This window comes from Quercus lobata, chromosome 2, assembly GCF_001633185.2.
Source record: "Quercus lobata isolate SW786 chromosome 2, ValleyOak3.0 Primary Assembly, whole genome shotgun sequence".
In the NCBI taxonomy this organism is placed as follows: Eukaryota; Viridiplantae; Streptophyta; class Magnoliopsida; order Fagales; family Fagaceae; genus Quercus; species Quercus lobata.
The window spans coordinates 75,904,112-76,048,290 of record NC_044905.1 but is presented as its reverse complement, the minus strand read 5'-3'; the positions used below and the strand labels follow the sequence as shown (position 1 = coordinate 76,048,290).

The window sequence follows — 144,179 nt, the reverse complement described above, 5'->3', positions numbered from 1 at the left end:
GGTGTAGTATGAGAATGGGTGTACGGGGTTTGAGTTGGTTTAGTGATTGAAGTGGATTCTTAGGGTGGTTATGAACTTGTTTCTCTCTCTTGTTCACTCGCTTTCCGGTCATTGAACAGTTTAGGTGTCTTTTGTCTTTGGGTTGTGCAGTTAGAAAGACAACTAAATACTTTGGTGAACAAAGAGGAGGATGCACAATGATGTTTTTCATATTACCACCGCCTTGTGAACAAAAAGAAGCATAATTTCTTTATAGTTGGTTGAGGAAGCCGAATTTCTACCGGTTGATTATTTCTTCAGTGGCTAGCGAGGGTCTTCAAGGTACTTTCGAAGGTATAGGGCATTTTTTATTGTATTTTAGTGTATCATATGTGTGAACGTGTGTAAGGCAGATACCCAATTTTGAAATGCTATTCCTTGAGTCACTCTATCGTGTAATTTATTGACTGCTTTTGTAATTATATTCAGTTTGGTCCTCTCTATGTACTAGCCTCGTTTTTTTTTTAGTCCCCCGGAGCGGGGGTGTTCTTATTGTTATTTGTAAGATACAAGAAAGGACAAATATTTTCATTGTGCAAAAAAAAAAAAAAAAAAGAAGAAGAAGAAAGATACAGAAAGGACAAAGGTTTATGTGGGCGCTCTCTGTACGGTTAAAAGCGGCCACGACTTTCAGTTGCTTTCTTCTCCAAACATCCCTTGAAAATTTGGAAGGGTTACTGTCAAGATTGTTAAAATTGGGATATTTCGTAGGATTGTTGAAGGTAGGTGAGATCGTAAATCATAGGATCGGATCGTGAATTGTAAGATCCTATATATTTTCAGATTTAAAACAAAAAATACATTGATAATAACTTTATATGTTGAATAATCATGTAAATTATAAATTTATCCATAAAAAAAACTAAGATTTGCATTATATGATGTAATTTGCATATTATATATCGTTAAGTCTATATTAACAAAAGAAATATATTTAAGTTTTGATCTAATGTATCTAAAAAGATCAATAAATGTTTAATAAGCAACAAAATATTAAAATATTTATCAAAACATATGGAAAATATTTTTCAAGTTTCAAGTTTGAAATTCAAAATAAGTTAGCAAATGGAAACTAGCTAACTACAATATAAAATTCAAAAGTAAGATAAATATTAAGGTGAAGCGAACATTTAATTATTCTCATTTTAAGATTCTTATAACCACTGTCTTAAATTCCTAATTATCATCATTCATTTCATCATTTATGTAGACATTACATATTTGTATACTAGAGTTACAAAAGACATTAAGATATAATTTCACATTCAACTATTCAAGTTATACCACTCAGCAACAATTAAAGAGCATGCTCAAAAAAATCAATCAATCAATATACAAATACAAGCATAACTGATAAAATTATATATAAAAAAAATATTTTAGTAATATTAAAACACAAATTAGTATATTGATCAAACAAATTTAACAACATTATAGCTTAAAAGGCAGTAAAGCCAATATTAAATTCTTCATCTAGAAATGATGAAGCATTCATTTATTTTGATTACAAGTGAACTAGAAACTAGAAAACATTTGCTTAGATTAACATAATTTTATAAAAATAAAATAAAAAGTTATACCATTACAACGTGAAAAGATAAAAACCCTTAAAGTTTCATCAAAACAAAAAATTTATCCAATAAAAAAAAAAACCAAAATTTTTTGTTTTTGGTAGGATCGATAGGATTGGTAGGATCCCATTCGATCCTGCAATCCTATATGATTCTACACGATCCTACGTACGATCTTAGTGCGATCCTAAACAATGTTTTGGTAATGTGAGATTGTAAGATTGTGCGATTCTACGATTTAGATTGCAATTTTGACAACCATGATTACCATAACTTTTTGGTATACATATGTTAATTTCTTGGGTGTTAATGTGATAATTTAATTGTTTCAATTCTCCTAACAATCTACACCAATCTATTTTCTTTCTTATTCATATCATTAGGCCCCTTGCATCTATGCCTACTTGGCACATGTAACAACACATTGCATTAAACTTTCATCTAATTTGAAACTTCTTTTCTCTTAGAGGTAGCTCCAACCTCAGGAATAGAATAAGTAATGAAGAAAAGCCAATTGATTCAAAATACAATCTTTCACAATAAATATGAGACGAAGTAATCCTTAAAAGATAAGGAGTTAGCACAGATAATAATCTCAATATGATTAGTTGAACTGTTTTACGTTAATTGTGGATGTTAAGGTTCAAGGGCTGTATGTGAAGTGTGAACTAGGAACACTTAGGTATTATTCTGAGCTCGTTACGATGAGCAGGTAAAGGTAATATGTAGAGCGAAGTTCATGGAATGGACATGACCTATTGCTCCAAGTTAACAAACTTATTGTCAAAAATCTTGTAACTTAATTGGCATATCTTAGTGTTTCCACTTTTCAATGAGGACGTCTAAGGTTCAAATTTTTTTCCCCTCCCATTGTTGTAACTATCAAATTTTTTAAAAGACAAATCCAAGAGGTTGCTTTGGGATGCCATTGTTCTCTCTCTCTCTCTCTCTCTCTCTCTCTCTCTCTCTCTCTCTCTCTCTCTCTCTCTCTCGTGTTACTTAAGCCTAATCACTCTTGTTTTAGTTAAGTGGGTGTATTAATTACTTCCTACTTCCATAGATCCAATATATAATTATACAAGTGAAATAGTGAAAGATACACCTCGTATGTGAGATATTTTGCTAAAACTTGTACAATGGGGAGTGAAGTAGCTTTTTTTTTCAAAAAATATTCAGGCCTCAAGGATGAGGTCTTCAGAGACTTGTCAAGACTATCTAATAAGTCCACCCCAGAATCCTCCTTTGTCATATTCCCAACCACAACTTGGGACATTTGGGGCCGTTTGGTGTGGCATTTTAATTAATATTTTTCAGTTTTTAAATAACATTATACGTATTTCTATACAATTTTTTACCCACATGTATTTTCAAAAATACAAATAACGTTATTAGAACAATGTACCAAAGCATTATATTTAGGAGAAGTTTTTAGAGTTATTTTTCATGTTATCCTATTTTTAGGTTAAACAAGAAATTTACATTGGTTTCAATCTTTGGGAAGCATGTGGTTTCCACTTGAGGCTTGGATTGGTATCTTCAATTTAATGCAGATCTTCTGTTATTTTAAGCAGAACTACACATGGAATGCAGACCTTTGAAATGGCTGAAACTATAGGATCTCTAGTCTCAAGCTAAGAAAGTAGCATTTGGAGTGAGAATGTGAGATCACAAAAGTTGGCTACTTCTTGGAACCATGTGTAAATATTCAGAAAAGATTTGATCTTCCTCAGCGAAGGCTCTCAAGATTAATGGTCCATTTAGATTATGGGGGAGGGAGGAGTAATAGAGTAAAATAGAGTAGAATTAACCTAAAATTAGCCTATTTTCAGCCAATTTTACTCTACTCCTCCTCCCTCCCTCCTCAATCCAAACAGGCCCTATTTATTCATGTTGAAGAACCCATTAAAGCTATCTACAGAGGCGGTTTCTGCTTCTGCTAGGAAGTAGGCCAAGTGTGTCAGGAAATTAGAAAGTTTCCATGAGAACTGATGCTATGTAGCTCAGACAGAGGGGGGCCGGTTATTTGAAGAGATGCTACTTTGGGGCAGCATTTCCCTTCCCTACTAATTATTATTGTTTATTTATTCTTGATAAGATAAACTGAGCTTGTTATTGAATAATCTGAGATGATGCTGTTCAAGTAGATTTATGGTAGGTTCAGTCCCAACTTGGAATTAATGCCGACATGCTATACTCGTTCACTTATATAGAAGTATTGGACCATAGCAGCTGAGTTTGGTAGGAGTGCTTCCCCTGCCACAAGAGAGAGAGAGAGAGCGAGAGAGCCCTAAAAATCAAAGCAGTCCTTGTATTAAAATAAGGTTTCAGATACAAATCATTAAGCAATGGTTGAACATTCATATCTAATGACATGTACCCCAGCGATAACTATTGAACTACATTTGCATTCAGGCTAGTTAAGTGAGTATTAATATGCAACTAGAAAGTGACCATCAATCTGCAAATGCAGCAGGCTTGAGTCCTGGAGAATGAAACCAACATCTGAGGTTTTAAGCATATTGCTTTAAGTTCAGTTACATTACGTTACCAGAGGCGGTTCTCAATAACAGCAGAAACAACTCCCTTCAGTGTCTCCTGTATAACATAGTGGGATCATGAGTTATACTGTGTCATTTGTTCCAAAGCAGAGGTGAATTTATTTATTTTTATAAATAAAAAAGATGTGAATATCTTTGAATAGTACCGCAGAATGGTCCTTGAGTCCAAGAGAGATCACCAATGACCTGGAGGAGCCTGAGATGCTGAACACACAACAAGACACATTAAATTATTTGTGATTCAGGTAACAGATTCCATGGAAACAGGTATCCAAAACATACATTGCTATTATATTTGGATGTCACTTACGCCGATTGGCATTCTATTAATGCTAGTAATTCCTCTTTTAGGCTAAACGTGAGAAGTGAATACCTTGTTATTAGCATTCACATAAATGATTTTACAAATTCCAATAAATTCTCCCAAAGAAAAAAATGATTGCTAGCAAATTCTAGCTCTGAGAAGCAAGGAACAAAAAATAGCTTTAAAACTATTGTAAATATTTTGAACTGGAAATATACCTGATGTGTTGAATTAACTGACGAGCACATGCCAGCAGCATTGGCTGCATTTGTTGAAGTGGGTTGAAATCAGTATAAGTTAATTAACAGTTATCATACTAAGAGGCTAGAGCCCAAGCTAGCCTACCTCATCTCGTTTGCCAAATACTGCAGACACATTGAATGTTGGCTCGATTGACACCCCTTCCTCCTTCCTGGTGATGAAAAAAGATATATATCTCAGAAGCTCCTCTCAGTAGAATTATCATTTAATGGTTCAATGTGATTCTCAAATCCAAGGATGAGATTACAATGTCACATTACTATGCAATCAATCTCTCACATTTTCAAATGGTCAAACTATAGGATTTAAAAAAAAAAAAAAAAAAAATTCTGCCTCCTCTCAGCCCTGTGTCGATTCTGTTGACCTTAAATTCTCTTCTTATTATCAAGTACTGGAATCAAGTTTTCCCTCATTTATTTATTTTTTCTCTCTCTCTCTCTCAAGATTTTGTTTTATTAAAAAAGCCACATAACAAGATCATTCCTTCTACTCAACAAACATGAGAGAGAGTTTTTTGGATGTAAGTTATGCAAACCTCCCAGGTCAGCAAGCACGTACAAAAACATAGAATAACTAAATTGTGTCAACCATTCTAGGCTGACTGGAGGACAATATATGATATAATACTTCACAGAACAGAACAGGAGTAAAGAATAACAGGATTTTTATCATAAGCCACAAAGTTTCCATATGAACAAAGAATTGGACAAAGTGAGAAAGGAACTAATGTGCATAATTACAGCAATGTTGAACTGAAATATAATTTATGAAGCAACAAAGAAATCCCACTTCACAGGATTGCTCCAGTAGTTCAATGAAAAGAATATGCAGACCTGGCATGGAGTATTGTCCCCATGGCTCCTATTTGAGTTGCAATCACCTAAAAGTTTTTCAAACATTAGAAGTGCACACAAACATGAAGCCATCAACACCCCGTCCCCTATTGGAGGGTCACCAATAAAAAAAATCCAAATGAAGAGGAACTTAGAACTTACAAGAAAATGATCATCATAACTACAAAGGACTACATCTGTTTTGTTCCCCTGACAAGCAGAAACAAAATAAGCAACTGGGAAATAACACATTAGTAGCAATAGCCAAGCAAACAAAACAAGGAATGTTAAACCCAAAAGGACCATGATTTCCATCATGAAATAAATTGGGGTAGTTGAAACTAAAACACAACCATTTAGAGATCCTGACTTACTTGTGCACACTTTGTAAGACCTATAAAATTCAATGTCTCTATGTCACCTGTCTCACATTCTTAGCAAGCCTAACCTTTGCATTCAGGTATTTCATTGAAATGAAGCCTCACTTGATTCTTTTTCTCTCATCTAATAAAAATACATAGTTATATCAACAAGAAAGAAACTAGATGCCATAATATGTAGTATCATACTTCTTATATTTGAGTTAGGTCTTCAAAGTATGCAATCCACATAAATTTCAGAAAACCAAAACAAGCCAAATCAGAATTCTCCATTCAATTATGGTTAAAAATCACAAGAGCCCTTACTCCAGCTGAGAAATTATTCCAAACATTGTTTTTGTTTTTTTGTTTTTAAAGCAAACTGTAATTCCAGAATTAAAAGCCCCACAAGCCCATCTTACAATCACTGACACCATTGACCCATTACTTCAAATCACCTAATCTTATCAGTAAAGTGATATTCAGAAGAAACCCAAAGTAAATTATGAAAAATACAAAGAACCCATTATTACCAAAATCACACAGAATAAAGTATTGGGATTTTACATTGAAGCATTGAATCAAACAGGTGATGGGCAACATGGTTTGTTTTCAGTAAGATTAGATAAAGAAATCCAATGAAAAAGCAAAAGTCGGAATCTTTTTACCTTAATATCCAATGAGAGACTCTTGTAGGTGACAGGAAAGCGCGGGACTGAGCTATCCATAAGGAACTTTCTCTCTCTAGACAGAAGGAGAGAGAGAGAGAGAGATTTTGAGAGAAAGACTCGGTCTTGCAAGTGAACTGGGACCAATTTCAGAAGTCTTGGGCTGAACTGGGCCACGCTGTTGAGCTATTCCGAGTAGATTTATGGCTGCAGCCCAGCCCATCTCTCAAGAATCAGCCCACAAAAGTTGGCCCAGCCCAATTATTTAAGGTTGAGGTGGATCCGAAGTTATTTTATTTTATTTGGCCAAAATGCAAAAATACGCCTTGAGGTTTGAGTCAATTGCAAAAACATTGTTTAAGGTTTCTGTTCTTCCATATAACACCTCCTTTGGAACTAATTTTCATTAGCTTTATGGATGGAAAAATTATGTAGCAATCACGTGACCATATTAAAAAGACTCACCAACTAATTCATGCTACTAGTCACGTAATAGTTTGCCCTAAGAGTTATTGAAATTAGTCCTAATGGTCAATTTGGCGGAAATGGAAATCTCAAAGAGTTATAAGGAATAATTGAAATTCTAGGAATTGTTTTTACAACTTACCTAACCCCAATAGTATTTTGGTATTTAGGCCTTATTTTTTTTAAAAAATAAAAATGTATAATTACAGTAAGATTTTATTGAGACAAATTATCAAAAAAAGAAAAGAAAAGAAAGAACAATTATAAAAATTGGAGAGAATAGTCCCACTAATAAAAGAGCATAAGATAACTCTTGCATCCATGCATATGGAGATAGTCCCTCTCATAATGTGTGGATCCAAAAACTGTGAGAGATAGGGTTGACTCAACCTTTAGACCACCTAAGCAATGGTCTAAATTTCCCAAATGAAAGAAAATAGTCCTACTAATAAAAGAGCATAAGATAACTCTTGCATTCATGTGTATGTAGATAGTCCCTTTGTGGATCCAAATACTGTGAGAGATAGGAATGACTTTCTATCAAAAACTTTGTAACTCAACTAGTATCTTTTGGTGTTTCCAATGGAAACATCCAAGATTCAAATCAACTATTGAATTTAAAAAAAAAAAATGTAAAATTTTCAATCTTCCAAACACATGGAAGGTGGACAAACTCTTTCTTTCTCTCTATCAAAATTAAAATCAGAATTATTGGTTTTCCAGACAATTAAATTCATTACTAAATTCCAATGTTCATTACCTAATAGCACTTAAATTGACAAATTCATTTATAAAAAAACAACATTCATTATCAAAATTTAAACAAATATTATATTATTAGTATTTAAATATAATAAAATACCCTACTTAAAATCGCTGTTTTAGGTCATAAAATGCATTGTGTTCACCTTGGTGAGAGAGTATATGGGTCAAGATATTTAGTGTGACTAATGTTACATCACTTAATAACTTTTTATTAAATTAAAATTTTGAGATCATGCCATTGAATTACATTTTTTCTATGTTACTAATACATCTACCAATTTTTTTTTTTTAAATTAAAAATAAATAACTATGTCATTTATCAAATTTTTATTTAGGTTTTTGTCTTTTAAAATTATATACAAAAGACAGGTTTCTTGATCAAATAGTAAACAGTTTGATTGGTATAAAATTTTGCATGCTTTCTAAGAATATAAAGAACATGTATCCTAATGGCGGGATTTTTAAAATTTAAACTAATTAAAAAGTTATCAGGTGGTGTGACACTATTTAAAGTTGCACCAAGTGCAACTTGATGTGCCAAGAACTTTAAGCTTGTACCTTAACTGGTAACTTCTAGTGTTTCCAACAAAAACATTTGTGGTTCAAATTTCCCTACCCCAAATTATCAATGTATCAAAATGAATAAAACTTGATACGATTGATTCTCAGGTCAAACAACCTCTCAAGATTAGATTATGCTGTACACTTTTGTGTTGGACGCACTTTCACTCATAGAGGTTTAAGAAATTTTTTCTAAAATGTGTTTCCTTTATTATCGGTGATGGCAGAATACCATTCGCACAAGAGGAAAATATGTGGAGAGAGGCAAAACACTTCATGGAGAATAAAGGGACAATGGTGTTGTTTCGATAGAGATGGAGCAATTAAATAGCTAAGGAAAAGTCTAAAAAAAAAGAAAGTAAAGAAGTTGATCACATGTAGGCAGCACAAGATGAGATGGAGCGGTGTGTGTGATATAGATAAGGTCAAAGTCTATACTAAACCCCATATATTTAGATATCAAAAGAGATTCGCAATAGTTTCTAATCACAAAAAAAGAAAAAAGAAAAAGAAAAAAGAGTCCACTCTAAACCAATGTGGGACTCACATTAAAAGTTAGTGTTTGGAGCACACTTGCAACAACAACTAGAACACCCCGAGTAGGAATGATAGTGTATTCATACACCAGTACCAAACTTAAGAACGATTGGTTCGTTATCACTCCACATTTCACCAATTCACATCTAATTTCAAATCAAGAAAACCCTACCACATGTCTTGGTGTATTAACAAGGTACATACTATCCAAACTAAGAGTTATTATAGAATTACAACCAATATATATATATATATATATATCTAAAAACTGAAGCATAACATTTATTGTTACTACGTTCTAATTGAGCCACATCAGCGTCCATGTCATTATCTTTTTTCTTTTCAATTTTCCTATAATTGTTTTTAACATTTATTTTTTTAATATTTATACTTCTCAAACCTTTCTTCCTTTCTTACCTTTTCATCATCTCACTACTTCTCCAACATTTCTACCTCCTTTACCTTTTCATCTCCCCACTAGCCTCTACATTAATATCATTCTTCCTCTTCCCCTTCATCTTCTTTTATTTTTGTCTCTTCTTATTCACACCTTCTTACTATAAATTTGTCACTATCTCTTCCATTCTATGCATAGTTTTCCCTCACAAAACAAATGTTCTCTCTCTCTCTCTCTCTCTCTCTCTCAACTGTTTGGTGGATTTTTTTTATTTTTTTTGTATCTCTACTTTAGGCTAATAATTTTTTATATTCTTTAAAACTCTACTTTAGGTAAATGAGACTTAGTTTTTTTATTTTTTTATTTTGTTATTTTTTATTATTTTTTGGTTCTCTTTGATTGTTAAATTTTATCCTATTGCATTACAAAAAATTAAATATAGTATATAAAAATATAATATTATTCTATTACATAGCATGATTTGGATAATTTGGTATTTATTCTATGACGCATCATGATTTTTTATAGTGCTCAATTTAGATGTTAAACTATGAAACTTTACTAATTTTTGTTTATTTTTAATTCTTTGTGGTGAACAAAGTACTCTTAATAGTAGTATTAGAAATACTCTATAATGTTATTTATTTAGAAAAAAGCAAAGGTTAACCAAACGAAAATAATCAGATGGGTGACAAATTTTAGCTTTTGCAATTTTACTTTAATTGTTATTATTATTTTATAACAATGCATATATAGAAATTTAATTCTTAGATTTTGTTAATAATTGTTTATTTGATAATATGTTTTAGGTGGATGAAATTACAATTTCTGAAAAGAAAATAACCTTAATAGATTATCAACAACAAATTATTTTTCCTAATTGGTCCAATTAATCATTGTTAAGTTTATTAATTTTCCTAGTTACATTTTTCGGTGTTTTGGATTGTAGGCAAAAAAAATAAGGTTTGAGAAATTTTGTTTAAAACTAAAAGAATAATTTCCAAATTTTATATTCTCTTTAATGATTCACAAAATGTTATAAATAACTTTTATTAAAAAATGAATATTTTCATTAATTTGCTTTTTGAATTTCTGAGAAAAACTGTATTTTTTTCATTTTGGTATGACAAAATTTATATTTATGATTTATGATTGTTCTTATATTACAATTATGATTTTTTCTATAATAAATAAAAATATGATTATGAAATACATTATTCTTTATTAAATTAGTTTAAATTGTAAAAAAAAAAAATCACTATAAAAATAATTATCACGTGCAACGCACGAGTTCGCAATAGGTTTCACTAATTTTCACAATTATTCTATATGACAAACTTTGATTGGACAGTCACTTTCATATGAACTCATAACTTTTTTTCATTACTCACAATTAACCACATCTGATAATGGTAAAAATTGGTCTACAATAATTGGTTGTAACCCTAGAAATTATTTTCCCAAATAATAAAGCCAATGTATTATTGTGCATTCGTCTTTCTGGCTTCCGCAACGAGCCCACACCCACAAAAAGTGAAAAACCGAATGGACAGTGGCAGTCCTACAGGTACTCCAACCAGAACATGATAAGTAAGTGGGTGGTCACTCATGGCCTGCTGATCAATTAGGCCATTAAAGTTTTCCGATACCAGCTGCCAAAATTTTCAGAAAATTTAATGAGAGCTTAGTAGGGTTTTTTTTGAGAAACGAGCTTAGTAGTTAGTACAATGTCCCATCGTCTAAAAGTGAAAGGACGTTAACGTCGGTCGTTCCTGTCAATTGGTTGTCATAAATTTTTGGATAAAAGTGATCAATGTAGCCATAAGGCAGCCATTTGGCCCATTTCTTACTGTTCAAGGATGTGTGTATCTATGATTGCACTTGCGATTTCAAACGTTAGAATCTTCAAAAGCTTCTGTACGCGTTTGGGTTAAGATAAAAAATAAAATTATTTTATTATTTAGTTTATTTTTGTTATTATTTATAAGTTTTAATGTATTTTTTTATATTATTCATGAATCTTATTGTATTATTTCAATTAATTTTTACTTTTATCTAGGTATCTTCAATCATAATTTTTCAATTTCTATAAAATAAACGGTATTTAAATACACTCTCTTCTTAAATTTGGTTCACTTCTATCCGATCACTTACTACCATAGCAGGCTTTTCACTATTGATTTTGCAATTCTTTTGTCTTTGGTTGATGTTAGTCTATGTATGTATCAAAGGTTTTTTTTCATGTCCAAATCTATCCCTATATATAGCTAAAATTTCCTTCTTTTTTCCCAAGCTAATAGTGTGGTTAACCTCGATCTGGATGAAACTCCTAGGCTTATTGAGCACGCGCGTACTCAGGATGTAATCCATTTGTCTTCTGTTGTTGTTTAATGAAATTTTCAGGTTTCCCATCAAAAAGAAAAAAAGAAAAAAAAGAAGAATGAGTCTTCTAGGCTCGAATTCAATTTGCCAAGGTATGAATTTTGGGGAGTTAGTGCTTTCAGTCTATTGACAATTATTATAAAAATAGTTTTGTAAATAACATTACAAGGACTTATGGTCCTCGAGTTGTTGATACTAGAAGGTTGATACTAGAGGCTTTGTTAGTTTTGGAAGAAGACTTATAGATGACTTGCTTAGCTCTTTTAACATGTGTCCATTGAAAAAGAGACTTGTAATAGCATGTATACGTAAAGGTTCCTTTACAAGAATAGTCTAATAATGTTTGAAAAAAGAGACAAGACATAGGGACAGGACCAAACTACTTGATAGATACTTACCTTGGAGTAATTAACCTACCTAGGGGCAGGACCAAAATTAAACATAATTAATGCCAATTTCTCAAGAAGGGCCATTGCTATTTTGTAAAATATATATTTCGTTTAGAGTTTTAGTGTGCGTTTAGATGTGGATTAAAATTATAAATTATTTTACTATTTAATTTATTTTTCTACTATTCATAAGTCACATTGCACTTTTTGGCACTATTTATGGGCTCCACTGTACTATTTCAATTAACTTTTACTTTTATCTATAGTCAACAATAAGTTTTCAGTTTCAACAAAATAAGTGGTATTTAAATAGACTTTTATGCTTATTTAGATAACTTAAAGAGGTGACTTGAATGAAAAGGAAAATACAGGGGAGTTTGGCTATGGCAGCGAGAGGGGCTCCCTCTCTTAATAGATAGGTTCCCAAAAGTCATAACATGCATTGTTTATTTCTTAGGAAAAAAGGATTTTCATGATTTCAAACGTACATATGTCAATCACAAAAAAAGTTTTCGAATTTTCTCTTTTCGTATGTAGTTGAACAAACAAGCATCTGAGAGTGAATGATGGCGAAGGGCAAACTCAACTACCTGTAGAATTGGCAAAATTTTTGCCTAGACTTCTCGAGATTTTTGATGAATTTTTGCTTCTGAATGATTAACTTTTTTCTACCTAAAGCGTTTTACTAAAACATAGGTCTTTTCTAAAAAAAAAAAAAATTCTAAAAAAATGTCTCGTTTATATCTATATTTGATAGTGACCTAGAAAACTAGTTAGAAAATATTTTCTGATATTTTTTATAGTTGAAAAAATTGATAACACTTTTTATATAACTCAAAACATGTACAACATATGTATTGTGTAAATCAACTATATAATCAATATAAAATAGTCCACAAACATTATAAAAATAAACCAATTTTTTCATAATTCAAAATAATCATATTCCCCTATCAAAATAGTTCAAGATGCCAAATAGGTCAAACAGGCACATCAAACTATATAATCTTATAATAAGATAACCTACCTTCATTATAATAAGAAGAGTTTATAAATATAAACTGCTTGAGTTTTATCTCACTTCTTTACACAAAAGGCTGTACCCAGTGCACAGAAATCCATTTTTGTTTGGTTATGCTGATTCCTAGAGTGAAATCTAAGATCTATCACTTTTGGTGGAAGGTACTTATTATCATACTAAGGCTTGTCCACTTTCTCACCTCTTCACATATTTAATAAAAAAAAAACTAAATTACAAATTATTCTCTAATTTTGAAATGTTTTCAGTTTAGTTCTTTTAAGTTTTATTTCGTTTTTATATTTTTTGTATTTCAATATTATGTCTTCCTTTTGGTTCTACCTAATGTAGACATTCCATCAACCTCCATATCGTCAAGTCCACACAAATTTCATTTTGGAAAATGAAAAATACTCCCCTAAGGATTGATGTGATTGGTGAATAGGAGATCACAACTTGAAGTCTGTATAGGCTCAACCAACAAAGAGAGTGCCCTTAGCTCGTTTGGATTGAGGGAGAGGAAGAGGGAGAGGGAGATGGAGTAGAGTAAAGTAGATTAGAGTATATTTAGGCCAAGATTAGTCAATTTTCAGTTAACTCTACTTTACTCCTCTCTTTCCCTCCTCCATCCAAATGGGCCGGTAGTTAATGGCCCTTAGGACCACAATAGTTGGGTGCTTTAGAGATGATGTGTCCATAGACCTATGGGTATCAATTGGTATAAACAATCTTCCTAGAGGGGTGTTATCATCCCCTTTCTCTAACATTAACATTTATTATGCCTCACTAATTATCAATTACATTAAGTGTCTGTTTGGGAACAGTTTATTTAGTTGAAACTGAAAACTTTTCACTGAAAAAATTGTAGGTAAAGCTAAAATGTAGCTGAAATAGTACAGTGGGACACATGAATAGTACCAAAAATAAGCTAAATAGTAAAAAAAGCTGGCTTTTCAAGCCAATGCCAAATGCACACTAACTATGATTAGACTTGTTCATTTCACTGTAATTTTGACACACGTCTCCTCAGCTAACCTGAGAGGGATAACCTAGTAGCGACAGGCCTAACAATTGGTTTTGGGAGAAATACCCACCAAACTCACCTCTTCCATGTCCTACAAAAAAACTCATCACCCCCACACCATATGCACATTAAGAATCATTATTACTCTTCAATATTTCATTCCTAAAAATCTTAACATACTAACTAAGCATTCAGTTCGTGAATAATAAAAAATGATGTAGAATTTATATAATTTTGCCTAAAAATGACTCACATCAGTTTGTGTATAATTGTGTAAATTTACAAGTTTACTATAATAACTATGTAAATTTAAACTTGTATTATTCATTTTGCATTTAGTTATTTATTATTTTTTACGTATCTCGAGGATGAAGGAAGTGAGTGGATGGTGGTTGTTGTGTAAATAAAGAGAAATAATAATAGAAAAATCAAGAAAAATCAATATTTTAATGAAATATAATGTAAAAAAGATAATCTGATGTGGAGTGTTCTAAAAAGTGAGTATGTAAAATAAGGAAAAAAAAAAATTCTTATACTAAAATAGATAAATTTTGCACGAGCTGATGCGAATACTCTTAGCCATCAAAGTCGATATTCTTGACTTCTCCTAGTGATTGGTCTTGGAAGAATCAAGGTTTCACGTTCTAATTGGTACAGTATCAGCTCGGTTACGCAAGCCCATACGAGCACAGATTAGTTACATTCCTTGTTGCAGTTCCATCCCTTTCGATCTATCCATCCCACCAGAGGGAATCTTTGTGCTACGATTCTCCTCTAATGTGCTTAGCCAAAAAAAAAACAAGCAAGAACGTAGTGTAGGGTACCCTTTTGTTTTCTTGCCAAATGTGTACATATGTGCCCTTAATTTTGTTTGAAAATTTGTCCAGAGCAACTATTCTCAGGAAAATAACATGAATTAGTTTGCGTTTAGTACTCAAAACATTAATTAGAGTCGATCATTTTCTTAAAAAGCTTACGTCCTTGAACCAATACTATTACAATTTGTTTGGTATTAATTTTAACTTTTACCTTTTAGTTTTTCTATATAGTTTTTTAGCATGTTTTCAACAAAATGTTTTCAGTAAAAAACTAGATAAGTTGTTCTCAAATAGACACTAACTCTTTTGGCTAATCCTATAGGGATATATTTTAATGTTGCTATATATTTTTTTGGGTGAGGTTTGAGTCTAGTGCAACTGGACACTGGATCCGTTGAGATTATAATATATGTTCACTTTTAAATACATGCCACCATCTTAATGGTCCAGTACACTACATGCACTGGACCTAAGCCTCACCTATTTTTTTTCAAATTCCAATCCATGAAAGTCATTTAGAGTAAATTGATTAAAACTTGTGTATTAATTTGCTTAAGTATAATTGATGACAACATAGATTTGGATTATTTTCACTCTCTCTTTTGTAGTTCTTGGACCCAAAGAAGTTAAATTCCGTGACCTGTTGGAATTTGGCAAGCTTTCACTGATATGGCAATGCCCAAAAACCCAAGCATTCCATTTTTAGATAAGTAGTAATTATCACCGTGAAGAAAATAGCAATATGGGGAAATCAATTCCCATGACACCAACTTTCCCTGAGCTTGTACTTGTAGGGGTAGTTGGCGAAGAGAAAAGAGTAGATATCTCGTGCATACCGGTCACTCAAACACGTGACCGACACGAATTTTCTCTACTTACCGACTAAGACATTAATTTTCTCTCCAAGCCTCTAGCCGAGCCATCACTATTTCCATTCTTTGAATGAGTTAATTAAGCGTAAACAACTTTGCTTTTGTTTTACTTTTATTTTTCTTTTCACCCTCATTTTTTTTAAAGCCTTTTATTTGTTTAGAAGGTCTAAAGATACAAAGAAATTCCACAATATTTTTGTTTTGAGTTTTAACGAAATCTGAGATAATATCTATTTTATTTCTTTTTATTTTGATCTATGGTGAATTGATACCTCAGTTTTGTGAAATTTTGTTATAAGATTTAATCTTTTAGAGCTTTTCCAATATAATGTGTGTTTGTGTATATATATATATATATATATATATAATTCTTCAAAGGTTAGGGATGGCAATTAGGTGAGTATGGTGCAGGTCTTAATCCCCCCACCCCTGCCCCACTTTCACTTTAGGAAGGGTTTGTTTCCCTCTCCTGTCTAAGTTGGCACTCACAATACTTGCCTGTCCAACCAAACACAATTTGTTTTTTCATATAAATTTCTTAAAACTTTATTTTAAATATATCATCCATTAAATTAAAACTCATAAAACATAAAAAAAAAAAAAAAAAGGTTATAACGTTACAAAACCTTCTCAAAGTGTAGAAATACAACAATTAAAAAAAAAAAAATTTGATATCATGCTTCATAATTGAAAAAACGAGCATCGTGGAAATACATGCCAATTAGACAATAAAAGATGATGAAGATGAGCTGGCATAGTAAAATATATCATTCATTAAATTAAAACTCATAAAACATAAAAAAAAGAAGTCATAACATTACAAAACCTTCTCAAAGTGTAGAAATACAGCAATTAAAAAATATAAAAAATTGATATCATACTTCATAATTGGAAAAACGAGCATCGTGGAAATACATGCCAATTAGTCAATAAAAAATGATGAAGATGGGCACATAGTAAAATATATCATTCATAAAATTAAAACTCATAAAACATAATAAAAAAAGAAGAAGTCATAACGTTACAAAACCTTCTCAAAGTGTAGAAATACAACAATTAAAAAATATAAAAAATTAATATCATGCTTCATAATTGGAAAAACGAACATCATGGAAATACATCCCAATTAGTCAATGAAAGATGATGGAGATAAGCTGGCCGAAATGGGAACTAAATAGTAAATACTTTTCGGGAGATCTCCTTCAAATCACTAGGGTAAATATTATTAGCAATACATAACTATATTATAAAATAGTTGTATTTTATTTATTTATTTTTGACTTAAGTGTATTTTATTTTATTGAGTCAAGGAGTTAGTCTCCTAAAACATATGATGAGTTCTTTTACAATCACAACTCGAGCATCACAATTTTCACTACAATTCTAACATGATAGACAATAGTTAGCCACCTCAAAGTTGTGAAAAAAATTGTGGCACAAAACTTGTGTCTATAAATTTTCATTTATTAATCTCTAAGATGAGTTCCTTAAAAAAGTATAAACTAATTAAGATAACTTCAGTCCTTTTGTGCCACACATTTAATACAATTTTTTTTTGAGAGTTTCAACCTAGTTATGACGTCCGCTCCTAATGATAGCTCTTTATCATCAGACTAATATATCAACTGATTTTTGGTGTAGGGGAGATTGAACCCCAGATCTCTTATTCAACTATTAGAAAATTCCTAAGATGTACTTCGGTTGAAGGACGAAACAATGAAGACCAGAAATAAATAACTAACCCAAAATCTGTCAAACAACAAAAGTAATTGACTTGAGCTCATCATCCTCATCCATTTAGTATTATTACAATTGGCATCATGAGTTTCACGACCTTGCTTCTATTCGTCTTTTAAGTTTTACCTCCACTTCTTCTAGATGAAACTAGCACTTTCTTTCTGTGATTTACTTAGTAAAAAAATTTCATATATATTAAAAACTGTTTTAATAGTAATTGAAATTGAAATATAAAATCGATCATTAAAAAATAAATTAACAAAATTTAGTTGATGTAATGAAAGCTAATAGGCTAAGAATGTATTGATCCCTTATGATAAATTAACTAATTAATTAGCAAAGTTAATTAATTAATTCAATTTGCATGCAATAAGTGTGGTAACACAAACAAATCACCAACTAAGTTAAAATGTAGTGGAAAATAAATTGATATGGTGATTTGTTTACGAATGGGGAAAACCTACACGGCAAAAACCTCACCAGGTGATTTTAAGGTCACCACTCCCGAGAATTTACTATTATCACAACAAGCGGTTACAAGTAAAGGAATCCCAGTATCTTATACCAACCTACAGTTGAACCCTTACCCCAATATCCAATTTGATTTGTTCTGTAGTGACAATCTCTCATTTCAATGCATGGCTCCTAGTACATGACTAACCAATTTGATGTGCGGATCCCAGTACGCGACTTACTCACCAACTTGAGAAAGATGTTGGCTGCAAAATTCTTTAGTTCATCAATACAATGAAGATCACGAAGTTCCTTGGTTACAAAACCCTACGGTGTACAAACACAGCAGCTTCTTGAATAGAAAAATGAACTAGGGCATATGTCTTCGGTTCACAATATGCTTGTGAAAAACTTTTGCATTGAGTTGCATCAGCTGTGATGGCCCTTAAAACAATCCTTACATATGTTTAGGATTGTGAGAAAAGAAAGCCCAAACATCTATTTACGAATTGAAGTGAAATCAGTTCTGAAAAACTGATTTTCATAAACCTCGACAGATAACCTATCTATCGAGAAGCTGTTGAGCATTGAGCTGAAACAACTTTTTAAACCTTGATAGAAACTAGCTGTTGAGTTTTAAAATCCAGTACTTCTTCACTTGATTATTGGATAAACTTGCATGGTTTTAACACTTAAACTTGAAACCTTGTTCCTTGAAATATTAAACACATCCTAGATCTACCAAATTACAAGTAAAGTGCGTTTTATCAAAGAATTAGCCAGTACTATATTGACATATGTTTCTAACAATGATTTATATATGTCCTAACAATCTCCCCCTTTGGCAATCCGTGACAAAACCATAACAAATAAATGAACATATGAGAGAAATCTTAAATCACTCAACCTATATTCACTTATTGAATACAATAAAATTTATCCCAACACAAACTCTTGAAGAATTTTGTAAGAAGAGAGTTTATGGCAAGAAGACTTTGACAACCTGTATTTCTGAAACACTTAAAACAAAACTCATCAAAGCATCTTAGTGTGAAATAGAAATAAAAGATTGCATACAATCTATAAGAATCATGTGCATAAATAGAGAAAAGAAACAACACATGTAAAGATAGGCGAAATAACTATAATAACAACCTCAACATATATATAACATCATAAGTACAAGGTTTGCTATCATAATGTAAGAACAATGTATCTCTAAAAGAAAAGAAAAAAAATACATAAATCCTCGCTACATCTCTCAAAGTATAAACACTCCCCCTAACAAAAATCTCCCATGCTAACTCTCCCCCTATGTATATGATTACTCTCATATCAAAATTACTTCCCCTTTTTGTCACGAGTAACAAAGGGTAAGTGAATCAAGTAGACATCTCATCATCACTGGGCAAGCTAGCACCATCGTCCTCATTAGCATCATCACTGCCGGAGCCATCATCACTCTCATCCTCTGAAGTCGGTGGAGATGGAGAAATATAAGTAGTGAAACCACCCATGGCAGCCTGTCGTCGTGCAATACGACCAACACGGGTGTTCATCTGACACAACTCATCATTGCGCGTGTCAAGGCGAGTATCCATATGTACAAGCTGTGCCATAATGGCCTTGAAAGTCACTCCACCTACAGAAGACTAAGGAGTAGAGATGGAAGGAGTGGAAGAAGCTGGAGGAGACGCTGTCTTGGTTTGTGGCCGCTTTAGTCGAAGTTGGGCCTTACTTCGTCGAACGGTAGTAGTGTCTATGGCACACATAACGGAAAAGTGTGTAGACACTGGATAGGAGACAAAAAAATGGTGAAGGATCCGCGTGATAGCCGAAGGAAAAATGAGTTTATCACGGGTCGTTATATCCATATAGACATCTATAAGAGATAGAATGAAGTGAGAAGGGAAGTCAATAGAGATGTCCTCTAAGAGGTATAACAAAAATCGAGCATAAGGCTCTGTGATAGAGTTATAGTGAGACAATGGATGAAGAATGAATGTTATCACCATGTTAAGGAATCTCGGACCTTTTGCAAAGCCTGAGCAAGGGGTGTTTTGACGGTTACCCCAAGATGAAGGTGTCTTATAGAAAAGAGACGAGAGTTCGTCATTGGATACAGTCCTCAGACGATCACAACTAGGATAGTCAGGATGCGCTACCCTCGATACATGTAGTACCTCGGATATAAGATCTGGAGTAACTACAATGCGCGTACCTTAAATGCAAGTGATAAACTGAGGTACTGAAGTATTGAATCTGTGCATGTTGGAGTTAAACTCTTGTATGATCACGGAAGGACAAGTGTTCAGGATGCCACACAGTGACTCCCAACCCCTACTATAGATGACAGTGGGAAGGTCAGTATCGGAAAAGTCCAGTAGAACGACTTGGTGTTTTGAATGAATGCCTCGTCGTGAGAAGTTCTCCAAAAAGTCCTTTCAGGCTTTATCATCACAGAATCGAACAGAAGGAGTAGAATTAACAAGGGAAGAAGAAGATGCCCCAGAATGAAGAGGGTTTTAGGACGGAGTGGATTTTCATTTAGGTGCCATAGAGCAACTAACTAAGAGAGAGAGAGAGAGAAACACGCAGAAAAGCACCAACACAAATCAATATCAAAATAAACATAAATGAAGGTATGTATGCATGAAAAATGCATGAATATGTGACATGCAAACTTAAAAAACATCATGGGCTTAGCCCAATCCAAACCTACCAGCACACATCATTGCAACAAAGTAAACACACATCTAAAATGCATGAAATATTATTATAATGTAGATGTGATGCAATGCATGAACATTTTGGGTAATTTAAACAAAAACCATCCCAAAAATTTCACAAAAACTTCATCAATTTTGAAAAACCCAAAAAATTTTCAAAAACCCCAAAAGTTAGGTCAGAATGCATGAAATGTATGATAAAAAGATAGGAAGAAGATCATACCAGAGTTAAAAAAAAAAAAAAAAAAAAAAAAAAAAAAAAGATCTCTAGGTCGAAAAGCTTCTGGTATTGAGGTTTAGAGAGAGAGAAATGAGTTTGGGAAGGAGAGGAGACAAGATCTGTCGAGAGAGATCGGGGAGAAATGAGAGAAAATCGCGCTAAAGCATATATATATAGAAAATCATAAAGCTCGATGTATTGAGAGGTATCAAGCTTTAAAAACGCGAGAAATAGCTATCGAAGAGCTATAGAGGTTCTGTCGAGGGGTGTCCACAGCAAAAGGGGCTCGAAGGATTGAGAAACTATTGAGCATCCATCGAGCATCCAAAACGTTCCTCAATGGATTAAGTAGCTATCGAGAATGCAATTAAAAGAAGCTGAAAGGTCTCGATAGATAGCCTAGCTGTTGAGAGGTGTCCAGCAGCTGTCGAGATTGCTTAAAAATAGTTTTTCAAGAAGAGAAAAATACAGATATAAATGCAATCAAGTATGCTACATAACCAAAGATCTAAACAACATTTTAAGCTCTCAAAATCATCTCTTAACAAGAAAATTTTCAAGCACATAGATCCAAAACACACACACACATACTAAACAAATCTAACCAATTTTATATTTCAAAAACAAGTTAAGATAGTTTAGTGAGCATACATTAACACATGTATTCCTTGTAATGGCTAAATCACATTGTACCTGCACATGTATCAAGAGTAGCAAAGAATCTTGTGTGTTGTGTGTGAAAAACATCGTAAGATTGCATAAGTGTTTACATGTTATGACGATTTGAGATATGAGAAAATCACTTTAACTCACACATAATCATAACTGTTTGATAGGAACTATCACTTTAGAGGTACATCCTATAACTCCCACATCTCCTAGAAGACACGCTTGCAATCATATATAAAACATTTTGATTCTTTTTGCTTTTTTTTTTTCTTTACATATTTTTCTTTTAAGCAAACCATGCATGGGCATATAAGAGATAGAAAAGAAATACTCAATTATGTTAAGCTTTTGACATTGCGCTTTTACTATGCCGAAGTATACAAATGTCCTTTCATTATTGGCGGGTAATAGTGGTGAGATGGTTATTTATGCTTTTCTCTTAGGATTTTCTAGTCATTCTCGTCAAAAAGAGTGATATAAGTGTTAAGTACAAGAGATTACTTAATCTTACTCATCACAAACACCTGCCACAAAACTCACTTGCTTAGTTATGTATAGAGATGCTCATCTAAACTACAAAAGATATAAAATTTAGAAAATTTTATTTCAATGGCCATCCAAGGCACACAAACACACACTGTTTTTGTATTTTTCTGATTTTTCAATTTTTTTTAAATTTTTTTTATGAAAAACAAACATAAAGAAAAACTGAACAATAAACAAACAAAAACATGTTAAATAAAGCAAAGCATTAAACTAGACTGACTTAAAACATGAAAGAAAAACACAAAAGCAATGAAAAGCAATGCAAAACAAAAACAAGAAAGGGGAGAGAGAGAGAGAGAAAGTGACTAAATAACTTGGAGCTTTTTTCCTTCCACACCTTGGAAGAACCTTTCTGTTTTGCAAATCCTTGATCCGGCAGTGAGGGAGAAGAATTGAAACCATTCAAGTTTGAAAGGAACATGAAGGCTTTGAGTAAATCTCCAAGAGGAGCAAAGGAGGATGGAAACTGATTCTGGTTTCCCGATGAGATCATACTGTTGCTCTATTGAGTGGCTAACCACTTATAGCAATTAGATCGAGTATATCTAGCTGCTCCACAGTGATGACAAAGATGCTGCTTCTTTTGTTTAGACTTTTGGGAGTTTTCCTTCTTAGCCCTAGGGTTTTTAGTCTCCTTCTTATCCTGCTTAGGGTGTTCTCCTAAGATAGATTTTTCCTTGTCTATGTTCTCACTAGCTAACACATTTTCACATCATTGTTCTCAGATTCAACATTATTAGTAGGAGAAACAAAAACAATAGTACTAGGAGAAGCAATACTAGGAGAAGAGAAATCATACCCTAAACCAGTTTGATCGGAAGCAAATTTCTAAAGATTGAGCATCATCATGCCTTGCACTTGAAGTCCTTTCCAACTAAGTTTTGACTTGGAACAATTCTGCCTCAAGCTTCTTGGTCTTCTCAGCCAATAAATTATTCTCGAATTTCAGTGCTCCAATGGTTTGATTGGCTTTGTCAAAATTTGTGGAAATTTTTTCTTGTTCAAGCTTCACTTCATTGAGCTTCTTGGTGGCCAACCTATACAATTTTTCATGTTTTTCCAAGACCTTGTATAATTTTGCATAGGCTGTGTAAATGTCAACTTGTTCATCCATCTTCTCAAATTTAGACTCCACCAAATCTTCTTCTTCATCCACATCTTCAACAATCCCTTCAGTAGGATTTACAGTGGTAGTGAAGGCATTTAAGATTCCATCATCCTCATTGTCAGAATCATCTTCAGGCTCGGTGTTGCTCAAGATAGTAGTAAGTGCCTTGCTCTTCCCAATGGTCTTGAGGTATGTAGGGCACTCTTGTTTCATGTGTCCAAAGCCTTGACATTCAAAGCATTTTGGTCTTGAGTGAACAGTGTATTGATCGCCATCCCTAGCATCATTCTTTGCTTTGTCCTGGTTCTTGAACTGAGACGAGCTAAACTGTTTGCGGTCTTTGTCAAATTTTTTAGCATTGACATTTTTCATAAACTTTTTGAATTGCCAAGTGATATAGGATTTTATCTTAGAATCTTCATCGTCTGAAGACTTATTAGTGTCACTGCTCTTGGCCTTTAATGCCATGCTCTTTCCCTTACTAGATTTCCCTATCCTTATCAAACCCAACTCATAGGTCTGCAGATTGCCAACCAACTCTGTCAAAGGAATTTTGTCAATATTTTTCAATTCCTCAATTGTGGTGATCTTGGCATGAAAATTCTCGGGTAAAGATCTAAGCACCTTTCTGACAATCTTGGGTTCGAGAATGGTTTCCCCAAGATTAAAGGCCGAATTCACTATGTCCTTGAGTTTGGCATAGAACTCATCAAATGATTCATCCTCCTCCATCTTAATCTCTTCAAAGCTCGTGGTAAGCCTTTGAAGATTGTAGTGACCCAAAAAGGGGGGTCTTGCATTCTATGGAATCCCACATCGCCTAGGGAAGCACATGTGAATGTGTTTATAAGGAATGATCTCCCTTTAATGTGTAGAGGCCTTTTCCCCAGCGCAACCTGGGGAAGAACAAAACCGTGAGGGGTATGGGCTCCAAAGCGGACAATATCTACACAGTTGGGGTGGGGTCGTTATTGAATCCTTGACAGCCTTGGTTCCTTCATAAGTTGTTTGGAGGATGGTTTATGCTTCCTTAGCAGTTTCAGTAGAGGATATCTTCTTGAATTCCTCATTTGTGATTGCACTGAATAAAGTATTCAATGCCCTGCTGTTGAAGTTAGCCGCCTTGATCTTAGCCTCATCCTAATCAGTCGGCGCTTCCTTAAGCTTGGTCCAGCCTATCTCCACAGCTTGCCGCACTTTCTCATCTAGAGACTGCAAGAAAACTCTTATGCGTACTTTCTAGTATGCATAGCTAGTGTCATCAAATAAAAGAGGTATAATAAGAGACTATCCTCTATCCATGGCAAATAGGGGTTAATGGATCACACAGCACTGATTAAAACCTAATCAGAGTGTGCCTGGTCTGATACCACTTGATAGAATGAGAATGTATTGACCCATTGTGATGAATTAACCAATTAATTGGTCAAGTTAATTAATTAATTCAATTTGCATATAATAAGCGTGGTAGCATAAACAAATCACCAACTAAGTTAAAATGCAGTGAAAAATAAATTGACACGGTGATTTGTTTACGAATGAGAAAAACCTACACGGCAAAAACCCCACTGGGTGATTTTAAGGTCATCACTCCCGAGAATTCATTATTATCACAACAAGCGATTACAAGTAAAGGAATCCTAGTACCTTATACCAACCTACAGTTGAATCCTTACCCCAATACTCAACTGGACTTGTTCTGTAGTGACAATCTCTCTTTTCAATGCACAGCTCCCAGTACATGACTAACTTATTTGATGCACGGATCCCAGTATGCGGCTTACTCACCAACTTGAGAAAGATGTTGGCTGTAAAATTCTTTAGTTCATCAATATAATGAAGATCACAAAGCTCCTTGGTTACAAAACCCTATGGTGTATAAACACAGCAGCTTCTTGAATAGAAAGATGAACTAGAGCATATGTCTCCGGTTCACAATATGCTTGTGAAAAACTTTTGCATTGAGTTGTGTCAGCTATGACGGCCCTTAAAACAATCTTTACATATGTTTAGGGTTGCGAGAAAAGAAAGCCCAAACATCTATTCACGGATTGAAGTGAAATTAGTTCTGAAAAACTGATTTTTATAAACCTCGACAGATAATTTATCTATCGAGAAGCTATTGAGCATCGGACTAAAACAGTTTTTTAAATCTCGATAGATACTAGCTGTTGAGTTTTAAAATCCAGTACTTCTTCACTTGATTTTTGGACAGACTTGCATGAGTTTAATACTTGAACTTGAAACCTTATTCCTTGAAGCATTAAACATATCCTAGATCTATCAAATTACAAGTGTGTTTTGTCAAAGGATTAACCAATACTATATTGACATACATTCCTAACAATGATTCACATATGTCCTAACAAAAGCACATCACTTGAGGTCAAAATTTTGGCAATATTTTCAATGATTGAGTTTTAATTAGAATGATATTTTAATATTATTGAAATATTAACAGCTGAGCTTAATTTTGAGTAAACTATGATAATAATAATTATATTAACGTATTATACACCACACAATGAAAACAGATAATAGGATATACATTTACATTGGGTCGCATCACACTTGATATTAGCCAAGAGGCCGAGAAAGGTGAGTCGCATCACACAAATTGACAAAAACAGTGTGTAAGACTAGGACCCATCTTGTACTATTAAAATAATAAATTATACTCTCTAAAAAAAAAAAAATTATAATATCATATGATAGATAATTATAATATACTTTAACATATATAAATAATCTTGTGGGTGACATCACTTCCGGCCCTCACCATGCTGTTGTTGGGAAATGAGAGCATGGAAAATTTGCATTTGAAGGGGTGGTTCATCATAATTCTTATAAAATAATATGTCATACATAATCATACTATTTAATATATTTATTATTTTGTAACTTTTTTTTTTTGGAGTGCTTTATTTATTTATTAATTTTTTTTTTTTTTGTATAAATGTTAATATCTCTTAAGCATATGACTAATATGTGTTAGTAGTCTGCGGCCACTCTATGGCTCCATCCACACAAACACAATAATTACCCCCCCCCCCCCCCCTCTTTCCCCTTCCCCCTTTTCTTGAAGTGTACCTGATTGAAGTATGACACAACAGATTCTCTATAATAAAATAAAATAAAAAAATTGCTAAACAACAAAGAAATTAGTCTATCTCAAAGTCAGTCAAACTAAGAACAATGGGAATGGAATTATATATCCACGAGTGGTAATGTATTATGAGTTCATAAATCATGACCTTATTTGCTAGGTTTTTATGTTATCATCAAGGTTGTCAAAATCTGAATCCTACGTAGGATTGTGGTGATAGACAAAGAATGTATTAACTCATTGTGATAAATTAACCAATTAATTATCTAAGTTAATTAATTAATTCAATTAACATGCAATACGTGTGGTATCACAAACAAATCACCAACTAAGTTAATATGTAGCAGAAAATAAAGTTGACACGGTAATTTATTTACGAATGGAGAAAACCTTCAAGACAAAACCCCACCAGGTGATTTTAAGGTTATTACTCTTGAGAATCCACTATTATCACAACAAGCAATTACAAGTAAATGAATCCCAGTACCTTATACCAATCTACAGTTGAACCCTTACTCCAATATCCAATTGGACTTGTTCTGTAGTGACAATTTCTCTTTTTCAATGCATGACTCTTAGTACGTGAGTAACCAATTGATGCACAAATCCAAATACGTGACTAACCACCAACTTGAGAAGAAAGTTGGCTGCAAAGTTTTTCAGTTCATCAACACGATGAAGATCATGAAGCTCTTTGGTTACAAAACCCTACGGTGTACAAACGCAACAGCTTCTTTAAGAGAAAGATGAACTAGGGCATATGTTTTCGATCACAATATGCTTGTGAAAAACTTTTGTATTAAATTGCATCCACTTGCGTCAGTTGTGATGGCCCTTAAAATAATCCTTATATATGTTTAGGGTTGTGAGAAAAGAAAGCCTAAACAAATATTCATGGATTGGTGTGAAATCAGATTTGAAAAACTGATTTTAGTAAATCTTGATAGATAGGTTATCTATCAAGCAGTTGTCGAGCATACGGCTGAAAATCCCTGTTAAACCTCGATAGATGTTATCTGTTGAGTTAGCCATCGAGCTTTAAAATCCAACACTTCTTCACTTGTTTCTTGGACAGATTTGCATGGCTTTAACACATAGACTTGAACTCTTGTTCTTTGAAGTATTAAATACATCCTAGATCTACCCAATTACAAGTAAAGTACGTTCTGTCATAGGATTAGCCAATTCTAAATGACATATGTTCCTAACATTATTCACATATGTCCTAACACGTGGGAAGTAGGTGGGATCATGGATTATAAGATCGGATCGTGGATCATAAGATCCTATATTATTTGAGAAAAAAACAAAAAATACACATTGGTATGTTAAATAATCACATAAATTATACATTCATTGATATAATTACCATATATCACTACATTCATTTGTAAGCATCATTTAAAGAGGCCAAAAATCTCAAAACATGACACTCTATTAGGATATTTTTTATTTGGATCCAACTGACACTCTCTCTACATAAAAATGGAAAACTTGGTCTATTGAGATTTTATTTTTCATTTGGACCCAACTGAGCCTTCTGTCAAGTTAAAAGAAGATTGTAAGAAGTCTAGGTCATTTGGGATTGTCAGAATCGTACAATTCTACTGATCTTGAATGATTGCAAAGAACTTTGAAAGATCTGGATCGTTTTGAGTAGGTGAGATCATAAAATCGTAAGATCGTAGGATCCAGATTGGGATTTTGACAAGCATGGTTATCACCTCCTCCTCTTCTTCTAGTTAAACTAAGTATCACTATGTGCATGATTAATTAATACAAATTTATACATATTACAAATTAAATTTCATGCCTTAAAAAATGTTTCAATTTAAACCATAAATCCATATCACCTATCACTTATGCACGAAACTATTAATGGGTTGAAGTGTACCTATAATATTCATATATAATAGGCACACGTGTTAAAATAATAATAAAATGTTGTTTTGTTTATGGTGTCCAAGTAAACAAGCTATCCCTATGAACTTAGCTTCTCAAGGGGAGGATCAGATTGCTTCGGCCTTCACTAATGATGGTGACTTCTTTCTTCGGACCACCTACAATGCAGCAAAAGGTTTAAATGCTTTGAACCCGACCACTTCCTCTCTCTCTTGGATATGGAAACTCAAAGTTCCTCCAAAGCTCGTTCTATTTATCTCGCTTTGCTCTTATAATAGCATCCCTATTGAAGAAGTTTTGGGTTCAAGGGGCCTGGATCAGCGCTGTTCCATCTGTAAATCTCACACCAAGTCCATAAGCCGCATGCTTAGAGAATGCCCCTACTTTGTCAGATTTTGGAATCAACTCGACCCTCCTTAAGGACTGTACAACTCATTCGGCCTCCCCCTATCAGATTGGATGCATGTCAATTGCTCCTCTGTTCTGGTCCCTCGGCACCACGACATTCCATGGTCCACTCTCTTTCTTTTTGGTCTTTGGTCCCTCTGGACTAACATAAACTGTGTCGCTTACCAAGCAAAACATCCAAACCAGCAGCTCCTAAAAGAGTGTGTTGCAAAAACTTTGGAGTACCATTTCCTCACGGCTTCGACCAAAATCCCCAGTGCAAGGCCTCGGCTCAATGCCAAATGGGATAAACCCCCATCGGGCTAGCATAAGCTGAATACTGACACCTCCATCATCAATGGCTATGCTGGTATTGGTGGCCTTCTCTGAGACTCGAATGGGAATTGGGTCCAAGGATTCTCAAAACCTTTAGGCACTGCAATGGTCCTAATGGTTGAACTATGGGACTTGCGTGAAGGGCTCTGCATGGCAGGACAACTTAATATATATAATCTTATGGTAAATGTGGATTCCTCTGATGTTGTCAAGCTCATAACCTCCTTATCTTCCACTAATATACTAACTCGCCCATTGGTGACTGAATGTAGGGACATTCTCCAAGCTTCCCATCAGGTCCAGCTCATCCACTGCTATAGAGAGGCCAACCATGCAGCTGACTTACTTCCAAAATGGGTAGTTCACAACGAGAGGATTTTGTTTACTATGTTACTCCTCCCTTGACTTTGTTGGATGTTTTATTTTTTGATAGCGCTAGTGGCAGCACACCTAATGTAACTATTATATCTGAAACTTTTGTATCTTTTGGTACCCACTTCCTTGCGGGTTAGTTTGCAATAGACTCCTTGTTTAACCACAAAAAAAAAAAAAGAAAAAAAAAAAAAGAAAAAAAAGTTAATGGTTTTGAAATATGACTTGAAACACTTTTTGAAATATTTGATAGTAATAATAAAAAGGGTGATTTAAACCCTAAGCATGTTCAATGGGAACTGTGGGGCCCAAATGATTTACGGGCCGGGCCCATCTACCTGGGAAAAATCCGAAGGCCCAAGCCGAGGAAGGCTATGGCCCAAGCTCGACAAAATAGCCTGTGGATATCGCCGAGGACGGCTCAGTTCTCGGCAGACCCAAAGTCCCCCCCCCCTGAAGGAAGGGTAAAAACGGTATAGGACCGAAACCAGGACGAAAGATCTAAAATATCCAGGGAAAGCTACTCTTACTGCCATTCAATACTATGAACCTGACAGAGCCGCAGTCTCTGGCTTTTACAACCACCCCCAACGACTTTGAATATGGGTTGATGGGACAAGTATCAATTTTGGAAAGGTTGACCTTATACGTGGACGAAGGACAATGAACGCAGGCGAATATAAAAGGAAAAAGGGGTAACCTAAAGAAGGGGGTTGGGAAAAATGGCCAAAAACCAGAGCCACCCAGCCCACCTCCAGGAGAAAGACTCCAAGGGTGAAGGAAAACCGAAACTTGTATGAATACCACAAAAAGCCCACCGCCTGTCGACCAAGGCCTAGCCTTCCAAACCCACGCTCTACAAATGATATTGTTAGGGGCCTTTTCACGTGCGAACCCGACACTGTTACGGTCCGCCACGAATCGCGTCCTTACAATTGGCGCCGTCTGTGGGGAAGGCTTGTGTGTTGGTATAGGAAGTGGGTCGATAGAGTTTCTTCGATATATCTAACCGTTGGTTATAGAGTTCTAGTATAAAGTTCTGTTAGGGACTGCGTTTCTTGACTAGGGGCTTGGTTGAGGAGCTAACTCCCTTAAAGCCAAGGTCCCCCGTAAAGAGCAAACCAGGCACTTGGTAACGTTAACCGTATGGATAAACTCTAGGGGCTTGGCTGAGGAGCTAACTCCCCTAAAGCCAAGATCCCACACAAAGAGAAAACTAGATTTTGGACAGAACCAAGGCATTGCATAGTCCACCTAGGTTTTGGATAGAACCAAGGCATTGCATAGTCCTCGGACTCAAGCCTCTGGGGAAACCAACTATCTGGATGTGGAAAACTAGGTTTTGGACAGAACCAAGGCATTGCATAGTCCTCGGACTCAAGCCTCTGGGGAAACCAACTACCTGGATGTGGAAAACTAGGTTTTGGACAGAACCAAGGCATTGCATAGTCCTCGGACTCAAGCCTCTGGGGAAACCAACTACCTGGATGTGGAAAACTAGGTTTTGGACAGAACCAAGGCATTGCATAGTCCTCGGACTCAAGCCTCTGGGGAAACCAACTACCTGGATGTGGAAAACTAGGTTTTGGACAGAACCAAGGCATTGCATAGTCCTCGGACTCAAGCCTCTGGGGAAACCAACTACCTGGATGTGGAAAACTAGGTTTTGGACAGAACCAAGGCATTGCATAGTCCTCGGACTCAAGCCTCTGGGGAAACCAACTACCTGGATGTGGAAAACTAGGTTTTGGACAGAACCAAGGCATTGCATAGTCCTCGGACTCAAGGCTCTAGGTTTTGGACAGAACCAAGGCATTGCATAGTCCCGGACTCAAGCCTCTGGGGAAACCAACTACCTGGATGTGGAAAACTAGGTTTTGGACAGAACCAAGGCATTGCATAGTCCACCGGACTCAAGCCTCTGGGGAAACCAACTACCTGGATGTGGAAAACTAGGTTTTGGACAGAACCAAGGCATTGCATAGTCCTCGGACTCAAGCCTCTGGGGAAACCAACTATCTGGATGTGGAAAACTAGGTTTTGGACAGAACCAAGGCATTGCATAGTCCTCGGACTCAAGCCTCTGGGGAAACCAACTACCTGGATGGGGAACCAACTATTTTAAAAAAAAAACTATGGCACATAAACCTCAAAATCCATCCGAAGAGAGCTCCGCGTTAACAGATGGGTTAATACCTTGATTGTGTGGATTCCTCGGTCTACCCCCTGATCCCCCAATATCAAAGGGGTTGATGCGATACGGCGCAACATATTATCCAAAAGCACAACCAAAGCCCCTCGCTACTCGGCTACCCTCTCGGACGAATTACTTAGAGTTTATCGTACTCGGACATCGCTCTAGCACGCATCGCGCAGCACTCAGCCGTTATCCCGGTTAGTTCCAGGAGTTTAATTTATTGATGATTAATCTTGTTATACTTGATAATATTTGTAAGTCTAAACTAGTAGGAATCTGTGTTAAGGCGTTTCTCTGCCTAGAATATCATTAAGGGCAAGCTCATATTTAATATTCATGCATAAAGTAGTGGTTACGGAGAAGAAAGATATGTATAGAGAAATAGACACATATTTTATTAAGACAAAGAAACGGTACAGTGTACAATGGAAAGCTGAAACAAAGCCTACATCGAAGCCAACTACGTAAATAACGAAGAATACAAAAGAGTGAAGATAAAGCCGAGGAGGTAACACAGAGGAGAAGTTGACTACTGCCTCGAGACCTTATTCCTCCTCAGTACTTTTGCACGCCCATAACACAGGCAGCAAAAGAACCCAACTTGGGGCCTGCACCGATGAAGAAAAGGTGCAGGGAACCTGACCTCAGGCTAACACCATCTACAGAAAAGGTGCAGGGAGCCGGAAGCTGGGAAGCCCCCGCAGAAATTTGCCTGCTACAAGGCAGACGGCGCTGATGGCGGAAATTCCTTTTTCTGACATACCAAAAATCTGGCATGACCAGAACCTGCTTCGGATTTTGACTAAAAGAAGGAGGAATACCATCTTCCTCCTGTCAAGACGGAGGACTGGCTTGAATCTGTGCCATCCTTGTCCATACCATATCACCTTGAGGATTCGGTGCCTCTGAAGCGTGCGGAGACCTTTCATCCCTATCCAAGCCTCAAACATCTTGCTTTGAGGCAGTGGCACTAGAAAGAGAGATCGCGGATATGGAAGAAATATAGTTCTGAAGGGAACGGGAGAGTTCATGTGCAAGTGAAGTGATCCCCTATCCCATTTATACCCAGAAGTAAACCGGTGGCATTTAATTCGCGCAGCGTCCCAAGGAACGCTACAGACAAAACGTCTCTGGCTCGATTTCCAACGTCGTCTGCAACCCTGAGGTTAAAGGAGTCTCGAGAAGGTGCACCTCGAACACTGGGACGCCAAAAGGTACCGCGTGATCAAAGGTTATGGAAACACCTCTTAATTTGTGGGCCCAGTAAATTCGCGGCCCAGCCCGTTCAGCATATGGGCCCAAGGACAGAACCAAGGCCTTGAATGGTCCTCGGACTCAAGCCTATGACTCAATGGTCCTCGGACTCAAGCCTAGGGAAACCAAGTACCAAAAATTATAAAAATTACAAGTTTTGGACAGAACCAAGGCCTTGTATGGTCCTCGGACTCAAGCCTATGGGGAAACCAAGTACAAAAAAATTATAAAAATTACAAGTTTTGGACAGAACCAAGGCCTTGTATGGTCCTCGGACTCAAGCCTATGGGGAAACCAAGTACAAAAAAATTATAAAAATCACAGGTTTTGGACAGAACCAAGGCCTTGTATGGTCCTCGGACCCAAGCCAATGGGGAAACCAGATACTTGGATAAGAAAAGGTTTGAATCTCGTAAGATGGGTTACTTGATAAAAATGTCAGGTCACTTCATCCACGGCTTAAACACCATAAAAGGTTAAGGCCAATAAAGGTGTAAGGAAGGGGGTAGAACGCCCCAGCACTTAGTCATATAAGAAGGCCGCTCATTTGGTGGGTGCTATATCTTCAAATGGTTATTCCTTACATGACATCAAGCCTTCGTTTTTCTCCTCGGCTAGCATGGGGTAAGTATTACTCTTCACTGATCGGCCTTATTATGCCAAGCATTTCTATTAAAGTTATGGCGACGTCTTTTTATTATCAAATCTTTTGGTCTTAGCCGTCATTGATTTAGATGCTATATTATTGTGCCGAGCAGCGTTTGTAGATCCAAAAAAAAAAAAAGAAGGCATAGAGACAAAACATGCGAAATAAAATAACAACGATTTTTATTAGTACGAAAAATTATTACAATGTACAAAGAAGGGCTCGAACGAGCCTATACAAAATGTGAACTGCCTAAGCGATAGTTACATCCGTAGTACAGATAAGTAAACTGCTAGGCGTCTTTTAAACTCGTCTTCAAAGTCTCTCCAATCTTTGCCTCAATACTGCTCATATTATGATAAGAACCTTCTTTGGGAAGAAATGGCGGAGGAGGAAATAGTAAGGAAGAAATCAACGAAGAAGATGGAGGAGATGAATGAAGAAGATGGAGGAGATGAATGAAGAAGATGGAGGACATGAGTAAAGAAGGAGGAGAAGAAGAAAGAAGAGATGAAAAGAAAGAAAAAAGAGCAAAAGAGGGAGAAGTGAAAGCACCAGGATGAAACTGGTGCTGGGAAGACTAAGAAAGGGAGACGGAGAATAGCCCCAGTGAAGGAAGAGAGGAAGAAGTAGAGACATTTAGTCCCTGCCTCGATCCTGACTCCCAACACACTGGAGCCATACTAGGTATGCTCATAGGAGAGCGGCTGGTACTGATGATGGGTGTTCTCGACTCAGTCACGCCGAAAGTTTGACGTGACGAGTCCCTGCTTCGGATTTTGACTGAAAGAAGGGTGAGGTTGATTTTGAGTCTTCGCCATCCCTGTCCCGATCGAGCCATAAAGAGCTTTATTGGAACATGGCGTTTATGGGGGGGTTTGGCTCCTGCATCACTCGTTGTTATGATAAAGTGTATCACGATTTAGTTTGTGAACCAGTGGGTAAAATGAACCCTAGGGGAGGCCAAATATTTCAAATCTCAGAAAGATGAGAGGGAATTCTTTACAAAAAACAATAACCTCCATTTTTCCTTCTTATACTGAGGGTGGAGCGGGAGACATTCAATAGGTTCAGATATCCAAAGGAATCTGCCAACACAAACATGCCGATTCCGTTTCTCCACCCCATCAAAACAAACCGCCGAATTAAAGCAGCCTCGTAAATAGTGGTCATTAAAAGCACGTTTTGGGATACCCAAACGATAAGAACGCATCAAGCGCGAAATCAAAAAGCTGCCTCATAGACCGGCGCATTTCTTGGACAGATGAGGAGCCGCCAGCGTTATTAAAAGGCCAAGTTGATTGGGCCGTAGGAAGATGTTTGGCATCACCAAAACCCCCCTTTCCAACCAAGAGGTTGGACAGCCGGGTTTTGAGGGGCTATTGTTGGGCCCAAATGATTTACGGGCCGGGCCCATCTACCTGGGGAAAATCCGAAGGTCCAAGCCGAGGAAGGCTATGGCCCAAGCTCGACAAAATAGCCTGTGGATATCGCCGAGGACGGCTCAGTCCTCGGCAGACCCAAAGTCCCCCCCCTGAAGGAAGGGTAAAAACGGTATAAGACCGAAACCAGGACGAAAGATCTAAAATATCCAGGGAAAGCTGCTCTTACTGCCATTCAATGCTCTGAACCTGACAGAGCCGCAGTCTCTGGCTTTTACAACCACCCCCAACGACTTTGAATATGGGTTGATGGGACAAGTATCAATTTTGGAAAGGTTGACCTTATACGTGGACGAAGGACAATGAACGCAGGCGAATATAAAAGGAAAAAGGGGTAACCTAAAGAAGGGGGTTGGGAAAAATGGCCAAAAACCAGAGCCACCCAGCCCACCTCCAGGAGAAAGACTCCAGGGGTGAAGGAAAACCGAAACTTGTATGAATACCACAAAAAGCCCACCGCCTGTCGACCAAGGCCTAGCCTTCCAAACCCACGCTCTACAAATGATATTGTTAGGGGCCTTTTCACGTGCGAACCCGACACTGTTACGGTCCGCCACGAATCGCGTCCTTACAGGAACACTTTTAAAATTAAGTATACAATTTTGTAAAAATTTTCTTTGAAACTTTAGAAAATGAGATTTATTTAATTTGAAAAACTAGTTCTAATTAACTATGGGATTTAAGATGGAATTTTCCCTTGCCTTTTTTTTTTTTTTTTTCATTATCATAATTTTTTCTTCTTATCCTTCTGTAAGGAAGAGTATTTCCATGTTCACATGCACTTGTGAAATGTCCATACCAAGGTTGTCAAAATTAGAATCTTACGCAAGATCTTGAGAGGTAGGTGGGATCGTGGATCGTAGAAGGTAGGTGGAATCGTGGATCATAGGATTGGATCATGGATCGTAAGATCCTACATATTTTCAAATTTAAAGCCAAAAACACATTGATAATGACTTTGTATGTTAAATAATCACGTAAATTGTGAAATTATCCATAAAAAAACAAAGATTTGCATCATATAATGTAATTTGCATGTCATACATCGCTACGTTATAATAACGAAACAAATATAATTAAGTTTTGACCCAATGTATCTAAAAAGTTCAATAAATGTTTAATTAGCAACCAAATACCAAAATATTTATCAACACATATGGAAATATTTTCCAAGTTTTAAGTTCCAAGTTTAAAAACCAAAATAATTTATCAAATAGAAACTAGCTAACTAAAATATGAAATCCAAAAGCACGATTCATATTGAGGTGAAGTGAACATTTTCAATTATTTTCATTTTTGGGTTTTTATAACCATTGTCCTAATCATTATCATCTGTAAGGACCAGATTTACAGCCCAAACCCAAGATGTATGAGATCTCGGCCCAATAAGCCCAGTATAATAAAATTTGTAGAGAGTGGGTCAAAGAACTTGGCCCTAACGAGTTAGACAACGGCTAATATTAAATTGAATGACAATCAAACACAAATAATATCAATAAACTTTCAGTCCGAGAAGATAACCTAGTATAAATTGATCACAACTGGATATGAAGACAATTTAGATTACAACAGTGTTCTCTCTTTTCATTTCCGATCATTTTCTCATGGAGGGTCTATTACATTATATAGCTCCCTTTAGATCATCTTGATCCTACACTTGTTGATCGTTTAAACCCTTACTTGAGTACCTATCCCATTAGACACCCTTTTAGGCTCTCTGTGAGTCGTGATAGCCAAGGCAACACTGTTCTAAGGTATTTTCCACATAAATGCAGCTAGAAAAGTAGCTGCAGCTAATTTAATGTGGTGGTAGCAGCTTTTCCTTAGATATTTTTGGGTTTCCTTCTTTCCCGTATGTTCATGCGGCACGTCCCTATCATTAGAGTTTTCTGGAGGATCACTCTAATTGTTGGAATAGATATTTAAGCTGCATTTATCATATCCGAGGAGGAGTTCCTCCTCAGACCATTCTCCATTTGTTCCTTTCTTATGAGACTTTGGATTGGAACCCCTAATGAAAATTTGGCTCTTCTCGGACCATTCAATGTCCTCGGACTAAGCTCAAGGCCCAACATATGATCTTGGGCCCTTATCCCTACATCATCCATTTTATCATCTATGTAGACATTGTATATTTATATATTAGAGCTACAAAAGATATTAAGATATACCTTCACACTCAACTATTCAAGTTATACCACTCAGCAACAAATTACAGAGCATGATAAAAAAAATCAATCAATCAATATATAAATACAAGCATACTAATAAAATTATGTATAAGAAATTTTTTTTAGTAATATTATAACACAAATTAGTATATTGATCAAACAAATTTAACAACATTATAACTTAAAATGTAGTAAAGCCAATATAAATTCTTCATTTAGAAATGATGAAGCATTCCTTTATCATTTTGATTACAAGTGAACTAGAAATTAGAAAACATTTGCTTAGGTTAACATAATTTTATAAATAAAAAATAAAAAGTCATACCATCATAACATAGAAAAATAAAAACCCTTAAAGCTTCATCAAAACCAAAAATTTATCCCATAAAAAAAAAACCAAAAATTAATGTTTTGGTAGGATTGTATGGGATCCTACTGATTCTACCGATCCTATCAAAACATTAGGATCGATAGGATACCATACGATCCTACAATCTTATATGATCCTACATACGATCCTAGTGCGATCCTAAACGTTTTGGTGAGATGGGATCGTAAAATTGTATGATCCTATGATCCAGATTGTGATTTTGACAACCATGGTCCATACTCAAACCTAATGCAATAATTAGCATCAATCACTAATACACACACACACACAAGTTCTTAAGGTAGTACATGTAAACAATTGTCCATCATTTTTGTCACTTTAAGCCAAACTTCCAAAGCTAAGTCTTCCTTTTTTGGCTACCTCAATTAATTGAATGTAGCATTCTAGATTCAAAGCAAATGTTTAAGTCAAGACGGTATTTCCTAACTTCGTTGCGTTATTTCCATTTTGTTAGGTAATATATGAGTAATGTTACGAATATAAATCATTTTATAACATTTTTATAAACTACTGATGTGACTTTAACATTTTCTAAATAATTATTGATAAACATAAATGTGATGTTAGTGGTAACATTTTCTTCTTCTTTTTGTTAGGCATTTGTAAAGGAAACAAATTAAAGATACAAACATCAGGCAAAGTCTAAATCAAAATTAAATTTTCAAAAGGGAATGAAGACCCTTATAGACTATAGTTTACTAACCCTCTCTTCCCAAAACAACAAAAAACTTGACATTAAAAATCAATGATAATATGTGGTTATCCCCAATCGTTTCTTGAAATCTTTTCTCATTTATGTGGAAATAAATTAGGTATGGATAACAAATATATACCCTTTTTTTTTGGATGAACAAATATATACCCTTTTAACTATGCATGATTGATATGTTTCATCAACCCACTAATACCATAGTGTAGAAATGATTTTCTGGGAATCTGGGGAAACTAGAGAGTCAACCTGATGCTAGTGTACTGGTCCTACTGGATCGAATATGAATTTCTTCACCACCGGGCCTTGTAGCCCAAGTGGTACCCGGTTTACCTTGAAACCGTTTGCTTGGGGGTTCGAGCCCCCGCATCCGCATAAACAATTACCTAGCAAAAAAAAAAAAAAAAAGAATATGAATTTCTTCTAGGACAGTGACAACTGACAACAGCCATTACTTTGTTTGCTCCAAAATGAGTTTCTAGAACGTTTACAAGGCAAAGAATCGACCAACCATTGCTACAATATTTTCTCCAAAATGAGGTTTTAGAAAATTTGAGGCCCATTTCTATTAATAAGTTCACATAATGTATTTTATTTTTTTTTGGATAATTTTAATCTATGGCATCCAATCATGATAATATCTCTTTATTATCATTAGTTAGTTCAATAATGTATTAATTTGTCAAAATTTTAATAACAAATAGTATAATGGATGAGTAGAAAATATCTCCCCAAAAATACTTGTTTTTTCATAGTAACTGGTTAATAGTCTTTCAAAGGTAATATATATATATATATATATATATATATTTTGGGGGATTCAAAGTTAATAGTTAAATTAACTAATGTGCATGTTGTTTGATCAAGGTTAAGGTTTTGTCTTGAGGTTGTACTTCAATGTCATTTTAAAAATGGACAAATTTTAGTTACAAAATTAGTTGTAACCTTAGACTATAAATTTACTTAATATCTTTTTATTGGAGTTGAATTTTGACAAATCCACCATTGGATTACGTTTTTTTCTTATATCCTCCACGCTTGCAAAATTTTAAGAAAATTAAAGATCAATAGCTATGTTATCAATAATTTTTTTAAATTGCAAGTTTTTGTAATTTAAAATTATGTACAAAATATAAGCTTATAGATTATATAGTAAATAATATCCGATTGACACAAAATTTAAGATGTGTATTAATAGCCAAAATTTAACATTATAAAAGCGTAGTACGACATTAGGAACAAAAATCATGTCATTAATTACAAAATGCTATGATACCAACACAAAGGTTACTAATATTGAGTGTTAATTTCCTCCTTTTACTCAAAAGTTAAACAAAGGTTACTAAAGTCAACCATTTAAACATTGAGGTCTTCTATGAGTACAAAAAAATTCACTACATTTTCACAACAAGCTTATGTGTCAAATCCAATATAGGTCAAAATATAATAAGATTTTATTCGAACCCACAACAATTCAAAACAATAGTGTTGTGAAAATGTTACGACATTTTGTTATGTCCTATACTTTCTTTGAAACATTAACAAACAATGACATTAGTACTATTTTGGTTTGCTAACATAAACATCATCATAACTTCTTCTTTTTTCCTTTTTTTTTTTTTTTTTTTTTTGGGATGAGTACTATTCAGGTTTCTTACTATGAATATATTGTAATATTTATTTTATTGAGTGAGTTTGTAACTTTAAGTTACAATCAATTTTGTAACTAAACTTTGTCTTTTAAGAAATAAAAAAAAAAAATTGATTCAGGATTCTATTCAAATTTTAACAGTTAAGACTAACACGTAAATATGATCAAGTTTTTTTTTTTTTTTTGGGTAAACCTATATGATCAAGTTTGACTCGTAAGTTACCAAATTTGAGGCCCCTGGCACGTCACGTGTCCCTAGAGTTACCAAATATTAACATTTCTTATAAACTCATAGAATTTTCTTTAATTAAAATTTGGCTAAGCTGGCTAAGCTAGCTAAGCTGAGCCAATTTCACATCTTTGAATCTTGTAGAGCTGAGGGGTCAGGAATGAAAAATGCATGACTATTATTTATTACTTAGGTCCCTCTCTTTGTTTTTTTGTTATGGTCTCTGCCTCTCTGGCCAGTATTTATAATATAATACAAATATATAAAAGAAAAGAGCAACAACCATTTGGAGCATAACCTCACAAGCACCTTGTCACTTTCCTATACTTTTCTCTTATCATTTGGAGCATAAACTGATTCGATCATCTTCATCAAAGTTATGGGGATTGTAAGGACGGAGGAGAGCAGGAAGTTGGAGTTGGAGGAGCTCCGCCGCATGTTGGTGGCGTGTGCCGGCATACAGAGGAGGAAAGACCAAGAAGAGTTTAAAGGGGTTCGAGTGTCATCCAAAGAAAACAAAGATGATGTACTAGAGAAGTTGGTATGTGTCACTAGTGGTGTTTCTTATTTAGGCCTTGCTATTGTGAACAAGCTCTTGCTTCGTGGTTACTCAGTTCGGATCATTGTGGAAAATGAAGGTAATTTTTGTTGTCAAACTTAAAGTTGGTTTTCCATTGTCTAATCAGAAGTGTATATTAATATAGTAATACAGACATGTCGTATGATACAACAACAATCAAGTCTTAATTCCAAAATTTCGAACTCAGTTATAAATCTTCAACCGATTAGTCAAGATTGACCATGTCTTTTTTGTTTTTGTCATTCCAATATATCATCACAAAGGTGCAAATGATGTATAAAAATAAAAAAATAGAAATGTTGAATGGTGGGTTTAGATTCTTTGGCATGCATAGACCCATCCCAAAAGAATGAGTGTACTATTTGTTTCTTCAAACACTGCTTGGGCTTTTTTTTGGGGCCGAGTTTGATGGCAAGGCAAAGATATTATGGAATCAAATCCAAAGTGGTTTGTTTGTTTAGTTTTTGTTTTTGTTTTTTGTTTTTTTGTTTTCATGCTATACCGGCAGGCTAAAACAGCTTGATCTAATATAAAATTCGATTCTGTCCTTTGAGGAATTATCTGCAGATTTTGGAGTAACGTTTTTTCTTTTTTTATAAATATAATATGCTTTTTTAGTGAATTCCTTTTGTTTTTTGTTCTTTGTTTTTTGGGTTTTGTTTTGTTTATTTGATCTTTTTAGTATTGTTCATTTGTTCTTTACTGCATACCATAGAGTCACGGCTCCTATAGAGTCGAGGCTCAATTTTTCTTTTTCTTGATTGCCACTTTGCCAGAGGAATCAAATAATATTAAAAATATACATATATAGATATATTTTTTTAATAAAAAGAATTTGTTTAGTAAATCTTACATATTCGATTGGCTAAAAAATGCAGAAGATATACATATGTTAAGAGAAATGGAAACGTCTGGAGAGATGAGGACAATTAGCAACAATGTATCAGCAGTAATGGCAAAGTTGACTGAGGTTGAAAGCTTAGCAGAAGCATTCCAAGGCTGTCGTGGCGTTTTTCACACCTCTTCCTTTACCGACCCTGCTGGCCTTTCTGGCTATTCAGTGAGCCTAGCTACTCTTATTTATTCTTCAGTTCTCTCTCTCTCTCCTAGTACTTTCTCATTGCATTTAATAGTTGATATGGTCTTGGGTGCACCTAACAATCAAATTAGATTTTTTTTTTTTGAAAGAGTTTCAACCTATTGTCGCTCCTGACTCTTTATCATTAGATCAAAACATCAATGTGTTTTGATCGCTTTTTAGTGTAGGCGGGGATTGAATCATAAATCTCTTATTCAATCATTAGAGACTTAACCATTAGAATTCGGTAGTCATTATCATTACTTGCACCATTGATCATAAATGAATGTCAATGGTGTCCATTTTCAAGTTCATCGGATAAGAGGAGTAGGTGCATTGCTTTGACATGATGTTACGCTCAAAATAAAGTAACTCATTATCAGATACATGTATCTTCACCCGCGATGTTCTTGTATTAATTACGTGGACCTCCACTTAGAGGTGCCAATAATCAAGGGCCTTTTAGCGGCTTACCCTACATTAGCTGAACTGAAAATGATTCTACAACCTGATCATGCTATTTTTCTTAATTAGCATTTATACTGCAACAACAAGAACGGTCGCCCACTCTTGATGTGCTTCATACGTCTATTATCGACATAGAAGATTTCAATGCCTCTGCCCAAAAAATTTGTAGTATGGATGTCTCAATTAGGCCCATAAATTGGTTCTCAGTGGTAATAACTCACCACGACACCAACCATCTTGAATTTGTGTCTATTTTGGACCCAACGCAACCTCCAACTCCAAGCGACCACGCAATTATTATTGCTTTATGTCAATTATTATTGCTCACAACCTATACAATATCAAGTTGCATATACAAATATTTTTCTTTATAATTTTACAATTGAAAAAAAAAAAAATTGTAATGGGTTTCAATTAGCTCAATTAGTAAAATCTTTGATGATTGAATAAGAGATCTAGTTCAGCAAATCCCACTTTTGATCTCCAAAACTAAAATAATGTTAGGTCAAAAAGTAATTTTGGACATGCAAATACATTAGTATTTTATAGTAATTATATGATTTAGGTAATCTATTGAGTTGTTCTTCACTACCTACTCAACTCATTGATGGGTTTTGACATGCTTTTTATATGTAGAAATCCATGGCTGAAATAGAAGTGAAGGCCAATGAGAATGTGATGAATGCATGTGCAAGAACACCGTCAGTAAGGAAATGCGTGCTCACATCCTCACTTGTTGCATGCTTGTGGCGTGACAACGCCCAAAATGATGTCTCCTCTGTTATCAACCATGACTGCTGGAGTGATGAAACACTATGCACTGACAAAAAGGTAATACATTTGGCATGAATGATCAAACCCAATTACGTTTTCTGGGCGATCCAAGCAATAATTGTGCCGAAGTATTGCACTAGACATAGCTTAGGACAAAATTTAGATACAATTTCTTAGTTACAGTATCTTAGTTTCTCCAATTAAATTCAAACACAAAGCTGAAAATGTACAGAAGTATTGCGCTAGACAGCATAATTTTGATTTTCTTAAACATGACAGCTATGGTATGCCTTGGGCAAGCTGAGGGCAGAGAAGGTTGCGTGGACAATAGCCAAGGAGAACGGGTTAAAACTGGCCACCTTATGTCCAGGACTCATTACAGGTCCCAATTTTTGTCGAAGAAATCCAACAGCAACAATTGCTTATCTTAAAGGTATTGTTTTCATTCTTCATCCATTGAAAAAACTCATCAATAGATTTATTTACCACCCTCCTTTTGTTGGAGCAAAACACACCCATTTAACTAGGTTGTCAATGTCAAAACAGGAGCTCAAGAGATGTATTCAAATGGAATACTAGCAATTGTTGATGTTGACAGATTGGCTGGGGCACAAGTATGTGTTTTTGAGGAAATGGACAAGAATGCACATGGCAGATACCTTTGCTTTGACAATGTTATTGGGAGGGATGAAGCTGAGAACATAGCAAGGGAAACAGGAATGCCTATTAACAAGATTTGTGGAAATGGGGACATTGAAGCTCGGTTTGAGTTGTCTAATAAGAAGCTTTGTTGTCTTATGTCAAGAACACTCCGGAGTTGTTACAGTGAATGTTAAAGAATTTTATTAGACCGCGTATTATATGCTCCTTTTGAGTTAGATTATACATATTGGACGGCATGTTCAATTAGAGAAAATGAAAGTAGAGGAAAGTTTCCGGAGAAAGTTGCTATCAGTTTATGTTTTGATAAAATTAGTCTTTCCATTTGAGTTTCAATGATCTTAAAATTCAGTTTATATTTAAGCATACCTTTTAGTCTCCTGGTAAACGACTCCACTGCAATAAAAACGAATTACGGACAATCAATTTTGCCAAACAAACTATAGGAAATGACTCATTTTCATTTCAAAACCAATATCTTAAATAAATAAAAGGATAAACTACATATTTAGTCCTTCACCTTTGGGTTGAATATCAATTTGGTTCCTAATAGTGGCGACTCCAGAAATGTTTCTCAGGGTGTTCCTGGCAAGGATAGACTTAAGATTTGAACTTAAGGGGGTCCAAAGCAAAATTGTCAATTTCATACTAAGGTCATTTAAGTTTAGTTAAGAAGAAGAAAAAAATGATATATTTGGATACCAATCAATCATAATGTACCTTTTAGAGTTATCACTTTATATATATTATATTTAATTTATTTATAAATTAGAACCCCACCTTTTTTTATTTTTATTTAAGAGCTTTTAAAAAATGTAAATTCATATAATCTATTTTTAAGCCATAAATTCATATATGTAGTGTGTGTTTGGCATGACTTAATTTTGCCAGCTTATTTTACTATTTAGTTTATTTTTATTATTATTATTCATGGGTCCTCTTACACTTTTTAATACTATTTATGAGTTTTATTGTACTATTTCAACTAATTTTTACCTCTATCTACAATACTTTTAACAAAAAAATTTCAATTTTAATAAAATAAGTGAATCTCAAACAGACCTCTAACTTAATAATATACTGTGCACAAGATACATTTTGATTCCTATCACAACTCATTAATATGAAAAACAAAATAGATAAAAGGTAGGAAAAAGAAAGATGCGGAGAAGTGAATCCCACGTGTAGAGTAGTGGACTCATGGACAAAATACAGTAGTAAAAACCACATGTGTGTCTGACATTTTTGACCAAAAGCTTAAAAGTAGATATAGGGGAAAGTAAAAAACCTCTTGAGAAAACAAAGAGACAGTGGGCTGGTGGAGAAATCGAAGGAGAAGAAAGAAAATAATAGAGGAGGATTTCAGCAAACTGGTGGAGAAATCTAAGCCAAAGAAGAAGAAAAAAATAGAGGAGGATTTTTGTTGTTCAAACAGCAGACAACATCAACCATAACAGTATGACAGTCCATGCAAGAAGAACTGAAGAAGCAATGACGCATAAAGGAATAAAGGATTCAGGTAAAAAACAACAGTTGTTGGAGGAAGAATAAGAGTTGAGAGAGTGAAATTAAGGGAGAGATTTAAATGGGTAAAATTGGGAATTTGTGATTTATGTTTTGTTATTTTAGATTTGTGGTATGATTATATTATGTATTTTTTTTTTGTTTAGACCGAAATTTTGTTCTATTTTAAGGTTTTTCTTGTTACGGGTTGTTGACTACTGTGATCTCTTTGGGTTGATTTGATGAAATTTTGATGATGGGGCCCTAGATTTTGGAGAGAGGGGGGGCCGAAGTTGTATGTGAGTATCTACCTTGATGCATATATTCCTACTAATTTTTTTTTTCTAAAGGTACGGGGGATTTTGAGGGTGTTCCTAATTATTTTTAGGGTGTTCCTAATTAATTTTTAAGGGTTGGAGCACCCTGACCTAAACGTTGCGTTGTCAGTGGTTCCTAAACTTTTAAATGTGTCAATTTAATTCTTAATTTTTTAGTATTACGTCAAAATAATCATTGTTATTAAGTGATGGAAGGAAAATGTTGCGGATTAAAATAAAATATATATTTTTTTATACACTTAAGATGCCATGTCTACAAAGACAAAAAAAATATATATATATATAAAAATAAAAACAAAAAAGAAACAAAACCAACCAGGAAGAGCATAAAGAAGGATTGAAAAAAAAAAAAAGCTTCAACAAAAATAATACAAATTTCTATATACATATTCAACGCATTCAACAAAAAATATATAATTTCTATACACAGATCATCAAAATGAAAATTTCTACCTTGGTCAACTTAGATGGACATGTCTTAGATCATCTTCGCCATCTATCAAATCATCGTCAACAGCCGCCCTCCTCTCCTGCAACCAAATTCATACCCAACCTAACAACCCCTTTGACACTCTCATCGGATATGTAGTTTCATTTAAACATGTGCCATTAGACAAAGAGTTCAAACTTGAGAATAATTTCTCAAAAATAGTTGAACTCAATGTCATGGATGATGGAACTACTTGATGAGGACATTTACTTTCTGTGAGATATGTGAGAAAGGGTTCAAGTGAGATGCGAATCTAAGCAAAATAATTTTAGAGCAGGTGCAGTTTTTTTCCCTCTAAAAATCCCTTCATTTTTTATTTTCTTACTTGAATTTGGAAATTGGAAAGAACTACAGTGGTAGATTGATATAAATCTTACCAAATTCGATTTGTATTTTTAATTGAACTTTAAGTTTTTTACTTTTTAGGTTATGTGGCAGTATACATGCCATCTTAGGTGGTGTGAAAATAATTTTTTATTTTGACCGTTAATCAGGCTAAAATTTTTCATTAGGGACCAAATTAACATTCGGCCTAAAGATTAAGGACTGCTCTCCAGGTCCAAATATACTTTTCTTTTCTCATAACAAGAACTTTTATTTTTATCCCATAATGCAGTCCAAACAAAAAGTGGAACTTGCCGAAGGGTCTTAACTTTCTAAATACATGTCCAAGAAAAGGTGAAGGAAAATGAGCCTTTCAACTCATTATAAAATGAACGATGTCAAAATTTTCATTCTCCATCAACTTCCATCTCATACAATCTCACTTAAATCCATTTAAGGTGTATTGGATTCCAAGATAAGATGAAAATCCACCACTAAATCCAAGCCCCTGATTGTTGGGTCATTTCAATTGAGATGATCTTTTATGGTAACAAGAACTCTTTTTTTCCTGGTTCAGTAATTAAAAGGTTAGGACTCTCATGCATCAGTCCTTTCAATTTATTCCATTAATAACGTAAGCAATCGATTTCTTGGAATACACAAAATAGTTTTACTCTTTATCCTTCAATGTCAATTCCTAAAGAAATTTGCACTAGAATGGAATATTGAACCATAATATAATGTTGTTGGGTCATTTTCAATTGTGATGATAGATACTCATTTTGAATACTAGAATTAGCTTCTCATTTCATTGCACAAAACCTATTATTCTAAGAGGTAAGTACATGTCCAAGAAAAGGTGAAGGAAAATGAGCCTCTCAACTCATAAATGAACGATGTCAAAATTTTCATTCTCCATTAACTTCCATCTCATACAATCCCCACTTAAATCCATTTAAGGTGTATTGGATTTCAAGATATGATGAAAATCCACCACTAAATCCAAGCCCCTGGTTGTTGGGTCATTTCAATTGAGATGATCTTTTCTGGTAACAAGAACTCTTTTTTCCCCAGTTCAGTAATTAAAAGGTCAAGATTTTTATGCATCAGTTCTTTCAATTTATTCCATTAATAACGAAAGCAATCGATTTCTTGGAAGACACAAAATAGTTTTTCTCTTTATCCTTCAATGTCAATTCCTAAAGAAATTTGCACCAGAATGGAATATTGAACCATAATATAATGTTGTTGGGTCATTTTCAATTGTGATGATAGATACTCATTTTGAATACTAGAATTAGCCTCTCATTTAATTGCACAAAACCTATTCTTCTAAGAGGTAAATACATGTCCAAGAAAAGGTGAAGGAAAATGAACGATGTCAAAATTTTCGTTCTCCATCAACTTCCATTTCATACAATCCCCACTTAAATCCATTTAAGGTGTATTGGATTCCAAAATATGATGAAAATCCACCACTAAATCCAAGCCCCTAGTTATTGGATCATTTCAATTGAGATGATCTTTTCTGGTAATAAGAACCGTTTTTTCCCTTGATTTGATAATTAAAAGGTTAGGACTCTCATGCATCAATCTTTTCAATTTTATTAACTTAAACAATCGATTTCTTGGAAGACACAAAATAGTTTTGCTCTTTATCCTTCAATGTCAATTCCTAAAGAAATTTGCACTAGAATGGAATATTGAACCGTAATATAATGTTGTTGGGTCATTTCAAATTTCAATTGTGATGATAGATACTTATTTTGAATACTAGAATTAGCCTCTCATTTCATTGCACAAAACCTATTCTTCTAAGAGGTAATATACACTCAACATCTACGAACACAGGTACAATACATAAGTATTAAAAAAAGAAATAAGAGAGAACATTCTAGGGAGCATCTCAAATTAAACCTCTTAAAATTTCTAAGTTACAAATTAATCCTTATAAATGAAAGGATGGTCTCAAACTAAACTTTTCAATCTATTTCAATACAAGCTTTTAACTTTTAGATTAGTTACAAATGTTTGTATTGAAACCCATTTAAAAATTCAAATTTTAATTTGTAACCAATGAAACCCATTAGATTAATTTGAAGCCCCATTAATTATAAAGAGTAAAATTCCATTTTCCCTCAAAATGTTAGGGAAAAGTTTGTTCTTTCAATCAAATCCCAGCAAACAATTTAAGCATGAATCATAAGAAGAGAGACAATCAAATACAGCTTAGGAAATTATTGCAGGAAACAAAACTTTGTCCAAACACAGATCTAGGTCAAACAGTTTAATTAACAAAAAAAAAAAAGCATAAAAGCAGAAAGGGTGGGGGCTCAGAATGTTGCTGTCTCTGCTCAAGGAAGAGCTTATTGAATAAGCTCTTCTCATACAAGAGGTGTCAGAACTCATGCAATCATCATCTTTGCCCATTTCATATCCATACACAAATTGAAACTCCCTCACAAAACAAAAACACGCACAGAGATGCACAAAACAAAAACACAGAGAGAGAGAGGCAACCTACGGCTGAAGTAGGGTTTAGAGATGTGTTTCTGAGAACGAGAGGTTGTAGTATTTATAGAATGTTTGTTTATGGGCTTTTTCAATCGAAGCTAATTGAACCCTAATGAGCCCATATCTAAGTGGGCTGATATTACCTTAATTGGAAAGACTATTTAATTGAGAAAGCCCAATTAGCCCCCAAAAGACAAGTGCAGGGAGGGTTTCTTTTGTCATGTACAATCTATAGGCCCAATGAACCTACAATTTCAAAAAATAAAACAAAATTAGCTGATTTACATATATTAATCTTACATTTGTTCTTCTAAAAAAAAAAAAATCTTACATTTGTAAATATAAAAAATTAAAATAACCTCCATCGAGATTTAAGAAAATGTTAATGAGGTTTTAATTTATAATATAGCAAATATCCCTAAATGGCAAATTAAATCGAAATACATCTCTTTCAAATTAAATTCTCATCTAAAGACTAAAATTATCTCAAAATAATATATTTATTAATCAAATTGGTTATATAATAAGAAAATTTTTATGAAATTAAAAAAAAAAAAAAAAAACCATAAGGGGGTAAGTGCTATTTTAAAAATATGTGAGAATTTCTGACATTTCCCTAAACTTCAAGAAATTTTACCGTAAAGTAGTTGGTTCTAAGTGTGTATATTGGTGTTTTAAATATTGAGTGAATGAATAAAGTACCATGTAGTGTACTGTCAAGTTTTGTCGCAAAGATTTAGACAATAATACAAGTGCTTATAATATGAAAATGGAGACAATAATTGAATTAAAAGACATTAGTACAAATTAAGTAATGTTAGTGTTAGGTACACAGTATTTTTCTGAATTTATTTTACTATTAACATGATCTATTGTGATGTGAGAATATCTCTAATACTTGGGTTCACCACTAACATCTTTTTCAATATACACCAATTATAATAGATCATGTTAACAGTTGTGAAAAAAATGTTGTGTACCTAAAGTTATTGTAATATAAATAATTTTTTTTTTCAATGAATAAGTATCTATTATTAGAAAGAAAGATGAGGGGAAGGCCCCAATCCGTTTCCTCCAGTATAAAAACCTTAGAAAGAAGACAGAAGATGAATAGGGACCCATATCTACTACCAAAAAAAAAAAAAAAAAAATAGCCCACTTAGCAAGACTATGGGCAAAAAAATTTAAATGTAAGCTCTCATTAAATAATATCCCAACACAAAGAATGAACTAGCTAGAGGAAGAGGCAGAGGGGCTTTGCACTGCATCAATCAGTGATATGGAATATCCTTCAAAAATTGCAAAGTTTAGTTTGTGTTCCTTAGCCGAAGTGACTATTAGGTGAGTTGCTTGGGCTTCTTCAAGTAGAGGCTCAAGTAGTCAAGTGAAGAGAGGATTTTTGAAGTAGTAAAGTGTAGACATTATGTCAGGTGTGTCATTTCTACAAATCACAACTGCTAAGGCTCTATTGGGACTTATAGCAACATCAAATTTCAAATTGTACCAACCAACTTGTGGTGGAACCTAAACTGGGGATTTTGTGAAGTGGAAAGCTTCCCGAGTGATGGTATAAATTTTCTGAATATCAGCTGCTTATCATTTTTGGATTGGTAGAGGCTTCTTGAAAAATCGTTTGATTTCTCGTCCACAATATCCTGTCGAAAACTAATGCTGCAAACAAAGGGAATTTAGTTCCATCTTTTTCTCAAAAATTAAAGGATTTTTTTATATACATCATTAGCTTTACCAATCCACTTGTATAGAATCTATAGATGGGTCATGGGTCCCAATTTATTAAGATCTAAGCCAAGGCCAACTTGAAAGTGACCATTGAAAGTTGAAACAGTGTGAATCTCTATCCTTAAAATTGATTTTGCCGACAATTGTCTGGTACAGTACAAGAGAGTTGGGTGCCTGGTCTCTAAGATTCGACAACCACTGTTAACAACTAATAAGTAATACAATAATGCTAAATACAATAAATTTACTCTCTTTTTTTCCCCCACAATATCTATAAAAGTAATTATGATTAGTACAATATCATTTTTACATGAGAATATATGATACTATTAACATTATTTTTATTATACATTAATCACAACTTTGTCACGTCAACAATTATAAAAAGAGTTGTGAATTTTGTTGTGTACATAAATTTATTGTAAATAATAAGAGTACAATCCTAATATAAAATCAACTGTGACATTAAGGAAGAATTAGAGAACAAGAATAAGGGATAAGATAGAAGAGAGAAAATGGAAATACAACCCATAATTTCAAATAATATGTTAAGATTAGAAAAGATAACAATAAGAAAGAGAGTGAGAAAATGCAAAGAATTAATGTGATTCAATCTTATCAATTTACACGCACGGTAAAAAAACCGCAAGTGACTATGTATTTATTATTAAGCTCTACATGTCACATTAAAATTATTAAATCCATTGAAAGGTACATATAGTCGTCTAACTATAATCGAGCCTTGAACTAAGTCCCTAGGGTTGCAATGGTAAGATAATGTGTATTAGTAGGATTATAATTCGTATTACTATGAACTTGGTCCAAGATAATACAATCATCATTGACTAGAATAATATAATGGGCTTGGTTTTTTATATCTCTAACGTTCACCCTTAAACTTTTAGGTGAAAAAATTGAAGATAACTTGAGTTTGAAATAAAAATGTGGTAGAGATTGGAGCGCAAATGACAAACTGGAATGAAGGCTAGATGCCAAACAGGTGCATAATGATTAAAGTCACATTTGTAATCGTAGTGCAACTCATACTTGTTGAGGTTACTGATTGGAGGCGATTTGAAAAACTTGGTTGAGAGTGGAAAAGACACGTGATAAAATAAAATAAAATAAAAAAGCTAATAACACCAATCAATGGCATGGTCGGAGGAACTCGATCGGCTAAGGGTGGTAGTGACATGTGATGAAAAAGAAAGTTGAATGTTGGGCAAAGAAGGAAGATGCACATGCCGATTGAGTATTGATGAAAATTCAAATAACTAAGATTGCCTAAATGAGAATGAGGTTCAATACCTAATGAATTATATCTAAGTTTTGTTCCATACAATAAATCTTGATTAGAATAATATAATGGACTTGAAACTTCTCTAATGTGGAAACTAACAAGAGCGGTGGCAAAAAGAGTGTACACAAGCAGTAAATTGGTAACAATAAGTCTTGGGTCATTTTCTTTTCCGCACAAATACTAAAAAAATATATAGTAATTGCTAATGACATATAATAAAAGTGATGTCAATAATACATTTTAGTAAAAGTAATATTTCTCTTGAAAACAACAAATTCTGTCCACAATTGTGAAAAATGTTGTGTACTAATAGATCTTCCCTAAAGGACCACTAAATTGATGATCTTCAATAGGTTAATTCCTCAAGATTCACTAGTGCTGTAGTTTGGAAGACAATACGGAACTTCAACTTGCCCTTTTTTTTTTCTTTTCAGATTAACGACATAAATAAGATGTTCATGAATATAATGTTTCATTTGTAGGTCACACTTGTACCATCAAAATGCATGAATAGGTGAACACCCGAAATAGCATTTGTAAAAAAAAAAAAAAAAAAAAAAACTTTGCTTGGTCGGTTCTCAACAATGCCAAAATGAAAATCTTTCTGGTCCTAGGAATTGAAGAACTTTGGTTGGTCGGTGTATAAACCAAAATACACCTTACTTTTCCATCCCTTGTTTGTTTCCTCTTATTTTCTAGGGCATGGCAGCTTTACTTTGGTCTATAGTTTGAATGCCTTGAATCCAATTTGCTTTAGGTAGGAAAGGAAACAGAAAAGATAGTATAAAATTACCATGTTAAAAAGCTGTAATAGTTTATGGGCCTGATTTGCTATAGCCGAAAGATGAAACAGATAAGATACACTGCTTACAATTTATACAATATGTCAAAGTCCTTATTAAGCTGTATTAGTTAGTTTTAGTATTAATTCCTGACAGGCCCTCGTGGAGACCCCATGACCACATTGTCCTAGTCAATTTCTGTATTTCCTATTATTTTAGACGAAGATGAATGTGGCTGCACGTGCATGACTCATAAAAAGTTAAAAAAAAAAAATCAAACTGCAGGAAGAAGTGGAAAAAGAGCTAGGTAGAAGAGGAACAGTTCCCTATATTCCCTGTCATCGGTACTCATCAAACCAATTCGCATCTCATAGCTCTCTCTCTCTCTCTCTCTCTCTCTCGGAGAATCACACACAGACGTACACACATATACTATGCATAGAGTTTTTATATTCTGACTCCTCCAGAGTATCTTATAAGAAAATGTTTTGCTTTTAGTTTTAGTATTAAGAAAGGTTTAGAAGTAACTAAAATAGATTAATAAAAGGCAGAGAGAGAGAGAGAGAGACAGAGACAGACAGATTCTGATTGCAGAAATGCTAGATAAACAAGAGTTTAAACCATCTAGGTACTCCAGATCAGATCGCAGTTGTGTTTGTTTTCTCACACAGCTGAGACTGAGAGTTTTACCTCCAAAATCAACATTGAAGTTGAATCATTTGGCAAATACCAATATCTTCAAGACGCAGTGAGCAGCTACATTGGATTCTCAACAGTACCTTCTTGTGCCAAGGTTAGTATTTTCTTCGTTACATATTCATAAGAATCATAACCCACATTCTTTTTTTATATGAATACACATTCACATTTACACGCAACTTTGTTTCTGCTTCGAATATTTGTCTACAATGGTCAGGTAGTTCATGTGCTTTTTTTGGATGAATATACAGTATATACAATATCTATTTTCATGCTAGAACTGTTTGTATTGTCTAAAAGTAAGTTCTATACTAGATCTTACCACCACCATTGTCCATTGATGCATTAGCCAGTGCTTTAAAGTGTTCACTTTCAGCTCCTTCAAAGTGAAATATTCTCAATATTTCCTTTAGTAAAGACTAAAATTGTCACAATCATTTCAACATACTCAGAATCCTGCAATTACTGAGCTGGGTTCTGCCTCTTTTTCAGTTCATTTTCTTAATGATACTCATCGAGTCATCATGTATGCAATGCAAGTGAAATTTCAATTGGAAACCTTTGATTTGGATTCACGTTAAGTTAATTAAATGCATGCTAGGTGATTCTAGGTAGTCACAATATTGGAATACAAAGCCACCAATTAAGATCAACCAAAATTTTCACAAACTCAAGACTATCCTTAGATGAAGAATATCTAAATGTATGGTATTAGGAAAATGTTCATGCCAGCGTAGTAAGGTTCACTGGAGCAGAATAGTTTGTTGACATAAGCACCACATCATTCCAACTGTGGAGCCACATAAATGAAATTTATATAGTTGACAAATATAGATAATAGAGAATATCAACTAGCACGCTAAGTAATAATGACAACAGTAATATAAAACAAGAAGCTAGCACATGGAGGGGTGGGTTTGTTGTACAGTTTATACTGTTTACCAACTCTAACTTTGCTTTGAACTATATTTTCTATTTTTTATTTCACAAGGAAAATTTTAAGTTGATAGTTTGCAAATTAAATCCACAACAGATACGCGTTGAGATATTTTTGAATGTGACCGACCTGAACTGATTAATTTGTTGAAGATTTATAATTAATCTTAAAATTTTTAAATCACAAAATGGAAAATAGTATTGGGTTTGGCATAAGCATCATCGTACCTGACAAATGCTTTAAATTAGTAATTTTGTTTCCTACTATGCATGGCAGTACAATTGAATTTTCAATAAACACTAGTCAAACTTGCTCTTGGAAACAAAAAATTATTTTATCAACAATGTTGTTTGTGATTAAAAAATACAATTACTTGTTGTTTGTCCTATTGCATGTATTAATTAACTTTCTTTTGTGGGTGTCCCTTCGGGGACATCCGATAAAATTGGAACGAAACTTTCTTTTGTGGGTCCTCTACTGCATGGTTCATTGTTTTCTTTTAGATCGCTCTTTCATCACATTCACGGGCTATGTTGTTGGGCTAATCTTTGGCACTGTACAACCACCATCACTTCCTGTCTGAAACTTTTAACCATAAGGCCCAATGGCCTTGCAGTTAATCTATCCAATTTACGAAAATAGGTGTTCTATTACTTATATAGATTTTTAGTTGGAAATAACAGCCGTATTCTGGACTCAAAAATTATAGGCTGAGGGTATTTCAACACTGACTATAGTCTCGTAAAAGTGACTTTGATTTTGACAATACATTTTCATGATGTTTTTTAATTTTTTTTCCCTGAACCAGAGCTCATGATGTTTCAAAAAATAGGAAATTGATTAGTATCCTGCCTTTTTCTTTGTCATACTACACGGGTGTCCTTTAATTTCACTCTCACAATCACAACAAAAAGAGATATATATATATATATATATATATACTTATATTTCAAGAGGAATAAAATGTTCACTCACAAAAAATTAAGTTACAGAAAAAGCTGAGATAAGAACAACCTTGAATTCATATAAAATTATATTTCATACTAAGAAAGAGCATTAAATATAATATTTGATAATTAACTTGCTATTAATGAACATTGAACACTAGTAAATCATAATAATGAAACAGTATGAGATAATAATTGTAGTAACAAGTGTAATTAATTCACTTCATTGTCTTATTTATGTCCTGAAAACTATTTTTGCGTGGGGCCGGGAAAGGTGGGGTAGGGATGGATAAGATTTTCCAAGAACCAGTTTGAATATTGACAATGAAGGAGACAACTAGGGCCAGACTGTAAAGAGTTGGGGTTAGTAATTATCTTCCATAAAAAGCTGATGTTATTCTTTGACAATGGAATGCTGAAGATGAAGAGCCTGTACATAAGGACAGGCCAAGTATTGTTGCAAAGCTAAATTAGGCATGAGACATGAAATGATCATTCTATTTACAAAAATATAATGAGGGAAAAAGTTTTTCATGAATTAGGCCTCTGCATTATGTGTCTCGTCTCAGTCACATTCCATTATCAATCTCACCTTTTTTATTCAAGGAAAAATATGTTATCCCCCTTGTGACAGCATCACATACATCTTCTGCATCAATCTATTTTACCATTGTGCATTTGTGTACCACTCCAACTTGTTACACAAATAATTACATTAACTTTTTCTACAAACTTATATTGAATTGGCAAACAATGATGGTGAATGAAAGTATAATGAAAATGATAGGTCTATATTCCTACCCATCACAATTCATCAAGTTTCCTGAAAAGATTGTCCAAACATAATGTTACTACTAATATCTATTTATTAAAATTGACCACAAGATTTCACCACATTTATTAAAAAGAAATTCCCACCCCCCATCACAAACACAGTTGTTGGGTTTGAAGTTTGAACCCAATCACCTCCATGAGTTATTGGCAACCATCATTAGAGTTAGAGCTGACAGCTATAGCTTTTTTCATTCACTGGTTTACACAACTTCACAAGGGCATTCATCTCATCACAACATTCTTATTGGTTGTTTTATCTGCCAAAAACTGCTATGTTTAGGTAATATCCCAAAAAATGAAGCAAAAGATGCATTTCCGCGCGTCTTTAATAGAGAGTGTGAATACTTTGTGCCCTTGTCCTTGGTTTCAAGGGTCAATCACTCTATCCCAGACCAAAAATTAAGGTAACATTATAACACTCAGCTACAAGTACCCAAACAAGGTACTTTGTGCCCCAACCCCCAAACAAAGCCAAAGAGACCAAAGTCCCAGTCGAGTTAAACACTCTCCCCCCAAGGCGCGTGGCTATATCTCTCTCTCTCACACACAATAATTACACTAACTCTTCTACGTTTTACTTTTACCCTTTTGGAAATTTACTCGGATAAAAATGCATGAAGTAACATTTCAACGCCCCAATACGTATGTATGACAAACAAAGCCTACAAGGAAATCTTTATAGTGCTAAGATACAGAGAGAATGAAAGAAATGTTAAAGAGGGGAAGGGGAAAAAGTGTTTGAAATCTCTCTCTCTTTCATCAATATCTTTTGCAGGGTTGAACTTGATCAAATCAGAGAAATCAAATGGAGGAGAACCCACCTCGAGTTTCACGTAAAAATGGGACCCACTTAGAGGCTTCAAGAGTTGAACCAACCAGTAGTAGGAAGAGCCGGTACAGCGTCGTTGAAGATGGTGCAGGGGGAGATCAGATCGAGTGCTCTGGCAAGCACTGCAAAGCATGCACTGCTGGATTGATAGCTGACTGTGTAGCCCTCTGTTGTTGTCCATGTGCGGTGGTGAACTTTCTTGCTCTTGCATTTGTGAAAGTTCCGTGGATGGTTGGGAGGAGATTGTGGCTGGGGTTCAAGAAAAAGAAGAAGGGTCAGAGTCAAAGCAGGCTGGAAACGAAGAGGAAATGCAGCAAGAGGAGTGAAAGTAGTGGATGTGTGGTGGTGGAGAGAGATATTGGGAATGTGAGAAGGAAGAGAGTTGAGGAAGATATATTGCCTGATATTGCATCTGGGTTTTGTGAAGAAGAGGGAATGGAAAGCGGTAGTGCAAGGTTTGAAGCTGAGAGAGTTTGGCTAGAGTTGTATCAGGTTGGTCATTTGGGTTTTGGGAGGGTTTCCTTCACTGGAATTCAATCTCTGGGTAAGGGAAATTAGGGAAGAAAAAGTTAGCAAACACAATTGTTTTTACTATTTAGTAGTCTTTGATTTTTTTTTCTTCTATAAGTATTTACTAGTCTTGAAGTATTAACTATTAACCCTTATGCTGTGGGGTATAGATATATAGGTCTCACTGAGGTTGGCTTAGTTTAATTTGCTGAGCAAAATGAGGTGCTTTTCTATGATTCTGCAAGGATTTAGCTTATAAAATTTACAAGCCATTTTTCTTTTGAAGATAGGTCTCTTTGTGAATTATATTGCGATTTATTTTTTCTTATTTTAAGATTTATTTTCAATTTGTTATAAACATTCAAGTTCTAGTTTGGTAGGTAGGTAATTGGTTCTTTCAAATATGAAAACCCAGATATTCCTACTATTTTCCTCCTTGATTTACCAAATTTGGAGTATAATAATGCTGTTAATCATTTAGCAGAAAATAAAACCTTTCTCGGTATAAATTAACTTTCGAGCTATATGTCATATAGGTATTTAGCTTATTAGGTAGTATCCACGAAGACAAGTTTATGAGTTCAACCACAACTTGTTTACTCATTTCATATATTGTGTGTGTGTGTTTTTTTTCACACGTTTAAAGAGGCAAGATATCTGCACTATCCAAAAAAGGAAAGATTACAAATGCAAAGAGACAATACATCATAGCCAAATATGAATAATTGAAGTTACAGGAGGCAGCATGCCGCCAAGGGAGTAGATGAACTTGTTGTAAGCCTCTATTTATTTTCTTTTTCTTTCTTTTGTGGGGGCCTGGTGGTCTAGTTTTTCAGGATCCTATTCCATTTGTTTGTGAGTCTATTTCAGGATAGGGATTTGATGGTTAACAAATTTAAATATGAATATAGTGCCACACATTAGTTTCTTAATTATCTAAAGGGGCAAAATTTAAATAACATGATGATACTACCATGTACATTTTCAATTTCATAAAATTAAATTTGAAGAATGAAATGACCCTCTACCTTAAGACCTATAGAGATAATTTTTTTTCTCAAAATATATAAATATATATATATATATATATATATATATTTGGGAGAAGCTTTTTGTCAAAAAATGGGGAGCAGTTTTTAATTTAGTTTATGGAATATAGGTTGAGAAGAAATGCTATTGTCCCCCCCCCCCCCCCAACACAAAAAAAAAAGAAAGGAAAACCCTAGTTAGTTGTTTAAAATTAAATCATGACAAATTGCAAGTTATTTCTCCTCATTTAATAAAGAGGGGCTCCTTTTGATATAAAGATAATTACACGTTTGAGTTGAATTTATAATAATATAAAAAGAAGACCATTGGACCTTGTGGCTCAAGTGGTACCCGGTTTACCAAGAAACCGCTAGCTTGGGGGTTCGAGCCCCGCAATAACCAATTACCTAGCAAAATATATAAAAGAAGAAGAATGTTATCTCATTGTCTACCATCTCAGGAAAATATAATTTTTATAAAAGATGAATTTCTTAAATTAATAGCTTGTTTGGTAGAGCATTTTAATAATATGTTTTAAATTTTTAAACAATATTACACGCATTTCTACACATTTTTTTCACCCACACGTATTTCAAAAAAATACAAATAACTTTACTTAAACTACTCTATCAAACAAGTCCTAAATCCATTTGTTACCGCTAAGAGTATTGTAACTGAAGAACCATTTGTTTTCAAGCAAACACAAGGAAAATAATATGAATAATAATAATAATGACAAATAAAAAAATAAAAACCCTTAAGCCTTAGGCTTTTTCAACTTTTACATGTGGATCCTACCTTTTCAGTCCAAAAAAAAAAACTTTTACATGTGGATCCATAGTGACAAATACTACTACTAGCAGGCTAGCAGTACAATTGCAACATAAAGGTATGTGGAACTTATTAAAACCGACCTGAACTTTACTCTAAAAACCGGCCCATACTTGTAAAAAGCCTGCCTATTCTATTAAACAGCCATGAGCCCAAAAGGCAGCCCCTCCTATGACCCATGCCATAATGTGGAAAATGCCAAAGATGTCTTCATGTTTCCTAAATTCTATTGTCAAAAAATAAATTTTAAAAACCCTTCCATGCTTGTTACAATTTTTTTCATAAAACTTATTTCATTAATATAAATATACATGAAATTACAATTAAATTTATCACATCAAATCAAACTACTTTTTAGCAATTCAAAATGTATAACAAAACAATAACGTAACAATAACAAAAAGTCTCCAACACAAAAAGTCTTAATATTTGCAAAAAGTGTACAAAATTGTATACTTTGATTAGTCTATAATGTAAATCTTAATCGCTAGTACAACGTAAGCTAATAATAAAAGCTTCCATTTACCTTCTCTCTCCAAATAATAGTGCTTCCTTTGAAATCATGGCTACAACACAATTGCATAAGCCATATATATCCAATTGTAAGACACTTCCATAAGAGTTCACACTGAAGTAGCCTCTTACTAAAAAAGATTTCCACAATATGCTCAGCAATTTCTAAATTAATAAAGCATGTACAAGCTGCAAATTCATCTGATCTCTTGCTACATGGCATAAACAGTGTTTGATCTTATCATTAACAACATCCAGCAATATTAAACCATCTAAGTTAAGGACATATAAGCCTCTCTATCCAAATATTACCAAAAACTCCAAGCAAGGTATCCACCAGATTGGCCCCACAAGGGTGCCAGTTTTAATTTAAGAAATCAAGAGTATTATGTAAAAGTAATGCTCATGAAGAAAGGGAAAAACATTTTTTTATAGGTAAGAAAGAAATCATAGCACATAGCCAATCATAAAGGCAAGCACAATTTAAACTCTTGGCAAAGCATAAGAGAATTATTCAAATTTTGGCCCAACAGAAAGTAAATGATAAATTTTTTTACCACAAGTAGATTATGCAGGTCAAGAGGTGCATAGTTATGACTCATCTGAATCCCCTACTTCTGCAGGCCCTAGCCTAATGAGTAGGGTACCACTATAGTTACACCCAGGTAAAAGACACCAACTCAAGTTGCCCCCTACTCATTTTTTGTTCATCAAAAGAATAAGAAGTGCAATAATGTCATAAGACACATAGGGTGCCCTTTCACAACTTCAGCAGTTAATAAAGGAATATCCTGTCATTAACAACATCCTGCAATATTAAACCATCTAAGTTAAGGACATATAAGCTTGTCTATCTAAATATTACCAAAAACTTCAAGCAAGGTATCCACCAGATTGGCCCCACAAGGGTGCTAGTTTTAATTTATGAAATCAAGAGTATTATATAAAAGTATTGCTTATGAAGAAAGGGAAAAACTTTTTTTTTTGGGTAAGTAAGAAAGAAATCAGAGCACATAGCCCAATCATAAAGTCGAGCATAATTTAAACTTTTGTTAAAGCTTAAGAGATAGTTATTCAGATTTTGGCCCAATAGAAGGTAAAGGATAAAATTTTATACCTCCAGTAGATTATGTACACCAAGAGGTGTAGTAATGTCATAAGACACACCATGGTGCCCTTTCACAGTTTCAGCTGTTCATGAAGGAATATCCTGTAAGTGACACAAGTAAAAGGCATTTAAAAGAATTCTAGTCATTAACTCAGTAAAGCATATCTATAATCAAGGCCCCAGAGGAAAGTAAGCTGAGGTGCCAAATTTTGAAATGACCATCTAGAAATGAAAATTTATCCAATGATAACTAACATTACCACTGAAGAATATTGTTGAAAGAGAGAAGACAGTTAATTTGTTATGCCAATCTTCAGAACTTGAATTCCTGTTCTAAATTTAAAGGTTGTTCTCGGATGGAGTCATATTTCTCCCAAGTTTGAAAGACATGTTCCCATTTCGACGGTGGATACAGGTTCAAGGCCAATTCATCGTTTACAAAGGCATGGCCAATTGAAGATGAACCAAAAGTGTAATTGGTATCCATTAGAAGCCACGGATGGCAAAGAAATCTGCCCAGTGTAATCGTATCCCATGGGATAGCCAAGTGGCAGCAAACTTAAATCACAGCCTTCAAACCCATTAATGCGGTTGTTTCCATTGAAAGCCTTGAATCTTCATCTACATTGTTAAAAGCCCATTGATCCCATACATGTGGCAGAACAGGAGCCATGGGGATGAGAGGAATATCGGGTCTTGGAGGACAACAGATGCATTCTACATGGAACCTCAAGCAATTTATGTAATCAGATCTTGAGTTTTTCGAACCTGTAACCTCAAGCTCAATATGATTTTGTTCACATGGATTTGATATATTCAATTGCCCATAAATTAACCACAGATGATCAGTATCACTTGTTACATGAGCCCTACAAATAATTTGTTTTTCACAATTATTAATGGAAATGCCAATTGAAAAATCGTCACTGAAATAGGCGAACCACGAATGATACGGAAAAGCAACACAGACATCCAAATTTGAAAATTTGGGACCGACCCAGAATGATACGGAATTTCCAACGCTCTGGTGGTTAAATTTGCACCACTTTGGAATCTCATTTCCTGGTAGTAGAAGATAAGGTAAATAAAAGTCAAATTGAGATTTAAATTCAAAACCAGAGCTCTGAATTTGAGATTCAGATTTGGAGTCATCAAGGACAATATCACTCTCAATTTCAGATTCAGAGCCAGAGCTCCCAATTTCTGATTCAAATTCGGGGAGACTATTGCTTGTTGCAGCTTCAGGTAAAATCCCTAGAATTTCTCCAAACTGCTTGAATTTAGCAAATACAAGAAATTGAAGTTAAAAGAAAATATCATAGTAATATAATGTATTCGGGAAAGGTAACTAAAAACTTAAATTTAGAGAGAGAGAGAGAGAGAGACCTGCTTCCATAAATTGATTGATGATTGTGGATCCAAATAATTGCAATTCTCTGCATTCACTGTTTCTATAGATTGCGGAAGCCTTGGAATATCCCGAAGCCGTTCGCAGTTTTTTATGTCAAGATTTGCTAATGTAGTAAATTTGATAATACATTCTGGGATGGAAACAATACTAGTTCCAGCTAGATTTATAGATCTCAATACGGGGAAGCAATCGGGTTGCATCCAAAAATCTAATTCAGTTATATTTCCATGACTAAGATCTAGACTTGTCAAGCTTAGAAACCCAGGTCTTGTAAAGGCCATTCCCAATTTGGAAGTAAGAGTATCTTTTTCCTCAAGCAGTTGCAATTTGTTGTTGCTAATTGGAAACTCCTTAAGGTAATGGCAAAAACTTAACGTACGAAGCCCAGAGAGATACCCCAGTGATGAAGGCAATTCTCTAAAATCATTAAAAAACAAAACTAATTCTTTTAAACGTTTCATTTCTGGGTGTATATCAGGGAACTTCTTAAGACTCATGCACCAGCTAAGATAAAAATACTCAAGAGATTTCAACATCAGCTTACTTGGAAGAATTTCAAGTTTTCGACAGACCAAAATTTTCCATAATTTAAGCTTATCAAGAAATCCAATGGACTCATGAACTTCAATTAAATTTATACACCCTAAAATTTCCAATGTCTCTAAGTTTGGGGCACACAAGTCGGGTACTTTAGTAATCGAATCACACTTACTCAGACTGATACTTTTCAAATTTTTGTACTGGAACTCCTATAGAAAAAAAAAAAAAACAAAAAAATTTCTTCAGCAAATTTAAAAATAACAATTAAAGAAATTAAAATTCATAAATACTAGTAATAGTTATACCTGCTTGAATACATTCTCCACTATAAAGCTAGACATTTTGAGTGCAACAAGTTGTTGAGGAGGAAGACATTTGGAGGATAAGGAAAGAGGAGATACATTCCATTCAAGAAACCTTAACTTATGCGGTAGATAATCAAGTTCTTTATCAATGTGTACATCACCTATCAGAAATTTGAGATTTTTCATCCTTTTGAAAACTTTAGATTTCAATGACACCTTTATTGGTTTAGGTGAGCGCAACATGATACCTCAAATTTTATTTGATCCCTGCTTAAGGCAAAGAATTAGTTGCACTTCATAATTAGATTTGACAAAAGTATAATGATTTTGAAACTTTAAACAAAACATATATAGTGAAAATTATATTTTGTTCAATATTGAAAAGAGATAAATCTCATGAATAAAAAAACATTTGGAAAAAAAAGGTGAAGCAAAGAATGCATACCATATTTCCGGTTAGCAATTCATGAGCATCATTATAACACCATATTCTGCTACGGTTTTCAAGCTCTTCTGATTCTTGTTGTACAATTTCTCTACCCAATTTTTGTAGCAAGTCATGCATAAGCAAAATACCAATTGAATCAACAGTTATGAGACACTTATCGATAAGCTTTCCAATACCATAAATTGGATATAGATTGCAACTATCTAATATATTTACAACATCATCCTTGTGGAATCCTTTGAAGAAGCACGCAATATCGAGAAAAATATCCTTTTCGTTTTTTCCCAATCCATCATAACTTATTCTAAGTATCTTTTCAATGTCTTCATGTGGAATGTTTTTATACTTTTCTATTGCACTTTTCCATTCTAGTATACTTTTTCCACACAAATCAGAACCCATTATTTTTAAAGCTAATGGGAGGCCATTGGCATAACATATAATTTGCTTTGCAAGATTTGAATAATCTTCCTTGGGTTTACTTGTTTGGAAGGCATGTAGACTAAAAAGTTCAAGAGCTTGACGTTGATTCAATTCTTTAACCCTGTAAATTTGATGATCTCTTCCAAGAGTAGCTAGCACTTGTTTGTCTCTTGTTGTTATAATGACTCTACTTCCTGAAGAAAACCAATTACATTCTCCAAGCAAATTTTCTATTTCTTTTGATTTATCCACATCATCTAGAATTAAAAGAACTTTTTTACAATGAAGTCTTTCCTTTATCAAACTAGTTCCTTCAGATACACTGTTCACCTTCAAATATCTATCTTGTAAGATCTTAGAGAGAAGCGTCTCTTGTAGTTGGATTATGCCACCATTTATATTAGACATTTCTCTAACATTCTCTAGAAAACAACTTCCTTCAAAAAGATCAGCAATTCTATTATAAACAGCTCTTGAAATTGTAGTCTTACCTATTCCTCCAAGACCATGAATTCCTATCATGCGAACATCATCTGAATCCATATCTAAAAGCAATTTTATGGCCTCCACTTGAAAATCTATTCCAATTGGATATTTAGCAACAAATAAATGCACACGATTTGATTTCATACTTGATATTTCTTTAATAACTCTTTGGATAAATTCAAATTCGAATTCATTGCAGCTGCAAAGCATTAAGCATAAGAAACATATAATGAGTTGGACTAATTGTAAATATAAATATGAAGATGCCAAGAGTCTTGTAACTCAATTGACATATCTTTGTGTTTCCAACAAAAACATTCATTGTTGGAATCCCCCACTCCCAACTATTGAATAATTAAATATATGAAGATGAACCAAATTCAATGTGTTAATTAAATATGATTGGTTTTGTGCATTACAATTAACATATTGTTAATTAAATTAATTGGCATTGTAATTCAAAGGGTTGAGAGCTATGATTAATTTTAGCACATTCCTTTTTTTATAAATGCAAAATTAGATTTAGGCTTTTAGTAAATCAGAATTTGGTGAGGAAACAAAGTTATTGAAAACTCATTTCCTAACGAAAACAAAATGAGATTAAGAAATTTAAGAAAGATTTTCTTAACATCAAATGGGAGAAAAATTTAATTGATAATTAACATTACCCAACTTTAAATTCTTCTACTTCTACCATTTCTTATGATTATAAAACCATTTAGCACAAGATTCATTTAGGTTATAAGTTTATAACGGATAAAAGATTACAAATATTTATCATAATTAATAATATTATTTGATTGAAATTATTTTATTTCTATCATTGAACCGTTGTGGCTTAACCACCTTAGTAGGTAGAATATAATAATATATGATCAAAGAAGAAAACTTTCATAATTTGATATTTAGTGGTCACATAAAAACCATATGAAGTTTATAAATTATAACTCATAAAAAGTAAAAACATACCAAAGTAGTCATTAATTAAATACATACCCAATTTCCAAATAAATAAATAAATACATACCCATCACGATAAAGAAATCCAGATAAATTAGCTGCTTTAGTCAATGTTGCCCTCCACCTCTGAACCTTCTCCACATCATCTTTTAATTTTTCTTCATGTTCAGCAAGGTCTATCCCAAACTTTCCCTTTATTTTACGTATCTCTGATGGATTCACTTTATAAAAAATTGGTAATACTAACTGGCCATTATTCTTACACTCAAAAATCTTGACAAGTTCATTCATGCACCAAGTAGAAGATGCATAATTTTCAGAAAATACGATGATAGAAATCATCGACAGTTCAATGGCTTTGAGAAGTTCCACTGAAATTTCTTCTCCTCTTTGAAGGTGATTATCCATGAAGGTGTTAAAACCCTTGTCACACAAAGCCTTATATAAATGGCCAGTAAAACCATAACGGGTATCTTCACCTCGAAAACTCAAAAATACATCATAGCTCCATTGGTGAGTGGAAGACGAAAAAGAAGAAGAGGCTCTTTCATTGGTCACGATAGCCATCAGGATGATTTGTTAACTGACGATTAAGAAGAACTGGAAAAAAAAAAAAAAAAAATAGAAGCCGAAGGTAAGAAAGATCAAAGATGTGATGAAATAGGAATTATAAGAGATGAGTGACATGCAATTTGTGTGGAGATTGACGAATTTTGCGTTTGATTGGGAAATTGATTAAAAACTGATGATTTTTACCATGTGTGCTGAAATTGAATCGGAGAGAGATGAAATGTAGCTGGAAATTTGGAATTGATAGAGAAAAATATTGGGGACGATATAAATAGAGATCCTCCTTCCATGAAGTTTCCGCAATACAATCCTTTTGGTCCACAGCCAGCTACAATGGCCACAGGGTTCATCCTTGGGAGAATATCAAATTCCACAATGGTATAAAATAAAATTATACGGTTTTGTCCAGTTCAGGTGCTTAATGGGGATCATTGCCAGGAAAATGGACTCTTTCATTTTATCTTAAAGAGTTAAAATGATAGTAATATTTTTAAACAAAAATAAATGAGGAAGACTTTCTCACTAAAACCCAAATGGCAAACAGGACCCACAGAAAAAATGTCAAACGTTCTAACTTTCATTTTTTAGTGCAATCCAAACTTGGCCTAGATAGTGGATTTATAAGATGTGCACGCATTGACAACACAACCCAATGTCCAAAGAGAATATTAAGTCCTTACTCAATAAATACTGGGTGTGACTTTTTCTTGATTTCAAGACATATGAAAAACTTTTAGAATCATTTTACATTTTTTTTTCAGAGAACAGTGAAAATGTATATATAACAATATGTGATCTGATTTCAAGAATAAATGTCACAAATTGTCAAATTTATGTCAATCATACCAAGATGGAACTCACAACAATTACACACAAGCAAACAAACATGAAATGCAAAAAATTTAACCATTCAATTTCTCAAGTGGGAGGCTAATGGGTTTCTATTTTTGATATGATCTTGAATTATTTTATTATAAGTTGGTCGCCAAATGAAAGAAAATAAACAAAAAATTAAGGACTGATTTTATTACTTGAATTTTTAGGATGACGTGGCTTTTTTGCTTACTAAGTATTTATTTATTATTATTTTTAATTGTAACTTGATAAAGACGTGGATATCTATATGCATTGACAACCCAAAGTATAAAGAGAATATTAAGTCCCCACCCAAACTTAAAAGAATTAATAATATCTTGTTAAAAAAAAGAATTAATAATAATAATAATAATAAGTTGCACTCAAATGGGCATCTTTTTTTATTCTCTTTGCCTCTGAAGGAATCTATATATATATATATATATATTAAAAACCAAGTTAAGAGAAAATCAAATTAGAATCTAAATTGAATTTCAATTGGAGTCTAATTGTGCATCTTGTGTTCTATTTAATTTTTAATTTTTGTGTCAAATGAATTATTGAGTGTAAAAATTGAAAAGTCTAAATTCAATTCGATTCTAAATTGTAAGGAGGCACTACAAATCCATTAGAAGCAGAAAGTTAGGGTTTTTAAGATGGAAAAGATTTTTAAATTCCTTGGATGCACGGATTCTCAAAAGGTGAATTATGCTACGTACATGTTTGAAGGTGGCGAACGTGATGACGGGGTTCTTGTTCTTGTCACGAAAAACCAAAACTTATTACTAACAACTCTTCCTAATATAAAAGCTTATATATCAATCACAACCTAACTCTCAAATTCAAGAAAATCCTTACTTCCCATCACATAAGGTTCCCGAAAGCACATGATACATTCATTAAACACATTATATACCCAAACCTTAGAGAAAACCAAGGCATAAAATTTATCTATGATTCAAACATACCAAAGGATAAGAAAATTAAATTATAGCTCAAAACATTCACCCTAACTTTAGAATTAAATCTACAAAGTCAGGTGTATCATATACTATTCACTGCTCATTTCAGCAGCATACACCTCATTTGTAAAATACAAATGGGCTGTCCATACACATCCAAACGTCATGAAATTTTATAGAACCATTGCCCTAGATGTCTAGTATATACCATATCAATTTCAAAGTCAAAGCATAAAACCATGATTAATTAAAAATCATACATGACCACATGCTCAAATCTATCCTGACAGAATTTCATGCAACTTAGAAATTAAACCATTATTTTTATATAAATCCAAATGCTATGAGACCACTTCCATTACAACCATGTGTGTCTTAGAATTCATAAAAACTACTCCTAGCATCCTAATTCACAAAATATGATTTAATCCAAAATTTTCTTCTTGTAAATACCAAATTTGTCACAGTGACAGCTTTAACATGTTTTTTTTACAAAATCCTCAACTAATAGCAATTGGCCTTCACTTCATGTGGCTATTTTTATATCTATACTATACATGTTAGAATACATGAATAGGCATCTAAAAGACCATGATATTTTCAATCTTTCAAATAGCTAACACAAAACCACAAAATTCAGCTTCTAACAATCAGATTAGAGAACAAATAAGTGAAACTAAAACAAACCATTACACCATTAAAATATTCATTATAGAAAATAAACATATATACTTACCCACAACTGAAGCTAAAACTTTAGTAAGAGTTTAATTTCTTCTTAGACAAAGATATATGGTTTTGGTGAGAGAGGGAGGGCTATTGGTGAGATGGTGCTGCCGTGTAAGAATAAGGGAATAAGAAAGAAATAAGAACAAAGAAAAAGGAATAAAGAAGAAAAGCATGAGATGAACTCTCAAGTGCAGCCAAGTCAAGATAAGGGAGAAAGACTTTGTGGGGGCACGTGTCTTACTAAGGAAAGAAAAGGTTATGACCCACCTTTTCAACTTTCAGTATTTATACTTTTCACTCTCCCATATTTCTATATTCTAAAATGACCCAAATATTAAAACAACTATGCACATATATCCTTACCTTAATAAAACTCATTTCTACAACATTAAAAAAGCATATATCTTCTATAATATCACAATATCAAAGTTTTATGCACTTAAAGTAATTAAGATAATAATAAGCATATAAACCCATAAAATTAATTATGCAATTAGATTGGGGTGTTACATGATCTCCCACATCAAATTCAATATCTCGTTGTTTCTTATCAGCATGCCTTTTTTGCCTACTCTAAGTAACCTTTAGTCGTTCTCGAATTAGCCGAATTTTATCAACTGTAATCTACACAATCTCGGGTCCCATCAACCTCCTTTCTACAACATTAAAAGAGCATATATCTTCTATAATATCACAACATCAAAGTTTTATGCACTTAAAGTAATTAAGATAATAACAAACATATAAACCCATAAAATTAATTATGCAATTAGATTGGAGTGTTACAAAATAAGCAAATGGATTCAAAATAGTATGGTGATAAAGAATTACTTTGACATGTTACTATCCTTTAGAGGAGGTTAAACTTATCTCTTAACTCATGTCACTTGGCTGCCAGCAAAGGTGGGGATGGAGAAATTATTAGGTCCACCAGGAGGACTGCTAAAGTAGTCCTCTCTAACCTCTCAACCAATAAAATGCTATTATTTATGCAAATGTGACATCATCTGGTAATTTTTATTTTTTATTCCTTGTGCTGATTAGGAAATTTACATATACATTTACATAGATGACATCATCTCATTGGTTACGGAGGACCACATCAGCAGTCCTCCGGTATAAATAATAATTTCTCGTGGGGATGGGCTGTGGGAATATGATGATTTTTTTTTTTTTTTAGGTAATTGAAATAATAGAAGACATAAATTTAGTATTTAATTAAATAGAGAGATATGTTGTATGTTTTTATTTGTAGAGTATGGAGTGATGAAAGATTGAGATAAAAAATTTGGACTCCACAAAAATGTTCTTTAAAAACATTTAGGCGCAAAGCACATTTTCGTCCCTACATTTTCAAGCGATTCCTATTTTGGTCCCTAGATTTTATTTTTACCGCTTTTAGTCATTTTTTTTTTAAAAACGTGTTCTGTTTTGGTCCCTCCCGTCATCTCTGTAACGGAAATATCCTATGTGGCGGACGGAATGTACTGTTGACATATAAAGTGCTTACATGGCCATTAAAATAATAATAAGAATTTAAAATCAAAACCATTTTATTTTTAAATTTGTCAATTTTAAAAATAAAATAAAATATTTTAAAAAATATGAATAGATTTTCTTCCAACTCTCTCTAATCTCAGACTTCCTCCCTCTCACCTCTAATCAAAACCATCCTTACACCTTAAACTTCCGTTTCTTGATCTCACTCTCTCTCTCTTTTAGTACCCCTTGGTCGAAACTCCCACCGTTCATCTCCTTTAATTGCCGCCGCCACCGCAGCTATCAAGTTGGTAAGATCCTCCTAGTCAATGGGTTTGGCAAGGTTCACAGGTGGTGGGATTGGTAAGGTTCATCGGTGGTGGGTTCGGTAAGGTTCACAGGTGGTGGGATCGGTAAGGTTCATCGGTGGTGGGTTCGACAAGGTGATGGGTCAGTTTTTGGGTCGTATGTGGTGTGTGGTATGGGTTTCCAGCAGATATGAAGGCCCACGTTTTCCTCTCCTCCTCACTTTCTCATCTCACCCTCTCTATCTTGGGATTGAATTTGAAAAGGATCTGAAGCCGATCTTGGTTTATTTTATTTGTTTCTAATTTTTGAAAAATTTGAAAAACTCATTTGCTGTATGTGTTGAGAAGGGATATTCTGGGTTTGTGAAATGACTATTTGTTGCGTGTGTTGAGAAGGAATCTTCTAGGTTTGTGGGTTTGTGAAAGGACTATTTGCTGTGTGTGTTGAGAAGGGATCTTTTGGGTTTGTGAAAGGAAGTTTTTTGGGTTTATGAATGAGAATTTGTTGGGTTTGTGAAAAGGGGATTTTCTGGATTACCAATTAGGAGAGAAAAATGTTCAGATCTTGAGATTGACGTTGCCAAGAAAATGCTTAATTAAATTTTATTTTGTTTAACTGTTATTGATTTGAGTTTTGATGTGTTTGGCTCTAAAGAAAGTACAAGAAAGACAGAGAAATGAAAAGAAACTAAGAATTAATTTGCTAAGAATATGAATATGAACAGTCATGTTCTTGGGGAAGAATACAAAAAACATATATGAATATGTTCTTCTGAAGAAAATAATGAAAGGAAAAGAAAATTTTATTTTAATTATTTTATTTAATTTGGTTTTAAAAATCACATGTTTTAGAATTTTGTTTTAATTTTTTTTGACATGGCTTTTTTCAATATTTAAAATGCTAATGTGGCACTATTTAAATGTTAATTAAAACTTTTTATTATTATTTTAATAGCCATGTAAGCACTTTTATATGCCAATAGTGCATTCTGTCCGCCACATAGGATATTTCTGTTACAGAGATGACAATAGGGACTAAAACGAAACGCGTTTTTTAAAATAAGGATTAAAAGCGGTAAAAATAAAATCTAAGGACCAAAATGAGAATCGCTTGAAAATATAGGGACGAAAATGTGCTTTTCGCCAAACATTTATCAATAGGAGAAAGACAAAGTAAAAACAAATGACACGGCTACGGGGATGGAAAAATACACCCGGTTAGAGCATTCCCATCAGATCTCTCATAAAAAATGCCATTTTAACACATCAAAAATCCACTTTATCATTTTAGCACATCATTTTACAACATATCATTTTTCAGATGTTCTATAATTCAATTCTACACATTAAAATAATATTTACTACACATTAAAATAATATATTCCTCCTCCTTATCCCTATCACTATCATCATCATCATCACCAACGGCCACCACCGGCACAAACACCGACAGCCACCATCGGCAACAACACCAACGGCCACCAACGCCGCCTCAAAAAAAAACACAACCAGAGCGGCAATCAGATCAGGACAAACCCACCGGCACTATCATCATCATCATCACCAATGGCCACCACTGGCAACAACACCAACAGCCACCACTGGCACTAACCCACATCCACCAACGACACCTTAAAAAAAAAAAAACACACAACCAGGAAAAAAGAAATCCCAAATCAAACAAACCCACAGCTCAGGCGGCGAGGTCGGCTTCAGGCGGGAGACATCGGCAGCAAGATCGGCTTCAGGCGAGATCGATTTCAGCGACTTGAGGTGGCTTTAGGCAAGATCGGCTTCAGGCGACTTGAGGATGAGAGATGAAGAGAATGAGAGTGAAGAGGGAGCTGTGGAGGACGACTATGGCTCCGACGAGATCGGCGGCTTCGGCGAGATCAGCGGTGAGATCGGCAAGAGAGAAGAACGAAGATGCAGAGAGAAAAGAATGGAACGCAGATGAGAGCAGAGAGAGAGAGAGTCTGAGTGAATAATGAGAGAGAAAGTCTGAGGGAATAAACAAATAATAAAAAAAATGACATGGATGTCCGTACCGTCTCATATTTGAGACGGTACTGTAGCTGTGTGCCAAAATTTTTGGCATTTGGAACATCTCATGAGGCTCATGTTTTGGGGTTTGATGTGCCAAATGCCAAATATTTGACATTTGACACACATAATGAGGGTGCTCTTAGAGTGTATTTTTCTTCACACTCACAGCTGGTGGGACCCACGCAGCAGTGAGTGAGAGGAAGTACAAACCCGTGACAGGAATACTTCCTCGTACGGTGTCGGTGACACCCCGCCAGTTCTTCTAGGTTCTTCTACGAAACTACACGAGTGAAGGGACTGACACCTCATTTTAAAGAAGCTTTCGTGGTGTGTCGCTACGCGGTTTACTTTAGCAGTCTTAGAGTTAGTTACACTAAATTACGCCGCAGTACACAACACGCAACCGTATCCCTCCCTCTCAGCCTCACAAATCTAAACAAAGCCAAAAACAGAGAGACAAAGACTGCAAATTCTGATTAATTTCGAGAGCGAGTTGGAGATGGAGATAGAGATAGAGGGTGGTTCCGTGACTCGAATATTGATGGGAGTGAGCGAGTCGACAATCAAAGGGCACCCACACGCTTCCATAAGCAGCAGAGGAGCTTTTGATTGGACAATCCAGAAGATCGTTCGCCACAACACCTCTGCTTTCAAGCTTCTCTTCCTTCATGTCCAAGTCCCCGATGAAGATGGTAACTTTACCAATTCAAACCCACCCTTTTGAACCTTTTGGTGTTTTTTGGAGTTTTCTATTTCAAATTAAGGGAATTAATTTTTGAATGTCAAAAAATTGGTTTTGATATATACTGTTTTCATTGAATTAAGAACAACTTTACCTGTTTAGTTTTTCTAATATTTCAAGATAGAGGTTCAAATGTTGTAAATTGTGATTTTTTTTTTTTTTTTTTTTTTTTTTTTTTTTTTTTTTTTTTTATGTGAGGTTTTCCATTTTTTTGTTACCAATTACAAGATCATGCATAGGTTGTCTTCTAAAAAGGTAGGCGTAGGTCATGTTTGTTATTTTCAGTTCAATGTCCGTGTTATATGATATGATGCTCAAACCAAAAACAAATTAGGTGGTGTTGAATTGGTTTCAATGGACTATCATAGGGATGATCGTTGTGGGTTAGGCCACATGTATCCTTTTCTGTCATTCTGTTCATCTAAAATCATAACCTATGTTGCCTCCCCATTTAACATATCCACCTTCATTGCATCTGTCCCTATTTTTTTTTTTTTAGGACTTCCTCTAACTCTCTTCACTTAGTCAATTTGAACTAAATCACTCTTAAAATTAACCAGCTTCGGTTTCACATGAGGCATGATTAAGCCTTTGAACAAATGACTTAATTCATTATCTTATCTTTCTTATTGTTCTCACTTATCTATCTTGAAAATTTTATTTTAGCTACACGTTTTTAAGAACATATTAATAGGCATAATAGCATAACTTACCTTATAGATATTCTATGGTCATGAAATAGTCCTGATGCACCTATTTGCTTCATTCACCCCGCATTAATTGTATGAGCCACACTCTCCTCATTCCCCCTTTCTTATGAATGTTTTTGTTCCAAAATACCAAAAGTATTAACATGATTCTGAAGTATCCTTTGAAACTTCCAACTGGGAGTTAACTCTGGCTTTAAGATTCATTGAATAACATCATATCATCCAAAATAAAGCATACACCAAAGGATGCCATCCTTAATCAATCTAGTAAGCTGTCCATAACCAATGCAAAGAAATAAGGACTTAATGTTCATTCTTAATAAAAACATATTGTTACAGGAAACTCACTTGTGATACTCCCAATATAAGCCAGTGATAGCTCCATTATATATATATCTGCAATCACATTAATTTACTGTGGAGGAACTCCTTTCTTTTCCAGGATTCTTTGTATCTTGTCATATTCTTTATCCAAGTCAATAAAAATCAAATGATTTTTTTTTTTGGGGAAAAAAAGGGTCCATAAAAATCAAATAAAGATCTTTACCCATTTCTCTTTATTTCTCCATTTAATGCCTAAGTAAGGAAAAAAAAAATCCTATTGTCTTTGTGTAAAACAAATTTGATGAAGAGTAAAATTAACTTCATGCGCAGTATGTAAGGCTACTTATTTTATCCCATATGCTGATATGAATTTGCAATTGTGTTCTGTATATGTGAAGAAAATCACTCGCTAATGACAGTGTGCCATAACTTTCTCCTGCTAGGTTTTGATGACATGGATAGTATTTATGCGTCACCTGAAGATTTTAAAAACTTGATGAACAGGGATCGGGCAAAAGGGCTTCACCTGCTTGAGTATTTTGTTACTAGATGTCATGAAATTGGGGTACGAATGTACATTTGTTTTGAATTTCTCTCTCTCACAAAGGGAAACTTGAAGGAATTGCAGTTATGAGTGTGTTCGTGTTAGTGTTCTATATTTATATTAGATCAAGTAATATCTAACCACAATGTAGGTTTCTTGCGAGGCATGGATCAAGAGAGGTGATGCCAAAGAAGTAATCTGCCATGAGGTGAAGAGAGTCCAACCCGATCTTCTGGTTGTGGGAAGTCGGGGTCTTGGCCCTTTTCAGAGGTATGATTTTGGTGCTTTTGTTTATGGACATATCTGGCTTCCACAGTGATTGATATTCTTATAGGCAGACATGTCTACTAACACAAGGAATATAAAACTCAAGTTCTCCTTTCCCATTACTTTAAACATAAATCTATAATCCATGCTTTAATAATTCTTAGATTTGCTTGTTGAGATATTGTGCTATACCTTGACATACTAAAGAACATTTCAAAAACTAAGACCATTCCTTTCATGTGCTCCTCTGCAGGGTTTTTGTAGGAACTGTAAGTGAATTCTGTGTGAAGCATGCTGAATGCCCTGTCATCACAATCAAACGCAGTGCAGATGAAGCTCCTCAGGACCCTGTTGATGACTGATTGTCCCTGAAATGTGCTTTCATTGTTTCATTCTGTTAATAGGGCTTCTAACAGCTGGATAATTAACTATGGTAAACACTTGCGAGAACTGCACATTGTGGAGATTTTGCATACATGGAGAAACTTTGTTTTTTCTATATGGTCTTCGCTTGGTTTGTTTTTTCTATATGGTCTTCCCCTTCATTTGCAGACTCCTTTTTGGAGCTCTCTTAAATCTTAACCTTGATCTCGGTAATTTCAGCTTGTATGGATTATTTGATATGTTCTTTTTGATGTGGATAGATTATTATTTTAAATTGCACCTTCCTTTTGGTATAAGGTGAAAAGGTAGTGGATTTATGTAGGCCTTCCAGATGTCAATTGAGTGTCATATTTTATATAAGTTGGATTGTGTCAACAATCCGGAATGATCAGGTGTGTTACCTAAATTTGTCCCAAAAAAATAAGTTATGTTGCCTAATGAACCGGATCAGATTCTTAGTTGTCTTAACAAACCAGTTATCAGCGACCAGAACTAGTTATAATTTGGCATTAAGGGGCCCGGACAACTAAAAGGACACTGCATCATTGACGTAAGATATCCAAAGATGCTTTCTATCATTGACGTCCAAAAAAAAGCTGAAAGATGCATTTCTGTTTTCTTTTCTATTTTTGTAGGTGAAAACATGCATTTCAAGATCAAGTATTACTTCTAAAGGTGCTTATAGTTGAACCCTTAGTACTTAAAAAAAAAAAAAAAAACATTTCCTCTAGTTTCCGTATGGCTCTGATAAAAGCCTAAACTGATACGTTATAAGAAATTAGCCACTTGAGCCCCTACAAAATCCCCGAACTCAGCCATAACGCACCATTCAGGAGTAGCAATAATTGGAAAAAACAAAAAGACTTGATACTAACTGGAAAGAGACTGAATTCAATCTTTGGACAAAACAAGTAGCCCAGCTTTACAAATTTTACGTTCTCCTAATTAGGCCAATTCTCTAAATCCGCAAAGGCTCGAATATACATGGATTGGCACTTGGAACAAATATATAATCACCACTGTGCTAGTAAGAAAGATTGTTGGAATAGCTTCTGGCCATAATTTTTAACTTGGAAATTTTCAGATTTGAATAAGCTCAAGATCACGTATTTTTTAAATCTTGAAACCATGTAGCCAACTGTTACCGTTAATTCTGATGATCAATTACAAACTAAGATAGAAAAAGATGGACTAAAAGGTGATAATCTCTATACTGATGAGCATATGCAACTAGTTTACTTAAATGCTAATAAGACCAACCCAACTATATCAAGTTAATACCTACTCACAGAAACAACAGTGAGAGAATTAACTCTTTACATCCTCTGCAAGCATCCGCAAAAGAAAGTAACATAATACATTTCTAAACCTAGACATGGATCATAGCTATGTGCTGTAAAACTGTGTGTGTGGAACCAAATTGCTCAGTTTCTCATATTCTCTGATCTAAGATGAGGAAGATCCTGGCTCAGTGCTCAACTTCTCCAATAGGCCTTTTATTTCACTCTCCAATTTGCCTTTCGTATCGGGCGACACCTTACCACCTGAGTTTTCCAGCATTGAGTTCATCATCTCAAGTTTCTGCTTCAGGTAGTCAAGTTGTAATGGCTGTGAATCAGAAGACTTCTCTTGCGTCTTGCCTTGGACACTGGGTACAGAAACAGCGTTTGGTGGTGGGATCTCTCTTATTTCACGAGTCTTCGATCCAGGTTTTGGATATAGGAGTCGGAAAGTGACATAGGCAGATTTAAAAGGGTTACTTTGTAGTGACTGATTTAAGGCTGCTTCTGCATCAGAGCTCCTAATAAAGGCAATCCGAGCACAGAAACTGTTGTAGAACATATCTGTTTCCGCTTCATTTAGCGCGCCAAACTTACTATAAATTTTGAGAAGATCAGCTTTAGTGGGCAAACAGGATCCTGGTCCAAATGTCGCAAAAAGCGCTGCTACAGCAGAAGCTTCCCCCTCATTCTCCTTAACACTGGTCTTCATTTTGGATTTTCCAGCAGCTTGCTTTGACTTAGGCTTTTTAAGCTTTGCATCTGGTATTTCAGCAGATTTCTTTGGTTTAGCCTGATTTGACTCCGGTTCCTTGTTCTTATTGATCTTCCTCCGCTTGGATTCATGTCCAGGTGATTTGTGGTCAGTATGATTTTGGTCTTTACCCAATGACCCAGGCCCAGTGTCTATATTCTTTCTCTTTCTACCAGTTTGACGCTTGTTGTACGCTTTGTAATTTGATCCATCACGATAGACTGAACTTCTGAGTATGGACATAAAGTTGCCCATCATTTCAAGGGATTTGTTTTCCATTGTGGGATTAAGAGCAGCATAGCGAACTTGAGTGAGCACTTGATTAGTGGGTGCCTTAACTTTCATCGGATCAATGACTGGGATCAAATCTTGTTTTGGTGTTTGAGGACTTGAGATATTAGAAGGCTCATGCCCCAGCCCAAGTTCTGGGGAGATTTTCTTCTGCAATTTGTCACGACTACGCTTCAGAATTGGAGGGGACCCAGCAAGGTGGCCAGCAGCAGTGGTAATCTGCTCCCCTAATTCAGCTTCATTAGAAACTTTACAGGACCCTGCTTCTATGTCTTTCTTCTTTTGCACCCCAATTAGACTTGTGAAGGGAGGGGACAAGTACTTGCTCTTCTTCCTTTCCCTTGACAAAGAGCCCTTCTCAATTTTTCCTTTGGCCTCACCAACACCATCATTTTCAATGCTGACATCTACATTCTTCTTGCTCCTTCTAGACGAAGGGCTCTTCTTCGTTTCTTCCTTGCCACCAATGCCATCATTTTTTACACTAGAAACTTTGCTATTAGTACTTAATGGAGACCTCAACATCCTTGCCTTTCTCTTAGTCCTTGTTACAGAAGTTGCCTCATTGCCTAGATGAGCATCAGTTTCATCAATGCCTTTCCTTTTCTTCCTCGCAGATGATGTTGCCAATTTGCCTGTGGTTGTCTCTTCTTCAGCCACATCTCCATCCTTGCCTTTTGCTGTAACATCGTTGTTCCCTTCCATAATTTCAGCAATACTTTTTTGCTTCCTTCTTTGATGTAGTCTATCATCTGAATTCCCTAGGCACTTCTGCAACGTGGTTTGACCAGTTTGGCCAAATTTAGGACTTATTGGTGAAGAAAGCCACTCTTCAGCAAATGGCCCTTGGATTGGGACTTCCACTGTATTACTTATGCCTGCTGCCCCATAATTCAAATCGTCTTCAAGGCCGGGAATTGGTTGTAGTTCATGAAACAAAGGCAAGGGATAACCCCCCTTTGCACGATAAAAAGCTGCCAGCCGGCTCTTTAACACCCAAAGCCCAAGTGTGCTGGGAAAGGAAATATTCTGCGCAATTTGTTTCACTTCACCGAGAAGGTCCACTGGCTCAGTCATAATGTTTGAAAGCTTCCCAATTCCACCTTCTGGCACATTGACTCCATCCTTGATTCCAGCATTCACTGCCAATGGTCTATCAAGTCCATCTCCGTTCTCTTTTGTTACACAAGAACAAGTCATCTCTAGCTCTAAAAGCCTACTAATCTCATCCACAGCCTTATGCACAGCATGAACAAAGGTCTTTGAGTTACTCTGCCGTGACATCTCTTCAAAATTCTCCTCAAAAGGCTTCAACTGAGAGGGTTGGCACCAAGCAAACGTGCCATCTCCAAAGTATGCCACAAGCAACCGGTCTTTCACCTTCAACTTCGCTGCATAATCTGAAGCATCTGAAGGATCATATACCTGGCCTGGCCACCAAGGGTGACTCCTAATCTTACCCCACACAAAATCACCCACAGAAAACTCATGCCCTTCATCAACCACACCCTCCTCTTCTTCCATCTCATTGTTCACAACCATATCCTCAATTGGAACCTCAACAATCCCAATTTCCCCATCTGGGTCTTGCCCATTTTCGCTCAAACCACCACCATTATCCTTAACCACAAATCCCTCTCCCAAATGCTCACTCTCTTCCACATCTTTATTCGAGACTCCCCCGCCTATATCTACAACACGTGACACCCCATCAACACCACTGGCCATTCCCTCAACGCCTAAAGTTTCCAACTTTTTGAAACTCTCACTCTCACCACCATCTTGAACCTCAACTACCTTCACACTTTCTCTCATTTTCAACAAAGAAGTTACTCCCTTCATCTCACAATCCTCGAGCCCATCTTTCTCCCCTCCACCCAAAACATCAAAATCTCGGCCTCTCAAACCCTCCTCTACCGAAATTTCGGTCCCAACTACCTGATTCTTAACTCCCTCAACAAACCCACCTCCCAAATCACCATCCAAACCCTCCTTTCCATTTACAGAAACCCTATTCCCATTTTCTTGCGCCCCCTCTGAACCTGCCCCAGAACCGGCCGAACCATCAATACCCAATTCAAAGTCTTTCTCTTTATGGACTTGAGGTTTAGCTGGTTCAGCTATTAGGGTTTTAGACTTGGTCTCAACCGTTCCCATTTCCGGGAAAATATTTTTCTCGGGAAAACCAAACTCCACCAACTGAAAAAATCAAAAACGAAAATGGAAAAATCAAACAAAACCCACACGTAAATCAGAACATTATTTGGGGTTTTGGGTTTTTTCTTTGACGAAAAAGCTGAACTTTAATATTTCCAGGAAAATAGATTTCTTGGGAAAACCAAACTCCACCAACTTGAAAAAAACAAAAGGCAAAATGAAAAACAATCAAAACCCACTTGTAAATCAGAACATTCTATAATGGGATTTTGGGTCTCTTGAACAAAAAGCTGAACACTAACATTTGATTTTAAAAAAACCCCACCTTAAACAAAAAAAAGATAGTATTTTTATACAAAAGCAAAAAAAACATAAGTAGAGAAAAGAAAGATATATACCAGGGCTAGGGTTTTGCAAAGCTTTAACCTTTGGAAGCGATTCTCAAGGCCATTTTTTTTTTCCAGAGGATAGTGGAATGGAATCCAATTCTAGAGAGAGAAAGGAATATAAAATGGTTTTACAGAGAGAGAGAGAAAGAGAGAGGAATATCTCGGGCCTGGGAAATGAAAATATCGTGGTAAAAAGAGAGGCTGGTTTCATTTTCAAGCGGTGGTGACTCGGCGCTTTTTTCTTTTTTGGCTGTCGCTATCGAACGGTCTACTTCCACGCTTAGGTTTTTTTAGCGTGTGTTTAGTTTTATTTATTTATGTGATTCTAAAAAAAAAAGTTTATTTATTTTTATAATTTTTCTGCAAAAAAAAATTTTAATGGTTTAATTTTTTTTAATGGAAGAGAGTTGATTTATTTTGTACTTAAAAACAGGTTTATTTATTTAATTTTTTGAAGTTTATTTAGGAAACTTTACATATAGAGTTTTTTTTTTTTTTTTTAAGAATTTTATTTTAAGATTTGATAAAATTGAATTCGAATTCCACTTATCCATTTTAAACTCAACTATAAACATGAATATGGGTGAAAACAATTTGAACCCTTGAAAAACGGGGTCAGCTCGAATGATGATTCGTTAAAACAACGAGTTGGATCAGTTATTTATGGTTTAAATGGGTCAATTATTATTATCAATCCTATTTTTTAAGAGAGGTGTTACCTTTATAATATTTTATGTTTAGTTGTTATTGACTTTAATTTGAACATACTACTGAAATTACTTTTCTATCCCAACAATCACAATTCGTAACAATCTGCCATATAAGATTTGTTGTAAAAATATTGTAGACATAATATTTCTCATTTTTTAATCTCTTTTCTCATATGGCTTTGGATTTGTTATTAATGTATAAAACTTTTGTACAATTTTTTAGGTGCAATACATTAAATACAAACATGTGAGTGTATTTTATTTGAGAAAAATATTATATTCAATAATACTTTCATAACAAATTCTAAATGATAGATTGTTACAAGTTGTGTATTAGTGGGGCAAAAATAGCTCAACTGTAAGGATAGTATTTGGATTAGACCCAGTATGGGATTGGGTTTAAACCCAACAAGCCCAAACAATGAATTTATAAAGCGTCAGTGAAAGAATTAGTTCTACTCTAAAAGATGGACCATAAAGTTGTTGAATTAAGTTTGTTAAACACAAGTAAAGTACGAAAGTCTCTCCTCGGCACATCTTGAGAAACTTATCTTATAATATCTTAATGATGAACACAGTTACAAGAACCCACAATGTTATTGCCTTGATTTTATGATTTTTTCCTGATCCCCCTTTTAGGTCACCTTCCCGTACTATATATTACAATCTTGGTGTTATCCCTACCATACACATGTAGGTTGGATTCTAGGAGCTCCTTCTTGTCCCATCCAACACTTCCCAGAACCATCAAATAGTAACTATAAGGCTGCTTGGTCACTGTTCAGGTATCACTTCCACATTAATATAGCCAGAGAGTTAGTTGGGAGGCATTTAATGTGGAGGTAGCAGTTTTTTGAAGATATTTGTTGCCTCCCTTTTCTTACCCCTTGTCCAACGTCCAACTCCTAGTTGTGATCTAACTTTGAAGAAAGTTTAGGCTGATATAGCACTCTTACTGACCTCAGATCCTTGTTCCCGAGATGGCTTTTCTCCTCGGACGTTCATTGGACTTATCTCGTACTATCTTTATTTTTCTCTTTATACCATTCCCATTAAAACCTCATTTGGTCATTCTCAGATTAGCTAATGTCCTCAGATTGGGCCATAGGCCCAATTCGTACAGCCTTAATAGTACCTCCTAACTAGCTGGCCCCCACATCAACCAATAACAACTAACCACCTATAATTTGTTGTGTAAAATGTTAAGAACATAACACTTCTTTTTATTTAATTGTCATTCAAGAATATTGTAGTATGTTTATGCTTTATAGGTGAATGTACTTTAATATATTTGATTGAGAAACCCAAAGTACTTAATGTAAGCTATTGCATCTAAATTACATCTTGTTAATTTTGTTTGTTTCACAATTTTAGACTCATATCTTTCTAGGCTTGATTCTCACTTTTGTTGTTTCTTCTCTTCACTTCTCTCAATGTTTTTCTTTCTTTTAGAGTTGGAAGGGTTAAAATCTTTCTAACAAAGTTATAACACCACTTGATATCTTTTTATTAGATGTGAATTTTGATAAATTCACTGTTTAATTAAATTTTCTTCTTATATCTTTTATTCCTGCAAAATTTCCAAAAAAATCAAAAACCAATAATTATGTTATTGACAAATGTTTAAATTTAAAGTTTTTTTTGTAATATAAGATTATACCTAAAAAATAAGTTTATGGATTTGAATAGTAAATAACAACTATTTGGCACAAAATTTGACATGTGTTTTAAGAACATACAATCCAAGTACCAGTGGCAGAGCTACAAACATGTGTGGGGCGCCATGGTCCCCCCAAAATTTTGAAATTTCCTTAGTTAGTATATGTGTGTATGTGTGAGTATATATATTTATTTATTTTAACATTTTGAAATTTTAATCTATGAAAATAGGAGTTGGCTCTCCCATATATTTGAGTTAGTCAAATGATACTCTTAAAAAAAAATTGATCAATACTTTACTTTTCTCGATTTCATTTTTTTATTGTAAAATGTGCTCTTATATGTGTTAAATTTTTTTTTTTTATAAAGTTTAGCTCAAAACATGTTTAAATGTATCTTTTCAACACATTATGTAGCAATTAAAAAAGTCATTCAATCATTAAAAAAATATTGTGACTAAAATTACACATGAAATGTTTATTTAATTGCTACGTAATGGGTTAGAGCAAGATAACTCCAAATATGTTTAGAACCAAACTTGTTCCTCCAAGTTTTGAATCATTCATGTTTTGAAAAAATTTATTAGTTCAATTGAAATATTTTTTACTCATTTTGGTATACAATTGATAATTTGTATTAAAAATGAAATTCTTTAGAATTTCACTATGAAAATGGAAAAGGATAAATTTCAATTTATGAGAGATCATCATGAAACATAATTTTGATACAAAATGCTAAGCTTTTTTTTTTTTTTTTTTTTTTTTTTTTTTTTTTGGGTGTGTGTACATATATAACTTATCAAATAAAAATGTGTGTGTGTGTGTAGACACACACTAGCTTGTGATGAGCGTGCGATGAAGCTCTTTTTTTTGGTCAAGTTTATGTGAGATTAGGAATTAAGGAAACCGGAAATTCATAAATAAATAAAAGAAACTGGTAAGTCTTGATAAAGTTTATAAAAAAAAAAAATAGAACGTGGTCTTGAGGGAAATATCAAAGTGGATTGAGATTTTTATTTTTATTTTTATTTTTTATAATTTTAACTTTTGGATAAGTTTGTTTTGAATACAAGGATTAGTAAAAGATTGTTCTATTTTGTAGGCATTTTATGTGAAGTTGGAGATATATTTTTACCATGTTATCCTCAAGTTTTGTCCCTATTAAACGTAGGGTCTAGGAGTATTTCAAACCACATGAAAATCCAATCCAAAAAGAGGAATCCTCTTATAGTTAGTATATGTGTGTGTGTGTGTGTGTGTGTGTTGGGGGGGGGGGGTGGGGAGGGGGGAGGTTGTCTTGACTAATATGGGGGAGGTTGTCTTGACCAATATATTAGTGTCGTAACTTGGCCTCCCATACAAAAATTTCTGACTATGCCCTTAAATCTAATAGTTATATTTTTAAAATATGTAATCATGTTAATTTTTTTAGTAGGTATTGTAGGCATGTTTAGAGCCAAATTTTGTCCAAATCATTCCATCAAGATTGGGTTGGTGCAGGGGCGAAGCTTAAGCATGGCCCCCCCAAAATTTTAAAAAATTATTTTATATTATGTATAAGTATTAAAACTTTAAATATTTAGCTACAAAAATAGAAGTTGGCCCCCCCAAATGTTTGAGTTAGTCCAATAATGTTCTTAAAAATCAATAGAATTTGTCAATTGGTCTAGTAGTTATAGAGACAAGGTAGTTTTTGTTTTCTCTAATTTGTTTTTTGTACATGTTTAATATCAAACTAGACAGCTTTTGTATACTCATTGGAGTTTAAAAGATGATAAGTTCTCCTAAAAAATTATCTTGCGAATATATATATTTGAAAGTTCTTAATTTTATTCCCCTCAAAAAAAGAAAGTTCTTAATTTTATATACAATATATTTATAAATTATGACCTACTCTATATCAAAATTTTAATGTTTATATTTGTGTATGTACGTTTACGCATGTGTAGGATGGTTTATCTTGACTCGAAACTAATATATTAATACAAAAATTTGGCCCCCCCAAACAAAAAATCCTATCTCCACCCCTGGATTGGTGATCTCTATCTGTATATAAAATTTGACTCTAAACCAATTTGGAGCTATCTTTTCAAATCTATTATGTGATGATTTATAAGATTATCAATATATATTATTTAAGCAAATCAAATAACTTATTAAAAAAGCTTTGGGATTAAAAATTACACATAAATAATATATTTAATTGCCACCCAATGAGTGGAAAGACAATAACTTCAAAACGATTTGGACCCTATTTTTTTTACAACCATTCACTATGATTGCCACCTAGCAAACGTTAATCTACATTTGCATTGAATCTTTGAGCTCGATTATAATTTTTTAATTAAAAAAATATATTATTTGTGTTTATTTCTTCTTCCTCTTCATATTAAATCAAGCTAAGGTTTTTTTTTTTTAAGAGAGTTTTAACATATGACATCCACTCATAATAATAACTCTTTAACAATAGCAAGAAACTTTAATTACTCATTTATTTTTTTTTTAATATTGAGTTTTTGTTAGCCATCTACATTACATAAAAAATGGTTAACAAGTAAAAATTATCACGTGAATTTTATTTATACAAAAATTTTTATTAGTTATGATATAAATATATATATATATATATATATCTATATATTTTTGCAATTTATGTAGCGTTGATTATTTCTTATGAGACATTATTGTTTTATTAAAATTATTTTAAAACTTCTTTAACAGAAATTTGCTAACGAATAAAACCTTAATTAACACATATTACCCACAATTCCAGCCATATAAACGATGAGCAACATTAAAGGAAAGCAATTTGACCACCGCACACTCTTGGTGAGATGGTCACTTCTTCGGTATAAGTGTTTGTAGGGTCTAGAAGGCAAGGGCTGGAGTTCAAGTCTTTTAGAGGGAGTTTCACACACATATACACTTAGATTAGGCTAGAGTAGAATTTCTATCTTGTAAAAAAAAGGAGGGGTGTGAGGGGATTGGTTTGGATCCAAGTCATGGGTGTCCTTGACTCCATGGGGCTCCAATCTGAGTTCCATTTCCCACAAAAGTATTTCATAGAAAAATGATACCCTCCCTCTCTCTCAATTTTACACCTTAATTTCTAAAGTGAAGAAGTATACAAGGACATAAAACACACCGTATAGAAATGTTGTTGTTTTCATACATGAATTAGATTGGATAAGGCATATTCAACTATTTTCTTACATGTAAAAAAAGAGATTGCACTTTTCTTAGATTTTGTTCATTGTCCAATTCAATGAACACTACTAAAGCACACATAAAACTACCAATCTAGAAATGCAGCTCATTCCACAAACCTCACCTATTCAACATCCTCCTCTGTTGCAATAAAAGATACAAAACAAGTGCAACTAAAACAAGTAACAACAAGCATTACCCTTCAAAATAGGGACAACCAAGTCATGAAATTCACTCATGAAATCCCTCCCAACTCAACTAATCGCAAATTGCTACCTTTTTTTTAAGTCTTATCCAATTCAATGAACACTACCATAACACATGCATACATACATAAAAAGTGTAAAACCTCCACAACACAAGTCTATAAAATGCACTTTCATTTCACAAGCTCCTCTCTGTCTCTCACATTTTCTGTGGCATTACAACAAACACAAGGAGTGCAACAACAAAAAAACCACTAAATTTGCAAAAATCATTCATGAACAACCATCACATTTCACTGTACCACCAAAACCCAACTACAAACTAAACCCAAAAACACAAATTGACCATTAGAAACCCAAAAATCAAATCAAATTACACAATAGCAATCTTAGCCCCAGCTTCCTCAAGTTGCTTCTTGGCCTCTTCAGCCTCATCTTTAGAAACCCCTTCCTTAAACTTCTTAAGCAACCCTTCAATCAACTTCTTAGCCTCCTTCAAAGCAAAGCTCGTCAACGCCCTCACCACCTTAATCACCGAAATCCTCGAACTGCTGGGGACATCCTCGATAACCACTTCGAACTCAGTCTTCTCTTGGACAACGGTGGGCCCCACGTCAGCTCCAGTGACAGTGGCAGCTATTCGGGCGAAGGAGGCGGGGGAGATGTTGAGCTTTTTTTGGAGGTAGTCGACCAAGCTCTTGGCTTCTTCGAGAGTGAGGGAGGAGATTTGGGCGCAAAGCTTTTCGATCTTTTCTGGGGTGGACACGGCGAAGATGGGACGGAAGTAGGTGAGACAGTGGGTGGGTTTAGTGGATGGGAAGTGGAGGAAAGTGGGTTTTGGTGTGGGTGAAGGATAAGAGGGGGAACGGAGTGTGAGGGAGATTGTGGGAATTTTCTTTCCAAATAATCTTAGATATCAAACAATTTCGTTAGTTGTCACATTTTAAAATGATGTGGGAAACTAGCATCTCGAGTGTCTAAAACTCGAGTTTTTGAATCTCGATTTGTAAGCGGTGGCATCTAAGGTGGAAAAATATCCACGTGGAACTCGAGTTTCATAGTTTTATTTTTTCCTACGCGTTCTTCTTCCTCGCATTCTTCTTCTTCGCGTTCTTATTCCTCGCGTTATTTTTTTTTCCTTCTTCTTCTTCATTCTTCGACATTGCAAATCTGAAGACCATATCGTCCAATTGCCCACCTAGCGTTCAATCGTCCAATCAACTAGATTAGTTCACCCAACGTTCAATCGTCCAATCGGCCATATCGTCTCTTCGTTCTTCCTCTGTTCTTCGGAGCTCCAGATTGTGCCTCTTTAGATCTGTTCTTCCTCTATTCTTCTTCAGATCTGATGTTCTTCAAGTACAAAAATCGAGTCTTAGAGACTCGGTTTTGCTTTTTGGAACTTAAGTCTCTAAGACTCAAGATCTATGTGGCATCTGCCAACTCACCAAGTGGGAATCGAGTCTTTAACCCTCGAGTTTTAGATTGAAATCAAGTTTATAAAACTTGAGATGCTAGTTTGCAAAATTATTTCAAATGCATCTTAACTTATGATATTCTTTCTCCTCACTATGCTAGTCTGCAAATTACCTCGAGATTGTGGAGAGAGTGTTTATGGCCATATGTGAATATTGAAAATTGAAGTGAAGTGTGTGTGTGTGAGAGAGAGAGAGAGGAAGGGGTGGGGGGGAGATTGGCAATTCACACCAATCCCCATACTATATAGTTAATTGGCAACGTTTCAAAACTATATGCTAAACTAGGCTCTGGAGTTTAAAAGACTCGATTTATCCCTAAGAACTCGAGCCTCAAAGGCTCGATTTTTGTATTTTGATTTGGTTTTTATCCACGTAGAATCCACTTGAAAATTGACCCTTAGAGTCTCAATTTCTTAAAAGCAAAATCGAGCCTCAAAGGCTTGATTTGCAAATTGTGGTGGATATTAATCAATGTGGTTTCTTTGGGTCCTTATTTCCTCATAAATCTCATTCAGATCTTAGCTCTCTTTGTTGTGGGTCTCTTGAGCAAATAGTGAAGAAAACCTTTCTTCACTCTTGTACTCTTCCTCTCCCACTCTCTCTCTTACTCTCATACAATCCTAACACTCACAGCTCATAAATCCACATGTCAAGTAAGGGTATCTGCACTTTAGAACTTCTACCAATAGTGTATAGTTGTTAGTGTATATATTTGCAAGGTTTTTATATGTATATATTTGCTACGTTTTTATAAAAGTAAAAATTATTTAAGATATATTTGTATTGTTAGGTTTTTCTCATAGGTATGTAATGGATCATGACTCTTTTTTTAAGTAAAAATTATTTAAGATATATTTGTGTTTTTAGGTTTTTATCATGGGTATGTAATGGATCGTGACAAAAAGGTATTTTCAAATTTTTTTTTTCCATCTCTTGACTTAGAGATTGATTGGGATTCACCTCCTATCCATGACAAGGAGATTCTAGATGATCTTATGTCTCAATCTTTTATAGTCTATAAAAACATTTCAGTGTTCAAGAGTCTCTAGAGCTAAAAGGGTGAAATTGGCAATTGAGTTCCTTGAATACATTGAGGATTTTTTTTTGAGAATGAATGTATTGAGGATTTTGATACCTAGAAATCAATAATAAGCTGGGCTATTATATCTTGGCAGTTATAATAGTCCCATAAAAAAAAGATTGAAATTTAACAAGTTCACCACACCAGAAACTTTCATTGAATCTATATGAATTGAAATTATTTTGATTCTAATGGAGAGAAGCCAAGAAGGAAACTTGTTTTTTCTCAAACGGAAGAAAGTGCTAAAGATTTTCTCAGATTATATATGAAAGCTCTTTGTAATAGACAACGGAGATCCTCTGCCTGCGGTATTTAATATTTATTTGTTCATTTTGCATCAATTGGGTGCTTGTTGCATACGGTGTTTGTTAATTAATAAAAAGTTCACTCATAGCACTATTTTTATTAGAATTTCTTATTACATATTGCATTTTGTTTATCAGGATTAAGACAAATGCATCTACAAAATGAATTTTGAAAGCGAAGAGAAAACCCAAGTTCTGATCAAACTTGGGTTTGGATACTTTGGAATTAGAATCGCACCAAACCGGCTTTAACTCAAAATAGATCCTTGGCTTAAAAGATAAGATAAGATAGTTAGCGACGTTCAATGTGTAACCTGCATTTATTACATGGGTTTCATATATCTACATGAATAGAAATCTTCTACTCTTAATTGTAAGTTTTGGTTTTGGGAAAGAACTAGTTTAAGCAATCCAAGAATGCGATTTTTTTATTCAAAAGAATGGTAGATGTTGGGCTGTTATTGGAGGTGTGATGGATTTTATGTAATTTTAAACTTCATCGCAGTTAATACCATCTCTTTTCAGATGTAATAATAATATCGAGCTAGGCGTATATTAACTTTAGCAACGAAATCATTTTTAGTCCTTTTGTTCATTATTGATGAAACGATATCATTTCAAAATTAAACATTAAATTCATGTTTTTTTTTTTTTGCTAAACAATGTGATTAGTGTTTCGTTAAAACAAATAATGGCAAAAGGAACATTATATACCAAATCAAATTTAACTCTTACAAGCTATTACTGAAATGAAATGCATATCACAGAACAATGCATAGAAATTTCACAGAAGATCCATCCAACTCAAATTGCATCAACAATGCATATCACAAAACAATGCATTTAAAATTTGATAGAAATTTGAAATGTGTTCCCTTCTTTTTGACAAAATACAAGATAGAAATTTGATTTGCCTAATATACTATTCAATGATTTAAGCATATATCATCAAATCAACCCACGAACAAAAAAATGCATAAAAATAAAAAATCAAACCCACAAAACAAAAAAAGCATTTAACAAAATGGATTACCTGGTGTTTCACAAGCTTCTATAGATTGTGGGTTTCAGTGATACAGAGGTAGCGAGTTTCAGTGAGGTAGGGTGGTCGGAGTGTTTGGGTGAGTCTATGGATTTAGCGGGAAGAACTGAGGATGAGTTTGTGGATGAGGAATTTGGAGGAGGACGAGGAATTGAGAGGAATTGAGAGTTAGAGGAATAATGAGAGTGAGGAATTGAGGGTGTCTCTGTTGACGAGTAAGAGTGGAGAGAGTGAGTGTGACTGAATGATAGCGTGAGAGAAAGAGAGGGGAATTTGCTTTATGAAATCGAGCCTCTAAGGGTTGATTTCCAAGTGGATTCCATGTGGATAAACCACGTCATTCTCTAAACATGGAAATCGAGGCTCTAAGGGTCGATATGGAACTCGAGCCTCTAAGAGTCGAGTTCCAGGTGGATTCCACGAGGAAAAAAACCAAATTTGAACACGAAAATTGAGCCTTTGAGGCTTGAGTTCTAAGGGGTAAATCAAGTCTTTTAAACTCGATATGCTAGTTTAGTATATAGTTTTGAAATATTGCCAACTAACTATATAGTTTGGGGATTGGTGTTAATTGCCAATTTTGGCCCCGCGGGGAGGGGGGGGGGAGGTTGTCTTAAGTCTTGACTAATATATTGGTGTTATAACTTGGCCTTAAAAATAAAAATTCTGGCTATGCACTTAAATCTAATGGTTATATTTTTAAAATATGTAATCATGTTAATTTTTTTAGTGGGTGTTGTAGGCATATTTAGAGCCAAATTTTGTCTAAATCCTTCCATCATGACTGGGTTGGTGATCTTTATCTGCACATAAAGTTTGGCTTTAAACCAGTTTGGAGTTATTTTTTTCTAATCTATTATGTGACGATTTATAAGATTATCAATGTATATTATTTAAATAAATCAAATAACTCATTAAAAAAGCATTGTGATTTAAACTATACATAAATAATATTTAATTGCCACATGGTGAGTGGGAAGACAATACCTTCAAAACGATTTGGACCCTAACTTTTTTCCAACCATTCACTGTGATTGTCACCTAGCAACCGTTAATCTACATTTGCATTAAATCTTTGAGCTCAATTATAATTTTTTAATTAAAAAAAAATCTATTATTTGTGTGTTTATTTCTTCTTCCTCTTCTTATTAAATCAAGCTAAGTTATAGAAGATAAACAGTAGCAAGAAACTTTAATTACTCATTTAATTTTTTTTTAATATTGAGTTTTTGTTAGTCATATACATTACATAAAAATGGCTAAAAAGTAAAAATTATCACGTGAATTTTATTTATACAAAAATATATTTTAGATATGATTTTTTTTTTGGCAATTTATGTAGTGTTGATCATTATTGTTTTATTAAAATTATTTTAAAACTTCTTTAATAGAGTATGAGAGTACAATGTTTCAAAACAAGATTACTTTTTAACAATATTATCAGAAATTTGCTAACGGATGAAACCTCAATTAACACAAAACCCACAATTCTAGCCATATAAACGATGAGCAACATTAGAAGAAAGCTATCAAAATGAAGATAATAAGCTCAAGTAAGGGCAAATTGGCTTGACAGAAGAAGATAGAGGTAGCAAGGGCAACTGCAGAACAGAGATGAAGCTAAACGATAGTGAGAAGAAAAACGACAGTGACTGTAGCTTAAAGCACCAAAACGACCTGTAGTTAGTGTTAGTTACTGTTTAGTCACTGTTATTAGTTAGCATGTGTAAATGTTAGTTATAGAACCTGTACAACACGTGTCAAAGTTAGTTAGTTTGTTTCTTTGATAGTTTTCTTCTTCTCTGTACATATATATACAAACTCTGTATCTTGATTTCTTATTAATGAGAATTAGTTTTTCATCACAAGTTTCTAATATGGCATTAGAGCAAGCTTTCTAGAATTCTCTCTAAGTTTCTAGACATTTTCCCAAATTCCAATCTAGGGTTTGGTTTTCTCTTCGAATTTTCTCTTAAATTTTCTTTTCCTTTCAACTTGTCAAAGCTTTTTCTTGTCATCAATGGCTTCCGCTACTTCTTCATATGTTCCCACAATAGAGAGTGCTCCTCCATCTACTCAGGATTCTCCAATGGATGATTCCCTATTTTTTCACCATGGAGAGAGTCCAAGCATTGCGCTTGTGACTCAACCTTTGACAAGGAGTGAGAATTACTTAGCTTGGGCACGAGCAGTGAGGAAAGCTCTGCTCACCAAAAACAAGCTAGGTTTCATTGATGGCACACTCACTTTATCATCTCCATTGGTGTCCATTCCTTCAGCTGTTCAAGCTTGGATCAGGTGTGATAATATGGTGGGAACTTGGTTGACAAACTCAGTTTCTCCTAGGCTTCAAGCTAGTATCATCTATGAAGACACTGCCTTGGGAATCTAGAATGATTTGAAAGATCATCTTGCTCAAAAGAATGGTCCTAAGATTTACAACCTTCAAAAGGAAATTACAGAACTCCATCAAGGTGAGACTTCCATTACTAATTTCTTCACTCAATTAAAGGTTCTTTGGGATCAATTGCAAAACAATAGTCCTTTTCCTTCTTGTACTTGTGGCAAATGCACATGCAATGTGAATAAGAGACTTAATGATTTGCAATCTAGAGAATCTGTTATGAAGTTTTTGATGGGGATAAATGACTATTTCTTACAAGTAAGGACACAAATCTTGCTTATGGACCCTTTTCCCTCTCTCAATAAAGTGTATTCCTTGATGATTCAAGAAGAAACACAAAGATCTGTTACTCATTGTTCCAATCCAAAGGTTGAATCAACTGCCTTGGTTGCCAAATCACAGAATTTCAATGTCAATTCCGAGGTCAATTATGTTGGAAACAATGGGAATAAAGGAAAAGATAAGCCAATTTGCAACCATTGTGGTAAGCCTGGTCACACCATTGATAAGTGCTATAAGTTACATGGATTCTCCCCTGGTTACAAGTTCAAGGGCAAAACTCCAATGGAACATCAAGTGGCTCTCTCAAAACCCCAATCACAGCCCCAAGATTTGTCTTTTTTGACTTCTTTAGGTCCTGCGACACCTGTTTTTCACTCCAGAGCAATATCAACAGCTTCTTGTTCTCATTGGCACTCCTAGTTCTCCATTAGATCCATCTATTCAAGGGAAAGACATACTCACTAATGCCATGGCTAATGTGGTATCATCTAATGCTCCTACTATGACAAGTATGGATTTCAAACACTCAGTTTTTTCTGCACAAGTAGTTAATAGAAGGGCATAAGATTCCAATACTTGGGTCATTGACACTAGTGTTGCTGACCATATAGTGTGTTCTGTCCACCTTTTGACCACTATTACCGCTATTACTTAGTCCATGGTTCAACTGCCTAATGGAGAAACAGCTTCAATAACACACATTAGGACTGTTATTTTCTCTGTCAGTTCCTTTACTAAATTTCAACCAAGTTGTCTTGTACTTTTGTTTACTTTTTGCTTCATACAGGATCTTACCTCTTGGAGAACAATTGGAGTGGGACATGCAGTTGATGGACTGTACTTGCTACAATGTGGCACTTCTCATCAACCTTCTTATACTATACTTTCAGACTTCCTTGTCCACCACAAATTGGGTGATGTTTTCCATCCTTTCACTACTGCTATGTTTTCAGGCTCCTTTTCTTCTCTCTGGCATGCAAGACTTGGCCATCCATCAGATGTTAAACTTCAAGCTTTAGGTCAAGTTTTTCCCTTTTCGCAAAAATCTTGTAATGATCTTTGTAAGGTCTGTCCTCTAGCCAAACAGAAACGTTTTCTTTTTCCTTTCAATAATAAACCGAGTTCCTATGCTTTTGATTTGATTCACTTAGATGTTTGGGGTCCTTATGCTACTCCTACTTTGGATGGTTTTAAGTACTTTCTAACTGTGGTTGATGATGCAACCCAGCAACTTGGGTGTACTTAATGAAATCCAAATCTAGAGTTAGATCTCTCATCTCTTCTTTTTATTCCATGGTTCTTACACAATTTGGCTGCAAAATTAAATCTGTTAGAACTGATAATGCTATGGAATTTAACATGCCATATTTCTATATTGTTGTGTTTATACTCCACAACAAAATTCTGTTGTGGAGAGAAAACATCAACATTTGTTGTCCATAGCTAGAGCTCTCCATTTTCAGTCTAACATTCCCATTCAGTTTTGGGGTGATTGCATTCTAACAGCTGCCTATTTGATTAACAAATTACCATCATATTTACTAAATAATAAAACACCTTATGAGCTTATTTTTAAACAACCTCCTTCTTATGATCATTTGAGAGTTTTTGGTTGTGAATGTTATGCATCTACTGTTGCTCACACTAGGACTAAGTTTTCTCCCAGAGCAAAGAGATGTGTTTTTCTTGGTTACCCTTTTAATGTGAAGGGTTATAAGGTGTTTGATCTCCATTCTCATTCTATCTTCATCTCCAGGGATGTTGTATTTCATGAATTTGTGTTTCCTTATAAATATGATTCTTGTTCTTCTTTGCCTTCTTAGTCAATTCCTTTACCTTGTTCTCCTTTTGTTTCTTCTGATTCTTTTGATCCTATTCTTCCTTCATCCACTTTACTTGCTATTCCTCTTTCATCTGATCAAGTTAGTGATTCTATTCTTCAAGTTCACATTGATCTTGATGATGAATTCTTACAAGATGTTCATGTTGAACCACCTGAGCCTTTGGTTGATCCTATTCCTCTTAGAAGATCTGCTAGGATTCATAAACAACCTTCCTACCTCCAAGCCTATCACTGAAATCAAGTATCCTCATTTCCCAATGCTGATGTTCTCCAGATAGGTACTTCCCATCCTTTATCTTCTCATCTTTCTTATCACTCTCTTTCTCTTTCTTATAAGCATTTTTGTTGTTCCATCTCTTCTATTGTTGAGCCCTAATACTATTATCAAGTTGTTTCTGATCCTAAATGGCAAGAGGCCATGGCTACTGAAATAGCAGCTTTAGAGGCCAATCACACTTGGACTTTGACACCTTTGCCTGCCAATAAGAAGCCTATTGGTTGTAAGTGGGTTTATAAAATCAAGTACAAGTCTAATGGTTCCATTGAAAAGTATAAGGCTAGGTTAGTTGCCAAATGTTCCACATAGAAGGAAGGGGTTGATTATAACGAAACTTTCTCACCTGTTGCCAAAATGGTTTCTATTTAATGCCTCTTGGCTGTGGTTGCTATGAAGGGTTAGTATCTTGGGCAACTTGATGTCAATAATGCTTTTCTACATGGGGGTTTGTCTGAGGAGGTTTATATGTCTCTTCCACCAGGGTTTCAGAGCCAGGGGGAGATGGTTTGTAAGTTGAACAAGTCTCTTTATGGGCTTAAGCAGGCTTCTGTGAGAGACCGTGCCCCGAGCCCCTTTTTATAGGATGTTGGGCCAAACCCACATGAATGGGTGGAGTCGTGTTATTGTCTCTCAAAATGGAGGTTCAACTGATTATATTTTCCCCTTTAAATTAAGGGTTTTACAATGGAGTCGCAACTTATTTAATTATTGGAATAAATAAGAAAACTAAAATTGAAAAATTCCTCATTTTATTAATTTTCAATTGAATTCACATTGATCATAGGAAAATTACATGGCTTTGGTCCTAAATACAATCTAAGATAAAAGTACATGACTTTGTTTCCTAGTTACAATCTAAAAATCGAAAATTACATAGATAAGCATTTGATCTACTAACCCTTGATCTAAACTCGTGGGAAGGTGTTAGTTACCCATCTTACCTGGCGAAACCGATCTTCTAAACTATAGTGGCCAACATTCATATCACATCATCCAATATGTTATCAATCAATTTGCATGTTGAATTTAAAGTGTGTGCATGTGATAAACCCTAATTCTATTTATTAAGGATTTCAGTTGGATTGAAAAATAAATTATAGTGAATGTGTGTGGATGGTGATATCCTAGATTTAAGGATTTGAAAAAATTATTAAACAAACATGTTTTTCATATTTTTGATGTGGATTTAAGATTAAAATTAGTGTTATGCATGAACATGTGATGAACGACCAAGAACATGTGAAGAACATATAAGAACATTAAACATTCAAACATATTCAAGGGAATTTAAATGATTACTATCATGTTTTAATCTTGAACTCTCATCATGGCAACACAAAAAAACAATTAGAAAAAAGGATTATACCTTCATACAAGATCCATATGGTGGAGGAAGAGACTCTTAAGGGAGGCCTTTTAGGCGGAGGAAAAGAAGAGTTAGGAGAGGAAGAGTGAGTCTCACTCAATACCTTAAGTCTTAAGAAGACCAAGATATGACAAGACTACTTAACTTCCTAGAACTCAAGAGAGGAGAAGAGATGGGGGTTTTGTGTCCTAGAATGAAGAAGAAAGGGGGTTTATATAGTAGTGGTAGAGGAAATATGAATGGAATGCCATTTAATGAGGTTTGACAAAGAATCATGAATCTAGACCTCATTTTATCCTTGGAGGAAATCTGGTGCATTAAATGGAAAGATTGATAGGAGTGAGGAGCAAGCCAAAATTCGGTTTTCCCGTAGCTGCTTTAACAGACTGTAGAGCTAACTTCGAATAATCATATCTAACTTAATTCTGATCGCAATTGTCTTGTTCTTGTGCTCAAATTGAAGCCCTAGATGTCTAGTTTCTAGGAAAATTAATCTCATTTACAGATTCAAAATATTCTGAGAGATATCGATGAAATGGTGAGCAGAGATCATTTGTTAGAAAATGGTTTTAGCACAATTAACATTAATAGGTCCCAAATTAGCTCCCAATTAACACTAATAGGCTCCAATCACTCCCATTTCAGACCTAATTAGTTCCAAATTTACCCTAACTTAATTCTAACTTAATTCTGATCGCAATTGTCTTGTTCTTGTGCTCAAATTGAAGCCCTAGATGTCTAGTTTCTAGGAAAATTAATCTCATTTACAGATTCAAAATATTCTGAGAGATATCGATGAAATGGTGAGCAGAGATCATTTGTTAGAAAATGGTTTTAGCACAATTAACATTAATAGGTCCCAAATTAGCTCCCAATTAACACTAATAGGCTCCAATCACTCCCATTTCAGACCTAATTAGTTCCAAATTTACCCTAATTAAAAGATAATTGCACAAATTACTCATTGAATGATTAATGTTTAACTATCTAGTTAATTAGGTGTGTGCAACCCTACCATAAAATGTATTCCTAATCAATCAAATTATGACACATCATTGACCTCAAATTGATTATACTTATAACCAATTGAAATCAATTGTTCATAATCACATATAGTTGGATTCAATTTGTGATAGTGCATTTCAGCCATTAAAACTTGATTTGATGATAACTTTCAATCTAGTGGTCCGATTAGGACTTATGACCAATCAATTTATCGTTACAACATCAAGATCATTTTGGTGAAATGAGATTAAGGATCTAATGACCAGAATCAAGATGCATATTTTCAAGGTGAAATTACCCTTTTACCCTCTATGTGAGGTTAAATGCGGGTTGCAAAATAGGGTGTCAACAGCTTCTAGGCAATGGTTTGCCAAATTTTCTACCACCTTGGTTCAGTTGGGCTTTAAGTAGTCCAAAGCAAACTATTCCCTCTTTACTAGACAAAAAGGTCATTGTTTAATGGTTTTATTGATTTATGTGGATGATGTTTTGATAGCATGTAATGACAAAGGGGAGGTGGATTAGTTCAAGGTATTGCTGGATTAGAAGTTTAAATTGAAGGATTTAGGTAATTTGAGGTATTTCCTTGGTTTGGAGATTGCAACATGGTTTTAAAAATCGGACCGGACCGATCGGTTCAATCGAGAATCGACCTCCAATCCAGTCCGGTTATGATAAAAACTAAAAATACCTTAAAAACCGATAAACAGTAAAAATCGGCCGGTTCAACCTAAGCCGAAAAAACCGGAGGTCTAACCGGTTTTGTAAAATTGCTGAAAGAGATCTGCAATGAAGCTTTTTTTGTAGTAAAAATCTTCTTTTTTCTCAGATCTGTTGATGGTGAGGATAGATTGTTGCGATAAAATCTTTTTTCTTAAGATTGGCTATGCTTGAGAGAGAGAAAATGACTGAATATTCATGCTTGGGGTTGAAATTAGCTTTTTGGAGTGGTATCTACAGATCTTCAGTGAAAGAGAGAAATGAGAGGAACTGATGATGGTATTGCAGAGATAAATAATGGATCTAACTTCCTGAGATAGAGAGGAAGATAAGGATTTTGTGGAAGCCAAAAGACTGGAAAAATAAAGAGTCTTTGATAGTAAGTAAAGTGGGGAGTGCCGGAGTGGAGTGCTAGATTCACGAGATGTGTTAAAAAAAAGAAAAAAAAAAAAAAAAAAAAAAAAAAAAAAAACAAAACATGTGGCTAAGAGTGGCGGAGTGGGAAATTGGATTGTTAAAGAATAAAGAGTCATAACTCATAAGCCAGTGACTTGTCTAGTCATCTGACTTTGGGGTTTTTTTTTTTTTTTTTTTTTTTTTTTTTTTTTTTTTTTCTTGGTTAAATAAATAGTTAAAGTTATACTATTATATTTATATAAACTAAAAGATGAAACTTAAATATTAATAGTTTTGTCAACCATTACTGACAAGAAAAGAAAGGTGGTATGGAGAAAAAAACACTTTTTCTAATTTTTATATTTTCTTAATATAAGTTATTAAAATTCAAATTTTAAACAAAAATTATTGTATATTTTAATTAAATTATTTATGATGTCACCAGTTCGACCATCGGTTGGACTCTGGTCCGACCACAAAACCGATAATTAGATATTTTTCCAGTTCTTTCACCGTACCGGTTTTTAAAACCATGGATTGCAAGGTCAAATAAGGGGATATCACTTTGTCAAAGGAAGTACACTTTAGAAGTGTTGAATGATGCTAGTTTGTTAAGGTGCAAACCAGCTAAGACACCAATGGAGCAAAATGTGAAGTTAAGTAAGTATGAATGGGAAGAGTTCAAAGATCCAAGGGCTTACAGAAGGCTTATTGGGAAGGTGTTGTACTTGACTATCACTAGGCCAAACATCACTTATGATGTCCATAGGTTGAGTCAATACATGGCCAAGCCAAGGAAGCCACATCTAGATGCAGTGCATAGAGTTCTACAGTATTTGAAGAATGAACCAGGGAAGGGTATCTTGTTTTCAGCTAGGACAGAGTTGCATGTAAAGGGTTTCACAGATTCTGATTGGGCTGCTTGTCCTGACATTAGAAGGTCTGTCATAGGTTATAGCATTTTCATTGGGGATTCCTTGGTCTCATGGAAATCAAAGAAACAATCTACAATGTCCAGGTCCTCAGCAGAAGCAAAGTATAGAGCAATGGCAATGGCTACCTGTGAGATAGTGTGGATATTGTATTTCCTTAAAGATATTGGTGTTGAACATAAAAGGGAAGCCTTGCTATTTTGTGATAGTGAGGCAGCCTTGCGCATTGGATCAAATCCAGTGTTTCATGAAAGGGCCAAGCATATTGAGATAGATTGTCATGTAGTTAGAGACAAAGTGTTAGAGAAGGTCAAGCATATTGAGATAGATTGTCATGTAGTTAGAGACAAAGTGTTAGAGAAGGTCATTAAATTGAATCATGTTAGAACTCATTGTCAGCTTGCAGATTTGTTAACTAAAGCATTGAATTTTAACCAGTTTTCAAGTCTTATTTGCAAAATGGGAATGATTAATATACATTCAGCAATTACCCTTGAGGGGGAGTATCATAATGAAGATAATAAGCTCAAGCAAGGGCAGACTAGCTTGACAGAAGAAGATAGCGGTAGCAAGGGTAACTACAGAATAGAGATGAAGCTAAACAATAGTGACTGTAGCGTAAAACACCAAAAAGACCTGTAGTTAATGTTAGTTATTGTTTAGTTACTGTTATTAGTGAAAGCTCGAAAATGTGTTAAAACACAAGAGCTGTTTAGACCCCCAAATTAAAGATTACAGCTCGATTGATTTTATTTTAACTTATATAAAGTGCGAAAAAGAGTAAATGCGAGAGTACAAACAAACAAACTACTATAACCCATAATCATTATAACACAACAGTAAATGATAGGTAAAAGAGTATGGAAGAAGAATGCAAATACAAGATAACACGCCGATGTGTTATTGAAGAGGAAACCGAAGTACTTGGTGTAAAATCTCTTCGCTGTCCTCCAAGCGGTAATTGATCCACTAGACAATCAGTTAGAATACACGAATAGCAAAAGACCCTCCAAACCTAGTCTACCCAATGCAACTAAGCCCTCCAAGTTCTTACTCCAACAAGGCTTATCAGAACCGTATCTTGTCTAGCTCTCTGGATCCCGCAATATGCCCGATTGCATTCACCAAAGCCTAGCTTCTTCCAATGCTTCCCAGCAGCACCAAAACCTCATTTGACACTCTGAAAGGGTGTGGTAAGTGTTTGGGCTATCAACCTCTCAATAATATGGAAATGGAGAGGTAGGAGTTGAGGAAAATCTACAAGTAAGTATGTAGAGAATTGTGGGTATAACAATCTCTAACTCTCAATGTTTGTGGCTAGGGTTTTCTCTCAAAAGTACTCCTCAACATATGTGGGTAATGGAGGTATATATAGTGTGGGTAAGGATAGAGTGTATCAGAAATGATAATCTAGCAAAACAGAATGTTTTGCGGGTGTCTTGCGGGAATGCCTTACTTGCGAGACACTCGCAAAAACCAGCTGTCTCCATCCTGTCTTGACTCTTCGCATTCCAGTCATATGCAGGGTACATGCATCACTTCGCGAGAAGCTTACTCACGAGCTACTCACGAAAACAGCTTTAGTCTTCAATTAGCCTTAAGTCTTCACACTCTCCCTCTCTCTCTTACACACAACCCTTACAAATAAAACCCACATGAAATACAAGGAACATAAGATTGAACATAATTACAATTAAATTTAGCATGGAATTAAAGCCAACAAAAACATAATTGTAAATAACAACTTTACAATTAGTTAGCACGTGTAAATGTTAGTTATGGAATTTGTACAACACATGTTAAAGTTAGTTTGTTTCTTTGATAGTTTTCTTCTTCTCTGTACATATATATACAAATTCTGTATCTTGATTTCTAATTAATGAGAATTAGTTTTTCATCACAAGTTTATGATAAAAGCAACTTGCTATTTTTGTTACATCTTTTATCTCTTTGATGAAAGGGTTGGTTCGGATCCAAGTCACGGGTGTCCATGACTCCATGAGGCTCCAATCTGAGTTCCAGTTCCCACAAAAGTATTTCCTAGAAAAATGATACCCTCTCTCTCTCCCTCTCTCACCGTATAGAAATGCTGCTGTTTTCATATATGAATTAGATTGGAAAAGGCATATTCAACTATTTTCTTCCATATAAAAATGAGATTGCACTTTTTTAGATTTTCTTCATTGTCCAATTCAATGAACACTACTAAAGCACACATAAAAAAAACTACCAATCTAGAAATGCAGCTCATTCCACAAACCTCACCTGTTCAACATCCTCCTCTGTTGCAATAAAACAAACAAAACAAGTGCAACTAAGAATAACTAAAACAAGTAACAACAAACATTACCCTTCAAAATAGGGACAACCAAGTCACGAAATTCACTCATGAAATCCCTCCCAACTCAACTAATCGCAAATTGCTATCTTTTTTAAGTCTTATCCAATTCAATGAACACTACCATAAAAAAGTGTAAAACCACAACACAAGTCTATAAAATGCACTATCATTGCACAAGCTCCTCTTTGTCTATCACATTCTTTGCGGCATTACAACAAACACAGGGAGTGCAACCAAAAAAGAAAAAAAAACCACTAAATTTGCGAAATTCATTCATGAACACCAATCACATTTCACTGTACCACCAAAACCCAACTACAAACTAAACCCAAAAACACAAATTAACCATTAGAAACCGCAAAATCAAAATCAAAATCAAATTCAAATTACACAATAGCAATCTTAGCTCCAGCTTCCTCGAGCTGCTTCTTGGCCTCTTCAGCCTCATCTTTAGAAACCCCTTCCTTAAACTTCTTCGGCAACCCTTCAATCAACTCCTTAGCCTCCTTCAAAGCCAAGCTCGTCAACGCCCTCACCGCCTTGATCACCGAAATCCTCGAACTGCTGGGGACATCCTCGATAACCACGTCGAACTCGGTCTTCTCTTCGACAACGGCTGGTCCCGCGTCAGCTCCAGCGACGGCGGCTCCGGCGACGGCTACTGGGGCGAAGGAGGCGGCGGAGACGCCGAGCTTTTCTTGGAGGTAGTCGACCAAGGTCTTGGCTTCTTCGAGAGTGAGGGAGGAGATTTGGGCGCCGAGCTCTTCGATCTTTTCTGGGGCGGACACTGCGGAGATGGGACGGAAGTGGGTGAGACGACGCTGGGTGGGTTTAGCGGTGGGGAAGTGGAGGAAAGTGGGTTTTGGAGCGGGTGAAGGATAAGAGGGGGAACGGAGTGTGAGGGAGATTGTGGAGAGAGTGTTTGTGGCCATTTGTGAATACTGAAAATTGAAGTGGAGAGAGAGAGAGAGAGAGAGAGAGAGACAGAGAGAGTTTTGAAGAAGAGAGAAGATAGGATAAGGTAATAGATCAATGGAGTGATATAAAAAATATGGTCGTGAGAGTAACCAGTGATGAAGAAGAGTTTTGGGTTTGGGTTTGGTAATAATTTTTCGGGTTGACGAGATTGCCCTTGGAGGGAAAAAAATATTATAGGTAAAAATAGGGGCATTCCGAGAATCGAACTCGGGACCTCTCGCACCCAAAGCGAGAATCACACCACTAGACCAAATGCCCTCGCGTTGGTATATGCTCCTGTAAAGTAATTGCAATACTTATTAATCTGTTAGTTTGTGATTCGTTTGACAAATAAAAAGGTTAAAAATGAGCGTTGTGTGGCTGCTGGGATTCGAGCCCAGGTCTCCACGGCCACAACGTGGAATTCTTACCACTAAACTACAGCCACAAGTTTGTCTCTCTCGTTCATTTCTGTGATATTCAAATGTGTGAAATTGTTTTCTTTTAAATTACTGTTATTTTAAATAAAAAGGGTTTTTTTTTTTTTTTCCTTGAGAAACAAACACAAACAAATGAAAAGAAATGAGGAGAAAATTTAATCTTAAAGGAAAAGAAATGGGGAGAAAAGTTAATCTTTTATGGACTTGACTTGGATCTATTGTACTGGATTCATTGAGATGATGACATATGACCAAAAGTAAACATTTGTCGTTATTCTAATAGATTTAGTTCAACTTGACATTGAACTCAGGTTTACCCAATTTTGAAAGTAGTATTATAGGTTTACCTAATTATGAAAGTAGTATTATGATATTCACGTGTGTGTGTGTGAACTATATGTTCAGAGGAATTTTGTGTATATAACTGTAAAATAAGACTGTTTTTTTGTTATTAATAGGTGAAGAACTAAAGATGCTTTCTCTTTTGAATTGACTAGTTTTTTAACACATGGAACTGGTTAACCTTACGGGGTTTTTATTTTTTATTATAATTTTTTTTTATAGCCATTTAAAATGGCACGCTACCATTAATTGCATTTGTATCCCAAGTTAATTACTGCACCAGTGCATAATTGTATTTTAAAAGTTTTTATTATTATATAAAATAAATAAATAAATAAAAATTCAGCAAGTATTATGTAAGCAAACATGAATCGTGCAACCCTCTTGCAAGTTTACAGATAACCAAAGCCGATTGAAGTCCTATCCTATTAGTGTAGTGGAATAGCAAAGAAAGTACCTAACTTCAAGATTTATAGGAAAAAATCCAGACTCTCATCAAATTCAGGAGCTCATTACAAACGCAACACTCAAATTCATCAACATTTTAATTTTATAATAACTTTCAACTTAATAATCACTTAGAAAAGAAATAAAATACATCAAGCAATATCCAAGATCAAATTTAAGACCTAGAAAAGTAAGGCATGATTGCTGTCAATTGGAATCATTTTACAAGATAGATATTTTGTGAATAGTTACATAAAAAAGGAGTTTGTCAATACTCAGTTCCATGTGTCACATTCATTACTATGTTAAGCAGGATGCTTTTGCTTGATGAAACTGTAATTAGTCACACTGTTTCTTTCCCTTGACCACCAAAAAGTGCAAACGACTGGTCATTAATGATTTTTTTGGATTAAGGGGGAGGGAGGGGGAGTAGAGGGACCAATCCAAACAGGCCCTAAGAGGGTATAAATATAATTGAAATGAGAGTTCTCAACAAGTTTTCTATGAATATATAGATTCTGTATTGAATAATATCGTGGAACTATTCTTTAGATCAGATAAAAGTCATCTCCTATGATTAAGAATAAAAAATCTCCTATCCCTATCAAAGCTACAACATGATTACACAAATTCATATGAGCAACACCAATAGCCTTCAGCTACTACCACCCCCACTGCCAAAACAGTTTCTTACCACCTTCTGCGCCTCCTCCCATACCAGTACGCAAATGCAGCTATTGAAGCAGCCACAATGACACCAGCAGTTGCATGCAAAGCATATATTGGTCTCTCCAGAACAAGACCAAAACCATTTACTTCAACAGGTGGTGATGGCAGTGGCTTCTGACTAACTGTCAATGCAAAGCCCAAACCCTGCCTTTCCAACTCACCCAGGTCTTCAATTGCTGGCTTGAGCCTGGTGGTCTTGGCTATAGCCTCATACTCTTCTTTGGTTCCACCTTCCAGGAAAGATCCAACAAGGTAACCCTTGCTTACCCAATATGCACCGATTGTATTTCCTGAGAAATCCCCATAGTGGACTACTTCCCCTACATTGTCCCCATAAAACTGCCAAGACATTGTGAAGACTCTGGAGTAAAAAAATGGTAAGTAGTCAAATTCACCCGTTTTTTCTGGTTCCATTATTGCAGCAACAGCATGTCTTGCAGACCTTCGAGCTGAGTCCACGTGTTCAAGTCTACGGGATTCACCAAATAGTTTAACTGGAAATGCTGCAACATCACCTATTGCATAGATTGAGCTATTACTTGACTGCAACTTTCCATTTACTTTGATCCCACCCTTCTCCAAAGTTAGTTGGCCTTCAAACAAGCCTGTGTTTGGGCGGATTCCTATACCAACAACAACCATGTCTGCAGGTAGCAGACTTCCATCTCTAAGATTGACAGCAGTGACCTGTAAAGGAGTTGATCAGGTCACTTTGGAGATCAAACTGATGCACCGCTAATATCAATATGCTTGTAGGATAATAGTACTTCTTATCTTAAAGGAAAATCTTTATTGGTATTATTTTTTAAGAAATGACCATAGACATCCTATTATAGCAACTTGAAGCCAGTTTACTTAATTTGGGTAATTATAAAAATTCATTAACGGTATTAATCCTTGCACATTCCTAACATGGGGACTTCTTGTCCATATTGCTGTACTACCAACGACCCAAAAGAAATCCTTTTATAGCAGCATAAGATTTACCTTCCCATCAGAGTCGATATCAAATGATGACAAGACAGTTCCTTTAATGAAAGTTACTCCTTTGGACTTATAATAATCTTCATAATAACTTGCAATCTTGGGAGTAAATAAACGAGCCACTGCACATAAGAAAAGAAAAGACAAAAAAATAGAACAGAAAATCTCATAAATATTTAGTCATCTTAATTTTTTTTTTTTTTTTTTAAGGTATGACAAAAAATGAATAAAATTATATTTGACAACATTTTTAGATATCCCATGGACGGATTCATTCAATATATATATATAAAGACATCAAAATAGACGCACTTACTGCAATGTGCTTCTGGGAAAACCATGGTTACATTTATTTTATTTATCACCAAAGATGCAGCGCACTCCATTCCAATGTAGCCACCACCAATGACAATAGCATTCCCACCAGGACAGGATTGCATTGCATCAAAAATTCTATTTGCATCAGCCAAATCTCGTAGATAGCACACATTTTCAGCATCTGATCCTGTCACTCCAAATTCTTCAAGCTTCAAAGCCTATATTCAACTCAGACTAATCAATGAAAGGGAGAAAGCCACTCCTATTTGTATTTTAATAAACTTCAGGACTTCTGAAAATTTGATAGGCCAAACACTTTTACACACATTCTTACTATTTTGATAAAATTATAATCAATTCCTTTGACATAATGTCTTATTTATAACAAAAGGACCAAAATTGTGAAAAATTAACCCCCCAAAAAACTGTGTCAGTGTTTGTTTAGGTCTAGTACATCTCATAATTCCAATTTCATATTTGTCCTAGAGAAGTGATATTGATGTCACAACTGTTACCAAATACAAAGGAAAACAATGTCATTATCAAATCTGTCACTTTCCCAAGCAAAAATATTCCCCTTTTTATATGTAAACTTCTTTTAAGCATGATCAATATTATTAAGAACAACTGAGTACTAAAAGCAAGAGAAGTATTAGAATAGTTCCAATACCCGAGCACCTGTAGCAACAAGAAGAATCTTGTAACTTATAGTCTCCCCAGTTGCTGTTAATAGTGTCTTACGCCTTACATCAGCAGACTTGACACGCGTTCCAAGAACTAACTCAATTCCTATGGAAAGAGCCAAATTCCAAATAAATGCTAAATATTGTGCAGAAACATACACCAAAAGTAACAAATATCCACAGAAAGGTCATGCTACTTGGTACATTTCTCATTAGCATCTGTGAATAAAAAGAGCATAGGATGAGAAAATGATTACCATGTTCCTTATACCACTTTGGAGTTAACCTTTCCTCATTATCACCAACACATGTATGAAATGATGGAAGCCGTGCACGAGCTGCATGTTTAAACTTAATTCAGTAACCAATTCAGATTTTTAGCAGGAAGGACAAAAGAAAAAGGGGAAAATCAAGCAAGAAATAATCAACATTTGCCTATCAATTGAGAACATTAGGAAATAAATTAATTCCCATCCCAGCCAAAGTGCTACCCTAGAACTCCAGATTCCTCACCCTTGAGGTATTCATAGTGATGTTCAGATACCAACAGAGCAAAATTTTGATGGGTTCAACCAATTCTTAAGGTTGATTTAACTATTACAGATTAAAATTTATTTTAAAAAAATTGACTAAGAATTACAGAAGAAATTCAAAAATTTATGTGCAAAAAATTTAGCTGCAAGATTCTGCACCTAATAAGGCAAAAGAAGCCAAAATTTAGCATAAAATAGATAAGATTCTTTGCCATCCATATGCATATATGAAAGTTCTAAACATCATGCAGTCATACCCTAAGCAGGGAAACAAGGATAATTCACAAAAAATATTATTGAAGCCTTTTTCAAGAATGTATGTGTGCAATCACAAAAAAGTAATTTTTTAGAGATTATGGATGCTTCTGGTTTTTCTTAGATTTGTGGTTTGTGCTACGCAGAAATTTGTCTTTGCCCAACAGCATGATTCAATTCCATGGTTAACTATGGTGAAATTGAGGGTAAAAATGAAAAATCACAGGCCACAGGCACAAGGATATCTGAACCCTGACAGAACACCCAATCAAACTAGTTAACATGAAGGTACTGAAAGCATTTCAGATATACATGACTGACCAACTAAAATTTATGAGGAGACCTTGATGCAGGAAGTGCAAATAAATATTTAGTAAAGTTTAGTTTTATTTAATTTTGGAAGTCAATTGTATTTTATTTTAAGTCTTAGCAGTTAATTAGGTTATTTTATTAATTTCCTATACCCAAGGTATTTTTGTAATTCAATAATTGGGCTTTCCCAATTCAACTAGCATTAAGTCATAGTATATATAAGCACAGATTGAACTCCTATAGAGACAATTTGATTGATTAATAAAATTTCTAGAGAAATTTTATTAACAAATGACAAAGTTCCAAAAACATTATTTATTAACAAATGCAGATTTCATCTTTGCTAGTAAGAATCATCAAATATTAGCGATAGAAAATACTAAAGAAAACAGTGAGTTCACAAAGTGTTATAATGAGAATGCATACCTTCAGGAAGTAAAAAGCCTTTGCTTAATGCAGGTCTCTCATAAGGTGCAACCTAAAAGAAATGTGGCAGAAAATTACACTTAAAATGACAACATTTTTCTTAACAAATGAAACTTATATCCAATAAACAACTCAAACAAAATACAAGACATGAGGAATTCAATATCTTGTATTTTATAACTATCATCTACTGCAACGAATGAGGCTTATAAGTTTCTGTGTATTGCTCTGTCCCTAGCAACACCAAAACACATAATATCCTTTCCAATGCATACGGCATAACTACAGTTCTCACAATCTCCCCATCCAACTCACATTGCACTCTCAATACTACATATATACAGTTCTCACAAATACCAATACACATAATATCTATCAAATTTATATGGCATAACTACAGTTCTCACAAATACCATTACACATGATATCCAGTCCAATCAAAGGACCTGTTGAAAATTGCTGGTACTGTTAAAATGCACCAATAGATAGTAATATCTCTTCTTCTACATTATATAGTAGAGTACCTCAAAGTTCAATTGATCATTAAAACTTTAGATAAATCAGTTCCATCAGTCTTGCCACAAGCACTTTTCACTAAATTATTGCTTGTACAAAGCTATAAATTTATCACTTTTACCAAATTATGAATTAAACCAAAACGAAAAGGCCTTCTAGAATGGAAAAGGAGAATGACAGTTTACTAATGAGATTCCGATTATCCATGCAGACCCATATCATGAAAGCTGTCAGCTACATAATATTTGAAAATGACATCCCTTTTGTGTTTTTGAGTGAATTATACTGTGCATACTCATTAAGTAACTTGCAATTCAATCAAAATATTAGCACTATTGCTTGAAGAAACAAATAAAGCAGCAATTTATGGTTAAATTTGAAATATAGGTGCCCTGGATGTATTAAAGCATATATTGGATTTGGAAGTTCACAATTCCAAATACCCAATCAGCTAATAGCATGTAGCAAATAGAACATGATAAAATAATACGAGACTGTTGCTCTTCAAATTACTCAACAATATGATAAAAAGAATCAACAAACGCCCCCCCTAAAACTCATAATAAAAATTTATTCTTTAATCACATTTATATTTCACACAAAGCCATATAAACAAACTATATTATAAACCAAATATTGGAACACAATAAGAACACACACAACTAAATTAAAATAATGATTACCCATTAAATGTAATGAGCCCAAACATTGACTATAGGTGTAATTCTTGTAATCACAAAGTTAGCCTCATAATCAGGAATAGTCAAGTTAGTTAATTACTTAGTTAGTTGTAAGATTGCAAGAGGTGGAGCCAAGTTGGTAATTTGGCTAATAAGATTTACAAGAAACCTGTACAAATACTTGTCATCCATAGCACTTTAGCATTGAAGAAATAAGACAGCAAATTTCTCACTTTCTTTCTCAAATTTCCCTTTCTACTCTTCTTCTTGAAGGGTGACTATTCAATTCTCATCCTTTTTTCTTAGAAACTAAAGGGTTCATCACATTAAAGACATGAACCTAATTAAACTTTCAAAGACATGAAATAAACAAGAGAGAGAGAGAGAAATAGCTTACTGGTTCTTCAGAGATTATGCAGAGTTCACCTTGAGAGACTCCCCTCTTTGTGAATTCAAGAGCTGCATACCCAGCTGCCACTCCTCCTCCAAGAATCACATACGCAAACGCCCTTCCCATTTCTTTCTCTCTTTGAAACTCACTGTGTATCTTTTTGCTTATTGTTTTGTATTTGAGGGTGTTGAATTTTTATTTTTGGGTAGCGCTTGCTTTGAAGACACACAAACATGAAACATATGTGCACACACCCAAGAAAACAAAAAACCAATATTTAATCCAAAATTTCTATGATGTTGACAATATCTAATTTGCCATACTGCCCTTTTATCTTCTGTGCTTCCAGATGTATGGTGTATTAAAATGCTGACCAATCAAGGTGGGGACACGTTTTGAAACATTAATGGATTATCAGGTTTCGATTTGGAAATGCCATTTTTGTGGACTTGGGGTTGGGGCAGGTTTTGTTTTGTTGTGGTTGTGCTTTTGTGAGTGAGGCCCAGAAGGGTGATTATGTAGATGTGGGACCAGTTGAAGGTGGATCTAGCCAGTCATGTGGTGACACGTTTGGATGTAGAGATGGGATAATGGATGGTGGATTTTGTTGGGAATTGGGAGGATGATGATGTGATTGAACATATGAGGATCAAATTGGAATTGGAGGTGATGAATAAAGTGGAAGATTTGGTAAAAGGATTTTGCTAACGTGTGTTACAAGAACACACAATAACTAACTAATTTTAGAAATTTATTTTTTTTAGAAATTAAAAAAGTATTGATAATTTTTTCAATTTTCAAGAAAATGTTTCCAAAAATGAATGGTTTAAGGCACGCGTTAAGTAAACCCTTGATTAAAACCTGTAGAATAAATTCTAAATTCACATCATCTTCACAACAAATTATAATTTATAAATGATAAATTTTTATAAGTTATAATTTGAATCCTCTACTAAAACTACTTTTTAGCCTACTAATAACCCGTTAATAATAACCTACCACTTATGAAATTGTTATAAAAATATTATGAAAATATCGTAAATATAGCATTTCTCAAAATACATTTAAGGCCTAGTATAACTGAATTGTGGATGAGGCTTCCTTTACCGGAGAAAAAAAATGTGGATGAGGCTTCACACCTCTACCACACACCCATTCTTGTTGAACTTATCCACGCTCCAATTCTTGCCTTCTTGGGGAAAAAGAAAACAAACAAACAAAAATACTAGAAAGCTTTCATATATTGGACCATATAAGTTGGGCCCATCCAAACCCAAATGGTGCTAATGTGGGCAGTCCATTAAGGGAGAACTTCTGTAGATTATATAGAATCATAGATTATAGAACTTATATAGTATTTTTTATGTAGGCATGAGATGAGAGTCTCTAACGTAACCTCCCTAGCTGCCAGCCATCCTAAAAGCTTGAAACCTTAACCTCCTCTCCTTAAGAATGGTTCTAGGGTTCCATCCAAGAAAAGGCCACGAGATTTGGTTTATTTAATTAGCTGTTTTGACATTGGTTTACAATTTTTTTTCTACATAGAGTCATTGACTTAATGTACGTATGAATGAAAGAAAGAAATTAGATGCTGGCCAAAGAAATAGAGATTATTCTTTCTAAATGCAACACAGGGTAAAATATAAAACAAAAGGCAAAGGTTTTACTAATTCTTTTGTATTTAAGAGTCTTCACACTCTTTCACATCATGTTCATACTCTTTTATATCATGTGTAGAATGTGGATATATGAGTTAAAAGTATGAATATTGTGTGAAACATTTTACATCCAAGAGTGTGGAACAGTAATTAACCACTAATTACAACTAGTAATTGACATGGCTTGCAGCTTCCAGTTTTCCTAAGCTTGTTAGGACAAATGACATGCTTGATGCACGCTACACTCTTCACAACATGTCGTTTAGATTCAACTTGTCTAAGAGCTTGATTCTTAACTTGCTTCATAGCATAGTTTAGCTTAGTGTGTGTTTGGATTGCATATTCTGTGTGTGTTTCTGCGTTTGGCATTTGAAGTGGGACCCACAAGCACCATGCACGTTTCAGCCATTCACAAGATAAGTTGCGTTTTGCTTTTTTTTTTTTTTGGTCCCACAGTACTGTTCATGAACCACCAAACTCAATAAAAAACAGATTTCTAAGTAAATTTGGGTCTCATTGCACTATTTACACTTTTAAAAATTATTTTACTATAGTGTTTTCAGTAATAAATTTTCAGTTTTCAGCAAATAAGCGGTACCCAAATAGATCCTTAATATATCTCTATCATCTGGCACTGCTTTGCATTACTGATCATTATTGCCAATACATAGAATCAACTACCATATAACATAAACCTATTGTTATAGCTGCCAACAGAAAGTAGTGACATGCTGAAAATTGAATAAAAATGCTAATAAAGATAAGATTGTATAGGTGTTTATTGTTTTTGTGTGTACTGTGAAATACGATCCGGATTGAAATTTGGCATAAATTGTATTTTATGAATACAAGACAGGAGCACAATACAAACGGAACGTTTTATTGTCTTTTGTACATGATTGGAAATGTTTTGTTGTATAACTATGGGGGATAAGGCCCATGTGATAAAAACATTCCCCATATACAGATTTTCAATTTTCTCTAATTTTAAAGCAAAAGTGACACAAATAATATATTTTTTAAAAATCTAATGATCTTAAAAAATCCATATAAATCACATAATATTTGACTAAAAATTAAAGAGAATAAGAGATTTTGAATGGGGGATTAATACCGAATACCCCATAAAATAACGTGTTATATTTTGTTTTTAATGATCATGTTTTGTTGGAAGTTATTTATTTATTTTTTTTCATTATGCGGAAATCTTTTTATTGGAGCTTTAGCCAAAGCTGTTGTGAATTGTGAGTGAGTGCTTTCCACAATCTCACATCTCCAATTGATTTTCTGTATGTCTTTATTTGTGATCTCTAATTTTGGGTATTATTTTTTATTTAATTCATATTTAAATGGGTAGAAATTTAATTAATTTGATAATTTTTTCAAATCTTAAAAATTTAATTGGTTACTTATGAAATTATACAATTTAATTTCTTACTATTTGAAATATTAGAGTTTGTTACTTTTGAAACTATAGTGTCTAATGTCTTTAAATTATAGTGTTTTCCAAATACTTTTTTATTCCTATCCTCATACTATATATATATATATATGTGTGTGTGTGTGGTTTTCAAAACTGATTTTTTTTTTTTTTTTTTTTTTTTTTTTTTTTTTTAATATAGACAGAAGACAAGGAATTGGGAAGGAGAGAGTAGGAAGACAAGACTTACAACACTAGCACTTACAAAAGGGCCTAACCTTTGTAAGTACTAGTAAGACTTATAAATCGAAAACTTACTCACTAACTAATCGATGTGGTACTTTAGACCCATTTATCTTTTTTTTTTTTTTTTCCTGAGATAATATAGACAGAAGACAGGGAATGGGTTCAAGGTCATGAAGTCATACCAAAGGTTAAATTAGGATGAAGTAATAACCAATTAAATAATTAATTAGTATGAAAGTAAATAAAATAAATATGAAAATTGATCAATATTGTCTAAAAATATTTTTTTACATTTTATTATTGAGATTAGATAAATATTTTCCTATCATTTCAATTATTTAAGCACTTATAGATGTTTACAATGCTCAAAAACCCCAAATATATTGATGTGATTAAAGAAAATTCTTAGGGCAATCTAGGCATAAATAAAATTTCTTAATCGGAGGTTTATTAGAAGAAAAAAAAAAGACTCTCTCTCTCCCTCTCTCTCTCTAAAAATCTGATGGTGGGAAATTAATGGAGGAGGCGATCTGGTGACGTCTAGTCATAAATTTGTAACTGCATTAATTAGTTTATGGACTAACCACTTTTAGAAACTTATCAATTAGAATTTATTTTTTTTACATTTTTGTCATCGTGAAAAATTTTCCTAGATTTTTATTTTTAGGCCAAAACGCAAAATTCCTTTTCTAAGTTTCACCACTTTTCATTTCAGTCTTCTAAGTTTAGATTTTATTATTTCAGTCCCCTCTAAGTTTCAATCTTTCTCAATTTGGTTTTCCGTTAACAATCTATCAATTGCTACAGTTAACTTACCCAAATTTATTTAATGTGTACTAATATTTAATATTTATTTATTTCTTAATTTTTTTAAATATTAATTAAAAAAAAAAAAGAGAACGTCACTCCCCACTTTTGAAGAACACAAGATTGAAACCCCACCCACCAAAATATTAGGAAAGAAAGAGAGCTAGCAGTAGCAGAGGAAGGCAAGACAGACACTAGACACAAATGCAGTGGCGGCTCTAGGAATTTTTTCCAGGATGTTTCTCAAGAAGTATAAATTACACAATCTAATAAAAATAAAAATTTATATATAGACAACAACAACAACAACAACAACAACAACACACGATAAAATAAAATAAAGGCAAATACATAAAATTTTACAACATAAACTTGTGGAGTTCAGTTGTGGTTGTTGTTAGTGTTGCTGAACAGGGATGAACAACGATGTCTGGGGAGAGTAAATGAGCTTCTTATTTCCTTTTAGCCTTTAGGTTTGGTTTAGTTTTAGTTTAAATTGTTTAATGACTTATGAATCTGCAAGGCACTAAGGCAATGAGGATTTTTTTTTTAATATTTGTTAAATAAAAAATGTAATCGTGTTGGTGTTTGAGTAATAATAGTCTTAGTCTGAGATGAGATTGATCTTATATTGGGCTTTTCTATTGGCATTTGGTTTGGGCCTTGTTAGTGGTTTTATTATATATATATATTTTTCCATATTTTCGTTCAAGTTTTTTTTTTTTTTTTGGGGGTTTTTCCCATGGTTTTATAAACCAATACAAAGAAAGACCCGAAAAAAAAAAAAAAAAAAAAAAAAAAGACTGGTTACTGGTTTTTTGGTTGGATCGAGATCCGATCGATGGTCAAATCAATGACATCATAAATAATATAATTAATAAAATTTTTAAATTATATAAATAAAAATATAATAAGTTTATTACTAATAATATGATAGCAAAATGTAAAAACATAATATTTAGTGACACTTTCCGTGTAAATTTAATCAAATTTCCTTGAAATGGACAATCACATGTTTAATTATAATCATAAAAATAAAAAGTTTATTATATATATATAATGAATTAATTGATGTTATATAAAAATTAAATAACTTTTTTAAATTTATTTACTTAATTAACTAAAACTACTATTTTTTTCTAATCAAAATTATCGGAAAAAGAAAAAGAAAAGTAGTTGTACAATGAAAAAAGATAAATTTATGTGACTTTGACCAATTAGTTATATAATATATATTATAATATTTTTGAGGAAAAGTAGCTGTACAATGACAACGTGTCAAGTAAAGCAAAAAAAAAAAAGTAAAGTCATAGTATAACCTTAAAAAAATATAAAAGCATGTACTTCTTTTTACTTGAAAGACAATAATATAGTTTCTCAAAAAAAAAAAAACCATAATATATTGTTAAGTTGCTCAAATTATGGACCAAAATTTAATTTTATTGGCATAAAAAAAATTTAGGATGTTCCCAAATTTTTTTTAAAGGTAGATATATATAAAATTTTAAATTTTATGTATAATTTTTTTTTTAAGGTCAGGGTGGCGCCGCCCCTGCACAAATGGAATCCTTGCTATAAAAAAAATGTGAAAGAAAGATTAGAATTAGATGGGTCGCCAAGCCTTCACCAAGCTGATTGGCTCAATCTCTACAGCTTCTTCTTCTTCTTCTTCTTCATGGACTTAGACTCGACAATACGTCGCCGCTGCTACGCATCCTCCGCCGGTAGTTTTCGTGGACAAGAACACTCGCATCATCTGCCAAGGCATCAAAGGAAAGAACGACACCTCCCACTCCGAACAAGCCATCGAATGATTCCAGGGATTTGCAATGTCATTTTTTTATTTTAAAATTTTCCTTTCCTTTCATGACAGATAATGACAAATACATCATTTTATTTTATGAGAAAACATAATGATGATTTCATTATGGGTGGGATTTCAATTTTGAGTTCTTCAGATGTGGGGAGTGACCTTGTTTAATGTATTTAATTTCTAATTCTTTTGAATGAACATTTTTTAAAAAATTAAGAAATAAATATTAAATAAGTTAACGGCAGCACAAAATGGATTCTTAACGGAGAACTGAATTGAGAATGATTGAAACTTGAAAAATTGAAATGATAGAATGTAAACTTAGGGTCTATTTAGATAAAACTTATTTTGCTGAAACTGAAAACTGAAAACACTGTAGCAAAATAATATTTAAATGTGTGAATAGTATCATGGGACCTATTTTTAATAAAAAAGTGGCTGAAAAGTGAAATTTTTGGGTCCGTAAATAGTGTATAGGTGCATTGTTCACCGTGGAAAAGTCAACAAATGCAGGCTAAAAAAAAAAAAAAAAAAAAAACGTGGAAGAAGCAAAACGTGGACATGATAAGTTGGATCCAAACCTACACTTAGAGAACTGAAATAAAAAGGGGTAAAACTTAGGTAAATTTTACATTTTGGCCTTTTTTTATTTTTTTTTTTATTTTTTTATTTTAAGAATTGTTCCCGAGTTTTGTTGAGGACTTGATGATGCTGGCCATATTTCAGATATTTTCCAAGTCAATTATTATAGTCAAAGTGAAGTTAGTCCAAGCCTTGTATTTATTTATTTTTTATAATCTGATAGTTACAACAGTGAAAAAGTAATTTGAACTTTGTATATCTTACAAATATTAAGAGATGTCAAGTGTCAACTAGTTAAACTATAAGAATTAAATAATAATTATTATTATTTGAGTAACATAAAGCCCTTTTTAGACATGAAAACTTTTTACTCAACACCTTGGGAAATATGACTTTATAAATTTTTGATGTAGAAAAAAAATATATTGATATTAAAAATGAAACTCTATTCCCCTCCACACGTCTATGGAGCTGTTTGTACTTTTCTTTGGCAAGTTATTTAAAAATTCTAGAGGATTCTATGCTAAGGTTCTTTAGTGGACAATATATACCAAACTTCCCAATGTTTCTTCCAAAATATTGGAAGGTAATCAAGAATGAATGAGGTAAAGTAGCTTATATTTCGTGGCGTCTCTTTCATTAGGTTCTAATTTTCCAATTACATATAGGGTATAGGTGAAGAAATATGTAAAGGAAAATCAAAGATTATGACTCGTATGTAGTAATTAAAGGAAAGAATTCTCAATTTCAAGCTTTCACATTACACACATGCACATGCATGTGGAAATAGTATTGATACAACACGTAACGTTTCCAAACTCCTTGAAACATCTCATTTATACATTAATAATTAGAGTGACCTTTCTTGTGGAATAAGTACTTTCATCTAACGTATAATTTAGTCATCACCCCCATGTGTTTATGAAGGGTCATCAATCACACTATGGTTAAAATTACTTGTACCGCGCACCCTTGGTGTGATGGTCACTCTACAAGTATAAATGCTTATGGGATGTGGAGAGTAAGGGCCAGGGTTCAAGTCTCTAGGAGGGAGTTTCACACACATATACACTTAGATTACGTTAGAGTAAAAATTATATCTTGTAAAAAAAAAAAAAAAAAACTTGTTAGAGCATTGACTACTCATTATCATGACCTATTTGCAATCAAATCTTACGATGAACTATCATCAAATTGCAACAATTAACATTAAAATGGATATCACCATCAGTAACATTTTCCATTATTATCGATATGTTAAATTAAAAGACTAAACCTTTGCATTTGAGACGGACGCAAAAGTTACACATAATCATTTTTGAACATGAGTCATATTCAATACACTAAAGTATTGAACGGAAGCCAAATTCGACGTGGAAATCTTTTAAACAAAGCAAACCAAAAAGTGATTATGATAAATGAAGCCTAGTGGATACTAGTTTTTCATCATTTTCCAACACTTTTAATATGGGTCCTCATGCATGGCCGACCCGTCATGTCAATTTTCCTTATCTTGCACATGAAGACTATCTCTTTTAAGTGAATTTTCCACATGAAACATGTGACTGAAAAAAACAAAATAAAAAAATTGAGTGGCTCAAAGATGGAGATCCTCTCTCCGTATATATATGACAATGAAAGCCCGCAACAATTGTCATCTTTCTTTTCCTTTTCCCATATAAAGACAATGCAAAATCCGAGGAAATGAGGCTTGAGAATCACTCAACAGCGTTTGTAGTAAGAGTTACACAGTATTCACTGTAAATGCTAGTCCAATATCATCAAAGGGCCTAACTTTTTTACATGTATGATGATGAAAAAAAAAATACCAAGAATTGTGGTTGAGGCACGTGAAACTCATGGCATTTGGTGAGGTAATTTGTAGAATGCTATGCTTATTACTTTTGACATTCCTTAATAACTAAAATTTCTAGATCGAGAATATGTGAATTTAGTTATAAAAAGAGAAAATCTATCGACATAATTTTTACGCTACAACTCTGATGCTTAATTGTGGATAGTAAAAAATAAATTATGAACCCATGTAAAAACGAAAAACAGAACTCCAATATGCGTATTAAAGTTATGATCAGTATATATGGTACCAGAAGGACACCTACGAGAAGACTTCCTTGTAGCTATTGGTACTTGCTAGAGTTAGGATAACGTCATGCTTCATTCTGCATGACTATATACAAAAATGGATTATTAATTCATGAAAAGCATAGATGGATCATGACATCTATAGCTATTTTGCATTTCTATCTACGTGTCAAATTCCCTATGGCTTCGGTTTGGTATTAATGGATATGGGCATATATAACGATGTGTTTATGGATGTCCATGCCTCCTAACTTCATACGCATGCATGAATATCACTCTTTATTAGAAACCAACTTTAATCTCCAAGATCCCACCAGATATTAATTGAAATGTACCAAACGTTTAGGAAAGTTTTAATCAATATTTTAGAAATTATATTAAGCAAAATATTAAATCACGAAATTCATATAGATTTCGTTCAAACTTCAAAACCCAGCTAGCTAGTTTTTTTTTTTTAATAAATAATTATAATATGCTATTAATCTTGAAACTCAAACTTTTTCATCCCTAAACTCCCAAACATTTTGTGCATAGACATGAGCCAATTCAAACCCAAACTAGCTAGTTGTGTGGACTCCATGCACACTTTTATAGTTTTATATGTGTGTGTATTTGTGTATGTGACAATTATGATAATATCATAATAGTATGATGAGCTACATAAACTACATGTCTCTATTCTTAAAGAGCCTTCCTATCAATTGAACCTTATCAAGGCTGATAAATCAATTTCAATCCATTAATAGGCAATCACATAAATTCTAGGTCAGCTAAGCAAGCTAATAATTAGGATTTAGGGGTTAGCATCAACTGATAGATAATAACAGAAAGAATATCATATGTATGAATGACCTTCTAGGGTACTAAAGATTGAGAAAGGGGCATCACATTTGATATCTACCAAGATTTGACACTCAAGTCTTGGCTTGAGTTCCTTCAATTGTGTTGTATTCTTGTATCAAAGAGATAATAAGCCAACCAATTACTTATTTTACTATAGTAAGAAATTGAGAGGAGTATAAGATCCTATTACAAGCCATAATTATATATTAGCATACGTTAAGTACTGAAGTTCAAACTATAGACAAGCCTAATTAATTAATATATAATATCGTTTAGAATTTTAGACATCATATATTATATGTATATCCTTGTATTTAATCCCCATTAAATAGTTGCATGGACCAGATGTCTTCCATGCTCCAATAGGTTTCATTTGATTCAGGAGTGGGTAAAGGGACTTGAATAGGCTCCATTGTTCTTTGGTATAATGGTGGAGAGTAGACATCCATAGGTTCAGCCATGCCAGACGCTTGGCTTGAACTTGCTTGGTCATTGACCTCAGAAGTCTGTCCCTGTAAATTCTCTGCTTGCTTAATATGCTTTTGGATTCTAGTCCTCCAGTAATTCTTTATTTCATTGTCAGTTCTTCCAGGCAGATGCTTTGCAATCTTGGACCACCTGATTTAGTAAATAATTTGTAAAAGAAAATTATTTTTTTGGATAATTAGACGATTAACTCTAGATATTTCGGTTTGAAACACCAAGAATATCAGCTAAGCTACAACACTCTTGACAATTCCCTTTTCAAATTCTCACAAAACATCAGCTTTGTCTAGAACTCAGCAAAGTCTTGAATTAACAAAAGGTATAAGAAAGATCAAAGTATCATTTAAAAGATGTCGACTATTTAATGAGACAAGGAGTGGATGGATATGCTGACCAATAAAGATAGTTTATAAGATGAGTGCTATTCACATTGTCCATGTGTAACTTTCATATTTCCATTTAAGGCTGCCATTATTAACAGACCATCATTCTTTGTTGGGCAACGGCGGTAGTAAATGACAAAATAAGTATATGCAGAATTTTAAATATAATATAGAAGATATATATATATATATATATAATTACTTTCCAATGCATGTTGTTTCTACTTTCTAGAACTAAATGTCAAAGATAGCAACGTAAAAATGCAACCTACCCTATACCATAACTAATAAATAGAGAGAGAGAGAGAGAGAGAGAGAGAGAGAGAGAGAGAGAGAGAGAGAACATTTAGGTCATTATAGTGACTTACTCCAAGCCATGTTCCATGGTCCAAAATCGAAGTCATCCATATGCTGGACTTTATATAAGGACAATTTGATGTTAGATCATCAAGGTTTTGGAATGGAGCGGATGCCTTGCTTGAGGCTAGGGCTAATCAATATATTTTTTTTATGACAAAACTTAGGTTCAGTACTTTAAGTACTATTTCTTAAGTCCTCTTCTTAAAATTCTGCCACATAGATATTTATCTAAAAAATACACTTCTATCAATGAGAAAAAATTTACATGACAGAATTTTAAGAAGGAAACTTAAGAAATAATATCCAAATACTGTACCTAAATCTTGCCTACTTTTTTATTTAGGATAAGTAGGGCTCATCAATCATTAATCAAGTTACGTACTGAATGCCTCTGATATCTTTCTCTTATTCTTTTTATTAGTATTCAGTGAGGAAAAGTTTTCATGTTTTTTTTTTTATGTAGCTTTCATTTGATTTGGTTGGCCTATAATTAAATTAAACCATCCTACACTACACTTTAGAGTTTATAATACTTATTTACCTTCTCTTTTTTAAGAGATGGGAAAAGAAATTATCTTATAGATTTGTTCTAAAAAGTCACTCTCACATGGCACGCGAGACTTGTAGAGAGATATGTGGGCCCCATACACTATGAGAAGATAATCTCATAGAATTGTATTTTGAGGGACTCATAAACATGTGAATCCTACGTAGTGAGAGAGAAGATAATCTCATAGAACTGTTTCATAAAATATTTTAAGGAAGTTAGGAAAAATATTTGAGAAAGAGGCTTCAAAACAGTATTATTGTCCTAGCAATAACCATGAAATAATGATAACACTTTGTCCACATGCGGATTCATAAAAGCATCGCAGCCATCCTTTTAGGAATGCATGACTTAAATTATATGGGGGCCAGGCCATATCTATGAAGTGCCAAAGCAATGTGTTTTATGTCTACTTCAGAAAATGTCTCTTTCTCCTAAGAGGTAGGTAGGGTTTACATGTGACCAATTGGTATGAGTTCAGCTTAAAATGAAAAATTTTATTGCTCAACGTGCCCTATATATTTACACATAAAAGGTATTTGGAATTTTGAAAAAAAAAAAAAAAAAACCCTATTGGCAAAGAATATCCCTCATATGATATAGGGATCTTAGATATATAATTTATAACCCTTTTATGTTTTACATTTTTTTTTTTTTTGAAGTTATAAATAATTAGTAAGTACGAATTAAATTTGTACCATGGAGTGGGGATATGGATCATCCTCTATGCTCCTTACCCCTAGTTAGTATCGCAACCGCATGATTATGGCACACTACAAAAATGAAATAATTCTGCACAAGCCTTGCTCTTTTACAAAACCATTTTTAGATTTCATAAAAGGTTCAGACTTGGATTAGATATAAAGGATTTAGAAATATGATCAACTTGATAAAAAGGAGTACTCAAGGAAATTCAAAAAAATGAAGAAAACAAAAGGTTTTTGGATGCCTAGCTCGAGATGGGGGACCTAAGGACATGCTATTTGTACTAGTACTGCGTGGAGGATCTGGAAAAGATCTCATATGCCCCAGCTCCATCATATACACCTATCAGAGAAAATTGCTGAAACCAAAAAAAAGAAAAAGCATGCACCTTTTTAAAGTACGATCCTATATCATCCTTCTAATTTATGAAAACATCTATATAGTGGATGATATAAACATATATACGAAATCAAAACCAGCTTGAAAGCCATGAAATTCAAGAACCAATCTTGCAAAGGGCTTGATCAGGTGGCCATATATGTTGCACTCTTTTTGGTGGTCATGACTCTCTCTCTCTCTCTCTCTCTCTCTCATAAGTGCATTTTTTCTTAGTCAAAACTACTATTTTGATGAGTATATATAGCCTATAGGTTATAAATTTTAAGATAAAACTGATTATTCCTGTAGAATATAGATTAAAGTGATGAATTAATGTACCTGTTTCCCCACTTAGCATGCAATTCCACAATCAAGAGCTCTTCCTCAGCTGTAATATTGCCTCTTCGAACGTCAGGTCGCAGATAGTTCAGCCATCTGAGCCGGCAGCTCTTTCCGGTTCGTTTAAGACCTAGCAAGAATCTTGTACGTTAAAATAAGTTTATATAAATCATCACCAAGGTTACTACTATAAAAAAATGATTTTTTTTTGTTTGTTTTTTACAAAGATATTGGTAGGTGAAGGGAATATTACCCGCAGACTTGGCTAGGGTATTCCATACACCTTCACCATGGTTTGCAATATAATTGATCAGAATCATATCTTCTTCCATGGTCCATGGCCCTTTTCTCACTTCAGCATCTTGGGATGAATTGCATAGTTTATTCCTTTCCATTTTTTTTTTTGGTGGGGTGGGTGAGAGAGAGAGAGAGAGAGATGTGGAGGAAGCTAATGAGATAATGGGAGTAGCTTGGGTTTTTATAGAGAGCCTAAAGGCCAATCACAGAACCAGGAAATTATCTTTGAGGGGCCTCAATTAACCGTAATCATATAATAAATTATATCTAATCACTCCATATTTAAAAGGAGGATAAATCACTGCATATTCTTAGTGCAATGGTCACTTCACAAATATAAGTACTTGTGGGAGGCGAGAGACAAAGGTCAGGGTTCAAATCTCCAGAAAAAAGTTTCACACACATATACACTTAGATTAAGTTAGAGTAGAATTCCTATCTTGTATATATATAAAAAAAAAAAAAAAAAAAAAAGGAGGACAACTACAAAATATATATATGTGTGTGTATATATATATTATTTATATGTAGAAAAAATAGATTTATTTATTTATTTATGTGTTTGTTTTGATTGTAAACCTATAACCTCATTATCACATATGAAGTAATCTATGATTTATTAGCACATGAATATTATATGAAACACTTTTTTTTTTAATTTAAAAATTTGTTCACAATACATTGGATTAAAATTGTAATTATATCAATAATAAATCATCAACATGAGATCTAAACAATTAAAAACTAAGGAAAAAACTTAGATATACAGACATAGAGTTCCTAATTAGCTGCAATAGAAAAGTTTTTCTAATTAAACTTAAACACATAATTTAATTTAATTTAATTCTCCTTGGGATAGATAATATTGTTTGTGTTGTAACTTTTTTTTTTTTAATTTAATTAAGGAGCTTAACGTACTGCACTTAAGTAACTATACCTACATTTTGCCCAAAAATTACATGACATAGTATAAGAAAGTGATGATATATATATATATATATATATATCATCACTTGAAATATATTTTGGGAGAATTATGACTAAGTTGTTTGGGTATTATCTAGAAATATGCTTATACTAACAAGAATTTAAATATTAAAATATATTGAGGGGGAAAGTGTCATTTTCTTTCTAGGAGCTAATTGTAAATCTCATAATAATATAAGGGGAAATAAAGATTTATTTACAAAGCTTTGGGGGTAATACTTTCATAACAAATTTTATATGGCAAATTATTACTTACTGTTATTAGTGGACAAGAAAGTAATTTTAATGATGAATTTGAATTAAAACCCGTAACAACCTAATAATTAGGTTTTACATTAAAAATATTGTGAACATATCACTTTTAATTAATATTAATTCCACGGATAAAGCTTTTAAAAAAAATAGAAAACAAAAACATAATATCTATTTTTTTTATATAATAATATCTATTAAATTTTATGTACGTGCATGGCCACGTTTAACTTCGTATGCTAATCTCTCCGTGTACACAAAAAAAAAAATAATAATAATAATAAATAGAAAAACAGGTACTGGAAGTAGTACAGTAGTACTCATAATGTGCACATATATTTTTCCAAGGGAAAGTAGAAAAAAGAGCAAATGCATTACAAAATGACGTGCATGGTGAGGTGTAGAGTGTACCATTGTAGAATAAGGGATTCATCATGAAAGAGAAAGCCATTGAAGAATGAATATTTATTGGGAAAAAAAGCACTAAACTTAAAATATTTTGGGCAGTGCATACGATTTCTTCTATCTAATTCATATGCAACCTACTATCAATAAATTGATCAACTAAGAAGTACAGACACTTTATTTTGTGTATTGTAATCATGTTATATTTGTGTCATATCGATATTGTACTAGTCATTTTATATTATAATTTTTTTGAAATTGTTCATATTACCATATTATATCTGTGTTAATTTCAATACCTATGTCCGTACTTCTAAGTTAATCAATTTCAAAGTGTTTAAAAGTTTATGGTGATATCTATATCTTTAAAGCATTTACATTGTTACCTTGAAATTGTCGCATGTGCACGTTCTATTGTGGTTTCATTAGTACGTCACTACGTTGTTTGACGTATTAACTATCCTACACATAAGGGCTACTAATAAGTAACAACAGGATGCTTTTCTAACCGAAAATGAATAGTCAATTTCGCATTTAAAATTTTATTTATTGGGTTTAACATTACACAAAATGTCACGTCATGTAAAATTTTAAATGATATAATTTTGTAAACATTTTTAAATTTGTAATATTTAATTTGAAATGTAAAGCTAAACTATTTCAAATGTAAATTTGTAAGATATGTAATTAATTATACTTCTTAGAATACAAAATAGGCTATACCAGAAAGGTTTTGTCAAATAAAATGGGTTACTATGTTTTTGAAGAATCACGGTCTGGCCTTGAATATATATATATCGGTGGGTTGATGATTTATGTCTAAACCAATCATCAAGCTCACTCTCTTGCAATCTAGCATTGAACATGACAACGATAATTGCCCTAAACTTTAAAATAAAAGGGATAACGAGAAAACTTAGTCGTTTGAAGAGGACCAGAGTTGATATTATCAAAGAAAGTCACTTTTTGTTGTAGCAATAATTGCCCAATATTGTTTAGATGATCACACTTTTCGAAGAGAGAGAGAGATGTCTATGGTGATATATAAGTACTATAATGCAGGCAGTGCAGAAAGAAGAGAGGAACCAACCTATGATCGATCATTTTCCATCAATTATTTTTCACAATGGGTTGCGAGAGCCGACTAGCTGTTAGTACTTCGTGTTTGTTTGGCTAGTTTATTTTTTTTAACTTATTTTATTATTCAGCTTATTTTTACTATTATTTATGTCTCCTACTGCACTTTTTGATATTATTTATGAATTCCACTGTACTATTTCAATTAAAATTTATCTTTATCTACAGTACTTTCAGTAAAAATATTTCAATTTCAGAAAAATAAGTGGATCGTAAACAGACTCTTAGGGTCCGTTTGGATTGAACTTATTGTTGCTAAAACTGAAAACTGAAAACTGAAAACACTGTAGCAAAATAATTTTTAAATATGTAAATAGTACCGTGGGATCCATTTTTAATATTTTTTAATACATGAATAGTGTATGTACAGTGCATGAACAGTGCATACACTGTTCATAACAGTAAATTCTGCCACCCAAAGTCAGCAAAGAAAAAAAAAAAAAAAAAAAAAAAAAAAAAAAGGGAAAATGTGAAACTTGTAAAACGCAGACGCCGGATTCAATGGAATCCAAACGGCCTCTTAGTCGTTTATTGGCACTTAAATGTGTAAACCTTATTTATTCCCAAAATATATATGTATGGACTTAATTAGTAGTGTTATATGTACTGAGTGAACAATTTCTTAAAATCAAAAAGAAATTTAGGGATTGTTTCTTTTTAGTAACTTATTTGTTTAGGATTTATCAAAAGATATAATTTTTTATAACTTTTATGTTAAATGTGAAACAAAAAGCTAAAAACCAGTTAATTTTTTTAATCAAAATTTAAATAATTTAAAAAAAAAAACTGAGACAATTTTTTTTTTTTTTTTTATAGAAAATAAGCAATTAGCAAACACATACAAATTTCTAATAACTTATTTTCTTGAAGGTAAGAAAAAAATTCCCAATTTTAAGCAAATAAGCTAGTTAATCGCACAAAACTACTTATTAAATTCACTGTTTATCTAACCTTTAATTAAGTAATAAGGTAGCCAAATGCCTACTAATTTACTGTAAATATATAATTTAACCACTTACCAGAATTTTTTATGCCTACTAATTTACTGTAAATATATAATTTAACCACTTACCTGAATTTTTTATGGTTTGTTTAAATAAAGGTATTTATAGATAATAAAGAATTTGGATATTAAATTTTAGTTCAAAATTATTTGAATAGAATGTAAAATGATAATTATTTTATGGGTGTATTACAAATTACACCCTTAAAGTTTGGGGTATTTAGATTTTACACTATAAAGTTTCAAATTTTAGAATTTACCCTTGAAATTTGGTAGTGTTTGGATTTTACACCTTGACGTTTTAAAATTTGGATTTTACCCCTTAACATTTGAGAGTGTTTGGGGGTGTAAAATTCAAACACTCCTAAATTTTAGAGAGTAAATCCAAACACTCTTAAAATTTTAGGAGGTAAAATTCAAATTCTGAAATGTTAAGGTGCAAAATTCAAATACTCCTAAACTTCAGAGAGTAAAATCCAAATTTTGAAATTTTAAGGTGTAAAATCCAAACACCCCTAAACTTTAGGGATATAATTTGCAATTTTCCTTTTTTCTTATTGCTTTTACATTGGAGCACTTGAAATTCCTCAAAATCTCTTTTTTTAAGTAGGAATTATTGAAAATAAAAAAACAACAACAACAACTCAAATTTTAGAGAAAAAAAGGGGGGGGGGGATGTTTTGCCTATTTTCTAACGCCAATTTCTTCCATTTTGCTATATTCAGACATGGATTTTATGATGGATTGGGGTCATGAAAAGAAATGCAAATTCATTGAGCTAAAAAAGGCCAAGAAAATTTCAACTATTGGAAAATGTAGAAGTTATTACAAATTTTACTACAGAATCTTTACAAAATAATGTGATAATGAATATAATTAGTGTATTTTCAATAACCTGATAAATGAATCACTACAAAAAAAGAGGGCTATAGCCGCATTTGAAAAACGCAGCTATAGCCCATAAAAACGCAGCTATAGGCTATAGTTGCATTTTTATAGCCGCATTTCCAAACATGGCTTATACTGTGCGGCTATAGCCCCCTACGGGGACCTAGAGCTGCGTTTCTAAAAATGCAACTCTAGATCGTTGTATAGCCGCATTTATTTAGCTCTATAGCCGCGTTTTTCCACACCCATATGTTCGGGACCTATAGCTGCATTTTGTAGAAAACGCGGCTATAGTCCCGGTTTGGGCTGCGTTTCAAACGCGGCTATAGTCTAAAAACCTATAGCTGCGTTTTATATGAAACGCGACTATACTACGATCTAGAGCTGCGTTTATATAAACGCAGCTCTAGGCCTTGGACTATGGCTGCGTTTGAAACACAGCCCAAACTGGGCCTATAGCCGCGCTTTAAACAAAACGCAGCTATAGGTCTCGCATCTATAAGCTGTGTAAAAACACGGCTATAGGGGCCCAAAACGCAGCTATGGAGTTATATTTTTAGAAATGCAGCTAGATACCCCGTTGGGCTTTCCTGTAGCTGCGTTTTCTAAAACGCAGCTCTTGGGTTTTTTTTTTTTTTTTTATTTTTTTTTTTTCCTCAACACATTACTGCCCAAAACAAGACCTGTAATTCCTGCCAACACTCAGATGCATTGGTACTGAACCAACAAAACAAATTGCATGGTATCAAATCATTACCAAAATATTAATTACATAAACGAAATAATTACATAAACAAAAAAATTAAGTTCATTGCCAAAAGATACATAAACAAATAATTACATATAAAATACAAGTTCCCAACAAACTTTGGTTTTTACAACACAAAATAAAAATATCCCTCAACGAATTTCCCGTAAGCGTCATGGTACAGCCAATTACCTATGACAATGAGAACACCGGAAATAAGCTAACGTTTTAAGCTAAAACAAACAGACTCTAAACAAAACTAAGTATTTTGCTAGCTGCACTTTAACAAGGTCAACATCCCTTAAATTTTTAGAGTCTTTTTGCTGTAAATTCATTTAAAAGCATAGCATCTGAAAACAAGACTGAGAGTGAGACATAGTTCACTAGCTGCACTTTTAAGTTTTAAAGGTTTAAATCTTTCCAAACTCTATACAGTATCATAGATTCCACTCTCTTCAAATTCATTTATATATATATATATACATACATTTACATAATCCATATTCACTGCCATTTTATAAATATAACAACAAATGTTATAATTTCTTAGATGGAATGCTACCTTCCAATAAGGTCCCTTCACAATATTCAAGCTCACTAGTCATCAAATTTCAATTCTTTCAAGTTTCAACAATAAAATGCGAACAATACTCCATGTCGAGTATACCATGTTCTAATTAACCACATTGCTATTATTATCCTTCCTTTTAAAAAATTAAATTAATAATGGAGTATGTGGTTGACATTTAGCAAGTATAAAAATGCATGGTTGACATTTTCTAATTTGATTTTATATCTTATAATACATCTACTTCCCTACTTCTTGCTTCATAATTTGATTTTTTGTTTTTAATTTTTTCCCAGTGTAGTTGTTATAACGAATAGTTGTATTTGTTTTACTAGAGGATTCACAGTTTCATTCCCATGGAGAGTCCCCATCAAGCACTGCCACCCTGAATATATTAAAGGCATCGTATTAATATCACATAACAATGCATTGCAAAAAGTAGTGTTTTGCTAAATACACCTTCAATTTGGTACCTGAGACATTGACAAATCAGGTACACTACTGCCGGTAAGTTGGGCGAACATTGCATTCATGTGCGTCATCACTTTGGCCATTTGTTGTTGGTGCCTTGCTTCTGATTCTTGGTGCCTTGCTTCTGATTGGGCAAGTTGTTCTTGTACTTGGGTCACCCTTCATTGTTGAGATTGCGGACTGTGGGTTGAGAGCACGACGGCGAGATTATCGAGAGCTAGGTTGAGAAGCTGAGTGTTTTTCAATTTAGGGATTCAATTGTGTTGAAATTTTAGGGTTTTTTTTCAATTTATAGCAAACCTAGAGCTGTGTTTAATTAAATGCAACTTAAACATGTCTGGAGCTGCGTTTAACCAAACGCAGCTCTGCCACTTTTAAGCAGTGTTTTTTAAACGCAACTCCATACATGTTGAAGCTGCATTTAGAACAACGTAGCTCTATAAGTGTTTGAGCTACGCTTGATAAACGCAGCTCTTGGCATGTTTAAGCTGCGTTTAAATAAACGTAGCTCTATAAGTTTTTAAGCTGCATTTGTTAAACGCAGCTCTGAGATATATTGAAAAAAAAAAAAAAATCCCAAGATGGCTCTAAAGCTACGTTTTGGAAAACGTGGCTTCATTCCTACCTTGCTAAATGCAGCTCTAACATCACAAAACGCAGCTTCAGAGCTGGTCTATAGCCGCGTTTAATAAACGCAGCTATATGACCAGTGATAGAGCTGTGTTTTTGTAAAACGCAGCTCAAACAACACCCTGAAGCTACGTTTTTAAAAAACACAGCTCCAAAACGCAACTCCAAAGTGCGTTTTTGGTAGTGAATGTTTATTTTATTTTATTATATTATATTTTTGTAATTTAACACATTAATTTGTAAGTCTTATGTAACAAATTTGTAGTATCTCTAGAAGCATGAATATCTTGTATGAATAATGCTAAAGATATAAACTATTTTACAAAAAAATTTACAAACTGTTAATATGATAAGTGATTATTGGTAAATGAAAAGATAATATTAATAGTGGCCAGGGCTTTGATGAAAATCAATAAGAGGTTGGCTACATCAACATTTTGTAAAAATATTGTAAAATAGTTTGTGGCTATAGCATTATTCATCTTGTATCATTATGATATCGTAAAATCATAATTGAATTCTTATTATATAAAAAATAATTTTTTTCCTTAAAAAAAATCATCATTGAATTATAATTATAAAAAAATAATAAAAAATCATTGATTTTTTCAAGATCATTGGCTCATGTGAAATATTTTTACTCCTCTCTATTTCAAATAGATTTAATATTCCATAGTTTAGATTAAATTTTAAAATATAAAGATGTATTTGTGCCACATCAATAAAAATTGTAAATGACGTGACATGTACAATATTAGTTGTAAGAAATAAAATCTTAACCTGATATAGAGATGATCCTATTCCTTTAAGGGCAAAACTTAGGTACAGTTCCTTAGGTACAGTACCTTAGATTCCCTACTTAAAATTTTGACACCTGTCTAATTTAACAAACTACGGAAACGGCGTTAAAACTAAAAATATCTTCTTTCTTTTTTTTTAATTTCCTTCTTCCTTCTCTTTTCCCGTACCTTCAAATGGCTTCTCTTCCAAACCACCCATGACCCTTCTCTTCCAAATCCAAAACCCATATTTCCTTCTTCCTTCTTTTTCCTGTACCTGCAAATGGCTTCTCTTCCAAACCCAAAACCTTTCTCTTCCAAACCACTCATGACCCTTCTCTTTCAAACCCAAAACCCAAAAAAGAAAAAAGAAAAAAAAGAAAAAAGAAGAATGAACAAAGTTCTAAACTTTATTTGACAGCTAAGAATTTTGAAACTCAACACCCCTCTTGATGTTTCATCCGAAAACCCAGTTTCAAATCCAACTCATTAAGTAAAAAATTCTAAACTTTGACAGAGATAGATATGTGGGGCCCAGAGGTTAACAAGAAGGGAAAAAGTTTAACCTGTACTTTTGCTGATGTTGAGTTCGAACTTCAGCTTGATATTTGGTCTTACAGGTATCAAGAGGGTACAAGATGGTGGTGCTAACAAGAGCTCCATGATTCTTTCTTCTTTTCTGATCTATGATTCTTTCTTTCTCTCTATCTCTCTCTCTCGGTGTGTGTGTATGTATGTGTATCTGTTTCAGCTTTATTGATGTTAAGTGTGGAAGTTTCGGGTATAGCTGAAATGGGTCCCTTTTTTGGTTTGAAACCCAGTAGATCTGCCTTTTATTTTTTGATCTTTCCTGTTTGGTTACTGAGAAAATGAGGGAAAAGGGTCCTTTTTTGGTTTGAAACCCAGTAGAAAATGAGGCAACGCGGTGGGTTCTCGCAGTACAGGAAAAAAGAAATAATTTTTAGTTTTAACGCCGTTAGTGTGGTATGTTAAATTAGACAGATGTCAAAATTTTAAGTAGGGAACCTAAGCTACTGTACCTAAGCAACTGTATCTAAGTTTTTCCCTTCCTTTAATTACCTCTCTTCAACTATATCAATAATTAATCCCCTCCTGCATTTAATTAAAAAGGCTTTTGGAAATAATTCTTTTTTCTTTTTCAAGTAACTAATTATAGGGAGATGAGTAGATAGTGACCATTAAGCGTAAGCCTCGAGTCTATGGAAAAAAAATACCTTGACTTCCAATTTTCATAGTAACATGGACCCGCAGTAAAATCATTCCTTTAGGCTTTAATAATAGTATGGAATATGGAGCTGTCGACCACCCACAGCTACAGAACTTTTTCTAGGATCTAAAATTTAAAAAATGACCATTAATAAATTTTAGGCAAAATGCAAAATACATCTTTCAAATTTGACCAAAATTTATTTTAGTTCTTTAATTTTACTTTTGTTCATTGAGCCCTCTAAGTTTCAAAACTGTTCAATCAAAGCCTCCCCATTAGTCTCCGTCAAAATTGTGCCGTTGGTCTTTTAAAAAACAACACAACTTTGATAATTTTTTATTTCTTTAATTAAAATATATGGAAAATATATTTTGAAAAAAATAAAAATAAATATTGGATATGAACATTTTCCAAGAACAAATAGATAAGAAAAAAAAATCAAAAGATATGTCTCAACCAATCCATACACAAATTAATCTAAAAACACAAATTCATCCAAACTACACACACAAAAATATATATATATATATATATATACACACAATTTCAAATCAACCTTAAAACCACCAAATAAAGAGAGATCATCAAAATTGGGAAGAGAGAGTTCAAAACCACAAAAACATGAACTTGACAACTCAGATTAGATCAGAGAGGAGAGAATCCAACGAGATTGGATTTTGTTAAGCTCCTCTCACCGATTGCCATCGTTTGCCACCACCATCTCGGTGGTGAATCTCGTTTTTAGGACGATGAATTGATAATCTAATAATGGAATGAGGTTAGTTTAATAATAGTCCTAATGGTTTAAAAGTCATGAAAATATATGCACTAAATAGTTGTGGGGCCAAAGAATTTGACAACCCCGGCCCACTTCATACTAAGTCCAAGGCCCATGCCGAGGAGGGAGAAATGGCCGAGGATAAACAAAGAAAACCCAAATAACCTAGAAACGTTGCCGATGACGACCCTGTTCTCGGCATCCCAAATCTCAGGAGGAAAGAACGGCACGCCGTTAAAGGCAGCCTCCCAGAGCGCTCCAAGAAAAAGGACAAGTACAGTAGGACACCCATGGGGGTATGGTGTAGGAGCAATTCAAGGAGAAACTGTCACCTCCGCATTGAATGCATCCAACTAACGTTCTGACCGCATTGATGAGGAAATGACCCTTGAACAATGCGGCCTTGGTTGCCGCAACTCACAGGGGGTTTGGGAAGGTGGTTGATGGGACGAGCACTCGAGTGATGACCTGCATGATCAATAGATGGAGGGCCAAGATCAACCGGAAAGAGATATATAATGAGAGGGATCCTCCAAGAATGGGGACCGAAAAAGAGCAGGAGGAAAGAAAAAGGAGAAGACGGTAGCAATCTGCATGATCTTGGAAACCTCTGTAACCTAGTACTGAAGGAAGAAGAAGAACACTAAGTTCCTCGGACGAAGCGCCCGAGGACAAAATTTCATGCTTTAACCCATATCCTTGTTACTCAATTCATATATAACCGTGTTTAGTTGTTGTAGTCCAGACTAAGACCTAGTTCTTAAACCCATTCTCTACAAATTTATTGTATTGGGCTAGTTGGGCTTGAGATCATTCATCCAACAGTAGAAGTGCTCGAACCCAGTCCCTACAATAGTTATACTGAAATGGCTGATTAATACTCACTTAACATGTTGTTGAGAGTTCTCTCAAAAAAAAAAAAAAAATGTTGTTGAGGGATAATGAAACTTAACGAAATTAGATAATCAACCGTGTGTACTATGGCTACAATTATGAATATATTAAACCATGATTTATTCTCAAAAAAAAAAAAAATTATGAAAGATCAAGGATCAAATTAGGTTTGCTTGGTTCTGATCCACACACCGAAAGGCAAGAAAGGACAAATTGCCATTTATTGGATTATGATCCATGGTTTAGACTAAAATAACTTTAAAATGTTGTTACAAAGACTAATTCCTAACAGCAAGGTCCTGCAACAAAGTGTCACCCACTCATAATTAAACCATATCAAAATGTCTTCTTCCTTAATTTCCCCAACCCATAACTAGACAAATATTTTGACACTCTGCAAAAGTTGAATGAAAGCAATACTAATTTTAGAAACCTATTTGTGGCTCTTATTAATTGAGCGGCTTTGTGAATTCCAACCCACTACTCACAAGATGCGTGTATCTCATTTCCTACAAACCCTTCATGACTTTCTTTTCATTACATAAAATTTTTCACTATGATTAATTGGTAAAGAAATTATTTTTTGTTGTTTATTCTTTGTTTCTAATAGTTAAAACCAATATACTCTCAATTTACTTGATAAGTTATCAGCGTAATAAAATAATTTTTCATGTATAAGAAATTAGCCCTTTTAATAAGTATCTTTTTGGCATGAAAGGAAATACATATATTGATAATGTAGGGAATTTTTTTAAAGAAGAGTCATTTCGACTATCTTCGTGTCAGTAAAACCTATAGGTAACTAACCTAACTTTAATGATTCTAGTGTCTCATATGAGTTAAAAATAAGTTTAACCATGTATGCGTATATATGTATATAAGATCTGGGACACCTTCCTCTTGCAAGCTTGTATTCAAAAGTGAGTTTTACCCTTAAGTTTGTATTATTTGGTATCAAAGTCAACTACCAGATCGAGTAATCGAACATTATGAACCTAGTGTCCTTATTGGAAGGTGTTTGTCACGCGTTATTTAGTTGGTGTAAGACTAGGAGCATTTATAGTCTTCAATGTAGTCACAATTTTGTGGTCTAATGAGTCCGTTTGTGTGAGGTCATTGCCTTAATTAGAAGCATCTTAGCTATCTTTTCTTCCAGGATTGGTGACTCTAGCAAGTAAAGAAGCTTTGTCTAGATATTAAGCATTGCCATGTGAGAACAGCCCATCCTCAATTAAGACCCACTAGGGCTGCAACTTTTTGCTAGAAAAGGTTCAATTTCAACCCTAACCACATGTGCAATTCGTGGATAAGAAGGGATCCAGCTGTGTTCAAGTAAGATTTTTTTTGATGAATTTGTTTTCAGGAATGATAAAGTGTTCAGACAAGCATAGTGTTATGGATAAATGATGCCACTTTTGCAATTAATTTTAAATGAAAATTTCTCTCAAAAAAAAAATTTTAATGAAAATATTAGAAGAACTTTATGATTTTATGGAATACATCTAGTGTAGAAGATGTGTCACTTCGTGCCATGTCAGAGAGAGAAACGATGATATGATATGACTATATATATGACGACCAAGTCTTGTGAAAGATATATTATCAATGCCTGCCCTTAATTGAGGGTTTGCATGTGATCATGCAGAAAAATAGATAAGCATGTAGATGAACTCAAATGAAGATATATCAATGTATGCCCTAAATTGAGGGTTTGTACGTGATCATGCAAAAAAAAAAAAAAAAAAAAAAAAAAAAAAGAAGATAAGTATGTACTATTTTTTTTAAGAGAGTTTCAATTTATATTGTTTGTTTCTAATAATTGCTCTTTATTATCAAATTAATTAAGACACTCAATTAGTTTTTGTTGGTGTCGGTGAGAATCGAACCTCAAATATGTATGAACTATAAACTCATAGGAAGGATTATTTAAAAAAAAAAAAGTAATTAATATCTGGATGGAAGCCATCCTAATTTACATATCCAATAGCATCCAAGAGAAAAAGTCCAAACTGCACCTTTTCTGGTTGTGTAACTATTCAATTTGGCACGGTTTCATCAATGTACTTGATACACAGGTCTAAGAAAAAGTTTAAAGACATAACAAAACTTCACAATATTTTCACTTATATATTAAATTTAATTTTAATTTTGACTTATGGTCATGATTTTTAGACCCAAACCGTTCCAAGAACCGGAGAAGGAAGAGGTTCAAGATTTTTAAGGTCGGATTAAGGTTCAACCGAGGTCGAACCATGATGACGTCAAAATTAATTTAATATTAATTAAAATACAAATAAATGTATTAAATGTGTAAAAATATGGAAATTTACCCTTAAAAAAATATTAAGCAATTAAAAAAACTTTCAAATGAATTTTCGTTATTTTTATAAAGTGAATAGAAAATAATAAATATAAACAAGCTTTAAAAATTTGTGTTTATTAATCTTTCAAATAAAAAATGCATTTTAGTTTAAAATAAAATCATTTTTTGTATAAATTTACAATTTTCATATTCATATTTATTGATGTGAAAGAATAATTCTTGAACATAAAAAAAATTAGAAAATACTATTAAGTAAATAGTGATAAAATTAAATCCAAAACTATTAATCTTGTAAAATTAAAATAAATAAAATATAAATTTCAAGAAGGACACAAGGAAGCTAATTAGTTCAGTGGCTAGCGTGTTGGACAAAGGTCCAAAACTCTTAGGAGGTCGTTGATTTTCACTTGCTAAAGAACTGGTACGGGTCACGGGTAACTGAGTTGAACCGTCCAGTCCGAATTTGACAACCTTACTTATGATGGGTGGACATCTCACCTGTTTTGATAATTTCACGAACATATTTATATTGAGTTGTAGTAAGTCTCGTATATTTTTTAAATTTTATTTTGATCTATGGTGGGTTGACACCTTACTTATTGTGTAAGTTTTTTTTTTTTGGAGAAAGACTTATTGTGTAAGTTTGTTGTATACATAGAAAAACTCATAGGTCTAAATGAAAAAATATATATATAATTTGCATGTGATGTATACATTGAGTCCCTCACAGTATATGAGTCCTATTATATACATAGAAAAACTCATAGGTCTAAACTCTAAATGAAAACATATATCTTGCATTTTGGTGCCTAATTAAGAGTTTAGACTTACGAGTATTTTTCATGTATGTAATGAGATCCACATGTTGTAAAAGGCTAAATACACGGAATACCTTCTCGGCCTAAACTCATCATTCATCAAGAGCATATTGGCTTAGTGGTGCTTTCTTCCACCCAATCCTTGATGGATGAGGTTAGACTCGATCTACTGGCTCACCTTATCTGGTGAGTTTGACTTTTCTAGAAATAGTTTAAGGAATAGGGTAGATTCTTTTTTTTTTTTTTTTTTTTTTTAATTGAAAACCAAACAAAAACTTGTTTAAGTTTTCATTAAATTGCATTGTTTCCTAGTTTTTTTTTTTTTTTTTTAGGCTGAGTAAAAATTAGAATATAATTACAAAGAAAAGATGGACAATAAAACAGCATCAAAAGAACTAGGATGGTCCTACTCTTCCTTCTTCTTCCTGGTAGATAACCCAAGGAGGAAGAGTAGAGATGGGAAAAAAAACCACCTGGTTTACAATGCACAGACCTGAGACCACTTTGTAATATTATGAGCCAAAAAAAATTGGAGTTTCTTGGAACGTAGACCACATCCCAACACACAAAACAGGACAGATAGGACTTAGTTTCTCCAATAAATTCATCTGATGGACCAGGGAGCATCCTCCCCTCATTCTTGATAGCCATGACTTGATCACATTGCTTGCATCTCTTTAATAACTATATACTTTAAACTTTTGTCCTGCCATATATAGCTTCGCTCCACAAAGGTTCACCTGGACTAAGGATTTTCGACCAAGCTTCTACCAAAGTTCCACCATCATTTCGGAATCGCGATTTGGATTCTTTGAGCAAATAACGGTGTTACTAGTAGTAATGATTCATCTATTTATTTGCAATTGATATGTCCAGAGCAAATGATGTGTCCGTTAAGTTTCTCACCCTTTCACTCCAGAGAGAAGTATCTCAAGAAAAAATAAAATCTTGACTGTTTATTGATTGAATGTGTATACTAGCATTGATATGCCATGTTAAATATGTTATAATAAATACGGAAGCAAAAGCATATAGTATAAAACATAAAAGGGTTACGTGGTTCAGCCTAATGATCTATATTTACAAAAAAATACTAAAGCAGGGGCGGAGCTAGAGGGGGGCGAGAGGGGGCACCTGCCCCCCTGACTCCACCTAAAATGTCCATTATACATGCTTAAATAAAGTTGATTTAGCTCATGATAGAATAGAAAAACAAAGAAACAGTTTCCCTAAACCAACAGTACATTATATGAAATAAATAATAAAATAACAAATCTTCCAATTGAGAAAATCTAGAGACACAACAAAATCTCACAATATTTTCACAGTACTCTTATTTTTAGTTGAAATGAATTTCAGAATAATTTATTTTATTTTATTTTGACTAATGATATACTAACACCTTAATTTATTATAAAAATATTGTGAGATTTTGTAATATTACTAAAACAATTCCTCTCACTTTAAACAATCTGACACAAAATAAATGCCACCAAACAAAACTTGTTAAAGCTATTTACACTTTTGACCAATTATAACTCTTTTTATCTTTTTCTTTTTTCACTTATCTAATAATAATGTCTTGTATGGTACTAAAGCATTAAAATGTCCATTACTTTTTTATCCTTCATCTCTTCCATTTTCATAGTTTCAAAATTTGAGTCTCTACCATAAATCCAAAATTTTAAATAATTAAAAGAATAGAGAAAAGTTGAAATTTATTTTCTCAATTTATTTTGAGGAATCAAATTAGATTTCTAAACTTTATGTATATAGATTAATCTCTTATTAGATTTCTAAACTTTATGTATATAGATTAATCTCTTACTTTGATGATTGATTGTCAATTAATAACTATGAATTAAATGTTTTACAATTGTTTATTTATTTTACAATTTTTTAATTTTAATAGGCTTTGTATGACAATTTTTTTTTTGTTTATAATTTTATTAATATCAATTAATAATTTTAAGTTATTTTTTTATTATTGTTTTTTGATCTTGCCCCCTCTAAACTAAAATCCTGGCTCCGCCACTGTCCTAAAGAATTATATTTTTAATATATGAAAGTTTAGTATAAATCTTATTTTACAATGAACTATAATATGGTATATATAGTAGACTAAATTTTAGACTAACCATCATTAACTATGGTTAATAAACTTTTAATACAAGTAGGAAACTTAGTTTGTACACATAGATGGATTGGACTTGGGCCTTACATTGGACTAAAATATCTCTAACACCCACTTTTAAACTCAAGGTAGAAGCTCAATGAAACCTTGAGATTGGATAAGCTTGAGAAGATCCCTTGAGGAAACCATGAAAATGAACACAAAAATGTCTTGAAGATGCTATGAAGAAAGATTCAAGAATGACCTTGAAGAGACCAAAAGGATCGAACACTATGGAGACATGCACATAGAAAAAACAACATCAGAAAAATTCAAAAGAAGGCCTGCAGCAATGAGCAAGAAAGGTTGCTATGGCTAGATCGGTGAAGACACATCTTGATGAAGCATGGTTTGCGAGTCTTTGTGCAAAGGAGGGTCCTTTAGTCAAAGTCCACCTAAGGTCAAAGTCAAACCAAAGAGTTAATGGTCAAACTGGCCTTGGACCATGGTCAAATCTGGGTATTCCGGGTCGGGTTGGTCTAAGTCAGCTGAGTGAGAGGATGTGGCACTGACGAGGCAATGACATGGCATTACTGCTGAAGTGGCACTAGCTGACGAGGACAGATCAAGATGTGACATGTGGCGAAAACATAATGGCTAAGATATTGATGATCTGGTGGGCTTGCGTGGCTCGGATGACGTCAGGAGAGGCAGACATTGAGGACCAGCGTGTGGAAGTGCGTGAAAACATAGGAGGAGCGTGGAATCGACAGCAAGCGCGTGGCACGATGGATGGTCACCAGATTTCCAGGTTTTGCAAATAGAGCAATGGAGAAGTTGACTGAGTGGCGCGTGTAGCCGTCGGTGAGATGCGCACGAGAACAAGAAAGGCACATGGATTGGCCACGTGTGGCACTGATTCTAGCAACCAGATTCCTGGGTTTTTCTTGCTGGACGAGGCCTGTGGAGTCAATTTCAACAAAGGAAGGCTTGAAAGGCACAAATCTTGGGGGATAGACACGACTTGCCAAAGATTTTCGAGATCGCAGTTATTGTTGAAGATGTTGACAGTGATTGCGACCAGGCAGTAGAGAAATGTGGCATGAGGAAGGCCGGGGCAGATCTATAGGTTAAAGGAAGAGAGAGCAAGCTTGATTGAGAGATTTTGCTAAAAGCTAAGAGCGATGTTTGGCTCTAATACCATGTTAAATATTAGTATTGATATATCATGTTAAATATGTTATAATAGATGTGAAAGTGAAAGCATAAAGTATATAATATAAGAAGATTACGTGGTTCAATCTAACACCCTACATCCACAGAGGAGCCCTAAAGGACTACATCTTTAAATATGAGAGTATAGTACAAATCCTATGTTACAAAAAATCATAACATGGTATATATAGTAGACTAAACCCTAAACTAACCATACATTAACTATGGTTAATAAAATTTTAGTACAAATAGAAAATTTGGCTTGCACTCATAGATGGATTGAGCTTAGGCCTATTACATTAGGCTAAAATATCTCTAATAGAATGAAAGAATGAGAGAGTTAATACAATAATTAGTCTTTAAGGAAATTTGAATTAAATAAAATTTTTCTTGGACTTTTTCTTTTTATTTGTAAGGACCTAATATATTGTTACGATGACCAAAGTTTGGCTACAAACATAATTGTAGCTTAAGGCTATAACTCTCATAAAAAAAATTAACATTACTATATGTTTTGAAAATCTAACCATTGAATTGTATGTTGTCTATGTTCTTAAAACACGTCAAATTTCATGCCAATCGGATGTTATTTACTATTTGATCTATAAACTTATTTTATATATATAATTTTAAACTACAAAAACTCAAAATTTAAACATTTGATTGATGACTATTGATCTTTAATCTTCTTGAAATTTTGCAAGTATGGAGAATATAAGAGGAAAATATAATTAATGGTGGATTTGTCAAAATTCATATCCAATAAAAAAAATATTGAATGGAATTGTAGGAATTGTAGCCTTATTCCACAACCAAATTTATTGTCAAAGTTGCCCCTCAAAAAAAAAAAAAAAAAAGTTTATTGTCAAAGTTTAATTATGTTAGGACTAAAAAAAATTTAGGGTGGTCACAAAGTTTTTTTAAGAATAAAAAAATCATAAAATTTTAAAATTGATACACATATATATATATATATATATATAATTTTTTTTTTTAAGGTCAGAGTGGTCCTGTGACCACCCTAGACAATGTGGAGCTGCCCTAACCATCAATCCGTTACACAGTAAAAACAGTTTTACAAATCTGTTATAACAATCTCCAGCTTGAGCTAATCCACAATTTATGATTCCATAATTATGGTTAGCTTGCCGAGATGAACTGACTTGATGTCGTTTAAGTAAAACAATTGTGTTTTGCCTTCCAGGAGTTAAGGACTTTTTTTTTTTTTTTTTTTTTTTTTTAAGTCAGGAGTTAAGGGCTTAAGTTATTTGAGAATTGATGATACAATGTCATTTTTAGTTTTTTCTTTCTTTCATTTGGCAAAATAATGTAATTTGGGTCTAATCTAAACATACACTTCTGGTTTTAATAGTGTCTATTCTTAGATCTCTCATTTATACAATTGACAATATTCATACACTTCTAATATATATATATATATATATATATAATCGAAACCTTTGAAACTCTCACAATTTTTCATGTCAGTATAATATTTAAATAAAATTATTTTTTTTAGTTCAAACTTAACCAGGAGTAAAACTCTATCTCTCTAATAAGTTTAACTTAAACTCAAATTCAAGTTCAACTTAAAATCAAACTCAAACATTGATAATCTATATAAAAACAAAAATTATGATAGGACTTAAAATAAATAAATAAAACTTTGAAAAAAGAGAGTCTCACGTTGATAATCGTGGGTTTGGTTTTTGGGTTGAAATTTCTACTAATTTTTTTTTTTTTTTTTATTTATTGTACAAGATAGATAAAGCATCTCTATTTTTTTGGAAAAAAAAAAAAAAAATCAAAGATGCAACCTATGTCTTCTAGCCGAGGGAACGATAAATTTTTATTTGGTATGTTATATATAAATTTGTTGGATTTGGTTTGGTTCTAAAGTAGAATTTGGGGATTCTATAAATTTTAAAGTTTTAAGTCTTGGGGTTTTTGGTATTTGCATCTCAATAGGTTGATCTTAATTCTTCACCTTAAATGCTTTTTATTTAGGTTCTTGTGATTTTTTGTTTTCTTATTAAAAGTTATATTTTTGGTTGATTAATTATTTTTTTGGATTAATTTCAATTAAATTTTTTTTTTCAAAATGTCTCTTTACTCATTGTTGGATTTTTTTTCAAAGTCAATAGTTTTTTTGTGCATCATACGGGTTAACAATTAGTTTTAATAGTGTCTATTCTTAGATCTCTCATTTATACAATCGGCAACATTTGTCTCAAAAAGTACAGTAAATAATCATGAATGAATGGTGATCATAAAATGGAATACACTGGTCCATATGTTGGGAAAGATAATCCATCATTCATATTTCAAATGCATGAGATAATCATTGCACAGTAATAAATTCATGGTACTCATATTAGACAACCAAAACTTAGCAATCATACTCCCATACGCCACAAGATCGATGATATTTTCATTGACACTTTTCTTGGAAGAAAAATGTATAATATTTTGAAACCTATATATTATTTTATTATGTCTCTCTACTTTCTCCGACCGTCTGTTGAACTACCAAAAAAAAAAAAAAAAAGATAAATCAATGTGATCTCTCGAAACCAAATGAGACTAGAAGAAACATGGGAATGAGCACCATTCCTATGAGATCTTTTGTCTCAAAGAGCCCACAAAAGGGCAGCCCGCTCTCTCTAACTCAGTTTCGGTTTAACATCATATATCAATCTGGAAAAAATTTAAATTGGTTGTAGTGCAGATTAAGAAAGCTGCTTTTCCATGCTGTGGCTATGGAGTTGGGGTCTGTCACCTCCTGAGAAAAGCGGAAGCAGTGCAATTTAAATTTCCCCAGTTTGCCCATTCATTTTTTCCCCAGTTTGCCCATTCATTTAAAATATTTATTCACATGCACCTGAATCATCCAAGCGAGATCAACATAATATACAGCAAGAACTACAACATGATAACTTAGGAATATAACTTGGGATATTGGTTTCTTCCAATATCCCAATGATAGTATTTGATATTTGTGTATTTTTAAAAACTTTATTCTTAATTAAATTGGTTTCTTTGTATTAATTCCTCAATGATCATGCCAAAAATCATGAAATAGTAAGCATGTTATTGACATGTTACTTGTCTTCCATACAAAATATGGTCATATTGCTACGAAGATTTTTCATATGCATAAAATATTTTAAATATATAATAAAAAGGTTTAAAAACTTATAAAATTTTAAATGGTGTTTATAGGGTTGATGGGTCCAAGAATATATGTTAGGCCTTGGGTCTTATCCGAGGACACTTAGTGGTTTAAGGACAGATAAACAGTAATAAATATGTGAAACTCAGAGCTCTGGGAGCGAGCTATGAACAGGAAGGCTGGGGAAGGTAGGCCGAGAAGGAGTATCTCCTCAGCTAAACTAAGCCGAGGGCAGAAAGTGTGTTTTGTCATCCAAAGCGACGTTCTAGGGAGTTCTGTTGATAAGGATATACATTGTGAATGTAAAGGACAAATAGGGAGCTGGGAAATATCTAAGGGAAAGTTGCTACTATCGCATTGAATGCTCTGCAGCTAACTCTCTAGCTGCATTAATGAGGAAGTGATAGCTAAATAATAGTTTTCAACCTTACAGCTACTCTCTAAAGATTTCAAGAAGGTGCTGATGTGATAAGGATCAACACCAACAATCTGCTTTACACATGGATGGCAGAGACGAAAGGAAAAAGGATTGTATAAAATAGAAGAGAGACCCAGAGAGAAAATGATCGAAGATCAAAAAATTAAGAGAGAAACATTATAGCTATAATAATTGTATTTGTAATCAACTTCAAGAGATATATACAAGAATTGATCTCCTCGAACTGTGCCAAGGACGATTTTTATTAGATACAACTAGTCCATTTACTTTTTTGTCACTTGGATCCACTGTAATTGTTATCCAACTCATTAGAACCTAGTTTTTCAACACACTCTCTACAAATTCATTGTATTGGGCTCTTAGGGCCTAGATCTTTTTAACTTTTGGGCTTAGGACTCAAATTGTGTCCTTACAATGTTAAATACTTCAATTCAACTTCAAACGTCATTTCAAACCTTACTTAAATTCACGGCCTATAATAATTGAGCCAAATTTAACTCTCCCCCAACACATTTTTGGGCATAAGGCAACAAATTTATAGTGAGCCTTCTCTTATTTTTTAAATATTAATTGAATAATATTTATATTTCGATATTTAAAAATATATTTTTCTAGCTTTTTTTAGATTTAAGATTACTATTAATTATGTTTTTGTGTCCAAGTTCTACTATTTTTTTTTTTAATTGGAAATATTGATAATCCACTTAATCTTTTTAGTGAAATAGTCGATCTTAAATATGATTTTATCAATTTTAATTTTGAATAACTTCTTTTTGCAAAATTAAATATAAAACGTATTGTTAGTTAATATTTTATAAACAATACATGCATTAGAAAAAAAATCTAGCATTTTTTATATATAATATAATA

General features: G+C 33.8%; 11 protein-coding genes and 3 non-coding genes across 21 annotated transcripts in view; 4 read left to right on the top strand and 10 right to left on the bottom strand.

Annotated features, from left to right (window-relative positions):
- The window catches only part of LOC115976647, a 2,670-nt gene extending 2,076 nt beyond the window's left edge, over nt 1-594 (top strand). Inside the window, exon 6 of the mRNA XM_031098080.1 lies at nt 151-594. Within this exon, the coding sequence (XP_030953940.1) occupies nt 151-201 (51 nt within the window). The 3' untranslated portion in view covers nt 202-594. The remainder of the gene's footprint in view (nt 1-150) is intronic.
- A 3,304-nt stretch (nt 595-3,898) lies between these two features.
- Nucleotides 3,899-6,725, bottom strand: LOC115976646 (proteasome assembly chaperone 3-like). 2 transcript variants are annotated; one of them, XM_031098077.1, is made up of 7 exons: nt 6,594-6,725; nt 5,729-5,776; nt 5,567-5,613; nt 4,818-4,884; nt 4,691-4,734; nt 4,315-4,372; nt 3,899-4,205 (listed from the first exon to the last, which is right to left on the bottom strand). In XM_031098077.1, the coding sequence occupies exons 1-7, from the start codon at nt 6,651-6,653 to the stop codon at nt 4,155-4,157; spliced, it is 375 nt and encodes a 124-aa protein (XP_030953937.1). In that variant the 5' UTR covers nt 6,654-6,725; the 3' UTR covers nt 3,899-4,154. The 2 variants fall into 2 exon arrangements, with proteins under 2 accessions (XP_030953937.1, XP_030953939.1); XM_031098079.1 differs by lacking the exon at nt 6,594-6,725 and adding an exon at nt 6,493-6,556.
- Nucleotides 6,726-40,317: 33,592 nt separating this feature from the next.
- LOC115976645 (cinnamoyl-CoA reductase-like SNL6) lies at nt 40,318-43,999 on the top strand. Of its 2 annotated transcripts, none has more exons than XM_031098075.1 (5): nt 40,318-40,714; nt 41,535-41,746; nt 42,839-43,033; nt 43,256-43,409; nt 43,523-43,999. In XM_031098075.1, the coding sequence occupies exons 1-5, from the start codon at nt 40,456-40,458 to the stop codon at nt 43,810-43,812; spliced, it is 1,110 nt and encodes a 369-aa protein (XP_030953935.1). In that variant the 5' UTR covers nt 40,318-40,455; the 3' UTR covers nt 43,813-43,999. The 2 variants fall into 2 exon arrangements, with proteins under 2 accessions (XP_030953935.1, XP_030953936.1); XM_031098076.1 differs by having other exon boundaries at nt 40,349-40,714; nt 41,535-41,716; nt 43,523-43,992.
- A 4,622-nt stretch (nt 44,000-48,621) lies between these two features.
- LOC115978450 lies at nt 48,622-48,718 on the bottom strand. Its single transcript, XR_004088734.1, has one exon. It is a non-coding gene; the product is annotated as a small nucleolar RNA snoR1 (small nucleolar RNA).
- Nucleotides 48,719-53,104: 4,386 nt separating this feature from the next.
- Nucleotides 53,105-57,629, top strand: LOC115978411. Its single transcript, XM_031100430.1, has 2 exons — nt 53,105-53,420; nt 56,820-57,629. Exon 2 carries the CDS (start codon nt 56,850-56,852, stop codon nt 57,429-57,431), a length of 582 nt encoding a protein of 193 aa, XP_030956290.1. The 5' UTR covers nt 53,105-53,420; nt 56,820-56,849; the 3' UTR covers nt 57,432-57,629.
- Nucleotides 57,630-58,677: 1,048 nt separating this feature from the next.
- On the bottom strand, nt 58,678-68,736 carry LOC115976644 (TMV resistance protein N-like). Of its 6 annotated transcripts, none has more exons than XM_031098073.1 (7): nt 68,561-68,736; nt 65,505-66,037; nt 63,566-64,676; nt 63,121-63,387; nt 62,251-63,024; nt 61,125-62,134; nt 60,294-60,966 (listed from the first exon to the last, which is right to left on the bottom strand). In XM_031098073.1, exons 2-4 carry the CDS (start codon nt 66,002-66,004, stop codon nt 63,370-63,372), a joined length of 1,629 nt encoding a protein of 542 aa, XP_030953933.1. In that variant the 5' UTR covers nt 66,005-66,037; nt 68,561-68,736; the 3' UTR covers nt 60,294-60,966; nt 61,125-62,134; nt 62,251-63,024; nt 63,121-63,369. The 6 variants fall into 6 exon arrangements, with proteins under 6 accessions (XP_030953931.1, XP_030953932.1, XP_030953933.1 ...); XM_031098074.1 differs by lacking the exon at nt 68,561-68,736 and adding an exon at nt 66,194-67,249; XM_031098071.1 differs by lacking the exons at nt 63,566-64,676; nt 65,505-66,037; nt 68,561-68,736 and adding an exon at nt 58,678-58,819 and having other exon boundaries at nt 60,874-60,966; nt 63,121-63,355.
- A 3,801-nt stretch (nt 68,737-72,537) lies between these two features.
- On the top strand, nt 72,538-75,636 carry LOC115976643 (universal stress protein A-like protein). Its single transcript, XM_031098067.1, has 4 exons — nt 72,538-73,078; nt 74,606-74,727; nt 74,858-74,976; nt 75,227-75,636. The coding sequence occupies exons 1-4, from the start codon at nt 72,886-72,888 to the stop codon at nt 75,333-75,335; spliced, it is 543 nt and encodes a 180-aa protein (XP_030953927.1). The 5' UTR covers nt 72,538-72,885; the 3' UTR covers nt 75,336-75,636.
- An 852-nt stretch (nt 75,637-76,488) lies between these two features.
- On the bottom strand, nt 76,489-80,404 carry LOC115976642 (serine/threonine-protein kinase ATM-like). The gene is made up of 2 exons (XM_031098066.1): nt 80,238-80,404; nt 76,489-79,881 (listed from the first exon to the last, which is right to left on the bottom strand). Exon 2 carries the CDS (start codon nt 79,837-79,839, stop codon nt 76,804-76,806), a length of 3,036 nt encoding a protein of 1,011 aa, XP_030953926.1. The 5' UTR covers nt 79,840-79,881; nt 80,238-80,404; the 3' UTR covers nt 76,489-76,803.
- A 5,762-nt stretch (nt 80,405-86,166) lies between these two features.
- Nucleotides 86,167-87,631, bottom strand: LOC115978272 (50S ribosomal protein L12-1, chloroplastic-like). The gene is made up of 2 exons (XM_031100296.1): nt 87,606-87,631; nt 86,167-86,890 (listed from the first exon to the last, which is right to left on the bottom strand). Exons 1-2 carry the CDS (start codon nt 87,629-87,631, stop codon nt 86,383-86,385), a joined length of 534 nt encoding a protein of 177 aa, XP_030956156.1. The 3' UTR covers nt 86,167-86,382.
- Nucleotides 87,632-101,631: 14,000 nt separating this feature from the next.
- On the bottom strand, nt 101,632-102,531 carry LOC115976641 (50S ribosomal protein L12, chloroplastic). Its single transcript, XM_031098065.1, has one exon. The coding sequence runs from the start codon at nt 102,411-102,413 to the stop codon at nt 101,868-101,870; it is 546 nt and encodes a 181-aa protein (XP_030953925.1). The 5' UTR covers nt 102,414-102,531; the 3' UTR covers nt 101,632-101,867.
- A 114-nt stretch (nt 102,532-102,645) lies between these two features.
- On the bottom strand, nt 102,646-102,717 carry TRNAP-UGG. The gene has a single exon. It is a non-coding gene; the product is annotated as a tRNA-Pro (tRNA).
- A 97-nt stretch (nt 102,718-102,814) lies between these two features.
- TRNAH-GUG lies at nt 102,815-102,886 on the bottom strand. Its single transcript has one exon. It is a non-coding gene; the product is annotated as a tRNA-His (tRNA).
- Nucleotides 102,887-104,103: 1,217 nt separating this feature from the next.
- LOC115976639 (monodehydroascorbate reductase 4, peroxisomal) lies at nt 104,104-110,178 on the bottom strand. The gene is made up of 7 exons (XM_031098064.1): nt 109,501-110,178; nt 107,908-107,959; nt 106,639-106,719; nt 106,369-106,487; nt 105,697-105,916; nt 105,384-105,502; nt 104,104-105,083 (listed from the first exon to the last, which is right to left on the bottom strand). The coding sequence occupies exons 1-7, from the start codon at nt 109,618-109,620 to the stop codon at nt 104,358-104,360; spliced, it is 1,437 nt and encodes a 478-aa protein (XP_030953924.1). The 5' UTR covers nt 109,621-110,178; the 3' UTR covers nt 104,104-104,357.
- An 8,915-nt stretch (nt 110,179-119,093) lies between these two features.
- LOC115976638 (myb-related protein 305-like) lies at nt 119,094-122,599 on the bottom strand. Its single transcript, XM_031098063.1, has 3 exons — nt 122,418-122,599; nt 122,165-122,294; nt 119,094-119,584 (listed from the first exon to the last, which is right to left on the bottom strand). Exons 1-3 carry the CDS (start codon nt 122,557-122,559, stop codon nt 119,281-119,283), a joined length of 576 nt encoding a protein of 191 aa, XP_030953923.1. The 5' UTR covers nt 122,560-122,599; the 3' UTR covers nt 119,094-119,280.
- Nucleotides 122,600-144,179: the final 21,580 nt, after the last annotated feature.

What these genes read in the sequence shown, in the direction of transcription:
- LOC115976644 (XM_031098071.1), bottom strand. Translation starts at nt 63,306, where the DNA reads ATGAAAAATCTCAAATTTCTGATAGGTGATGTACACATTGATAAAGAA. An exon ending in TGGAGAATGTATTCAAGCAG is followed by an intron (nt 63,025 to 63,120) that starts GTATAACTATTA and finishes TTTTTTCTATAG; the next exon opens with GAGTTCCAGTACAAAAATTT. An exon ending in CAATCAATTTATGGAAGCAG is followed by an intron (nt 62,135 to 62,250) that starts GTCTCTCTCTCT and finishes AAATTCAAGCAG; the next exon opens with TTTGGAGAAATTCTAGGGAT.
- LOC115976642 (XM_031098066.1), bottom strand. Translation starts at nt 79,839, where the DNA reads ATGGGAACGGTTGAGACCAAGTCTAAAACCCTAATAGCTGAACCAGCT.
- LOC115978272 (XM_031100296.1), bottom strand. Translation starts at nt 87,631, where the DNA reads ATGGCCATAAACACTCTCTCCACAAT. An exon ending in ATAAACACTCTCTCCACAAT is followed by an intron (nt 86,891 to 87,605) that starts CTCGAGGTAATT and finishes AATTCCCACAAT; the next exon opens with CTCCCTCACACTCCGTTCCC.
- LOC115976638 (XM_031098063.1), bottom strand. Translation starts at nt 122,559, where the DNA reads ATGGAAAGGAATAAACTATGCAATTCATCCCAAGATGCTGAAGTGAGA. An exon ending in TACCCTAGCCAAGTCTGCGG is followed by an intron (nt 122,295 to 122,417) that starts GTAATATTCCCT and finishes GATTCTTGCTAG; the next exon opens with GTCTTAAACGAACCGGAAAG. An exon ending in CATGCTAAGTGGGGAAACAG is followed by an intron (nt 119,585 to 122,164) that starts GTACATTAATTC and finishes TTACTAAATCAG; the next exon opens with GTGGTCCAAGATTGCAAAGC.
- LOC115976639 (XM_031098064.1), bottom strand. Translation starts at nt 109,620, where the DNA reads ATGGGAAGGGCGTTTGCGTATGTGATTCTTGGAGGAGGAGTGGCAGCT. An exon ending in AAAGTGGTATAAGGAACATG is followed by an intron (nt 106,488 to 106,638) that starts GTAATCATTTTC and finishes CTCTTTCCATAG; the next exon opens with GAATTGAGTTAGTTCTTGGA. An exon ending in TTTCCCAGAAGCACATTGCA is followed by an intron (nt 105,503 to 105,696) that starts GTAAGTGCGTCT and finishes TCTTATGTGCAG; the next exon opens with TGGCTCGTTTATTTACTCCC.
- LOC115976645 (XM_031098075.1), top strand. Translation starts at nt 40,456, where the DNA reads ATGGGGATTGTAAGGACGGAGGAGAGCAGGAAGTTGGAGTTGGAGGAG. An exon ending in GATCATTGTGGAAAATGAAG is followed by an intron (nt 40,715 to 41,534) that starts GTAATTTTTGTT and finishes TAAAAAATGCAG; the next exon opens with AAGATATACATATGTTAAGA. An exon ending in CTACTCTTATTTATTCTTCA is followed by an intron (nt 41,747 to 42,838) that starts GTTCTCTCTCTC and finishes TTTTATATGTAG; the next exon opens with AAATCCATGGCTGAAATAGA.
- LOC115978411 (XM_031100430.1), top strand. Translation starts at nt 56,850, where the DNA reads ATGGAGGAGAACCCACCTCGAGTTTCACGTAAAAATGGGACCCACTTA.
- LOC115976646 (XM_031098077.1), bottom strand. Translation starts at nt 6,653, where the DNA reads ATGGATAGCTCAGTCCCGCGCTTTCCTGTCACCTACAAGAGTCTCTCA. An exon ending in GGGACAATACTCCATGCCAG is followed by an intron (nt 4,885 to 5,566) that starts GTCTGCATATTC and finishes TTTCATCACCAG; the next exon opens with GAAGGAGGAAGGGGTGTCAA. An exon ending in GACTCAAGGACCATTCTGCG is followed by an intron (nt 4,206 to 4,314) that starts GTACTATTCAAA and finishes TATGTTATACAG; the next exon opens with GAGACACTGAAGGGAGTTGT.
- LOC115976643 (XM_031098067.1), top strand. Translation starts at nt 72,886, where the DNA reads ATGGAGATAGAGATAGAGGGTGGTTCCGTGACTCGAATATTGATGGGA. An exon ending in CTAGATGTCATGAAATTGGG is followed by an intron (nt 74,728 to 74,857) that starts GTACGAATGTAC and finishes ACCACAATGTAG; the next exon opens with GTTTCTTGCGAGGCATGGAT. An exon ending in GGTCTTGGCCCTTTTCAGAG is followed by an intron (nt 74,977 to 75,226) that starts GTATGATTTTGG and finishes GCTCCTCTGCAG; the next exon opens with GGTTTTTGTAGGAACTGTAA.
- LOC115976641 (XM_031098065.1), bottom strand. Translation starts at nt 102,413, where the DNA reads ATGGCCACAAACACTCTCTCCACAATCTCCCTCACACTCCGTTCCCCC.